General features: G+C 35.3%; 6 protein-coding genes across 13 annotated transcripts in view; 2 read left to right on the top strand and 4 right to left on the bottom strand.

Moving 5' to 3' along the window:
* Positions 1-19313: 19313 nt before the first annotated feature.
* Positions 19314-50075, bottom strand: LOC142612374 (type IV inositol polyphosphate 5-phosphatase 3). 5 transcript variants are annotated; one of them, XM_075784475.1, is made up of 13 exons: positions 49749-50074; positions 48698-48812; positions 37535-37569; positions 37200-37374; positions 36859-36930; positions 35708-35780; positions 35488-35592; positions 34321-35173; positions 30001-30185; positions 26003-26111; positions 24361-24503; positions 22229-22463; positions 19314-19700 (listed from the first exon to the last, which is right to left on the bottom strand). In XM_075784475.1, the coding sequence occupies exons 2-13, from the start codon at positions 48801-48803 to the stop codon at positions 19680-19682; spliced, it is 2112 nt and encodes a 703-aa protein (XP_075640590.1). In that variant the 5' UTR covers positions 48804-48812; positions 49749-50074; the 3' UTR covers positions 19314-19679. The 5 variants fall into 5 exon arrangements, with proteins under 5 accessions (XP_075640590.1, XP_075640596.1, XP_075640593.1 ...); XM_075784481.1 differs by lacking the exon at positions 48698-48812 and having other exon boundaries at positions 49749-50075; XM_075784478.1 differs by lacking the exon at positions 36859-36930.
* On the bottom strand, positions 38667-39914 carry LOC142612399 (uncharacterized). The gene is made up of 2 exons (XM_075784499.1): positions 39505-39914; positions 38667-39435 (listed from the first exon to the last, which is right to left on the bottom strand). Exons 1-2 carry the CDS (start codon positions 39907-39909, stop codon positions 38887-38889), a joined length of 954 nt encoding a protein of 317 aa, XP_075640614.1. The 5' UTR covers positions 39910-39914; the 3' UTR covers positions 38667-38886.
* Positions 50076-77209: 27134 nt separating the features above from the next.
* LOC142622739 (protein PIGMENT DEFECTIVE 338, chloroplastic) lies at positions 77210-84322 on the top strand. Of its 2 annotated transcripts, none has more exons than XR_012841958.1 (8): positions 77210-78278; positions 78573-78647; positions 78736-78807; positions 80204-80284; positions 80423-80520; positions 81896-82090; positions 83616-83664; positions 83769-83857. XR_012841958.1 is itself a non-coding variant. In XM_075796266.1 (8 exons), the coding sequence occupies exons 1-8, from the start codon at positions 77331-77333 to the stop codon at positions 83943-83945; spliced, it is 1626 nt and encodes a 541-aa protein (XP_075652381.1). In that variant the 5' UTR covers positions 77211-77330; the 3' UTR covers positions 83946-84322. The 2 variants fall into 2 exon arrangements, 1 of the variants encoding a protein (XP_075652381.1); XM_075796266.1 differs by having other exon boundaries at positions 77211-78278; positions 81896-82021; positions 83769-84322.
* Positions 84323-88813: 4491 nt separating this feature from the next.
* LOC142614088 (110 kDa U5 small nuclear ribonucleoprotein component CLO) lies at positions 88814-96007 on the bottom strand. Its single transcript, XM_075786635.1, has 11 exons — positions 95874-96007; positions 93469-94246; positions 93001-93069; positions 91695-92894; positions 91473-91571; positions 91218-91376; positions 90872-90957; positions 90586-90784; positions 90182-90292; positions 89806-90012; positions 88814-89232 (listed from the first exon to the last, which is right to left on the bottom strand). The coding sequence occupies exons 2-11, from the start codon at positions 94207-94209 to the stop codon at positions 89134-89136; spliced, it is 2970 nt and encodes a 989-aa protein (XP_075642750.1). The 5' UTR covers positions 94210-94246; positions 95874-96007; the 3' UTR covers positions 88814-89133.
* A 14215-nt stretch (positions 96008-110222) lies between these two features.
* On the top strand, positions 110223-114913 carry LOC142607028 (uncharacterized). Its single transcript, XM_075778439.1, has 2 exons — positions 110223-113712; positions 114306-114913. Exons 1-2 carry the CDS (start codon positions 110841-110843, stop codon positions 114686-114688), a joined length of 3255 nt encoding a protein of 1084 aa, XP_075634554.1. The 5' UTR covers positions 110223-110840; the 3' UTR covers positions 114689-114913.
* Positions 114914-118676: 3763 nt separating this feature from the next.
* Positions 118677-121025, bottom strand: part of LOC142626921 (embryogenesis-like protein) — a 10624-nt gene continuing 8275 nt past the window's right edge. The window contains exon 2 of one of the 3 annotated variants that reach the window (XM_075800820.1): positions 118677-119164. The gene's annotated coding sequence lies outside the window, so the exon portion shown is untranslated. Of the gene's footprint in view, positions 119165-119258; positions 119616-121025 lie in introns of those variants that run through there. The other 2 variants (XM_075800681.1, XM_075800885.1) reach the window with 2 other exon arrangements.

The raw sequence follows: 121025 nt of genomic DNA, 5'->3' as shown, positions 1-121025 counted from the left end.
TTTGAGGTTTTAAGGGAATAAAGAGGAATGAGTGTTCCCTCCTACCCATTTCATTCTCTCACACTTAAACTCCCAAACAAGGAAATGAGTTTTTCATTCCCTCTATTAAAACTCCCAAACAAGAGAAGGGAAGAATATTCTAAAATTATTATTTTCATTCATTTCCATTTCATTCCATTCCTTCCTCCCAAACGAGACCTAAGGCATGGCCTTGTGGCCCACAGTCAGTCCCTTATGATTAAACTATACTATGAATTGTTTTAGTACCACAAATTTAGTTACAAACTTAAATTTTTGTCACAACATTCCGACATGACAAACTATGTCTAGTAGCTTGTAATTTTACATAGACCTACTACTTTTTCTTCACCACGTCACGTGGGAGAATGTGGCTAAGTTTGTGGTACTAGATTTTTTTTGTTATAAAATATAAAATGCAAAGTTTAAGATTTATTTGGTTTGAATTTATGAAAGTTGTAAAAATGATAATATACTTTAAAATAATAATAAAAAATTGGATTTCATTTTGTTCTCTCTTATTTGGCAATTTTATTATTCATGTTTTTTTAGTCATTCAATATGCTGTCCACAGAATTTGCACACGATTAGCAGAAAAACCCGTTCAATAGCACTCATCAAGAACCTTTCGCAGCTTTTACTTTTTTAAATTTTGATTAAGTTCATGATAGTGGTTACTTTTCAAACTTCTGATAATCCATTTGGCCACCAATTTTTAAAGAAAATTCTACAATAAGCCTAAGGGTCTGTTTAGAATTTACTTATTTTGCTGAAAGTACTATAAATAAAAGTAAAAGTTAGTTGAAATAATACAGAAAGATCCATGAATAGTACTAAAAAATGCAGTGAGACTCATGAATAGTAGCAAAAATAAGCTGAATAGTAAAATAAGTTAGCAAAAATAATTTTTGTCAAACAAACACTAAAACACGTACAAATTCACAACTTAATCAGGTGTACGTTGTATCACGTACCTTTTACATAAATCTACCAGTAATATCACTATCAAATGTAGCTATAATATCAAAACAATTAGTGAGTTGTGAAAAGATTATAGTTGTTTGCTTTTGTAAATTTGTTGAAAATGTTGCCTCAATTTGATTTGGAATACAATAATGTAAGATGGATTCATTTCACTATAAGTCCAAAGTTGGCTGACCACTTTTGATAATTTTACATAATTTGTAAAATTAAAGTTTACAAACACTCATTTAAAGTAGTAGTGTCTCAATTTTCGTGTAACATTCACTTTATTTTTTGGTATATGACTTATTAATTTTGCCGCTTGGGTAACGTCGGACTTGTCTTTCGTGCCTCAGTCCATCTCTTCTTTTCCTGGTTGGGTGTTCCAATCCTTGTTTTTGCAATAAACATTTTATTCAAAAAAAAAAAAGGGGGAATAACTCTCTTTAGTGAACTTTTTTATTTTTTTTTTCATTTTGTATTTAGAGAGTCAGGAATATGGGATTATAAGGGAGATAATTTTTCCTTACATATAAGATTCATCATGTTAAAGACATGTTTCAAGTTCTTCAAATTCCCAGTGAAGTTACTTACCATCTCTTTTATTTCACTTTCTCAATGTTCTAATTACTTTTTTTTTTTTTTTGGACTTGAAAATATGATTATACTAAACTTACATATGGTGCCAATAATAAAAAAGTCTCCTGTTTGAGAAATTATTCACTCCTCCCTCATTCCCAATAAAATGATGCCATTTGTTTAAATGGATGAGTCAAATTCTAATAGGAGCATACAACGTTGGTTAACGGCATTTTCTAAATAGAGGAGAGAGAGGGAAATTTTGGATATAAAAATTAACTATCAAAATTCACAACTCTCTCTCTCTCTCTCTCTCTCTCTCTCTCTCCAACATCACAATCTTCACCAATCTAATTGCCAACATAAAAAATTTAGTCATTTTATTATGAATAGATGCACTACAGGTACAAGTTAGGGCATTCCTCACTAGTGACATGCATGCATCTCATGATCACTTTGACAATAATCCATAGTCGATCCCAAAGTTTTAAGTTGTTTCATTGGTGATATATGTTGGGTTATAGATTGGCCCAAGTTACGTTTGTGACTACTACCAGTGAAGAAGAATACGTAATTAATTTTCCAGTTTGATTTGATATAGATAATTTATAGAGTAAATTTAGAATTAGTTGCATAAATTATTTAATAAAATTTTATGTCAATTGTGCAAAACCTAATGAAAGAAAAAGTAGCTGATGAAGAAAATCAAAGCACTGAGGAGGAAATTTTTACAGAAGTGCTAGGGACAAGGTGAGGCTTTGTAAAAGGGATGGGGAGATTTGTGATTCCTACCCCCAACCTCTTCTTCTCATTTGCGATATGAGACAAGCATGAATAGAGAGTTAGAAAACTACAAGCAAGATTTGTCCAATGCGATGCTAAAATTGTCTAATGCTAAGCAAAAAACAGGCTGAGACGAAGCAAAAACAAGCTGAAACACAAGAAACAGTGGCACAATTACAGAGTTAGTCAAAGGAACATAGACATCAAATGATTGTATTGATGGCTAGATTAGGTAGATAGTCTAAGGAGATTATTGTCCAATACAAATTTGAAAATCTTACTTGGATGTTAAAACTATTTAGTAAGCATTTTTGTTATCCAATTTAGTTTACCTTTACATTGGTTTATGCTCTTTATTTCATGTTAAAATGTAGTATGCTTTGGGCTACTGATGATGTTGAGGGGAGATAGATTTCATTGCAACAAATTTCAATTTGGTTGTATATCTTTATGAAGAATTTGTTATTACTTTATTAGTATTTGAGACAATAGATTGGAATTTAAATTATGTATAATATATTGAACTTGAATATTGTTTTTTCTTATTAGTATTTATTGATTGTGCATTTTTGTTATGCTTACATGAGTATTTGTGATTAAAACAACAGGATGTTCAAAAAAATCCTCACCCTCCTACCAGTGTTTCCTAACAACATAGAAATTCAAGTCTATAGTCATGAATTTTCTAGTAATTATTAGTAATTGCTGCAATTTAGTTTTTGTGTGCATTGACCTGGGACTAGATTAATTACTTTGATATCATATGAATCATAGTATTCACAATTAGATGTAACTCTTCTTTTGATATGGATTGAGCACTGCCATGGCCTGTTGTAATGAATCATCTGTTGATTGAGCACTTGATTTCGCTTTTTGCTCTTTTTGTTTCACCTGATTACGAAAGAAATAGAAACTTTTGTCAAGATAGGGTCTCAAATTTCTGAAATGAACTTGGCTACTGTGTTCATAATCAAGTCAAAGAGGAATGCAAATTTAGTAATAAAATTTGTCGACTTCTGAAAGTAAACCTTAGTGGTTGTATGGCCAAAGTTAAGCGAGGCCAGTTGCATATGTTTTGCACCAAGTTATCGCACACTGGAAGATAATGATAAATGTAAGAGGTTAATCACGCCTTCCTTTTTGTTATGTGCATATGCTGATTCATTGATGGAATAAGCTGGTCATGTTTCATCCTTTTCTTTTCCTTTTTTGGGTGGAAAGGCCTATGTATTTAAATTTTTGAACTTTTATTTCCTGGGAGAAGCTAGAGGTTGTAATATTAGAAAATAAGATGTGGAATATCACATAAAGATGCTATCAATCCATTTAAACTGCCAAATCTATTTTAATTAAGAAAAAAAGATGTCTTTTAAGATTTTCTTCTTTTAAAGTTTGACTCATGGAGCTTTTGATTACTATCTTGGCTAACACAGTTTCAATCACCTTGATTGTCTTATTCTTCTTCTATTAATTTGCCTACCATTATGCATTGCTGTTTTAAAGCTGATTGCATTTCTTGTGTAAATTGACAGAAAGAAAAGCCTATATTAAATGACAAGCAGGCCTTAAATTGATTCAATTTTCAAAAAGTTATCAAGTGCTCCGAATCATTTTCAATTAATTCCTATGATTTGGAACATTTCCATAGAGAGCCATCATGTTAATTTCATACATGGTGCTGAGTCTCAAAACATACTGCACCTTCATTTAAGGAATTTTTTTTTTTTGTTTTTTTTTTTTGTGCTGATGTATTTAATATTTTAGTTGGCATTAGTGAAGGTGCGTAAGTTCATTAGATCTATATATGTCACATGAGTAATTCTTAGGTACTCCCGGAGCACGAAGAATGGTGCTCCCTCCTCTCACATTCATGGTGGGGTCCGCTCATTAAATTCATAGTGGGGTCTACCATGAATGTGAGAGGAGGGAGCACCATTTCACTATACTTCAGGAGTACCTAAGAATTTTCCATGTCACATTCACTCAAATACTGGTAACTTATGGATGGCATGATGCTTTTTATTGTTGAAATGGAAACAATGTGTTGTTTACAACAATGATTATAAAATTGATGAGAATTTTCACATTCCATTAAAACACTGTGTACGATCGATTATATGTTTTTTTCCTAATGGTTCAATCCTTTGCCACTGCAAGCATATGTTAAAACAATTATATGATCAGGAATGATTATAGACTCGATTATATGTTTTTTTTCTAATTGCTGAGAAGTATACAGACTAAGCATAGCTCTATTGTGGGTTCCAGTTAGCTCAACTGGTAAAGTCTCTGATGGTTATATAAGAAATCTAGGGTTTAATCCCCGCCTAGACCAAAAACTGATTGGTGTCTTGGTCTGATGATAAAGAGCTATTATCAGGAGCGGACGCCATAGGTTTAAAACTCTCTCTAAAAAAAAAAAAGCATAGCTCTATTCACCCATTTATTGCCACGTAATCAACATTTTTTTTAATGACAAATGGTGATTGATTACATGTTCTCTTCCTAGCCGTCTGATTGATGGAAAATTCTGAATTTGGGAACTGAGACCATATATATATAGTCTCGATTGACTAAGGGTCTGTTTGGATAGAACTTATTGCTGAAAACTGAAAACTGAAAACACTGTAGCAAAATAATTTTAAAATGTGTGAATAGTACCGCGAGACCCATTTTTAATGAAAAAGTGGCTGAAAAGTGAAATTTGTGGGTCCGTGAACAGTGCACGAATGCACTGTTCATGGAAGACTTGGTCAAAAACTGCGGCTAGGAAGAAAAAAAAAAAAAAAAAAGGCTGAAAACGCGAAATGGCAAACGCAAAACGTAGACGCCGAATCCAAACACATTCTAAGTAAAAGATTCTAAATATTTATATATATATATAAACACACAAACACACACACACGCATAAAGTGAATAGAAAAGAAAAGCTAAAAAAAACGCACTAAGGAGACTCATAACCACACTTGGGTTCTCCCTTACTTAAAAAAAAAATGCATCGTTTTTATTTTTTGGGGGGTTGTGGATTTCACTTTTCTCAATTCTCAATTTTCTGTGCTCTCTCACTATATCATCCCAATTCTCAATTCTCTATGGTTTTCATTTTTCTTAATTCTCAATAACTCACAATAGGGCGATTTCAAGACCGATTTTGTCGAACTCAACTGCGAGACCGATTTGCAAAATATCTTTCTTATCGAACTCAACTGCGAGACTGATTTCATCGCCAAGAACTATATTTTTCAGCACTTGGTTTGTGTATTTTTTCACATTTCCTATTTTGCTTTTTTGCATATATTTCTTCATTCAATTTTGATGCTCATGCTCATGCTTTTTATTTTTTAGGCTTTGCCGGTGGAAAGTGGTACTTAGGCTCATCTGGCTTTTGGTGCTAGCGAATCTCCAGGTATGTAATTCTATTGTGATTGTACTTTGGACGATTATATTGCATTATGGGTTGGTATAATTGGGTTTAAATCTTCTTTTTCATCAATTGTGTGTGTTAAAGAATTTAGCCAAATTCCAAGCTTAATTTTAATAACAATAGGCCAAAATACTTCTCTTATCTCAATTCTAATATTCCTTCTAAAAATTCTTTTAGAAAAAGAGAGAGTGAGAGAAGTAAATTAGCCATTTAGTGAAATCGATTCTTGTCTGGTTGCCTCTGAGCTTTGATTGCAAGTTTTCTTGTGTCTATTACCCATTTTTATTTTTGTTTATATTTTTTTATTGGTTTTATTTTTTATCTTTATCAAATTTAAGGCCTCACAATGTTGGAAAAATTTGTTAATTCTTAGGTAATGACTATTCTTAGGTGATGCTCAGATTTGTACTCAACTCAAAGCTATTGCTGGTATTCCTAATAAGTGGGCTAGTTCACAAGAGGTAGCAGCCTTGTGAAGAAAGTTGAGTCATACTTGGTAAGTAGTTCACTTCTATTACATCTATGAATTATCATTTAGCTTTTTAGTAATCTTGTTAGTTGTTTTAATTGTTACTACATGAAAAATTAATGTCTATAAACTTTCTTGTTGATGATACTTGAATGTTGGAAAATCCTCAAGAACAACTTACTAAGTTCAATTGTTAAAGAACTTGTTTAACTCATCGATCCACTTCATCTCAAGTAAGAATGTGTTTATTGAAATTATGATAGGGACATCAAGATGGATAAAAGTTGGATGCATGAAACTGATAGAACTAGTAAACGATATATTGAAGGCGTTAAGCAGTCCGTTAATGTGGCATGTGTTCATGCGGATCGATTTGATAGGATTAAGTGTCCATGTTGTAAATGCACTAATCGATTTTATCACCATATAGACACGGTGGAGACTCATTTGTTTTTTAATAGAATTGATCTAGATTACATTGAATGGATATTTCATGCAAAAGAAGATCTGTTTTTTAAACATGTGCAAGCTGAGCATAATGATGATAATTCACAAGCAGAGGACATTGATGAGGTTGAGGAAATGTTAGATGAAATTTTTAGGAGGACATTTCCAGATGCAAATATAGGCGAATCCTCCACTACTCCGCGTCCATCAAACAATTATCACAAAGCAAGACCCTTTGATCAGTTGTGGGAAGATGCCCAACGTGAGCTTTATCCAGGTTGCAAAAAGTTTTCTAAACTCTATTTTAGTATAAAGCTACTTCATATAAAGACACTTTGCAATTAGAGTGATAAGTCGTTTGATTTGGTGATTGACTTGATAAAGGCGCTCCCAAATGGGGAGTCATTACTAAAATCATATTATGAAGCAGTTTAGGTGAGACTTGGGTTTTAGTTATGTGTTGATACATGTATGCAAAAAAGTATGTACGATTTTCTGGAAGGAACATGCTAATAAAGACGAATGCCCAGAATGTCATATACTTCAAAATGGAAAGAGGACAACGATGTAGGTAAAAAAAAATTCTTTGGATGTTCTTAAGGTTGTAGATGCTCATTTTTTTAAAAAGCTCAGCAGGAGGAGAAAGCCCAAAGATGTGGGCAGAAGAAGGTGGATGGAAATACCATTGAGCCCAAATGGCAGGAAAAATGGATCGTGGGTCCATGAAGCAAACAAATAGACCATGAAGAAGTAAATGGGCCTGAGAAGGTCCGGAAAGAAAGAAATAGCAAACTCATGGACATTATGGATGTAGAAAAGTGAGAATGTGCCACAACTGTCACAGCAGGCCCAAAGCAATGTAAGTAAAGAGAGTAAGGGGCAATGAAAAATCCATAAGCCCTAAAGATCAAGTATGAAGTACTTGGGCCAAGGAAGCCCAAGGAGTTAGTAAAAGCACATGAGAAGTACAGAACTGGAAAGGGCCAAGGATGCCCAAAAGGAAGTAAGCAGGACGCGGGAGCCCACAAGTAATAAAAGGCCCAATGAGTTTATTGGGCCGCTAGAGAAGAGATGAACAGCAAGCCTAAAGAAGCCTAGTAGCCCTGGGTTAAGTAAACATCACAACAAGCATGACAGAATAATGCGGCAAGAAATAATAGCAAGGCTAACAATCGAACACGGAGGAAGGCGCGAAGGAAAGGAAGCCCACAATCAGGCAAAGCCTAGCAAGCCATAAAGAATTAGAGATTAATAAAGCATGCCCACACCGTAAGAAGTCAAAAACAAATGGAAGGAAGGGCAGATTTTCAGACCACGGCAAGCAGCAGGCAGATTTTGGACGAGCATGGAAGTAAGGCACGCGCAAGACCCAAACACCACCAGTCTGTACCCAGCTAATACAGGAAGTGGTGGGTCATGGGTCAGAGGTAAGAGGGCATAGTCTGGCAGTGAGGAGGGGGGAAAACCTATTTTCGTGTTTCCTGCTCAGACTCTTTTGGATACAGTGTCCTGCTGGGATGACATACCACCCAAAAGAGGCAAAGTTGAGTTGGAACTACTAGGTGCATGCCATGAGGGACAAAGAGGAAGAAAGTGCTTACATCATGGCAGGTAAGGATGCCACAGCTAGCAAACAGACAAAAGAGTCTTCTTTGTTTGGTGAGGTGGAATGGCGTAGTCAGCGCAGGTAAGTAGCGCTGGTTGGGTAACTGACCAATCAGTAATGGTCGGCAAGGACACCTGCACTAGACAAAAACGATTAAGGGTTAGAATGGTAAAAGCCAGCCATGACTGACATTATATAAAGAGTCATTGCTGTGCACGACGAGGGCAAAGCAACCTCTAGGGAGAGGATCACTATAACTAAGAAAAATATTGAAAAATAAAACGAATAGAAAAGGAAGGAAAGAATTGGAAAGAATAGAAAGGAAAGTAAAAAACAGAGAGAACAGAATGGCAGGCATGCACCGAATAGGTTGATCTCCCTCTTCCTCTTCGATCCATGTTCTCTGCTAACGGCAAAGGACCTCTCTAACAATAAGTCATTCAGGCCTGCCCCTTCAAAGTAGTTAATTTTTCCCATAGAGAGATTAGTCGCGTTGAAGAGATGGTTCCCCTTCTTGACTTAAACTTAGCAACATAACTTGATATGGCAAACTAACATTTTCTCTTTTAATAAGCTAATTGATATTCATTTAATACTTATCCTTTGTTGCTGTTTCATAAAACGACATTCATTATCCAAGCCCATTATTCACTTTTGTCTGAATCGTAAAAGAATTTCTATTATTGTCTTTATTGTATCTGCCTGTCATAGCTATTATAACAGCTCTGCCTGCCATGGGCATGTGATAAAGACTGGGCAAACAACGGCATTCGTTTGTGCACAAACCGGACCAAGGAGGGTTGCTATTGGACCGGTCCTAACTTCCTGATCTAGAAAGCTTTGGGCCTGGTGCAGCAGGAGGCGCCCCAGCCCAACATTTGCCAAAAAGGCCCTCACAAAGGTATTTCCCAATTAAACCAAAGTTGTAGTGATTGTTTATGTCGAAAGATATAGCTAAAGATATGAGGTGGCACAAAGATGAGCGACTTGAAGATGGAAATTACCTTCGACATCCTGCCGATTCAATAGTGTGGAAAAAGTTTATTAAAAAAGCATGTTTGGTTTGCTGCAGATTCCCATAGTGTGTGACTTGGTTTAGCAAGGGATGACTTCAATCCATTTGATAACATGAATACATCATATAGCATGTGGCAAATAGTAGTTATGCGGAATAATTTACCTCTATGGAGGTGTATGAAAGATCTGTCTATGATTTTCTCCTTACTTATTCCTGGACGTAATGCACCTGGAAACAAAATTGATGTTCTGCATTGGTAGATGATTTAAAAGAATTATGGAATAAATGCATCAAGACGTATGACGCATCAACCCACCGTTCATTTAAGTTACATGTAGCATTATTATGGACTATAAATGATTTTCCTGTATATTCGAACTTATCTAGGTAGTCTACCAAGGGAAAGTTGGTATGTCCCATATGTAACGAGAATACAATGTTGAGTTATTTAAAGTTTAGCCACAGATTGTATTACATTGGTCATCATTGATTCTTACCTCAGGAGCAAAACTGGTGCAAAAAAAAAAAAATGTTTGATGAAACTGAAAAGCATAGAATAGCCCCTAATGAACTATCAAGAATTCAACTGTTACAACAACTAATGAATGTTCTAGAAGTGCAATTTGGAAATGATGAAGCTAGAAGAAAAAGAAAGCACACGGAGATCAAGTTGAATTGGACAAAGAAAAATTTTTTTTTTTTAGTTACCTTACTGGTCAACATTGAAACTAAGACACAACTTAGATGTCATGCATGTTAAGAAGAATATATATGATAGTGTCTTAGGTACACTATTGTATGATAGTGGAAAAACTAAAGACACTCCCAAAGCACAAATTGATTTAGAAAATATAGGCATACGTAATGATTTGCACATATAGAAAACTAGTACATCTACAAAAATTCCATGAACACTAATGAAGGTACGATTTCAGGAATGAATAGCCATGATTGTCATGTACTCTTACAACGCACTTCCTGTTGCAATTCATAGATAATTCAATGATAATAGACGGACAAAATTGATTGAATTGTGTTTATTTTTTAAGAACTTGTGTTCATGAACATTGAAGTTAGATGTCTTAAATCAAATGAAGAATGATATTGCTGTGATTTTATGCAAAATGAAAATAATATTTCCACTTGCTTTTTTCGATATAATGGTACATCTAGCTCTTTATTTACCTCGAGAGGTAGAGCTTGCAAGACCTGTACAATTTCGCTAGATGTATCCAATTGAAAGGGTTCTTGGTAAATTAAAGCGGTTTGTGTGAAATAGAGCACGTCTAGAAGGGTCAATCACAAAGAAATATTTGTCTGTGAATGTTTGATATTTTGCTCCATGCATTTTCATGAGATTGAGAGAATATGGAGTTGTGAAGAGTGGAATAGTGACAAGTGCCAGGGGGAAAGGGATGTAGGCTTGTTTGTTTTTTCACAACTAGTACGTCCTTTAGGAGCAGCAAAATATATAAGATTTAATGATACAAGTCTCACACAGGCTCGATGGTATGTGCTTAACAATTGCTTAGAAATTGATTCATACAAAACGTAAGTGCTTCATTGATTTTTTTTTTTTTTTTTTTTACAATTTATATGTTACTTGACAATAAAATGAAGTGTTTATATGCTTTTATTATGTAGTGAGCATTATATGAAGATCTATTGATTTATTTTTATTTTTTAAATTTGCATGTTACTTGACAATAAAATGAAGTGCTTATATGTAATTCTAATGTAGTGAGCATTATCCTGAAGATCTAGGGAGAATGGAGAATGTTGTTGGGGTTTATGCTCTAAAATTCAATTTATTGGCATGTCATAAACAATTAAATTGTTTAATTATATAAGACTGTTTATAAATGAACTAATGGGACATTATCCTAGTCCATGAGATGCATAGTATGTGATTTATGTGATTCAGATATAGAAGATATAAATCACAAGTTCTTTGTAAACTCAGAATTTTAGTTTGTAGTCGGTGATGAAATTGGGCATTTCATCTGCAAAAACTATAACATATCAATTAAGATGATTTGTCTTGATCATGGAAGTAGAGACTTCTAGTTGATATGTTGATATGTTTTAAAAGTTAAGACATATTGAACTGAACTGCTGCGAGATTTATTATTCTACCAACGACTGTAAATTGAATAATAAATATCACGACTTCTATTTACATGAACTCTCAACCTTGAGAGAATAATGAACATGATTATGAAGTATAAGTTGCTTTGATATATTGGGAGTGGGATCTAAAGTCACGATCAAAACCTCAGTATGTTGTGCAGTCACATTTAGTATTGATGGAACATATATTCTCAAGATGGAATTCATAATCTCTTAACGGAGATATAAAATATTTCCTTAAGATAAGTTTAATGAGTTTGGTTATTCAGAGTATTAGGTCTAACCACTTTAGTAAACTTTTGTAAGAAGTTACTAAAGTATATATTTATGAAATTGAATTTCATAAATATATGACGAATAACTTAAAGGATTAAACCGGGTACTCAAGAATTAAGATGTAGTAATCTTCAAAGTGGCAATCAACATTCATAGCTTTGTATTATTACGAATATTTTAATGAAGGGGTTGCATGTATAATAAAGTTTTGAAATATAATTTTTTAATAAGGCTTAGAGTGCAATTATATTTATATAGTGGTATTAAATATAATTAATGGTAACTTTGGACTTGTCAAGAGTTGATAGAAAAGCCCAAGGCCCATTGGAGCTAAAGTCTTATTTGTTCCCTTTTAGTCCCACTCCAAGCCACATACTAAAGTTTAATTAGAATGGCCCAAAATGCTAGCTCAATTAGATAATCAGTTATATATAAGAAGAGAAACATACAAAATTTTATGATGAATGAATGGTAATTCATGAAATGGTGTGTATGTGAGTGTAAGCCATTCTCTTATTCTCCCTTGAACACATACGTGTAAATTGATTGAGAAACCACACTTCTTGGGCGGAAGTAAAATTGGAGTGAAAATTAAAAGTGTTCCTAAGTACTTCTAATCTTTGTTTTTGAATTTCACCGCACCAAGGTACGCTTTCTTGTTCTTAAATTCTGAAACTTACATAGTACATGTTATCAATTGCGAATGAAATAGATCCGTTAATTTTCCGTAACGTATGTTTTGTATGCGATATAAACTATGTTTTTCCAACGAATGCATCATTGACATTGATCATAAGTACAAAGTTGAATTCGAAAGTTGGTTCCAAAATTGTATATATCGGAGTAATGCGGCAAATGTGTCCCAAGAATTATATAATCTTGCACACAGATCTAATTCTCTAGTTGCAGTTTACAAAGGTTGCATAGTGAATGGGTTAAGTTCCACACAATAAACCGTGAACATACTCATCATACCCAAAATAATGGTGTCTTTGTTTCGGGAGAAGATGGCATAACAAAAACTGACTATGATGGTGAGTTGAGGAATGTTTTGGAGCTAAACTACTCGGGCAACAATCATGTATATTTATTTGACTGTGATTGGTGGGACACTAGAAATGAAATATGAATGCAAAGGGATGAACATTTTACAAGTGTACATACATCTCGTACATGGTATCATTTTGACCCATTTATCTTAGCATGTCAAGCTTCACAAGTTTTTTACTTGAATGATACTAAATTAGGCACTAGTTAATGAGTGGTGTAACATATGACGCATAGAAACATGTATGATATTCCCATGGGCACAAAGGAAGTGCATGAAGAAAATGAAGAAGATCAAGGTGATGAGATATACAAAGTGAATGTATTAGGGTTAATGCAATAGTTCAACAAGAAAATGATGAAGACTCAATTTTGTTACATAGAGATGATGTGACGACAATAGGTTTAGGGGCCTTAATAGCTATTGATAATGTATACGTGCAACTTGATGGAAGTATGTTCATCAATGATGACTTGTCTAATGAGGAATGGGATACAGACTCCAACCTTGAAGAAGAAATATATAGTGATGGTAATATTTCAAGCTCAAATCAAGAAAAAAATTTATCTAGCAATGATGAATCTATTGGAGATATTGGGAATGAAGATTAAGTTGAGTTTTGATGCAGGTTAAGTTTTGTTAAATATAAATGTTAAAGTTTTACTTGGATGTTAAAACCATTTTGTACACATTTTTGTCATCTACTTTAGTTGACCTTTACATTTATTTATTCTTTTTATTTTAGGTTAAAATGTCACATGCCTTAGGCTATTGATGATGTTGAGGGGAGATACATTTCATTGCAAACTTGGTTGTATATCTTCTTGAAGAATTTGTTATTATTTGATTATTATTTGATAGAGTAGATTTGAATTTAAATTATGTATATGATATTGAACTTGGGTATTGTTTTTCCTTGTTAATAGTTATTGATTGAGTAGTTGTTATATTTATATGAGCAATTGTGATTGAAAATTTGTGATGCGTGGAATTGTGGTTTACTATTTCTCATTAGGTACCCAAAATACTACCCAAAACCATAGCCTCTACCCAAAGCTAGGTAAGTCTCTCTAGCTCTCTTTCTATTTTGGTTTTTTATTTACACTTATTCACATGGTAACTATTTATGAAGGACACATTTGTAAACTTAATAAATCTAATATACACATAAATGGAAAAATTAACGTAGGAGTTCTAGACTTCCATATAATGATAAAATATGTTATTTGATGCAAATGTAAGGTGGCTAAATATCAAGAACAAATCCTATTGTATAGACTATCGTTACATTCCCCTTTCTTTTTGCTGTCATGTGATTAGGGGCATGGATTATGCTTGCTACTTGCAACCTTATTTCTAATAATTAGGGAGAAAAAATATTACAGTCAAGTAATCTTTATAATTATATTGTGATACTTCAATATTTATATATTAAAATGCAAAACAATATTAATTGTACCATTCCAACATTTTATTTCCTCTACCTTCATAGTTGCATTACTCTATGCCTTTTCTATATCAAGTAAGATTCATATGCAGTTAATGTGTATACATCACATATTATTTTCAATTCTTAACTAACATATGCAAATCTGATTGTTGAATTATAACTTCATTGTACATAACATATTATTTTCAATTCTTTCAGCTAGCTGTTAGTTTTAACTTACATAGTTGCATTATTACAGGTTCCTATTTATTCCCCAAATGATTTTTTTAAACAGTTTGTTTGGCTATCTGTCCCTTCTTATCTTTGTCAAGTGGTCCACTGGTTCTTAAGCTAACCTATAACATATAATGATATACATGTTCCTAAGCCCTACTGATGATTTGGGCGAAAACTAGCTTTTTGTTGGTTAGAAGACATTGCAGGTTGCCTCTAATTTTATTTTCCTTTTAAATTCATCTTCTTTGAAAACCACATGTGGCTGTTCCTTATAATATTTTGATATTTTCCATTACCAGCTTGCGCTACTATTACTGGCCCTTGTTATATCCAGGATGCTAATTCCAAAGCCTTTTATTTTGAAAAAGCAACACCAAGATGGATACTTTTAGTTTTCTTAAATTCCTATTACCGTTTCTCCTGCCCAATATGATCATAGTATTATTTTTGTCTATATTTCCTATGGTTTTGATTTTTGAGTTGCTTCAAAGGCATTAAGGCCACTCCTACACACCGCTTGAGAGCTTAGAGGACAACTTTCAATTGGGGGCAAATCATGATTCCCATGATCACGAGAAGCTTGAGTTCAGTGAAGTTTTTGTACACCATAGAATTTGTGCTTGGATCAGTCTCAAATACAGCTTCTTATCTTCGTCTATGGGCACAAAGGTATGCTGCTACAAACTTGAATTTATATTCCAATCTTAGCTCTTGTTCAAATGCGTTTGTGGTTGCGCATTACTATATATTATTAGGTTGTGAAAACAACCTTATTGTCCTTATCATGAGCTTCATTCTTTTAAACCAATTTAAGACTTTTTGTGTATTTCTATATAATGTCAGGTAATTATGGCAAAGACTTGATTGTCCTTATCATGAGTTTCTCCTTTTTGGCCCAATTTAAGACTCTTGTTTATAACATACAAATAACACCTTGTCTTCTACACCATGATGATCCATCTGGCAAAATCTAATTCAAAAATGACTAGCATGTGATCCTTGTAGAAGATCCAGCAGCTTATACCACTCAAGTTGTGAAACTTCCTAATTCATCCATTTAAGTCAAGGATGGGCTTCTTCCCTTTTTGCACAATGGGCCTTACTCTATTGAATGGGTGGGGCACAATGTGCCATATCTCCTTATATTTAGAAGAGCACATGACATCTACCAAGAGGTGCCATGGTAGCTTTTTCCAATGCTTACTGCCAATGGGTTTTATCACAAATTGCACTTCCTCTCTCCACATGAATGGGTGGGAGGGGGGTGAAATCATGGATTCAATACTCATTGGGTACATAAAATGAATTAAAACAAAAGTGATAATTGCACAATTGTTTGGTTCTTAAACCCTATGAGCCTATGAAGCAAGTTTTTATTTGGTATCTACTTCTTTTTCATTATATTACATTAGAATTTCATGTATTGTATATATTTAATTAGTTTATGCTCTTTATTTCAGGTCAAAATGTCACATGCCGGGGGTTATAGATGATGTTGAGGGGAGATATATTTAATTGCAACAAGTTTCATCTTGGTTGCATATCTTCATGAGGAATTCATTATCATTTGATTAGTTTTTGAGTGAATAGATTGGAACTTATATTATGTATATGATATTGAACTTGGGTATTATTTTTCCTTGTTAGTAATTATTGATTGAGCAGTTGTTATGCTTATATAAGTATTTGTGATTGAAAATTTGTGATGTGTATAGGATTGTAGTTTATTATTTCCAATCAGGTACCCATGTAAAATTTAGAATGTAAAATGTTATTAGCGACGACAATGTTGTCACTAATATTTTATCATATCATCAATGACGACAAACAATATCATCGCTAATATGCAATTTTTTAGTGATAACATTTTTGTTGTCACTAATATATCATTATTTGTAACGACAGCAAGCGTCGTCGCTAGTAAAGACATATTAGTGACAACGAAGATGTTGTCGTTAATAATAATCTACTACCGACGACAAAAAAATTCATTGCTAATAATGAGCTAGTAGTGACAACATTTCACATTGGGTTCTTGAGTTTTTTATGACGACAATTGTCACTATTAGCGATGACTTTGTCATCATTAATAGTATTGTATTTGCGACGACATTAATATCGTCACTAAATTTTTTTTTTTTAATGATTTTTGTTCTACAAAAGTTAGTGACGACATTTTTCGTCGCCAATATAATCAACGCCGATATTTAAAGCATTAGCGATGACTATATGCCATCACTAAAAACCAAATTTCTTGTAGTATAAGATCCAAAAATGATTGTGAACAAATTATAACCAAAAGAAAAAAGCAATTCGTGAGATGTAAATGCAGGATTTTTTTTTTTTCAAATGTTTGATATGCCCTTGCATTATTTCGGAAATTCCTACAAAGATTTTCAACCTTAAATATCATAGAACTAAGATTACACACATATAAATATATAGCAGTTTGTTTCTAATAATTCACGTAGAGGAAGATTATATGCGGGTGTTTCTTGGACACAACTATAGCTAGCCATGGCCACGAATCTCTCTCTTCTTTTATCAATTGTACTTCTCCTTCTTGTAATACAGCCAATTGGAGGTCACTCTTTTAAGTCCATCCAACATCTTGAGGGATCTCACAAGTCACAAGGGCCAAACAGTGGAAGGGCTACATGAGATCAAACGTTACCTCATAGAATTCGGCTACTTAGTTAAACCACAACATTGGTTTAAGCAAATATGATCATGCAATTGTAAAAGACAAGGATGAGTTCGATGAACATTTGGAACGTGCAATAAAATCTTTCTAGAAGAATTTTCATCTCATTTTTACAGGGAGGCTCAACTCTAGCACCCTCAATAAAATGATGACTCCAACTGTGGAGTAGCCGATGGCAGCATAAGTCCAAATTATGCATTCTTCAATGGAAAGGAAAAGAAAATTGCACTTTGATACTGATGAGACTTGGAACGATAACCCAAACGGTGATCAAGTTGACATCGTATCAGTGGCCACACGGAATTGGACACATTCTTGGGCTTCAACATAGCACAAACGTAGATGCTGTTATGTACCCTATGATAAGGTTTGGAATGACAAAGAGAAATGAGCGATGATGATATTGATGGGATAGTATGCTAATTGGTTAATTTTTATACTCTACCAATTACTGTTTGCTATTTGGTTAATTTTTTACTGTTTTAAACTTTGGTTACCTTATAAAGAAAGTCAAATAAATACATGATAAGTTGTGATTAGTAAAGTATAAAGTGATAAAAAATATAGATGCTGTAGATGATGGTGATATGCAAGACTATGGCCCTTGCCAATCACCATAGGCTTTTTTTTCTTTCTTAAAACAGAATAATAAGAATTCATTTAAAAGATTATGGGGCAATATAATTGTTAAATAGCTGACGTGGTGTAAGACACATAGGTTGCCACATCCATTTGTAATAAAATTGGTAATATCTATTTTTTATACTCTTCAAACAAACATTACCTTATAGAACAAATTGCACACTCGCACACACATTCTCTCTCTCTCTCTCTCTCTCTCTCTCTCAACTGCATTCCTCCCCGAAAGCATTGAAAATGAATAAAAGCCCAGCATTTGTGTACAACTTCTTTACTAGTCACTTGGCACAAACAGAAATAGAGGAAGCAATCCATTTACCATCAAATTCTTCGAAGGATGAAAAATTTTGAGAACATCCCTCATATTCAATAATGGATATCGAATTGCTTGCCACTAGCAATAGGTGGACATGCAACGTAGGACAATTTCAGTCATGGAACATGATAGTGACGTTTTTAAGAAGGCTGACGGGAATACACAACCCGTCAGCCAGTCTCATTAGGATGCCGCCTTTTTGGCATTCAAGGCCATACCCCTTACGTAGCGACGATAAGCTGACGGATCACGTTGACGAGTCAAGGTTGACGACCTTGGCTGTAAGGTCCTTGGCTGACGTTCTTTGTGGAGGCATACATAAGCTGACGACAGTGTAGGAGGTACACGTGGGCTGACGACCTTGGCAGGTGAAAGCTGAAGGAGTAATCCAACCTTCGTTTTTAGCCTATCTTGACTTCTGCTTATGTGAATATAAGGAAAGTTCTTGCGCTACACGTTCGACTTTAGTCAAGAAGATTCCTATAAGGAAATGGCTCAATACAATAGGCAAAGATCCACGAATTACTCTTTTAAAAAGGAAAGTACTTCTTCACCAAGGCGCTTATTTCGGCCACATACCACTATATATACCCCAAGACCCTCATGACCCAAAGGTACGCACAATTATCCCAACTCTGGCACTCTAGGGTTGTTTGAAAGACTCTAACTTGATCGTCGGAGGGTTTTTGGCCGGCACCACACCGGTGCTCTCTGTTCGGTCATCTATTTTCTCTTCGCAGGTGTTGCTTCGATTTGAGGAGTATTCGCAACTTACTGGTGATTTCTTCAGCATCATCAGAACATATCGTATTCACCTAGATAATCACGCTATAGGCTCTAACGCATCAAGGGTTTCTACCTACTGTGTCCAACTTAGCAATCTTATAGTGTTAAGGTTTTGAAATTCAAATCAAATCCTAATAGTTAAAAGAGAAGTACATCATGCTAAGAGCCTTGTAACTCAAATAGCACGTCCTAGTGTTCCCGACGGAGACATCCAGAGCTCAAATCTCATCTCTTTCATTGTATATATTGAATTATCATAAAAGAAAAGAAATAGTACATCATCATCCGTGTAACCAGTTTTAAGGCAATGGACCCAAAGATGCTATTGGAAAATATAAAGATGACATCTTACATTTGTATCTTCAGCAGAGCTGTTGCCAAACAGTGTCTGGGTACATTGGAAGTATCTATTACGACAATTATATTAAAGATAAAAAAAATAAAAAAATCTGAATTTTGAATGGAAAGAGGACTCAAGGCTGAACATAGCAGCACTATCTCATTCAACAGTTATATTTTACAATATATACTTTCTAAAAACTAGAGAACTCTTCACTAATCACGATGATATTCAATACACAATACATACCACTAAAACACATGTAGAAACCCAACTTTAGAACTAGCATTCTCTACAAGACTTATTGGTAAAAACCCCTTACATAAGACAACTATACACTAACTGCAATGACAAATTAATGAAACCAAAAGAATGAATGTGAAGTGTAGTAGTAATATTGATATTTTTAAAAGTTGCAAGAGCTCTAACCCATAGCCACTTGGAATGTTGTCAGATATTAGTCTTCCTTAACACTCTTCAGGTATGTCCTGAAAAGGAAAAAAAATTAAAAATTAAAAAAAAAAAAAATACATGACCAGAGAGAATTGTATTGAGTATGGATACAGAAAAAATACAATAGATCCAACATGATTGAAGCCTCCCCCCCCCCCCCCCCCCTCCCCAACAAATGAAAATAATGAACCAGGGGCGGAGCTAGGATTTTTTGTTTGGGGAGAGCCAAATTTTGGTATCATCACATACATGCGCACATACACATATATAAACAATTATATTTTGATACTAGAGTTGGTCATAGTTTATAAAATACAGCAATGTTATGAATACCGTTTCGGAACCCGTTTCGGTTTGTCTATTGGAACGGAATATTTCGGTACCGGCCTATTTCGGCGTACCATTGCATGCTGTTTCGGGTTATAGCTATTTTTATAAATAAATATATATATAAGTATTATTGATAAAAAAAAAAAAAAAACATATGAATTACTAAGGGGTTTAAAGGTTTTTTTCTTTGTTGGTAAAAAGGATTTTAAAGTGATAACTTATAAGTACATATTTAAACTAATATGTAATCTTTAAATCCACATATCAGTTCAGTTATTTACAGAATATAATAAGAGTAATAATATGAAAAAAAAAAAAAAACCTTTTTTTAGAGATTAAAAAAAAAAAAAGATGTTAATGTTAGTCACATGAAGGTGACTATAAATTAGTAGATGGTTTAAATTACCGTTTCAGAATTACTAATATATATATATATAAATTAGTATTATTATCTAGTCATTAATAAAATAAATATTTACTAATTACTATTATAGAGCCAAGTGATATAAAATAAATGAATGCATTTAACATAGTGGTTTAAAAAGAAATTCATAATAAAGGGAATTAGATTGGTTATTTTAAAAAATATTCAAATTTGGGGTTCTTTTTGTGAATAAGTGAATGTGTTGGGATGCTTTGAAATTAGAATCATGAAGCTTCTAGGAAGCTCCACTCCCACCAAGTACCAACTACCCACGTGCATTGGACTCTAAAATATCACATTCCAAAGCTTTTTTACTCAAAGCCTCATAAACGTCTAACAGACTCACACTCCCTCTTTTTCTCTCTGGAAGTGGCAGTGACACAAGCTTGAAGAAGTGAGTTTTTTTTTTTTTTTTTTTTTTAGTGAAGAAGTGAGTTTTAATGGCAGCACTTAAGCTTTGTCCATGACTTGAATTTTTTTTTTTTCTTCTTCTTCGATCTGATGTGAATCTTTTTTTTCTTTTTCTTTTTTTTCAATCCCTGTGAACTGTGAAGGGTAAACAAACCCAAAACACATATCGGCCGAATCTCTAGTTTCGGCCGGTATTTGCCGAAACACACCGGAATGACTGAAATGCCCCGGAACTGGCCGGATTTTGACCCGAGGTGGAACAAAGGGTATTCCAGTTCCGGATTATATACCGGTAGGAGAAATTCCGTTCGTTCCGGCCAGAACGGAACAGAATTCATAACAATGAAATACAGCGTATATAAAAGTAACAACTTTTGCATATGTATCTTCGCAAGATAATTTTTAAAGAAACTTATCATCTTTTAAGCTCTAATGAGAATATAAAAGCTGTCTAGTTTGATATTAAAAATGTAAAAAAACGAATTTGTGAAAACAAAAACTACCTTATTTCTATAATTATGAGATCGATTGACAAATTCTATTGGTTTTTATGAGCATCATTGGATTAACTCAAACATTTGGGAGGGCCAAATTCTATTCTTGTAGCTAAATATTTAAAGTTTTTAGTACATACACATAATATAATAGTATTTTTAAAAATTTTGGGGGGGCCAAGCATTGCTATAGCTCCGCCCCTAGAAGGAACAGCATTTTATGTTGTTGTTTCTAGTTTGGGAGTGCACTTTATCAACATTGACTCAGGATAATAAGCTATACGAATTCCCCCAGCCACTAATTTGCAGTTTATCTGTGATTAAGCTGCATGAAATATGTGGGGAAGCATGTGATCCAATGGCGACCTTTAGCTCTTGCATTGGGTTTCTTGGGTGGTGTAAAAGTTGAACAATAAATGTACTTTTGTAACTATATCCTATATCCAAGCTTATAATAGAGACAACTAGTTGTGTTTTAGAGACACCATGGTATATACACACACACACACACTAGGCACATGGGCATTTTGAAGCAGGAAAAAAAAAGGAAATCCAACTCACAACTTGAGGAAAGTTCAGGGCGTCAGACTAGCTGCTAAATATAAGCAACAAAAAAATTTCCCAATCAAACAAAAGATTAAACATTCAAGCCAGAGAGAGGATAAACATAAAGTTGGGTGGGTTAAAGACTGGCACCCTCGAAGGTGCTAGCCAGCATGTTAGTAAAAACTTCTTGGTATCCTACCAGAGAGATTCAAATCCTGGCTTCATCAGGGTTGGTGACTTTTATAGGCTGAGGGAAGACTTTCCCCCTGGTGAATCCCAGCTCTGGGACCAGATGAAAATAAAATATGTTGAAAATGATTGGCACCTTTAGAAATATACGGGTATGGAAATTACTCACCTCTTCCAATCTTAAGCAGCCTATTCCGACTTCTATACCCATATCCACAATGGATTCATCATTTTCAATCTCTGCATCTGTAAATGTGAGTGCTCGCTGTAGCTTCTTAGGAGAAAACACCTCAACCTCAGCCATGTATGTGGCAGTCACAGGTCGGTGGTCTGAAAGTTTAAGCTCGGCCCTCCTGTAACTCAGTAGCTTCATTCCCTTGCCATATGAAAGGATACGATCACACCTGGAAAAGGAGTGAATGGTAAGGTAACTTTACACAAGAAATTGATCATCAAACGATGAGGGAATAAATGCTATTGGTACCTAATTATCACAGAAAATTAAGTGAGGATTGGACATTCATATAAAAAGGATTCAGATTTGACAAACATATATCAGAATATATCTAGTTTTGATCAGTCTCTTTAGATCTCAATTAAGGACCTATGGGGACTTTCAAAGTACATGTTCCCTAAGTCATGAAATGTGTTTTTACTATATGGGAATCAAAACTAAGCCTATCACCCATGTAAGGGAAAATTTTCAAAGCAGAAGTAAACAATTACAAAATACAATAGTTGATGGAGAAATCACAGAACAGCAATAATTTATTACATTATAAATGGGAAGATGATGAAATGGTGCTAGTTCTCTTTGGCATAGCCAAAGCACAAAAAGTCCCCCTTTTTCATGGTCTAGGAGACATGATTGGTAGGCAACCTTACCCCCATTTTTTTTGGAGAGGTTGATTGATTCTTGGACTTAAACCCACGACCTAACGTTTTTTATGGAAGGCACTAGCCATCACACCAAGGCCCAACCTATGATGATGATTCGGTTGGTGGAAGTGGTAAAATTAAGAGAGGAAAGATGCCATTACTCACTATGGCAATGTAAACGTAGCTCGTAGGTATGTATAAGGTACCCAATGTCAAACTAGACATTTTGTACAGGTTAATACTACTTAGGACAGTAGACTTCCATTTCATGGCTGTCTCACAAAAGCTAAATACTTTGCACACAATTTTTTCTATAATATTCACTCCCTATACAAAAATTCTCAGTTTACATATGTGACATTGCAGCTCTCAGAATCAATTATAGAATCTTTCACCAAAAGGCAGATCAAGGAAAAGCTACTGAGCTAGTAAGGACTGCAGTTAGACCTTCTCAATACTGGGAATTCATTTATATGAGTTCTCCTGAAGCTAATAACGACAAGATAGATACTTGTTTTACTTTTAAAAAGAAAAGTAAATTCACAGTAGATGAAAAAAATATAAGCATGTTTGGAAGTTTTTAAGGGAGGGGAGAGTAGAGGGTAATTGGGGGGGAGGGGGGGCTTGGAAGGAGAGGATAGGAGAGGGGAATGGTTATCCCTTCTCCTTGTTTGGATGTTTTAAAATTAAGTAGTGGAAAGAGGAATGGATGAATGGTCATAATTTGACAATTATGACCTTTTGTTCATTTTAAAGAAATAAATATAAATTGACATCATAAGGGCAAAATTGACAATTAATTTTTTATTAATATAAGTGAAACCCATCCCCTCCCCTCCCCCTCCAAATTCCCCCAATTTGAGTGATTAAAAAGGAACGTTTGGAGGGTTAAGATAGCCCTTCAAATCCCCTCAAACCCTTCCCCTTCCCCCTTTAAAAGCATCTCAACAAGATTTATTAAACCCTCCCTATCCTTCCCTTTATTTCCCTCTCCTCCCCCTCCATCCAAACACACTTAGAAAAAGTAGCAGGAACTGTTAAAGCTTCATAAATTTATTGAACATGTGAGATGCACCCTACACAGTGAAGGCAACAATACTATGATGAACATACGGAGAAAAACATCAAAAAAATTACCAATAGCCACAAAGACATGCAAGCCGAAAGGGATGAGATGCATTTATCTGGAAAGGTAAACAAAAGAGCCCTAAAAAAACCACTGTAGATACACATGAATGCCAGAGAAAAGTAAACTTAACTAAGAATTTGAAGGATAAGGTTTACTTAAACGGGACAGTCTAAATCATAATTCACTCTAACATGATCAATTAATCATTTGCTAAGGATGAGTGAACAACCAAATTAGCACAATAGTAGCAGGAGTGGAGATCAAGCCCTTGGACTAGGCAAATTAAATCATACCATGCTGGTGTACGCCTCCCAGACTTTGGATCGTCTCCATAGTACTTCTCTGAATTGATTTCATATTTATATGTAGGTGGAAATTTTAAGGTACCCTCCAACCATCCATCAAATGCACGACCTTTTTTAAGCTCCCGCAGAAGCTGTCAGAATAAGATCTCAATGTAATTAAAAGCCAAATAGGCATTCTATAAGGCTTACTTTTCTACATAATTATATCTTATAAAAGGATAAAGTTGCCTTCTGTTTGCAATGGCAGATAAATGATACTTAAAAGATTTATATTCTGAAACCTCAAAACATCAAAAGACACACACATATGTGAACAGGCATGTTTGCTTGAAATTTCATTAGGAAAATAATTAGGCATAGGAGACAAACGTTCTCTTAATGATATTTACTATCCTCACTCACAACCTTCCCTCTCCTGTGGTCAAAGTTTCAAGAAAGGGGTTCACAACTTTTCTCAATTTTTTTAAGAAATTAAAAATATAAATAATAATGCTACAATAAAGAGTAAAATTATTCAACAAAAAAAAATTGTTGAGTAACTACAGGTTCAATGCAACACAAAGTTGATAACTTTAAGCTCCAAATGCCTTTCATTTATGATTCCCTAGCTCCACTAGACTTTCACTCAAATTCTCTCAATTATTGATTTCCCAAGCAGTATTGAGTCTATTGACTTTATGTCAATAATGCACATCTTAGAATAAACATATAATAGAATTGTGTCATGATTTGTTACAGCATCTAGAACCCAAAAATAAATATACGATAAAACAGAGATCTAATGATATAAGGGGTGGACAATCAGTCATATGGTGGTATCATTGGTGATCCACACTCAACTTGATGGCTTCAGGTTCAAGTTAGCATTGGTTTCTATGAATATTAAAACTAAGTTCTGCAATTCAATTGTCTTTTATTTCTTTTATTTTTTTTTTTAATTTTTAGTAAATTCTTTCATGTTTCTCTATAAGGAAAAAAAATTAACAAGTGCAATGCAAATACTCAATATTCAGAAAACATTGATCTGCCCATTCTTTTTAGCATATATCTCTATTTTGGGATAATATATCACCTAGAAAGGCCTAACTGCAAGAGCATTATCTAGAAACTTCAATTCTCATATACTATATCCAGAAAATTAAAACCATTATAAAAATATAGCCACAGACTCCAAGACCATTAGAGCATATTACATTCTACTGTGTTGCAATGTTTTTTTCTTTAGTTAATTTTGCATGTGAAGAAGATGAATAAAGATAATGGAGAAGTAACCACGGACAGAAGGAATAAATAATTGCATGCTAACATTATCCGTCACCAGAATGAATAAATTTAATTACATGTTAAATTAATTGCTAACAAATCTTTTCACATATCTGTCACCAGATATGCGATATTCCAGAAAATTTGCAACGTTTAAGAAATACAATTTCAATTGCTTCACATTTTACAAGTTACTACATTTTCTTGATGAATACAATATACATTCTTGGCCTACTATCGAAGATAATTTGAAGTGAGCCTATCACTTTTACAGTAAATAACAGGAAATGACCAGGGCATTTAGAGTGCTACACGGATATAAATTACTTCAGTAATACATATTATCATAAAAAGTTTGATAATTTACCTGGTCACTCTCAACCAACTTGGACCAATCCTTTTTGGAAATAAGTTCTCGTGTTTTCTCATACGACAGGTTTATTCTGTAGTTCAGATCACCCAACCAAATTATCCTTCTGCGGAAAAAATAAGATAATGTCATTAACCCTATTATTTTTAAAATAAGGAAGACATAACTCCTGAAGTATATCAGAAAAACGAAATTGAAAATTAGCTGAAAATTAATTTAATATCAAACATATTTTTTTATATAGGACATTTCAGACAGATTATTGTAATATATGACGGGATGAGGATATGGTATCTCTATGAGGAGCTACAGATATTCAATTATTCCCACTCCTAGCTTAATTGCAGAAGTGCTATCAAAATTTGACACAAACATCAGCAATCTCTCATTCTGCTAGTACAATTTGAGCAGTAGAAATTTTTTACCACATCCATGTGTGTAACTAATACATAAATATTTTCTTCTCACCAATTTAAATATAAATGTAATATTCAAGAAAATACACCACATTCAAAATGAAAGAATAACTTTACATTATAAAGAGATTAATGTAGCTCAACCATCATTAGCATCAATTTAAGATCTATGAAGACATCCTTTTTAAGTATACTGAGCTGAAAAAATGAAGAAACACAAAGACAATTTTATTTATTTATGTTATTTTTTTATTTTTAAATTTCAGAAGTCAAATATATTTTATCATTAGTCATTTGGATTTTAATTTAGGTCTTATTAGATAATTAGGTTATTAGTATTCTATCTAATATCCTAAATTAAAGGGTATTCTCATAATTTAATAATTAGGCTTTGATTCAAGTCAATTTGGATTAGAGTTTAGTTTAGACTTCTAGTAGTCTATATAAGCATTCTATTGTACTCTTATGGGGAAAAATGTTTATGAAGAATAAAATTTCAGTTTAAATTTTTTCAATTGGTTGGTGCTGAATCCAACCAACTGTAAGTGTTGATTCTTAAGATTTTTTATCTCACTTGGTCTTGATTCCTAGGTTTATCTTATTTTTTCTTTTGGTTTTGCCCTGCGTCAAATTTTAGTGAAAGAATGAATCCCAATCCAGTCTTCAAGCAAAGCCAAGAAAGCCACCATAACTGTCACCCTCCTTTGTCAACCAATACCATCCTCACCACTAAGGCAAAAATCCCTGCAAACACCTAATTTCCAAACACAAAAAACCCAAAACCCAAGCCACCACCACCAAGACCCCATAACCCAACCACTGCCAGCAACTAAACCCAAGCTCGCACCAATATCCACAAAACAATATAGTTGGACTTGGAATTCTAAAGTATTAGGCTGTCCCAATCAACGTGGTCTAACTCACGAGCTAACATATTGGGCTATCCTTTAATGTTCATACAGTGCATGGCATGTGTGTTGCTTCTCTTTATTTAGTTATTGTGCCAATAGCTTCTTTAGTGGGCTCTATTTACTATTTCCAGATTGGAAAAACTCCTAGCCTTGTGCGCAATGGTGATATTGGATGCACCTACTTTTGTTGGTCATTAAGACCAATGGATACTCACCAAGTGGTTAGATGAGATGGACCAAGTGCTGTACAATAATCACATATATCACATGTGTAATTTATAGATTTACACGATGAATTTAATGGTTGCACATGGGAGATTAGTGAACCAATAAGATAGAGCCATGTGGCCATTGAGAGTAGGGTTGTGGTAGTATAAATACATGCTTGTACTCTCATTTCTATGCATTGAATAAAATTGCTCATCATCCGTGTGCTTAGACTTGAATAGTCTTGTTTGACTGAAGAGACTCCATTGAAGTAGTCTCACTTGGAGAAGGTGACTCTCCCAAAGAAGTCACACACTTCCATTCATTCATCCATCTTTCCATACAAGAGCTTTCCCCATTCCATTTCCATAATCTTTACCCTAACCCTAATTGCACCATCTCAACCCTAGTATATTTTCCCTTCCACAATCATATTCAAAATCATCATATACATTCTTCCATAGCCTCACCCAACCCTACCATGTCCTAAATCCCTCATCCTAGTCCTCACATCCACAAGAATCCACATCCGTTCTCACACATCCTTACATACTTGAACCCTAAATCCACAAACCCTAGTTTTCACTTATGATTCTATTAAGAACATACTTGAATTCCCATAACAACATAAAACTCCTTTTAGTTCCTTGCACAGAACCCTATAAAATATAATGAAGTCATCCAAAACCTTTGAGCAAAGGTTGAGAATTGGAACACTAGGTTCAATGCCTTGGATGGTCAACTAGTATCCATGAACTCTTCCATCCAAAGACTGCCCAATACCTTTGACAAAAAGGCCACCAAAACTTAGCGATAGAAGAGAAATACGAGTGCCAACAGATTTTGCTACAACGCTAGAGTAGCAAGAGAAATATCTGAACTATGTGTAGTAGACTTAGAAATTTTTCCTCAAAAATATGATGGAAACTGATGCATTTAGATTATGACAACTTTAAATAACCCCTTGGACTTGAACAAGGAAATTATTAGGATAACATGCACTTAGAACATAAAATTATGAGGAAAAAGTCACTCTAAAACTAAAGAGCTCTAGACAATTATTTTCTTTTTCCACTTTGATTGATAATATTTGAACCTAAGACTTATGAAAGTCCCATCCCATCCCTTTACCAGCTGACCCAACTCAAGGGCAGCTTTAAACAATGCTATTTGACAGAATATAACAGAAGAGATGTTTCACATTGAAGAACGAACAAAGAATTGCAGCTGAATAAATAGAACCTAACTACCACATTAGCAAATGAAATCCCTTCTTTACAGAATTAAGAGCACGTTTGGTACATTGTAATAGACTCTGTAATGTAAAAGTTATTCCTTAGGAGTTAGGAATAACCATTCAATTGTTGGGTTGTGTTTTTATTACCAGTTATAGTTATTCCTTAGGAATAGCAATTCTTTAAAATGAAGTATATTTATTTCTTATTAAAAGGAGTGTAATTTCTATCTCTTAGCCTGTGTAATTGCTATAAAAAAATAAAAAGCCCCAAAACCCCCATGCCCTGCCGCTAAGCTCTTCCCTACCAGGTATTCTCTCCCTTTGGTGTTTAGAAGATTTTTTTTTTTGGTGGCTTCAATCATGTACGCAGCAATTCATTAATTTTTGTGAGTACAAACTGAACCATTTTTTATTTGAAGTCAAGATAAATTTTTTTAACTAATTCAAACTGAAATGTAATACATCAAGTTCAAGCTGTTCTGCAACAACATCAGGTACATCCTCAACCCAAGCGATATAATCGTCTATACAAACTGAATCATTATGATAGCAGTTTTTGTATATTTAGGGGTTATGTCTAAGGATAACTAAATCATTATGATTATACCACATCATTATTTTGCTGTGATTACAGATTGAATTATTATGATAACAGTACAAGCACAAAAAAATATTAATTATTATTTTGCTGTTATTTTGAGACTTTAAAGTTCATTGGATATATTATCATTTTTTTATTTGTGGAGATATTAATTTTCAGCCTATAACAATAATATTAATTATATACTCTTTTTTTTTCAATTTATACATAACAATAACTTACAAAAAGTGTAAAAATATAATTTTTTTCTTAAATGGTATATTACGAAATTTGGCTAAAATATGATGTCATTCCTCCCCTTTATCATATTGTACCAAACTAAAGGATACAAATTAAGAATTCTATTCTTGTGTTATCACCAAACAGATGAATATAAATAATTATTCCGTTACAGCTTCTTGTGTTCCTTGTAATACTTTTTTGATAGGTTACTTGTAATACTTATTCTTATTACATTGTAATCACCATTACAGTGTACCAAACGTGTCCTAACTATTTCCACCATCATATGAGAGAAAGGATACCACCAAATAAACCAAAAAAGAAAAAAAAAATCCTTGTCAAGAAATGAGAGAGAGAGAGAGAAAAGTTCAAAGTTTTGCAATGGTATGGCATATACTTACTCATGATCAAGGATGCTTTTGGGAAGCCCACTATCAGAATACGAATGAAAATGAGTCCTTCGATGTATTTCATGCACGTCAGCATTTCTTTTTAGCTCATCTCCATCTTTTTCCCCTGCTGTCAGGTGGGTACATATAAAACAAAAAAGGGTCTGATATATGGACATGCTGACAGAGACTGAACCCTGGAAAATTGAACAACTGTCATGAAATCTATAAGACTGCCATAGCTAACATGGATTTCAAAAATGAAAACAGAAAAAAATTAATATTACCCATCAAAATTAATTACATTAACAGTTACTATCTACATTCTGAATATCAAATCATGAGGCTGGGGAAGCAAGGACCTAGGATTTCATTATTTAGTTGCAAGGTATGCTTTCTTCTTCAAATATTAATAAATATTCACATCAAAAGATTGCAAGCCACATAGAAGTTCTGATGTGATCATCCAAAAAGTTTCAAATGCATGCATAATGTAGACAATATCTAATCTTTAAAGTTGATAATTATGGCATAATTTCTTACATAGGAGACATATTGTTTTTGATAAATTACCAATTGTCACAAAATATAAGCTGTTATAAAATGATAACTTTAATTATTTAACCATAATTCTAACACTCCCTCTCACGTGTGTGCCCAAACTCCCCCTTAGTAAATGGGACCCAACATGTGGGAGTTTTTAATATATTAAATGAGAGGTAGAGTGGAGACAAAGATCAAATTTAAGACCTCTTTCTCTAATACCATGATAAATTACCGATTGTCTCAAAAATTTAAACAGTTAAGCGATGGTGAATTTAATCATTTGACCATAATTATAACAGTTTTAAATTATAAACATGCTTGACAGGCACAAAATTCAAGTTTTAGATACTTGCCAAAGCCCCATGGATCCTAACATGCAGCTTCTGACCTTCATTTTTTTTTTATAAGTACTAAGAATTATATTAATCATGAAGAAACAATGAAAACCGCAAATACAAGGTGTTCATGATGGTGAACACAAAAAGCAGCATACAAAAACAACAGAAATAAGAAAAGCAACTTAGGGAGCACTTCTAAGGGAAGTAAGAAACTCTAGAGTAGAAGAAAAATTTTAAGAACCCCTGCACCTAGCCCATTCAAAAAGAGTACTTTGGCTGAGAGCTTGTAACTGATAAAGCGATTTCTCTATAGCCTCAAAGGAGCGCTGGTTTCTTTCCATCCAAACAACCCACATCAAACAGCTAGGAACCATATTCCATACGTCCGAAGAAAATTTCCCCAACCAATTACTCCAACAAAACACCAAACTCTCCACTGAACCTAGCATGACCCATTGAATCCCAAAAACTTGTAACATTTGCACCCACAAAGAATAAGCTATAGGACAATGAATGAGAAGATGGTCCACAGATTCTACAGAACAACAGCACATACAGCACCTATTAGCCAAAGGGAGGCCCCGAAGCATCAAATTATTCAAGCTAAGAATCCGACCATGGGCTGCAGTCCACAAGAAGAAAGCCACCCTTTTAGGAACCTTGACTTTCCAAATCCCCTTCCAAGGGAAGCTAGAGAGAGATGTACCCTTGATCTTATTATAAAAAGACCGAATATCGAACTTACCATTCCCATTAAGACACCAATGGGGACTATCACACCCAATGCCTCTTGGAATCCGAGACTGAATGAAATCTAGGAAAGCGATAGCAGCTTCTAATTCCCTCTCATGAAAATTCCTATAAAATCTCAAGTTCCAAAATCTATTACTCTCATCCTCCTGATGACCCAACAAATTAGAAATGCAGGCTTCCTTGTCATTTGAACACGCATATAATTGAGGATAGAGCATTTTAAGTGAGGTATCCCCAACCCACCTATCATGCCAAAAAAGAGTGTGGGAGCCATCACCGAGAACCTCTCCCAACCGTCATTACCACGCAAAAGACCACACCCGTGGGCCCTTCTGCATTCTTTAGTATTCCACCCCCCTTGACCCTCTCCATATTTGGTGGCAATAACCCTCCGCCAAAGATAAGTTCCTTCTTGGCCAAACCTCCATAACCATTTCCCTAAAAGAGCTTGGTTGAAGTGAATTAACTTCCTAACCCCCAAACCACCCATCTCTAGAGGTGAACACACCTTCTCCCAACCCACCAAAGAATGTTTATAACACTCCTCCGAAGACCCCCACAAAAAATTCCTCTGAATACGTTCCAATCTGTCAGCCACAACTGCAGAGATGGTAAATAAGGATAGGTAGTATATAGGAAGACTAGAGAGGATACTCTTCAAGAGTGTAAGTCTACCACCCTTAGACAAATATAGATGCTTCCAACCAGACAGCTTCTTCTCCATCTTCTCCAAAATAGGATTCCAAATGGATGCAGTCTTGTACGAGGTGCCCAAAGGCATTCCCAAATATTTCATAGGCAGACTACCCACCCTACAACCAAGAATGTTAGCCAAAGCACCTATATTACCAACCTCCCCCACCGGGACAAATTCACTCTTCCCCACATTTACCTTCAAACCAATAAAAGCTTGGAAGCAAGACAACGCCAGCCTAATGGACAACAACTAATCTCTAGAAGCATCACAAAACAAAATAGTATTGTCTGCAAACAACAAATGTGATATGCGAACCCCGATAGAGTTAACTGGTCCCACATGAAAACCACGAAGCGGACCACTATCCTCAGTTTTCTTCAAAATCCGAGATAAAACTTCCATAATCAAAAGGAAAAGAAGAGGAGACAAAGGATCACCTTGTCTCAACCCACGAGAACTTCCAAAAAAGCTTGTCGGGGATTCATTAATTACACGGCACCAATCTAAACAGAAACTTCACAATTTGACATTAGGCCTTAAGCAATCGATGATGTAATAGCTACTGTTAGCTTATGAAATCATTAATAAGAAAGGGAGGAGAAAGTTTTCGACCTAAATGGATAAAAGTGGGGACAATTCACATAGTCTGTACAAAATACAATGTTTCATTAGTTGGTTCCACTTTAGATCCTTCAAAAGCATCCCAATGGGGAAGCCTAAAATTCTAAGGCATAGAGATTAGAAGGAATTCAGTGCCTAACAATTGTATGTAAAGAAGCACGTAAAGATGTAATACAAGATTTGCTCTTCTATTGAAGATGCAATCTGGATAATCCCTGCCATCTTTTCAGTGAATATAAAAAATCGATGCCATGTCATTCAAAATACAGGTTTGGGTAGCGTAAACTGGCTGTGTTTTTTTTTTTTTTTTGGGGGGGGGGGGGGGGGTGTTGGGGGGGCTGTAAATCAAAGCCATGTCATTAAAAATAGGTCACCTCATTGCTCCATCAGCCATCTACACATGAAATTTACCAGAACAAGACGGAAGGACCAATAGAGCATTTGAAACTTTCAGGACTGAAAGCGCTCAACTTGTAAACTTTGGGGACCAAAAATCAATTTTGTCCTATTGTTATTAATTACCACAATCCCTTTCTTTGATATACTCCAACTTAGGCCATGAAGATGTGATAATGATACTGGCATTAAAAATATGGCAATTTGGAAGAATACAAATCACACAACAGCTGTATGAAGCCCACAATAAAAAATTTTTAAAAATTAACATTACATGCAATGCAAGTAAAACCCTGTGACATGTTGGGGTAGATCTTTACAACAGATAGTTTGAACAAGTGTGGAATACTCTTTGCTTTTGGTGCTGTATGTGCAGATCGAGTGGGGGGTTAATAAATCATTTATTTCTTCATACTGTGAAATTGGCGTGATAAACTATTGGCATCTTGTGTTTTGTTTATTCAGGGTTAGGAGGGTTATGCCAAGAGCAGTGGTAAAACTATTGGCATGTTAGAAAGAAAATTTTCTTAAGAGGATGCAATGATGACATTTGAAAGTCAATTCCTTTTGTGTAAAATCTAGCAATTTTGGAGAGAAGGGATGTGTGTATCTTCGAGGTATGTGAGTATTCAGTAAGGAGGCTAAAAATTTGTTCTTGATGTCTCTCTACTGTTGGACAGCAACTACTTGTTTATTCTCTTTTCGCACATGTCGGATTTCCTTGATCTTCTGAACTTTAGATTTAATTTTATTTTTGGGTGTTTCTAACTATCAAATAATAAATAAATAAAACAGTTTTTGTTGGGAGTTTCTCTTGTATGCATCCTGTGTACTAGGATTATATCCCTTTTGTATTTTCTTAGTGAAACTTATTAGTAATGCCAAAATAAAATCCATTACTCTAACAATGAAAAAAAAACAATCAGAACAGTCAAAAAGAATTCACAAAAATGTAAAGAGATGTAAGGAAAAGAAGCAAACCTTGTTACCAATGTAGCCCATAACACCAACACCAACAGTAGACACTTTTACGTTCTGAATATGTCTACGCAAGCTCCTACGAACCCATATAGTGAGGAAAATCCCAACCATCTGCTTGCTTACTATCCTTACAAATGATGATCTTCGTTTCCTCTTAAAAAGAGACTCAAGGTCAATTTCTGCAAGCAAAGCTATCTGTGATGGCACTTCATTTGTGGTTGACTTGAAAGAACTATATGTTCTGAAAGACTTGGTTCCACTAAAGGATCTAATCGGTCTTAAGGAATTTGGTCTCTCTAACACATGCTGAGATAGCAAGTTTAGAGGACGCTCTGGCCAGCTCAAACCAATCCTTTCAGTTCCACTAAGCATTCTGTTTAATTTGCCATTGTTTTCACCTTCTGATGTTTCCACATCTACTGAATCTTCCGTCCGCAAACAATTTAACCTATCCAACCTCTTTGGAGAAGAAAATTGCCTCTCCAACTCTTGTTCACCTGGCAATCCGGCACTTCCAGTACTGTCTGGAACTCCAGAATTCAAACATGTGCTTTTCTCGGTGATTGGTTTATCCTTGACTCCATCAAAACCATTGGAATCTTCATCAAATGGATGAACTTCCTCACCTACATCACTATCACTTTCAAACAATACCTCCTCTTCTATTCCTGGGATATCATCAGATGGCTTGAACCTTGATGGAGAAGGTGGATCACTGAAGCTTTTTATTTTGGTTGTTATAGGTCGAATTTGATTTAGTGTTTCACGAATAAAGTTTTCCCACTTTGGAACTGGACGGTTGCTTTCAGCACCAAAGATATTCCCAGCATTTAATGGCACAATCTCCTGAAGACTGTAAACATAAAGCATAAGTCATGCTTCTATGAAAGACTCCTGAATATAAGCAACAGATAAAGAGAATAGAGACTGCTACAATATATTAAAATTTTAAAACAGAAGAAGAACACTTTATTTTTTTTTGAGATAAATGCAATATCAACAACTATGATAGTTAACAAAGCAGGCGAGCACAATCTAAAGCAAATACGGAAGCACCAATTATCTTTGCACAAACTATACGTGTACTAAAATCAAATAACATGGCAACTTATTGTATTTCAATGTAATATCAGTAACCAAGGGAAATTCAAGAAAACATACACTCACCCAATCACATAGATATCAGCTGGCTCATCGATTTCTAGCCAATCATCAATATCTAGGTTGTCAGGTGGAAGTTTCCCTCCAACATTCCAAGTCCCAACACATATTCTAGGACAAAAAAAGGACCAGATATTAGAATAATTGGCTAACTCAGACTGATAGACCATCACTTTTACACTTACCCGAATTAATCTAACTAACTGTTAAATTAAGTGTACCATACCTGAGTTCCTCTGAGTTAATATACTGTGCCCTAAAAGTCTCTGATTTTCTTCTTCTTAACCTTGGAAGAGCATCTGAGGTCCAAAAAATATATATATTAACACAATAGTATGTTAAAAATAATAGAGTAGTATAATACGTACTTATCAAAAATAAAAATTTGTTTGTTAAAATTTGTATTAACACAAACAAGAATATAAAAAATTAAATAAGGTAGAGAAGACAATATTAAAACTGAAAATATACATGATATATAAGACTACTTTTTTTTTTACAGTAAGCCACTAACCTAAACTAAAAAAAAATATATATATATATATATATACTGGAAGATAGCAGAAATTAAACAACTAGGTTGTTGCATAAAATGTACTCATTACCCCAAAAGAAGATGAAAGTAATTTTTAACTGGCTCATATCTAATATGACAGGATGATTCCATTATCATGTGGGGGCCAAATTCTCTACCCTCTCCCCAAATATAACAACTCAATCTAATATCTCCAGATATTTGCATTTACTAGAATGAGCAGGAAGAGGACCATGACGGTCAATCTCAAGATTCATCCAGAAAAGGCCTGCCATAGTTTGAAGTATTCTCCAACTTGTTGATTAGAAAAAAATGCTAATACACCTAATGTCAGTAACATAATTTAATACAGCTACCATCTTATTCATATTTAAGAACTAAACTAAACCAATACAATAAGCACAGTTGACTAATTACATCAAGCAATCTTCTCTTTAAATTTCAAATCACTAGATTCCATTTGGCCAGCATTGGAGACCCAATTTCCAATGCCACTATTTTGACTGTTTCAACCCAATTCCACTTGAAAAATCAAATTTCTAAAATTCCAAAAGATAAGAAATTCTAATCAAACCCAACTGTGCACAATTTAAAATGGGATGAATGATCTTAATTCAAGAATTAAAAGTTGTCAAGAGCAGAGTCAAATGGTATCTCTTCCTCCATCACCGAAATAAGTTTTGCCTATGCGTTTTTGGGATTTGCGTGCTCCCTGGTTAGAATCCCTAAGGGGTTCCAATGGGTACAATTTTAAGAAGCCACTGAAAATTCTAATAAAGAAGGAAATCTTGATCATGCTGTGCCAATTTAGAAAAACTGAAACTGTGAACTTGAAAGGTTACCATTAAGACCAACAAAACCACCATACCCTCTGTTGCCCCTAGGCCTCAATCGTCTTCCCAACTGACCAAACGCTACAAACACCCACTTGATAGTCAGGCCAAAACATAAAATGCATTACACAAAACTATAAAATGCAGCCCAGAACAAAGACTCACTTACGGTTGACACTCAAAATTCATCTACAAACAAAATTTCCAATAAATTCAGGTAAAAAAAGAATTATAAGAACCAGTTCCAGTAGTCCCCATAGCATATTCAGAACCAATTAACCAAAACTCTTAATGGGTTCCTAAAATTCAAAATAAAGCTCTAGAAAAAGAGAGTAGTGAGAGAGAGTGACCTTGAGGATTGGAATTGTTAGTGTCATGTTGTTGTTGTTGTTGGCCTTGATCATCATTTTCTACTTCTTTTTCTTCTTCTTCTTCATTTTCATCTTCATCTTCGTCAGCACTGAAATCAGAGTCCTGGGTGGTGATGTTAAGCCATTTACGCATAACAACTCTAGGCCAGAACAGCTGCACGCACCAATCGAAACAATACAGTTCAGCCCTACTCCTCTGCAATGTTTTTACCTCTTTTTTCTTTGTCATCCAAAACCCAAATACCAAAAACAGCTACATATATGTGAACGTGTCTTATACAACGTCAACAAGAATAAGAAAGAGGAGTAGTTACCTCTTGTTGATGTTGCTTTGAACGTTGCTTCATATCTGTTCAAGATATAGCGGAAACAAAATGCCACAACAAAGTGAAAGCTTTGCAGTTTTCAATAGAAATAAATAAGAACAAGTAAGCAGCAACGTTGCCAGAAAATAACGGTAGTGGGAGGGCATGGACTAGTTGTTTATTATCCCTGCTTTGACCTTTGGACTAATTTACTTTAACATTAATATTAGACTCGTTGTACCCCATTTTCGAGAAATAACACTTATCTTATCATCAAGGAGATTTTTAAAAGATGAAGAGATACTAATTTACGTGATTACATCCATAAAAAATTGAAAGGTTATAATAAAAAGTTTGACCTTAACGATTATCTACTAAGCACTCATTTATTACTACTATTAATGACTACTACCAAGTAACAACCTGCGAGAAAGCAATACCCAATAGGAGAAAAGCTACTTTACTTAATAGTAAATTAAATTATATATTATTATTATATACTTGAGTTAGGGGTAGTGTGGACATTTTACGGTAGTGGCAGGTCGGCTGGAACTGGTAGGGACCCATAGTCTATCTCTCTCTCTCTCTCTCTCTCTCATTTTTTATTTCGTTTTTGTCTTACATTCATATTTAAGGCTACTGTAGTGTCCAATTCAATCACCTTCTAACCAGGTCGCACTAGACCTAAAAACCAAGCCCACCTTCATGATCTATGATGTTGGTTTAGTCACTAAAGGATGGAAAATTATTCAAGTTCATAAAGTGGACAGATCATCCTATGAAGGATGAGAATTATACAAGTCCACAAAGTGGATGGATCCTCCCATAAAGGATGGAAAATTATTCAAGTCCGCAAAGTGGACGGATCATCCCATAAAGGATGAGAATTATCCAAGTCCACAAAGTAGACGGATCCTCCCATGAAGGATGAGAATTAAACAAGTCTATAAAATGGACGGATCCTTTCATAAAGGATGGAAAATTACTCAAGTCCGCAAAGTGGACGGATCATCCCATGAAGGATGAAAATTATTCAAGTCCACGGAGTGGACGGATTGTCATATTTAGGTTGAAAATTCTTCATATTCACAACATGGACGGGTTTACCTATTAAGGATAAAAGTTGTATAGTGTGAACGGATTGTCTTGCAACGGATAAAATTTTATTCCACGAAATAGGCAAGTTAACTCAAGAATATCCATCCAATTGAACGGTTACAAAATAACCAAAACTACGACCATGAAATGGACGGATTTGTCAAAATAGTTTAACCAAAGTACATAAGAAATGCGACTAGTACAAAAAGTTCAAATAGCACAAAAAACTACGAACTGTTCCTAATACAAAAACGGATATTTTGCTACTCCAAGATGACGGTGTTACCCTCGTCCACCTCTCTGTGGATTGACGGTTGTTGAGCATTGTTGTCTGCCGTAGTCTCATCTGGAACCCCGCCGTCATTAGGATCTCTGCCAAAAAGGTCTTCCGTCGCTTCAGAGTTGACGGGGCAAGTTGGGGTCTGGCCTTCACCGTCAATAGAGATATGAGAAAGGTCAAAGTCCGGAAACAAAGCCTTAACTTGGCGGATACAGTCATCAAAACCGTCGGCAAAAGAAGTCGCCAGTTCACTAACAAGAGCTTCAGAGTCTCGGTACTCTTGGATGGCTTCGATCTTGGCTTGACGAAGGCTTTCTTCTTTGGCCTTTAGTGTTTCCTTCAGCAGCTCTACCTCTTTCTCCAAATCAGAACGAGCCTGCTCGGATAACTTAAGCTTTTCTTCATGACGGTGTTTCCAGAGCTTCAACTCATCTAACTCTTCACCCGTCGCTTTAGACTTCGCGCGGACGCAATCCAAAGTCTTTTCTTGTGTAAGGCAACGGTCCATTAATCCTTTCGCCATAAGGACCCCCTACACCAGTATGAAAGAGTTAGAATCTACACTATCATATGACGGAGATAATAAATTGACAGCACCAACCTGTGCAAGACTATATAAGGCCGTCTCTCCCATGGCTTCCGTCGCATGATTTCCTAGATCCTCATAGTCTTCATCAGTGAGGATGGAAGTAACTTTGTGGAGGGCATATTGCGAATCTTCACGGAGCAAGACAGGAGGCCTTTCCTTGACGGGGTCCGGATTGGTCATTAGACCCTTACCCCTGCCTATGCCCAACTTGGGGGGCATCTTTAACTCGCCGGACCCCTGAACGGCAACCAACCCCGTCACCAACTTCTGCTTCTTCGAGTGACAATCAACTTTCTCTGAAGGTTGCCTTTTCGCGGACTGAATGGATAAACCTGTCTTAGGGGGAAGGTTACCTTCTTGTTTCTTCTTAACAGCAGCTTGCTGCTTAATAAGTGCTCTCCTCCTAGCAGCATCCATCTCTGCAAAAAGTGGACGGGCAAAGCATCAACTTATATGAAAACAAAAAAAAAAAGCGGACGGGTAAAAGTGACAACCTACAAAAACTTACGTGAACGGACTTGGTTGTCGTAACGACGGGCGGCAAGTGTAAGCTCAGGACTGTCACAGTACCAATGTATGGTGTCCAAAGTAACTAATTTGATCCACGTCCTCTCTGATAGACGAGTAGTTTGAAATTTTTTTTCAAGAAATCCAAACTGCTCGACGGAGATTGGCGAACGATCACGAGCTGCAACAGTCAACTGTTAGGATAAAACTTCTACAAGGTTTACAGAAATTAAAGAAGACGGCACATACCAGACAGAGGCATAATGCCCCAAGTTGTATCTACAAGCATGTATTCTCGGCCGTCAGGGTGACACATCCAATTGTCACCTTGAAGGAAAAAATATCGACCCTTCCAGTTCCCATTGGAATCTGGTGTTTCACATATTAGCCTAAGTACCAGACTTCTCGGAGCAAAACTATACATGCCCTTAGATTGAGCAATCTCCGCAGGACGGTAACAATGAAAGAATTCTTCCACTGTCAACCGCCGAGCACTGTCGAACATTACCCCGTATAAAACTTCAACACCTAGAAAAACCCTCCAAGCGTTCAGTGAAATTTGGGTGACAGACAGACCCAAATATTGGAGAAGACGACGGTGCAAGGAACTTAAAGGAAAACGAAGACTCGCCTTGAGCATTTGCTCATACACCCCGACGTCTTTAAGGCCCTCATAGTAGCATTGCTCGGATTTAGAGGGTAGACGGATAGGGATGCTGTCGGGTATCTGGTACTTTTGTCTAAGAGTATTGAAGTGGGATTGTTTGATGGAAGAAACAAAATCGTTCACCGTCCACAAGGGGAGAAGGACGAACTCCCTGAGCCCATCTGGACCTATGACGGATTGAACCGGAGGATCTACGATGTCTAGTTCATCGTTTGAATCATACGCTGACCCGTCTACACCCTGCTCTTCATCCTCCACATCGGACGGAGAGCCGGCTAACGGGTCCCTCTCCTCGCTAGAGGTGCCCGGATCTTCTTAACCTAACGGGTACACCTCCTTATAGCCCACCCCCTCGCGGACAAACGATTGACCACTTGACGCCTCACTAGACATTTGACACCTACAAGTGACGGATAAAAAAAATCCTAAGACTCTCTAGGTCTCTACTAACGGAGGACGGATTAAAGAGAAATGATAATGAGAAATATATAAAATATGTATATATGAAGACATGGATAGAAATAAACGGATACTTACAACCCAACGATATGTTGATATTGACGGGAAGGAGAGAGACGATATTATAAAATTGATAATGCGACGGATCGAAGTATAGTGGACGACTACTCTCTAATCAAACAAATTTTCCAAAATGTAAAAATGAGAGAAGCAGGGAGTGTATAAATAGAGGGAACGACACGGTAAACGAAGGGGCGCATCGATTCCAACAAACCACCAGTGCTGGAACACCACGTGTCCCTAGCTCATTTATGACTGTTCCAACGTGTCCCTCAAAACAATCCTATCAAGGGTCAAAACTAACCGTCATTCCATCAGACCACAGAGGAAAGTTGACGGCCTCATGGAATGAGGGGGCAACTGAAGGAGAATAAAAATGAACATGACGGATCTACATGGTTGATGTGACGACATAAAGATGACGGGTTCATATTTAACATGCCCAAGGAGGACGGATCCACAGTGGACGGACGAGTATGATGCAGTGGTTATCCTTCTAGGATTGTTTCCAAGAAACCTTAAATAGGATTCACGCTAGATAATTAGGGCTGATGTGGCCTTGCTTGATCTCCACGTGAACGTGTATAAGAAGAATTCTTGCTTCACACGTTTAGCCTTGATCAAAGAACTCCTATGAGGAAAAGAACTCTAGAAGGTATCCAAAAGGAAAGAGTTCCAATTCTAGAAGAAAAGGACTTCATGGTCAAGGCATGGATGCTAACCCTACACCACTATAAATACTCCAAAACCATCATAAATCAAGGTACACATTATTGACTCAGATCTGGGACTCTAAGGTTGTGAAAAGTTCTAACTTGAAATTCGGAGGGTTTTTAGCCGGCACCACACCGGTGCTCTCTATTAGGTCTTCTCTTTTCATTTTGTAGGTGTTGTTTCGATTTGAGAGTACTTGCGACTTATTGGTGATTTTTCGGCATCATCAGTCACTATACTAACTTACAACACTGGACATTGGACACTTGAAGCTGAAGCTAGACCGAGAATATTATTGTCACAACCACTTTATTTTGACAATAACACCATGTGGAAAATAAAAATCATGGTTCATGAAACAGTAGAGGTCGTTAGTTTTGTTTTTTCTGTTGTCTTTCTTATATAGTACAAACCTCTTTAACTTTTTTCTGTCCCCAAAAAATAATAATAATAAAAAATATCTCATTTTCTACTTAAAAGAAAAAATCTATAAATTCATCAATTTCTTTTGAGATCACTGTCAGTTTTAGATGGCGTATATGTTTTGGCTACTATTCCTTGCTGCTATAGTAATTAGTATGGTCGATTTTGAAGAAAATGATTGTTGGGTTTGGGTGGGAACTTTCAATGTGTTAGAATTCTTCACGAAAAGCAAAGTAGGATGGAATTTTCAATCGAAGATGCTCTCAACTTCACCATTTGTAATTTGACAAATAAATAAAAGAATCATACAGCTAAAAGTAAGGGTACACATTAATGGGTATTGCTTACCAATGATTATTGCATATTCCTGACAACTTGAAAATTCAAAGAGAGTTTGAATTTTCAGTAACTGATGATGACTTCTGCTGGATTATTCGAGTCTCCAACATGGATTATTTTCACCCCCTTAAAACAGGAGATTTGAACCTAAATAAGTTGCATTGGTAAATATTTTCTATAATTGTCCAGTATCATGTGATGGGTTTGTTTTGAACTTTTTGTGACAGGAGAGGAGACCAATTAAGAAACACATCTCTCTATCTCTCGGAAAGTTGATCCTGGAACTAAATCCAAGATTGTTTTTGCATTAAAAACAGTTCAAAGATCTTTTTTTTTTTTTCTCAAGATAATAATCAATCAGATGTTAGGATGCTACCTATCATCAATAGTATTTCCCATCTTATGAGATAGTAGTTCTCATCTTGTTTTCTTATGAATGAGGATACAAATTTTAATAATAAAAAAGAAACTTGAAAGTTTTATGAGAACTTGAACTATAAAATTACTTAATCAAGGCATATGCATATAAGTATATAACACAAAGATAAAGAAAAACGATGCATTCCAACCATACTGATTTCTTGACAATAAGAATCGATTTTTTTTTTTTTGGGTAAATTGCAAATTATTAAAATTGGACTTTAATTTCTTTCTTTCTTTCTTTCTTTCTTTCCTGTCCTTTCCTTTTTCTTTTTCTTTTTTGTCAGAGGAAAACAAGTGGCCGATAGGGGAAAAAAAAAAAGGCTACAATTGACGAAATAAGTAAATATGAAGAGACCCTCCTAAGTAAAGGAAAAGCAGAGGTTAGTAGGTTACATATATAAAACCTATTGCATTGCACCTACACTAATGTTTTCCCCCTTTGCTAGTTGCATTGCACCAGCTGCACTAAATACTAGTTAACAAGCCAAGAATTTTAATATTATGATGATGATGATGTTATAAAATCCAAGAAAATTGTGGAAAAGTATTAAATCCACATCAGGAATGTTGTGGGAAATTATTACATCCACATGAGATGAGAGTCAAATATTATGTGCAGGACCCATGAGCCATGACCCATACATACATGATATCAATTCATGTCTACCCTCAGCTTAGGTGAGAGGGGACAGACTCTTTTGGAAGATCTCTAATTATTTCTTCAAAAATGGAAAATCACCGACCAAATTGACAAGAATCGAATTGCAATCACCTAAGCATGCATCGACAATTTGGTTTCTTTGCATCAATTTATCCTTTTTCTTTTGTTTATTAAATATTGGAAACATAATTAATCATTTCCATTCAATTCCATTTCTATATTTTGGTTATAATCTAATTCTAGTCCACTGAAATATATATATATATATATATATATAATCATCATCATCATCATCATCATCATCTTCTTTTACCTGAAAGGAAAAATAAATATTTTTCCCAAAAAAATTATAAGATTTGTCACCATAAATAAATCATACACAACCACCTTGACCCCAATTTCCACCACGTGAATCATTACTTATTATTTGTCACCATTGCAAAAACTACAAAGACATCGATCCCGCTCTATCTATCAGGTCAATTTATTAGATTTGCCAATCTATCATGTGGTGAGGGTGCTTCCAGACCCTAGGATAAATTAACAGCTTCACATTTCATCATTCATTGAGGGGCTTTTTTTTATTATTTAAATAAATGGTTTAGACATTAGTGTACAGGATTCCAATAATGCAGACAGACCACAAGACCAACACATGGCCAATTTGGAATATGTGTTATGTTTCCGTCTATTTCTTCACTACAATGGACAGAAGCCAAATCCTTCTTAAAATACTTAAATTAATCTTTGAGTTAATATAATTCTCTATCCCACACACAAGTCTCATGGATCTTATGAGAACTAATTAAAACCGGCCACTAGCTAGAACACTATCATTTGAGACTTAACAATTAGGCCAAAGTGCCACCCTTATGTTATTTGCCTTCAGAAATGTATTATATTCTTATATCTAAATTTTAAATTAAGCACTTTTCTTTATTAAGCTTTTGTTCGATCTTATTTGTTGGATATGTATTATATATTATTATAATACGAGCATTGATAAATTATTAGACAATACACATATAACCCAATACACTTATAATTAATTACCCAAATACACTACACGACAAAAGGAAGAAAAAAGTTGTGCCATACTCGGCGTATAGAAATAGGGAAGTGTTACACGACAAAAGTGCATGTTCATTGTTCAACGTAAAAGCTTCTCAACTCTCAACTCAAAAGCCAAAAACAAAATGGACTACAGCAGCTGGCGTACGATACAATTGCGATTTGCAAAAAATAATAATAACAATAAACAAAATACCATAATTTAATGCCATATTTGAAAGCATCTTTATTTTGTTCCCAATGTTTTTCTGTTTGTCTCAAATCATTCTATTTGATCTTTTGATTTAAACATTAGCTTATTAATATTTACTTCCTCCAAAAAAAAAAACAATTAAAAAGAATTTACTTCTACTTTTTTTTTCTTTGTTCTTTTTTCTTTGGAAAAAGGTAGTTTTATTATTTATTTATATAATCCGATTACCTTATATATAGAGTAGTCCTAGCTAAGACACTCACGTGAAGTGCCTACATTCATACATATTGTCCCATATAAAACGATTATTACACTAACATTCAGGAGGTGGCTTATTTCAAGTAGGTAAGATATTGGGCAATAAGTCTAAGGTCTTGGATTTGAGCCTCAAACAATTAACTTAGTGTTAGTATTCCTTATATCCTATTTCCATCTCAAACGGTCAACCTAAAAAATAAGTGAGTCCCTTAAACCGATTGGAAATATAAGGTCTTGCCTGAGAGTGGGTAAGGTCATGCTCAAGTAAGGAAGTCACACTAATCACCTCCTCTACCCATTTTTCTTTTACCAAAAAAAAAAAATTATTACACGAAAACAAAAGACAAACAGAAGTATATATCCTATTCTATAAAAGTGAGGATTGGCTCAAATTAATATATATACAACATGATTTACTACTTAAAAATGATTTTTTAGTATTAAAATTATAAATTAATTATGTGGTTTTTCTCTTTTTTTTTAGATGGTTAAAAATAATACTTATTAAAAAAAAGTAATAATAAATTGTCTTCCTGTAACTCTAAACTCAAGACTCCTCTCTCTCTCCCTCCCTCTAGAGGAGAAAATACACCCTATTACAGGTGTATGTTTTTCTCCTCTCACAACTGGTGAGACCCATCAGCTGTTGGTTCCACCATCTTGTGAGAAGGAGGAAGCATACACTCGTAACAGGATATACTACCTCCCTCTAGAGAGATATCAATAAATCAACCTAAAGGTGCCGTGGTAATTACTAATTAGCTACGTGGTGAGTACTCGAATGGATGAAATTAAACGGTAAAAATCTCCACTCTGCTTTGCACATCCTTTTATATCATGCAACTTGGGTGATTATTAGGAAAACATGCAAGGTGTAGTAGTAGCAGCAGTAGTACTCATCAATAATAATCACAATCCATGTGACTAGCCTCCTTTCCGATGGTACTTTTTTGTCACAGCAAGGCTGTGACCATTCTGTCTTTTATCATAAAATGATTCCACAAAACGAAAATTCTATTGTCTTGTCAAATAAAAATAATTCTTGTATATGTAGAATTTTATAATACATGCAATTTATTTACTCGAGTAGACCTATGATCTCTGTTAATCTAAATTTTATATTTTTATTAGTTTTTGTTATTTTTCTATGCCCCTTTTGAATTCTTCTGCTAACAAAACCTTAATAAGTATCCATTTGGGTAAATAAAAAAAATTTGATTTTTTACTTTTTGTCTTATCTATTTTAATCTTTTTTAATATTAATTTTTAGCTCGTCACACACAACATAAAAATTACTAAAAATTATATTTTTTTAATAAGTTACTAAAAAGGCAAAAACTGTAAAATACCAAACTGACACTAAAAAACACCTGTGTGGTTCACCCTAATGAGAGAAAATAAGGGAAAAAAAGTTGTGTCATGGCCTAGTCGGGGTCATTGACAATTTGACATGGGACCTTCTAGGGATTGCGACCGCTGAGCCGAGAGGCCAAAATTACTGTTTTTTTTTGTTTTTTGTTACTGTTAAGCAACGTGTAATTGATTGTCACTTGGGACCCAAGCATTGTTCACTATGACAAAGACAGGTACAGGGTTGGGTTACCTTGTGACACATCGTATAAATTCAATACCACCTCAAATCTGTTATAATTTTATGATGTCGTAAATTTTTTTTCCTTTTTTTAAAGGAAATAAAAAAAATTCCTTTGAATTAAAAAGAAAATAATATATTTTTTAATAAAAGTAGAGATATATTATTACAAAAAATTACATGGTACATCAAAAAGCACACCATGCAAAACCTGAGCTAGCAAATCCTCCAACCAAATAAAAAAAATTCAATAACACATCATACACAAATTAGCAACACAATTAAACTCAGTTGTACATTTATGTAATATTCAAGAAACAGTTTAAAAATTATTTCTCAAAACAACTAAACTTCTAGTTTTTATAAAAGTTGTGAATTCAAATTGACCCATCTGTAAACTTTCTTCATATATATATATATATATAAACAACAAAAGAGAATATATTTCATATAATTTGGTGATTTTTATTCAAAATTTTGTCGTTTAAATTTAAACTAATGTGCGCACCACACAACAGAAATGGACGAATTACATAAGAATTTGAATTTCCATGATGCAGCACAAGGAATAAATTTAAGGGGTCCTGTCTTTCACCCTAGGTTGATACTTGATACTGATACTGATACTGATACTGATACATCCCCTCAGTCTTAGTTTGAAGTGTCTATACTCTATCCTCATGAAGATGCGCCGGCCATTTGGACTCAAACTTTGTAAGATATAATTCTTTTTTAGGAAAAAAGTAATTAACTAAAAACTTTGTAGGATTTGATTTCCATGTGAAATGCGTGCTTCATTTTTTTAATTTTAATTAAAGGTGAAAATATTAGTAGAAAATTAAACCAGAAAGTAGATAGAAAAGGAGGAGCAAGGCTAGCCTACCTAACTAGCTCAGCTTCCTCGATGACAAAAGTAAAGAAGGGGGCCTGCCCAAAATCAAAGTTACTTGAAAAGGAATTTTCTAAAGAACATGGCATGGGGCCGAAGAGAAAGTTGCCTTATTTGCTTCTCTATTGACCCAAACAACTTCTAAGGGTTTAAATGTATATTAAAATTAAATTTTATATATATATATATTACAATAATGACGTATCAAAATACCAGACTTCAAAAGCTTATTTTCCAAAATATGAGAGTTTAACTAAAAGTTAAACATTATATAAGATGTTTATAAAGGCATGTGTAAGATAGTAACTAGTAAGGATAAATCCAAAAATGGAGTGAGAAAGGATGAGTCACCACTCTCATCAGGTTTTTTTTTTTTATGCTGTGGATTTGGCCCCCATTGCTTCTTCTTTAACAAAATAAAATAAAATAATCCTCAACATTGCTTTTTTATGAGGATTAGGGGAAAAAGAAAAAGAAAAAGGAGAAAGAGAGGGAGAGAGTTAAATATAGATCAATAAAGTTGAATTCATTCTAAATTTCTATTCTAAGAACTAACCTATATTCTAAAGTTTAACATTGCCTTTTTTCTTTTTTCTTTTTTTTCCTCACACTTTGAAAGCATTATCATAATACTTTTGCTTAAAAGCTTTCCTAGCTTTCCTGAAAAAGTAGATAAATACTTAAAATGTTTTTTAACTAGCGCATATTATACCAAAATGTTTGATGTGTCACGCACTAACTATCTCGTTTAGTTATTACTTATAAGATTGACTTTCTTTTTTTTTTTTTTTTTTTTTTTTTTTTTTTGGTAAACAAAAATGGGGGGATTTATGGTTGTATTACACCCCCGGGCAGGGCGCCAGGCAACCAGCGGAAATTACGCCTGTGCAGGGTTTTAACCCCACTAAGGATGCCCACCAATAGAAACTCGCTGGTAGCGGGAATCGAACCTGAGCGTGTTAGGCAGAGCGAACGAACCATACCCAGCTGAGCCAAGTCCCCGTTGGCTATAAGATTGACTTTCATGTAGTCATAGCATGCTCTTCTATTATGCATGATTAAATCCTGTTGAAAAAGTTAATTATAAATAACACAAATATAATAAACAATAATGGCCACATCCCATCTTCTTTTTTTTTTTTACCCACTACGGTACCTATATTAATTAATTATTGTATGGTCCAGCTTGTTTGGACACGTGGCACGTCCATCTCACTTCCAGTACCCAAAAAAAAAAACACCATGATCATATAAGCCAATATTGGCTTGGTTTCAATGATGCGATATCAAAGGGGATTCGTTAGGGGACTATTATTTTGATCTAATCCTTTCCTCAAGGTGGAAAGCTACATGATGATTCTACAGATTTATGAGTTCTAACCTCTTAACATTTTTTAATTTTTAATTTTTAATTTTTAATTTTTAATTTTTAATGAGCAACTTCTAACTTTTTAAGTCATTGTAACAAAGTACTAGCTAGCTAGGGTTCTGCAAAGAAAAAGCACCAAGTGGAAAATGGAAATGATTAAAAAAAAAATAAGGAGGAGAGTCTTGTAAAATACACTTCTGGGCATTCTTTGCTACAAATCAAATTAAGAATTTGTTGATTAATTGAGATCTTCATCTTTTTTGAGTTTTCCTAAGGATTAAAAAATAAAATAAAAAATTTAGTGATATATAGTTTTCTATAACATATGGAAAGATAATCAATTAGGAGATCTTCATTTTCAAAAAAAATTGACAACTAAATTCATCTTCTCCGGGGAAAAAAAAACAACACTAAACAAACACCAATCAATAAAAACAATTCATAACTTTCATATCTCATATACTTTCATTTTTCATTAGCAGAAATGACTATATAAGTAAGAATAAAGAAAACCGCAAAAAAAAAAAAAAAAAGCATAAGATAGATAAAGCAGAAGAAACTGAGAAGAGAAAAATGGCAACGTTGATAAATATAAAAAGATTAAGTGGATGAGTGAGCCTGAGGAGTCATACCTTTGAGCTTCGGCTTAATTTAGTAGTTGTGAACTGCTCAGCTTAACCAAGAAGATATCCTTGGATTCTATCTTCTCTGCCTCAATCAATGCAACTATTTGCTTTTCAGTTCAGGTAAGATCTATCTATTTTGGATTTTGGTACAGAACCCAGAAAGAGAGGGGCCGTGTCCTTTCCTTTGACAAAGATTAGCTCTTTTTTTCTTTCTGGGAAAACGTGGTTATTGGGTCAGTGTGTGTCACAAAAGAAAGGTACCGCTTCGGCTGTGTTATAAAGTGCCAAGAAAAATCACTGTTCCTTTCTTCCTTTTTTTTCTACATCTCATTTGAATCTTTGATCCAACAACAATGGTAGTAGTAGCACTCCTTCGTCCTTACACGTGGTCACGGAATCAATTTATGTCGCTTTCAAATATATGTCGAGAAATATGGACTTAACTATATAAAACTTTATCTTAAACAAAAAAAATAAAAACTATATAAAACTCTTAACATATAGTTGTGAACGACCGATAACACTTTTAAGGTCTATTTAGTACATGTATTTAGAAATTAAAAATTATTGATTAAAAATATTTGTAGAAATATGTGTGGGTGAAAAAGTGTCTGAAAACACGTAAAATGTTATTTAAAAACCGAAAATAGTTGTTTGAAAACACCAACCAAACACCCTTTAATATTTTACTTCTTTTTTTGGCCAATGGGCTTTTTAGCATGATTCTACCTGATATTTTATATTAGAGATAATATAAATGCAAGATATATATGACTATTATACTATTTCAATATATATATATATATATATATATATTAATATATATATATATATGAAAATTTGTAAATGGAAAAGTTAAGGTTATGCGGGAGTAAGAAAATTGAAAAGGTATATCATTGTTTAGAATGATAACATTTTTGGTATCAGATCAAGTTAAATGACTTTTCTTTTTTTTTTGGATGAAAATGAGAATTCATAAATAGTAACTACTAAAAATATTAGCTCAACTGGTAAAGTTTTTGGTAAAGTCTCTAATGGTTGTATAAGAGATTTGAGGTTCAATTCTCGCCTACAATAAAACTGATTGGTGTCTTGGTCTGATGATAAATAGCTATCATCAGGAGCAGACGCCATAACTTAAAACTCTCTCAAAAAAAAAACTAACTAAAGATATCGGTTCGAATGAACGATTTTCACTAATATAATATGTGTCCATTTAAAATATCATTATAGGGATTTTGTGTACATAATAACCTAGTCTTGCTGGAAAAAAAAAAATTTGGGACTTTGTTGGTGAGGTTTATATTGATATAAAATGATTGTATAGGGGTTAAACTTAAACAAAGGAGTGTCTCGTGGGACTTAATCAAAGAGGTTCTTTGTAGTGTTGGAAAAATGATTTTTTTTTTTAAGTGTTTGGGTGGCTATTTTTAAACCACGTGGAATTTGCATGTCAAATTTGAGTTGTAACATATTTTCCTCCATGAGGAGATTAATATCAAATGGCCACTTGCCCAAAACCATTAAAGAGTAAATGAGAAATTGACTCCGTTAATATCCTTAAGTTCCACATAAGATAGGAAAGCATAGGACATTTGGCATCTATATATGTGGGTTGGGCCTTTTCTGTCCAATATTTAATCATTTTTATTTCAATGATTGTTTGTGCACATTATAGTTAATTCCAAAACAATGTATTTCTTTGCTATTGCACATATTCTAAATTGGTGCTAGTGTGCCTATTTAGGCATCACTCATTTCATTCCAATAAATTTTTCTTTAATTCATTAGTCTCTTGAGAAAGAGAGACATACCTTTGTTCGTTGTGCACAAAGATTATAGTAGTTCTTCTGCATTCTGTTTATCATTGTACTAGGACCCATATGTTCAAAAGTTTCAAAGCATCATTGAAAAAATAATGTGAGGGGCAAAATATGTTTTAAGGAGATAATGTTCAACACTAGCCTTGATCATATTTGCATTAATCATTTTGCATTCATCTGGCCTATGAGTATATTTAATTATTCATAATTATTTATGCATTGAATAGATATTGTATTTGTTTATTGTTCTTCTTCACGGAATCACGAGAGTAAATTATTTGTGTAATACTTCCAACATGTAGGACTTAATCGAAGGGGTGCCCCGTGGAGTCGTGGTACTTAGATGAATGTCTTGTGAGACTTAGTCAAATGGATGTTTTGTGAGACTTAATCTAATGGATGCCTTGTGAGACTTTATTTTTTTAAGGGCTGACTCATGGGACTTAATCAGATGCATCACTCATTTTTTTTTCTTTTTAATTTGTGTGAATAAACCATTCAGTGCAGGGCAGACATGCATTTACCAAATCATGTATCTTCATGGGATTTTGAGAGAAAAAAAAAATTCCGTTTCAAATGAATGAAAAAAAATTCATGATTGATTTGTTGTTTTTTGTTTTTGTTTTTGTTTTGTCTTTGACAATCTATGATGTTATAGAGCAAGATCATTCTCTTTCACTAGAAATAAATTAGGTTATTAGACCCTTACAATTAGATTTGCTTCTTGTTTTGAACATGGGAGGTTGAAACTTCTGCAAGTAATCAAAGTATCGACAATTGTTGTCATTGAGAGAAGAGTCAAATTCAATTACGGTTTGAGAGTTCCAAATGGAAAATGTCACAAATGATTTTGGATGATGGAAAGTTTTGGACTTAGAAGGTTTTTTTTTTTTTTTTTTTTTTTTTGTGAAGGCAGAACTCGAAATTAGTAAATCTTAGCCTGGGTTCACACAGACACCAAATCTTATTTAGCCCTTGGATGAGCCTCTAATTAAACAAAGTAGTGGTTCTCAATTCATTGAACAAGCTTGAGAACTCAGCATTTGTTGACACGTATTCTTCTCTACATCTTCAGTCTTCACCAACGGATGTTAAGAGTGCAACGTGTTATGACTTAATGACCAATGGCCATATATGTGTGTGTGTGTGAGACAATGTGACCTCGTTGTCCTCTACAAAAATAGTTTATAACGTTATATAAGGGTTTTTTTTTTTTTTTTGGTAAAAATGAGATAACGTAAAATAAGGTAGGTTTCTAATCATTTTGCAAATGATTGGTACCTCCTGAGGCAAAGGATTCTCAATTGCAGGTTGTTGTTGTCTCAGACGTATGACCAACCAATGCTACACCATAAGCTTATATAGAATCTAAATATGGGGTACCATAATGTATCTGTACCATTTGCACACTTACAAACGATAAAATGGTGGGCTCCACTTAATTGAACTCAAAAAATTTTTTGTTGTTTCAATTAAAATTCAGAATTGGTGTTTTGACCTGATAAAGAATAATCAATGCCATAAGTTAACATTTTAGCATATCTTTTTTTGAAAAAAAACAATATGATGTAATGTAAGACCAAGCATTACAAAACTACAAAATTTGTGGGCTTTAATTATTAGCTCAGCTTTATAAATTGTTTTTTCTCAAAAAAAAAAAATTAGAGATTTAAGGTTTGAACTCTTTCTACACTAACAACTGATTGGTGTCTTAGCCTGAAAATAAAGTAAGCATCGTTGAGCAAATGCTATAGGTTGGAATTCTATCTTATCTATCAAAAAAGAAAAAGAAAAAAACACTATGAAGTCAATACTCTTCGGACAGTTCCACACCTTTGAATTCTCTATATTTTATAAGTACCCTAAAATTGAGGAAGAATCTAGACATAAATAAGGATTAATAAGTTAATATCATACATCTAGCTAGTTATTGCCACATAACCTTGTAAAAAATTGTAAACAATTATTATTATCAGTAGCAGATGACGTTCTGTGAAAGGTATATAATTTGTCTGGCTCATATGTCTGGAATTAATTATGCTTTTTTTTTATATATATAGTTTTTGTGACAAAGTCACATGCACCGGCCTGAGCTTCCTAGTGGGCAAAATAGCAACATGACCATCCAATATTGCATGTATATATATTAAAATTCTATATAATAATATTTTGCTTTGTTTAATGATCAATCAATTATGTTGGATTTAAAACTATATATATATATATGTGTGTGTGTGTGTTGTTCATGCATGATTGAGAGGAGTTTAATGATCAATGGGATTTGGGTGCATGGTATGTCCAACTTTATATATATATATATATATATATGTGTGTGTGTGTGTGTGTGTGTGTGTGTGTGTGTGTGTTGTTCATGCATGATTGAGAGGAGTTTAATGATCAATGGGATTTGGGTGCATGGTATGTCCAACTTTATGCCAATTAAGTAGCATCAACTGAGTGATATATCAAATAATGTTTTTGTTTTTTGTTTTTTTTGTTTTTTGTGTTATTTCTAAACAATATAGTATTTTGTTAAGTATGTAAGGCATGTGCAAGAGTCAACTGATCTCTGGTGCGGTTTTATGTATATTTATTCCTTAATTTCTTGCATCATGTGTCCTGGAATGCTTCTGCTTTATGCTGTTAGAATCCAACCATATATAAATAACAATCATATATAATAATATTTTGAAACCTGGCATATGTATACCGGTATACGTTTGTCTACTTATCAAAAGAAATATAATAAAAAAAAGATTAAACAAAAAGTATATGTTTGTTTGCTTGTTCTAACTTTTTTTTTCTCCAAATATAACCAAATACAAATGAAAATTTTATGAATGATGAAGGGGGCTTATATAACTTTGTATAACCTTTTATATACTACCGCCCCCTCTTTTGTTCTATTCAATAATTGAATTTTTTTAATCCCAAAAATTTGTGAAGGATTTTTTCAATAGCTTAAAGACAAAATTTGAGATGAAAAAAGAACATTTTTCTAACAGTATAGAGATTTAAAGTTTAAAGGTATAAAGTAAAACATTTTCAATAGTTTAGGAATGAAAAACGAACTTTTTAAAGTTTAAGAACGAAAAAGTAAACTTTTGGTAAAATTTAATGACCAAAATGATATTTTATCCTTAATTATAAAAATGTAAGAACAATATATTGGGTAAAGAAAGATCATTATGCCTAATCAAGGTGTGCTTAGCTATGATATCTACTCCAAAAATGACACAATCAATAAGAAAACTATAATTTACAAAAGAGAATAACCAAAAATTGCATTAAATATATCTCTAAATAAAAAAAATAAAAAAAATATCTTGGCTCTTATCAAAAAGTTGATAGAAAACCATTTGAGAATTGAAGAAAATCGTTACCTCACCCAAAAACAATCTTTTGAGCAAAAATTGATATCAATGTAATAATCAATGACATAAATTGTAATTTTTAAAAATTGAGATATCAATTTAGAAATGATCTTAAACTTAGAGGGCATAAACTTTTAGCCAAATTGTTTGCACTTTCATAATGTACTTGAAAATGTAAACTATTTTTTGGACCAGGGTTTTGCCCCTACACCTTCTTTCCCCTCCTCTTTAACTCTTTTGCACCACTGCACCACCACTTTCTTTATCATTCTCTATGTTGTCATCACCACCTGTGATCCCTCCCTCAACATTGCCACCATCACCATTACCTCTACCATTATAACCTCCCTCACCCCCTCTCATACCTTCATAATGCTGCTATTACCACCTACTATTAGGCTCTCACCTTCATTCATTTCTACACTAACACAACTACCACCTTTCTTCCCCCTCCACATCATAACTACTATCACCACCATTTCTCTCTCTCCTTCCATTAACATTGTTATTTCTACCATCAAGGTTGGACCAACAAATTTGGAGGCCTTAAGCGATATATTCAAGTGGAGCCCTTTTGTTATTACTTAGACAATATTTAACTAATTCTTGATATCATAATTAAAAAAAAAATTATTTTTTTGTTATACTTTTTTTTGGTGGGAAATGCTAAAGTTACAATAAATTTTACTACAAAAAACTTATAAACGATGTGGTAACGAATGTGATTAGTGACACTTCAAAAAGTTAATAAACAAGTTTTTTTTAAAAAACAAATACACACACACGAATGTGATTAGTGACACTTCCTCTTCTCTCTAGGTCTTGTTGGAAACCTAGAGGTGAAAAAAGGCTACCTGGTGCAAACTCTTTCTCTGTTAAGGTAGAATCTTCTAAAAGGACATGGATGAGATTACGGATAGGTGCGCAGGGTTATGACTGTCGACAAAGGAAAAAGCTGAAGTTGAGATACAAAACCCGGAGGTGGAGGTTGGACCGATCCTAGTTGGAAAATTCTACATGAAACGACAAGTAAACTTGGAGTTGGTGGTGAGGGTTCCAAAGATAGCATGGAAAACCAAAGAAAACTTTGAGGTGAGGAATCTGGGGGAGAATAGAGTTTTATTCCTCTTTAAGATGATGGATGATCTAGATAAAGTGCTGCTACTAGGCCCCTGGTCGTATGATAAATATCTCCTCACTCTTCACAAGTTGCAAGCCGGGGAATCTGCTCGGAAGATGTGTCTCGAAAGGGCATCATTCTGGATTCAAATCCATGGACTGGCCACGATGAGCCAGACAAAGGAAATAGGGAAGAAGATTGGGGAAATGCTAGGTTTAGTGGAGAAAATGGATGTAGAAGACAAGGGTTTCTGTATGGGAGGTTGTCTACGTGTTGCGTCTTGGTAAAGACCACTGAACCATTATGCCGGGGCCAGAAAATACGCCTGGGAATAGTAGACCCAGTGTGGGTAGACTTCAAATATGAACGGCTCCCCATATTTTGCTACTGGTGTGGGATGGTGGACCACGACAAGAAAGAATGCATACAATGGATACAAAGTAGGGAGTCCCTAAGATCGGAGGAAAAACAATTTGGAGCGTGGTTGTGAACCGCACCTGAACGACCCCAGAAGCCTCAACTGATCAAGGCGACGAGATACAGAGGACGAAGGGAAGATAGGGACGTTGACAAGATAAATGATAGGATGGCAAGCATCCCAAAGGAGCCTACGCAGTTGGGGCAGGTGGCTAGTGGACTGCGGGTAGGTACATCAGAGCTCGCCAATCTCGAAAGGGACGACGTGGAGGGTACGAGGAAGCTAGAAAACCGTGATGAGCCTGTAAAGCCAGGTTTGGCGCTAGCGAAAGACTTCAAAAAGCAACTTGCTAAGATTAACGCAGTAATCCATGGCAAAGCTTCCCAATTGCTGACAAAGAGAGGGTTGTGACTGAAGTGAAGGAAAGCAATGCAGGTCAGGACTCTAAATACATGCCCGTTCTCTTAAGTGGGTTAAATAGTGATGGGAGTAACAGCCCATACCAACAAGCCCCCGTGGGCCTCATTGTTGCAAACGGGCCTAATATACCGTTGGGCATAAACATGATTAATAAGCAGGCCCAACTCGAAAATGGCCTCATATTTGATTCATATAGCCTAGCAACAACAAAAGACATTAACCCAACGAAGACATTTGGAAGGGGCCTGAAAAAAAACAAGAATAAAACCGTTGACAAAAGGAAAGGAGAATAAGGCAGGGGTGCTCCCAAACTCTAGCATGGAAGCCAGTATTACTCAAGACATGGATGTGGAGGTTGATAGAGTGGAGGTAGGTACAAAGAGAAGGTGTTATACCCCTTTGATAGAGATACAGGGAGAGAATGGGAATGGCAAGAGAGTGAAAGTGGAAGGGGAGGTGAAGGAACTTGGAAGAATTCTGAAACAACATCTGGGATCAGTGGTGGCTGCGGAGCAGCCCCACCAGGAACAATGAGTGTCTTAAGCTGGAACTATAGGGGGCTTGGGAACCCCCTAACAATTAAAACACTCCAAAAAATTGTCAAGGAGGAAGATCCCACTTAAGTCTTTCTAATGAAGACTAAATGTAAGACAACGAAGATGGAAGGAGTTAAAAGAAAGATTGAGAGACAACATGGCCTGGTGGTGCTAAGCCAAAATTGTGGAAGTGGATTAGCCTTACTTTGGAAGAATACGTTACAGATGGAGCCTCTGACTTATTCACAGAGGCATATTGACGTGATTGTTAATGAGGAATGTGGTAAGAAGAGGTGGAGGTTTACTGGCTTTTACTGCAACCTGGAGACATGCTAACGGGAGGAGTCATGGGAACTGATTCGAAATCTCAGTAGCAGATGTGATCTCCCTTGGGTGATCATTGGTGACTTTAATGAGCTTCTTCATGCAAATGAAAAGGAGGGGGGTAATGCTAGACTCGAGGGTCAAATGAAGTTGTTTCTGGACACCATTAATAGCTATGAATTACATGACATGGGCTACAACGGGTTGGACTTCACGTGGAGTCGAAAACTTGGCGCAAGGGGGTGGGTCCGTGAACGCCTGGATAGAGCCTTTGTTTCGACAAATTAGACAACAGTGTTTCCTACAAATAAGCTCTACCATGTGGCCAATTCAGTGTCCAACCACAGCATACTTGTTCTTAAGAGTGCAAAGCCAATTGGACGGCGGAAAAGGTAGACAAGGCTATTTAGATTCGAGTTAATGTGGCTGAGGGACGAACGGTGTTTAGGGGTGGTCACTGATGCTTGGGAAAGAGGAAGAATAATGGGAACAAACTGGCCTCTTCTTCATTGCCTAAAGGAGTGTCATGCATCACTGACTGAGTGGAACAAAAACTCTTTTGGCCACGAAGGCAAACGGATATCTAAATTGCAAAAAAAGCTTTGGTTACTGGAGAATTTGAGGGGTGGTGAGTCCGCCTTAGAGGACATTTATGCCGTGAAAAAGGAGCTAAAAAAGTGGCTGAATGTGGAGGAGGACATGTGGCACCAACGGTCCCAAAACAACTAGTTGAGAGTAGGTGATAAAAATACCACTTTCTTCCACACAAAAGCTTCTAACTGGTTGCAAAGGAACTCCATAAATAGGGTGCTGGATTTAGATAACATTCTGCAGGAGGATAAGGAACAAATTGGCAGGACCTTTCTTGATTATTATAAACATCTATTTACATCCTCGAGGCCAGTGGTGGAAGAAGAGCTACTTAAGGCCATTCACAAAAGTCACTAATAGAATGAATCCCTCTCTGCTTAGAAACTTTAATGCCCAAGAGGTGGAGAAGGCACTACAATAGATGCACCCCTTAAAAGCGTCTGAACCAGATGGTGTGCCCTTTCTCTTTTACCAACATTTCTGGCCTACGGTTAAGTCCATTGTCATTACTACTGCCTTAGATTTTCTAAACCATGGCACTGTTCCCCCACACTTTAATGACACCCATATTGTACTTATTCCCAAAACCAAGAATTCAGAGAGGGTCACAGACTACAGGCCAATTAGTTTGTGCAATGTGGCCTATAAGCTAGCCTTTAAGGTGGTGGCGAACAGAATGAAAATTGTCTTGCAGGAAATTGTTCGTGAAAACCAGAGCGCCTTTATGGCAGAAAGGCTAATCACAGATAATGTACTTGTGGCCCATGAGATGATGACCCATATAAGTAGAAAAAAGAAGGGTAAATGCGGTGAAATGGCTCTAAAGCTTGACATAAGCAAGGCTTATGACCGAGTTGAATGGGTCTGCCTGCAGCAAATAATGAAGAGGTCAGGATTTCATGATGACTGGATTTCTCTAGTGATGAGATATGTGTCCTATGTAACCTACACAATGAGAATTAATGGACAACCTTGCGGTAAGATGCAACCAACCCGGGGACTGAGGCAAGGTGACCCATTGTCACCTTATCTCTTCCTCATTTGTGTGAAGGGACTCCCTGCACGCTTACACCAAGCTGTCCAACAAAAGAAGCTTAAAGGGGTGGCTGCTTTCACAAGGGGCCTAAAGTTTCGCACCTTTTCTTCGTCGATGACAGTCTTATTTTTGGACAAGCAACAAGGGAGGATGCAGCTGAGATTTAGAGATTGCTGCAGGTCTACGAAGCTTCATCGGGCCAGCAGCTAAACAGGAACAAGACTTCCCTTTTCTTCATCCCCTACGTGAATGATGGAATAAGAGATGGAGTGAAAACCTTGTTCGGGGCCCAAGTGATCAAACCATACAAATTATACCTCTGTTTACCCTCTCTGGTTGGGAGGTTAAAGTCCAATACCTTTGCTCACTTGAAACAGAGAGTGGCTTGCAAGATGTCGGGATGGAAGAAAAAAGTTTTGACTAGTGCTGGCAAAGAAATCTTGGTTAAGGCAATCGCGCAAGCAATGTCGTCATACACCATGAGCTGCTTCCTCTTGCCAAACAAATTGTGCGATGACCTTGCCGGAATGACTAGACAGTTCTGGTGGGGCCAAGTAAACCATGAGAGAAAATTAGCTTGGTTAAGCTGGGAGAAACTATGCATGCCAAAAGATAGTGGGGGTTTGGGTTTTCGCGACTTGAAGCTTTTCAATCTAGCTCTCTTAGCGAAATAGGGATGGAGGCTGCAAACAAACTCCTCCTCCTTGTTTTACCGAGTCTTTAGAGCTAAATATTTTCCTCAAAGTAGCTTTGTGGAGGCTGATATAGGAAGAAACCCATCCTTTGCGTGGAGGAGCCTTATGGCGGCACAAAGGGTGGTGCGTAAAGGTATGAGATGGCAGGTGGGGGATGGAGAAAATAATAAAGTTTGGTACGATAAATGGGTGCCAAAACCGAGTACCTACATGGTGGTTTCCCCAGAAAATCAGCGCACACGGGTTGCTCTAGTTAAGGACCTCATAAACAAAGATGCCTTTGAGTGGGATGTGGGGTTGGTCAACCAATGTTTCAATGCCGAGGATGCTTCTGCTATCTTGGGTATACCATTAAGCTTAACAAGTAGACGTGACAGGCTAATTTGGGTTGCCACAAATTCCGAAAATTTTTTGGTCAAATTGGGATATGCGTTAGCTTATGAGGAGAAGCTAGAATAGAATAAGGGTGATTTCTCTAATGACTCAAATTGCAAACGGGTTTGGAGAGGTATTTGGCAACTGAATCTCCCACACAAGCTAAGACACTTCGCATGGAAAGCTGGCTGGAATATCTTAGCCACCAAGGATAATCTCAAACGTAGGAAAATTACCATGGATGATGATTGTGTCGTATGTGGACAACCTAAGGAAACAACATGCCACCTGTTGTGGTTTTACAAACACGCTTGTGAGGTATGGGGGCAAAAATGGGAAATTAACCATAACTTTCCAACTATATAGTTAGTAGGCCTGGTTTTCAAATTATATTATTTAGCAACATCTCAAGTCTCAAAGACTTGACTTTGGCCTTATAAATTGAGTCTTTGAGGCTCGATTTTTCCAGTTTGATGTGACATTTTTTCCACGTGGCATTCACCTGGAAATCGAGTCTCTAAGACTCAATTTGTGTGACGTGGCCATCTGGGTGTGACGTGGTTGGTCCATGTGGAAAAACACGAAATCGAGTCTCTAAGACTCGATTTAAAGTTGGGGTTTTTTCAAAATTAACGCCTCTCACACAAATCAGACACTCTCCACTCTCACTCACCCTCTTTCTAACACAGAGCAGACACTCGCATGCTCTCACTCTCCCTCTCACTCACCCTCTCACTCTCACACTGAACCTCAGCCTCTCTCACTCACTCACCCTTTCCACTCTCACTCACCCTTTCCACTTTCACTCACTCACCCTCTTCTCTCACTCAGTCTCCACTCTCAGTCTCCACTATTTCACATTCATCGCCTTCGCCAAAAGATTTCATAAAGCCACAGCAAGGTGTACAGAGCTTTGAGTTCCTTCAGTCTACGCGGTCTTTCAAGAGTCACTTTGTACAAAGTTCATTTTTTGGTTGCCGAGAAACAGTGGGAAAAATCAAAGAAACTTTGGTTTCCCCAAGTTTTTTTCTATTTTGGTTTCCGTATTGAATTTCTAATAGAACTGTTAAAAAAGATCGAAGCTTTATTGTTTTTTGAGATTTAATTGGTTTGTGGGTTTGATTTTTTTTTTTTTGGTTTTGTTTTGCACTTTGTTTTGTTTGTGGATTGATATCAAGCAAACTTCAAATTTTTATCTTAAACTATGCATTGTTTTGCAGTGATGATGTTAGGGTTTGTTAACTGGGTATTTGTTAAATTAAATTGTTGATGTTAGGGTTTGTCAAAGTTGATGATTTAGTGTTTAATTGGATCCATGTTATTGAAAGTTTGATGACTTTCTTCTTGCTAAATTTGATAATGTCAGAAATGATATTGTGTTTATTAATGTAATATTGTTGTAGTGCTATTTTATTTGATTTTAGTTGCTAAATTCTTGCCATGCCTGCATTTACTATGTTGGGATATTTTATTTGATATTGAATTATTGTTTCGTTTACTTCTGTCATCTATATCATACCAGTCCTCCCTTAATTAATTGGTTGAATAGTTTACCCTTTCCATTACTTTTGGCTGTTTTTACTGATTGTCTGCTCTACTTAAGTTTTTGTTTATATAAAGTTCTCCAAACTCTAGTAAAAAGCAATTGTGAACTCTAGGGCTGCAATTTAGACTTGCAGTAGAGTGTATGTCAGTTATTTGACAGAGAATGTCAAATTATGGCTCTTGCTATGTGATGATCAGGCATAATATTAGATTAGATCATCAAGTTATGAAATTGGTTGGGTAAGAGAGTTTGAGGTCAATGATAAAGACTGGCTGTACTTTCTTGGCTCGGAGAGCATATGCCCTCATGTTGCTCATAGAAGGGGTATTGTACTGAAAATTGATATTAGAGTGGAAGCATTTACTATGCAGACCAGGCTGATGCTCCATCTAGCATATTTGCATCCATGTGTCATACTCTGGTTGAATGGAACTTATTCATATAGTGAAGTAAAGATAGTCTACCTTAGCAAGGTCAAGTGCAAGGATTGAGATTCTCTCCATTTGGATTGAAATAGACTAAGCCCAGTTAAAAAGATTGGAGTAGCATTTAAATTTCCATTTGATGTAGTGAAGTAAAGATAGAGAGACTTTGAATTTCCATTTATGAGGATCAGTATGGTGTGTGGCTTGAAAATTCAATAAAAACATTGATTATATTATAGTCTTGTGGAGCAACATTGTTGCCGTTACCTTTTGGGACTGACCGTTAGGCATCATTTCTGATACAACAATTTTTTTAGTTCTTTTTTCTTTGTTTGTTTGTTTTTATTTTTATTTTGTAATTTTGTAATTTTTATTTTTATAAGCACAACATTTTGTTTGATTCTTTCAAAAAAAGGAAAAAGAGGAACAATCAATAAAAGCAATTTTGTATTAGATATCATTTTTTACTTGATACCAGTCCACTCCCTTTGGTGTCGTCCCAAACTTTCTAGAATTAAAAATATTGTCTTTAGCGGAATGCACTAGCCCTTAACAATTTGTGGGTCCGGTGCATCTCCTTGTCTTTGTAGTTACTGTCTTTGTCCACATCCGTAAATGATACATTCCTCTTCTTTGGCATGGCCTTTTAGTCTTTGTCAGCATTGATCAACAATTTGCATTTTCTATGGTCTCTCTCTGTGAATTTTATATCTTGGATAAAACAACGGTTTTTTTTGGATAATATCCAACCTTATGATTGATGTGGCTAATTTAAGTCTTATCTATTTACAAAAATATGTCATGGCAAATAGAGAGGATGACGTAGGAAAAAAGAGTAATATAGCCAAATCAGGTCTGGAAATTCTGGATTGCTTGGAATTTTAGCTTTGGTTTTGGTGGGAAAAAGGCTAGAAAATAGTAAGGAAGATAGGGCTTCTAATGGTAAAAAGAAATAGAAGGACTTGGGGATGAAATGAAGGAAAAATTTTGAGAGTTGGGTTGCTATTCCAGGGTTGTAAGCAATAGGCCATTAACTGTGTTTGGTTCTTTATGGGGTATTTGGGTTGTTTGATGGTGAGTGATTTAGGGTTTTGAAGTTTTGAGATTTAAGGTTTGAAAGGTGACAAACCAATGTGTGTTTGTAAGGTTTTAAGTAGTTGGGAATTTAAGAAACAAAAAAGGAAAACAGTAAAATTCTAGGCATCGCACTTAGGATTTCCTTGGCATCACACGTCAAACAAAGTTTCATAACTTATAAAAATTTAGAAAAATTGTGCTTCTTCGCTATAGAATAGAAAGCATTACATCCATATAAAGAGATGACTAATACCCATAGAAAGCATTATATCCATAGAAAGCATTACATCCATATAAAAATTTAGAAAATGTGCACTTTACAGTTTATTAATTCTAATCTGGCTCTGCTGCAGTTGATTGCTACTACTACTCTTTTTCTTGCTTCAAAACTTTACCTTAAAAATAAAATCCTAAGTCTAAAAAGCTCAGTGTTCATATTGGCCTCTTTTGGTTCAATCTTTCATCTTTTACCGAATTCTCATTGTACAAACTGGCTTTAGTCGCTCTAACTCATATCTAGTTCCATAAGCATATTGTGTGTTCATTCTTGTGCAGTATGGCTGCTGCAAATGCTGGACAGATTGACTATACACAGTCTGGACCCATTGACAGGTTGATGTTGTCACAACAGCTCAAGCATCAGTCCGAAACTATTTGGAATGGGCAGGTAAAACACAACACTGAAGATTTAACCAATGTACATGCATTTAATTCATACAATGTACATGCATTTGCTGTCATATATTAATCCATGGTTCTGTTCTGTGCAGGATCTAGGGTCCGTTACCTATCGTAGCCGTAGTTCAGAGTTCTCCAATCGAGAGCCAATGGTGGACGACCGAGTCAGGAACATCATCAAGGCAGTTGGTTTGGAGGGAATCCTTTGGGTCTCAGGTAGAGAGATTGACCATGGCCTGATAACGGCCTTAGTGGAGCGATGGCGGCCCGAGACTGACATCTGCCATATGCCACATGGTGAGGTCACCATCACATTGCAGGATGTGGAGGTTCTTCTCGGCCTTCTTGTTGATGGTGGCGCTATAACAGGGAGCACGTAGAAAACTTGGGTGGATGTGTGCCGGGACTTCCTTGGCTTTTAACCTATAAATCAAGAGAACCATAAGCAACTTACTAGCCAGAGGATTCTCATCAACCGGCTTTTGGAGCAAGTTGATAATCCATTGCCACCTAATGCTAAAGAGGATCAGCTGCATAAGTACGCACGATGCTACATCCTAGCGCTACTGGGGGACACAATATTCATGGACAAAATCTGACGATAGGGTGCATCTAATGTGAGTGCAGCAATTGGAAGACCTTCGTAACCCACGAAGGTACAGTTGGGGAAGTGTTTACCTTGCATGGTTGTACCAAGAGCTATGCAGGGCAAGCGAGGACACCAGTCAGATTGGTGGGTGCTTACTGTTGGTCTAGTATTGGGCATGGGCCAGGTTCCCCTATTTGTGCCTGGTAGTTGAGCCTGGCCCGCCAGTGGGTGCTTATGGTCCTCTAATGTGTGGTCTACTGTCCCTGAAGTACGTCTCTACCTCATACACGTCATATACAGTATGTGATCATTACCTAAGCCCACAATCATGTAACTTGATTTTATTTATTTATTTTAAAGGCTTCTAGCAATTTTTTATGTCAACATAAAAAAAAAATTAAATAAAGGTTCAATATATATGATTACGTTAATATACTCTAATTTTGTGACTGTCGTGTGGCTTGTATGTGCTTTGTTTTTTATAAGGACTGTTTCTTATTCTAGTGATATTATTAATTAAGTAAATATCTATAAGATTATCTCAGTAGTTATATGTGATTACATTATAGTTTTAACATTGGAATTATCTCAGTAGGAAAGTTCTAGATATTGATCCCTTGTTCTTGATTGTAGGTGGTTGTGGGTTCCAAACAAGAAAAATAGGCCCGCCCACATCTTCAGGGACAGATATCGCGAGCAAATAGCTTCTATGTTGCCATGCCAGGTATGAAAATGCATTGTTCTACATGTTTAGGAACAAGATATAGGTTTGGTGAACTTTGAAATATAAACATTGTTGCCTAATGTGTTGTGTACTTGTTTTTTGGTTGTTGTAGGTGGTGTGGCAGCCATATGAAGCTGAGTTAGAGGACCTTCCACCGTGGTGCATTGTAGGGAGGGCTGTGTGGACGGCAACGGTGCCGCTTGTATGTTTCCACCTAGTAGAAAAACATACACCGAATCGTGTCGTTCGTTAATTTGGGATGATCCAAGAAATTCCTCGCAATGTTGACATTGACACAGTGCTTCATGGCATTGATTTGAGGGTGAAGGTTGATGTTAATTGGATGCAAAAACATACTATGCATATCGATGAGTGGGGTAATCGTCTTCAACGGCATTGTGAAGCAGTGCTTGGAGATATGCCTCCACAGCACGAGTACCACAACTGGTTCAAAAGGGTAACTCGGAGGTTCATCGATAGGCCTTGGGCTATAGTGACTCTGCTGGTAACTTCTCAATGTCTTCTACATCTTATTGTACTTCTTAGCATGAAATCACTATTTAGAGAACATGATATATGTTACTACATTTTCTGCTTAGCACTTGGTCTCCCTATAATTTGCAATTATTACTAGCAGAACCAATTTAGAACCAAGTGCCTGACATAGTGTCCCAAGTGAAAACCTTGCAAGAAAGTGATGCTGTTTTGAGGCATCCAGATGATGAAGGAGTTGGTAGAAGAAATACGGGCCATAAACCTTCGCTATACATGCATCTTCGCATTGGGCCTTATGTTTGTGCAGAGTGGAATTTTGGGTAAATGAAAAATTTCCTTCTTTCTTGATGATGGGTTTGTGCTCTAAAATTCTTGTTCTTGACTCACTTTTTTATTTTTGGTCTTAGGGGGTTTCCTGTTTGGTTGAAGTATGTTCCAAGCATTAGTTTTAGAACAGATAATGAGCGTAAGGTTCAAGGTTTCTCACTCTCTCGGTCTAATGCATTATTTTCAGCATCTTTCATTGGAAGGCAAGTGTTTGCAAATTGGCTGGTTGGTGAGAATTTGGAAAAGAACATTGTATCTCCTTCCACTGCAGCTATCTTCTTGGCAATGATAAGCATTATTTGTTTTACTAGAGGATTGAGAGGAACTATACAAACAACTGCATTTACGAAGTATAGAATGTCTTTCAATGCATATATTTTTGGTGGTAAGAGTCCCATATTTTTAATAAATCTATCTTGCCTTTTCTTTTACTTAAGCAAACTATTTCTGGGAAATTTTAAAATGACAGTCAAATCAATTATTAACTAAGAGCAATTGGGACTGGAATGATACAGGTATCATGACACTTCGAAATCATTCAAGTTAGAAAAATAACTGAACTAATTGTTCAAATTCTTTTATAAATTTTTTTTAAATGTTTCATGCGGCTATCGTATTGTTGACAGATTCTTTGCTGCCTTCAAATGATACTTGTCATGGTCTATTTTTATTTTCTTTGGACTTGATCCAGTTTTTTACTTGTCATCATTGTCTTCCTCCTTTTGCTCTCCTTTTTTACTTGACAAACTCTTTATTATTGGTAGATAAAAGAATTTGGCTTTTGGCATGGGCACAAGCTTGCCTTCACTTCTATGTTGCAGTGTTTTGGATTCTATGGGCCCCAACATTAGTGGTATGGTATAAAAATTTTCGATGCAAAATCATCACATTTGAAACACTATTTTGCAGGATGGGTCTTTTATTTTATTACTCTTTTTAACCTTCTTTAGGTTATTTTCAATTCAATGATTCTATACTTTCTAATCTCTCAACATTGACTAGATCATGAATACTGACTAGCGAATTATCTACTAAATTGTGAAAATCTTTGAAACTTGTGTAAATTTAGTGGCTTTTGGACGAGAACTGCAGCTAGGGTTGATATATCCTTGTTTGCTTGGTGTGAGAATGCTAGGAAGCACAGTATTCCCATGGCTTATTAGTGGACCATCAATACTTCGCACTGAGGATTTCCTAGTATATTCCTTTATTATAATGGGACTTGTGTTGTCTATAGTAGCTTATGATTATCAGGTACACATCTTATATTTATGGAATTATGATAAATATATTTTTCTATTGTGGCTCTAGTGTTAGATGTTGGGACATTTACACTGTTCATTTCTAATATGCAGGAAATTGGAGTTTTAGTCACACTATTTTGCTTGTTCCACGCTTGCGTTGGCCTGATTTTACCTTCACTTGCCAAATTGAGGACAATGTATGCTAAAGTAAGTGTTCTATCTTATAACTTTAGAAGAGTCAGCTGTAAATTTTGTTATGCATTCTTTGTGGTGCCTCGTAGCTGTAAATTTTGTCACACGATTGTATTTCTTTTGTTGTCTTTAACATTCATTTACATTTTCTATAGGGGGTGCAAGTACGAGGAAAAAAATATAAAGAAATGGAAGACCTGAGGAAACAAGAAGAATGTTGTCAACAAAGAATTATTAAAGCTAACGAAAATCTCACTATTGTTGAAGCATAACTTGAAAACCGGCCGCCATATGAACCTCCAAAAGATGACGAAATCAGTAACTTTTCTAGCCAATGATTGATTTTATCTGGCAGTGTGGGTTATGATGTGAGTTTATCGACATATGGTCGTTGGAGGTTTGAACCACTTTCAATATATGGAGCTGATTTTGTGGTTAACTATCTTGACGCATCTTGAAAAAGTGATGGTCTCTCTTTCTTTGCTATAATCAAATGTATTGGTGTACCTATCAAAAAAAAAAAAAAAACCAATTGTATTGGTGCACGAGTCTCCAATGAAAGATTATATGTATAGGTTTTCTATTTGCAACTGTAAAGTCTAGAATTATATTAATGGTCATTTGCCAAATTATGGCTAAAGGAACAAGCAGCAAAAGTGTGACAAAGAAATGATGTTTATTGAATTATTGAGATATTTATTTTTTATGTTGTAACTTCTTGAGTTACATCAACCTTCAATCCAACTCAAGTACTTAACTTAGGCCACCTAATACTAATATATGCATGAATTTATTTATACAAAAATCCAATTTTATGATAATAAGCCCTGTATAAGGCCAGTAAGAGGGCAGACCTATGATTTAAGGTGGTAACGAGATGGAATAAATCTTAAAATTTTTAAAATTTTAAACTGAACTATTTAATTCTAGTAGTTTCAAATTAAACATTGAAGTTTAAGATAGGTTAATTTCATAGTTTTGTTATTTATAGAGTTCTGAAATTAGTTCTCAAATTGGGAAAAATATATATATTCCAGTGGAACTCGAGTATTATATACTCGAGTTTTAGTATAAATCAAGCCTTTAAAACTCGATTTCCATTCAATACTTGAGTTCACCAACAGTTAGTATACCAGGCCGAGACTTCAAAATTATTGAAAAATTCCTAGTGGAAATCGAGTCTCTGAAACTCGATTTCCTTTTCAGTGGCTATTTTTGTAAATTGGTCTGGCAATTTATTTACGAATATGCCACCCAAATGGAAATCGAGTTTTAAAGACTCAATTTCCATTGGGATTTTTTTTTTTTTTGCAACTACTCTTGCAGCAGTAAACCAGAATTAGTTTTCCCTTCCCCTGCAGCAGTAAACTAGATCTAGAACACATCACATGGGCATTATAGTTGCCCTCTTAGCATACAAAAACATTCAATACTAGCTATCATCGCTTCAAACAAGGCTCCTGTGGTTGAACTTGCCAAAGTAGTAGCTACTAATGCCAAAGTAATATCATTGCTGGCATTATAGGCAAAAGCTGCACAACACAACTAATGTAATGAGTACAATGGATAGCAAATAGTTCAATTACAACAACATTCAGCAATAAACAAAATAACAACTAAGTCAATACAACATAGTTTACATAGTCACCTAGCACTTGTCCATACAGAAGATAACCACAAATCCCACATACATTGCCATTCCAAAATCAAGTCTCCGCTCGCCTGACAAACATTAAAATACGGTCGTTAGTTTCCAAATGCGAAGAACAAAAACCAAATGAAATTCTAAGCATATTATATAAAAACAGTGAGGACACTTGCCTAGTTTGTAGCGCTACCACTTGTCGAAGCCCTATGGGAATTGGGACAGCTTCTGCGGTTATGTCCCTCTTGATGACACACTCCGCATCGCTGCCTCGGTTAAATCTCCCTCAAGTCTGGATCTTCCCTTCAACTTCCCCGTTCTCGTCGTACCTTATCCATTTCATTCCTTATTCTTGACTTCACAGGACAACCTTTGGCCCACAACAGCTATGGGTTAGGCACCCACCGTGGTTCGTGAACGTCCCTCCACAATGAGTCTGACTTTGGCACCACAAAATGATGTGAATATATGTGAGTGGCATTGTTCAAACTGTAACATGGGTCAACATAGCTGGTCGCATCGAGGTGCAGACCTTGAAGAACTTTAATTGCATGTGAACAAGGGATCTTCAAGTTTTGCCACTTTCCGCAACCACATGTTCTAGCAAATACGTGCATTTCATGACTGTGGTTTCCCCCTCCACCTCTATGGTCGTTGTACAAGGTAACCACTTGATATACACCAGTTTCATGATTAAAATTCCTCAGAGTGTGTCCTGTGGTTTTCTACGCATTTTTGTTATAGATCTCCGTTGCATAATCACTCCACACCTTACCTTGAGAGAGATCAGAAGTAATTTGTTTATGTCGATCGTGGAAATATGCAACAAGTTTGCACCAAGTGAACTCAACCATTGCTGCAATGGGCAAATCGCGGGCACCTTTAAGTACCCCATTAAAGCACTCAAAGATATTAGTTGTCATTGCCCCGTAACGTCTTCCACCATCATGTGACTGGGTCCATTTGTCCAGATCCTCACTTATTAGATATGTGTATGGCATATAGCGTGCAACATGGCGATCAGTAGGGTCTACACCCCTCAGTAAATTAATCTCTGCCTCCTTCATGGTTTGCATTATGGACTCAAATTTAGCTTCATGACTCGTATATCTAGCTTTCAAGGCCAATGCCTTTAGAGTCGGGTCATCAAAGTGTGTGTTGAAGTTGCTAGAAACATGTCGAAGGCAATATCAGTGAAATACCCATTTTTTTCCGTCCTAACCTCTAGGCCACTCTCGAATGGCGCATTTGATACCTTTTATGTTGGTCAGAAATAATGCAAATGCCTTCGTCAGGTATGACATGCCCTATCGAAGTCCTGAGACGCTCTAAAAACCACCCCCAACTAGGCCCTGACTCCTTGTCCACAATAGCAAAGGGGAGAGGAAAAACATTTTGGTTAGTATCGGTTGCCATTACAATTATCAATACCCCTTTGTATTTACCATATAAATGAGTCACATCAATACTGATCATTGGCCTACAATATTGGAATGCAGCAATGCATGGAGCGAATGCCCAATATACATAGCGCAGTAACGCAGTACCTTCGTATGGCCTAGGTATGGTGTGATAGTTATACTGGGTACCCGAATCCTGATCCAAGTATGCCAACAACAACTTTCGCAACCTTTGGTAAGACTCCTCCTAATCCCTAAATATCTTAGCAATTGTCTTTTGTTTTGCGTCCCATACTTTATAGTAAGAAAGCTCATGATTACACTTAGTATGTAAGATGTCCCAGAGCTCATCAATACGAGTAGTGTGATTTTATCGCAATTTTCCTACAATTTCTGATGCAACAAAATTAGAATCCACCATTTTACCATCTCTTCACAGGCCAAATGGTATACAAGTGTGTGGACCCACATAAGACATGACCATCCACAGACCATTAAGTTTAGCCTTTATGAATGCCCCTAACGTACCACTTGCAGTTGTTGTCAACGCATATGGCGCACAATTTAGTTTTGGTCAACCTCTGAATTATAAAATTTCTATTATCATTTGCTGCGTATATTATCAATGCACACTTCACCGCCTCTTTATTTGCAAAAGTCAACCTTTTACAAAAATGCATCCTATCTTCCCAAGTAGAAACAAATGGTATCTGAAGACGTGAAGGATCAACCATATTTTCCCAAGTATTTGCGTAGAATGAGTTTGCAGGAGGTCTGTAGCCAGTGGTTGTATTTGTATCATGCTGGACACCAATATCATTGTCTGCATCATCTTCATCATGGTACTTTATATTTTCCTCTTCAAAATTGGGAACGACTTCATGGTCATCCACATCGTTCTCAAAATCGTCTCGTTTAATCCTCTCTTCATACTCATCCACATCATCAATATTTTCACTATCATTCACAGCATGATCTTCGTCTTCGTCTTCCTCCTCTAAATGTGTCTCTTGAGGATGGAGGATTTCACCGGTATTGGAAACATGATCTTAAGATGGGAGCGTATAACCTCCCATTGTAATGCATCCATCATCTAGGGCTGTAAATTGTAAAGACGTAGTTGTTTGTTGCACCACCTCAATATCAACTTCTGCAAGCAGCTCCGAACTTACGTACAACTTAGCAACATTTACTTGGGGCATTTTCTGGATCCTATTAGACATCATCTTTACATGTTTGTCTTCTTTGATCGCCATATACCCGTAATTTATCCGTTCATGAAGGACTTCTTGTAGGTAACGATAAATAATCTTGATGTCATACCAAGCAGGGTTCAAATTCAATTTGTCCATTATTTTCCTCTTCAAATCATTTAATGTCTTCAACTTACGACGTATCATCATGTAGTAGCATTCGATACTCGGCCCTCTAAATGGGAATCCGTCAATCTCTCCAAGATTGTCAAGGGGTCCACCGTAGTATACATTTATATCAATATTCTTTAGAGATTGTGAACCTATTAGAGAGTCAAGTATAATATGTTAGTAACATATTTTATCTCTTTCATTTAAGATCAATTGCAAAACCTTTTCTATCTACTCAAAGTACAAAAATTACAACTTCTCGCCCCACAATTGCATATACTCACCCCACATCACATACAAACACACTCAATCATTATCATTTCTTACTCAAACAAATAAAAAAACTGAAGGCAAAACTCACCCCCATTACAAAATTTCAACTCAACTCTAACAAAAATATAAATAAAAATATCAAACCAAACAACAAAAGTCATGAGAATGTGCAAATGAATGAGTGCAATTATGTAACATCATCATTCCAGTGCAAGAAAATTCATAGCATACCATATTACACTACTATTAATGAAATAACATAGAGCAAAGTTCATCAGACAAAAAAAAAACACTAATGAGAATATGATCATGAGCAATCAAAATTAGACATATCATCTCATTTCAAATTCAAGGCATTAATATACAATTAAATATACCAGATGTGATATACAAACTCAAATTTACTCCAAATTATGGAGAAAAGGAAGCAGATAACTTCACCGAAAGCTAGCAAAAAGACTTCTTGGATCATGAATAAATAAATAAATAAATATATTTATATATATAAAGTGGTTAATACAAACAAATATTTTATCAGGAAATGTCATGACAAATTCAATGCAAGCAACACTTTCTAAAGCAGTTATATACACTAAACAACCAACTAGAGAGTGATGAGACCCTTACCTGACATGAGGATGTGCAAATGTACTGCTGGGATTGTATGAGAGTGAGAGGGGGAGTGAGAAAGGGAGACTACAATGAATATTGGGCTTGTATGAGAGTTAAGAGATGAGCAATGTTTGTTGCTGAATGTGTATAAGAGTTGAGAGTTGAGCAATATCTGCTACTGAATGTGTATGAGAGTTGAGAGCCTACAATGAGTGAGAGAGGATGTGCTTTTCTGTTGAATCCCGAGAGACCTAGACCTAGACAAAACCAGATGGGACCCAGACATGACCAGCCCACGTGGAGCAATAATTGACCACATTTAAAAATCGAGTTTCTGAGACTCGGTTTCACTTTTAGCAAACTGAGTCTCTAAGGCTCGATATCCAAGTGTCGTCTACGTGAAATCTTAGAGCACAACAATCGAGTCTTAGAGACTCGAGTTCCAGGTGTACTCCACGTGGAATTAGGCCACATCAAACTGGAAAAATCGAGCCTCAAAGACTCGATTTATAGGCCCAAAATTGAGTCTTTGAGACTCGAGATGTTAGTAAATTATATTATTTGAGAACTGGGCCTACTAACTATATAGTTGGAAAGTTATGGTTAATTTCTCATTTACACCGGTATGGGAGGCCAGTAAGCTTGTTCTTCCCTTCATCATTGATCAGTCTTGGACTTTCCTGGATGTTATACAGAACCTACAAAATTGGGAAGTAACTCAACCTAGTTTGATGGAGAAGGTCATCTCTATTTGCTGGGGAATTTGGAAAGACTGAAATGAAAGAAGGATGGGGGCCAATGGCAAACTGGGGAAAGCAATCCTGAAGACCACTCTGTGCTTTGTGGAAGAGTACCACACCGCGAATGTTGCTAGTTAGGCAGACTGCCAGGAAGTGGGTCCATTGACAATATGGAAGCCACCTGCCCAAGAATGATACAAAGTGAACGTAGATGGTGTAGTGTTCAAGCATAGGAAAAAAGTGAGAATAGGTGTGTTGATTCAGGATGAAATAGGGGAGGTAATAGCAGCCTTAAGCAAGTTAGTGAATGCACCATTGGGGGTTGCAGAGATAGAAGCAAAAGCAATGGAGGCAGGGTTTTTATTTGCAAGGGACGTGGGTATTAGGGAGGCAGTTTTTGAAGGCGACTCACTTACCATTTGCAAGGCTCTCTAGGATGAAGGGGTGGCTCCCTCATCTATTCAAAATGTGATGGGAGGAACAATGGATCTAACTGCAGGATTTAGGAATTTTTCTTTCTCTCATGTGAAAAGACAGGGAAATGTCCCTGCTCACTTGTTAGCTCAATATGCAAAAGAGCTTGAGGATTATGTAGTTTGGCTAGTGGAATGTCCGAGCTTTTTAGAGCACGCGTGTGCTCATGACGTGTCTATAATCTCTCACTCTTGATTTAATGTTATTACTAAGTATTTTCCTATATAAAAAAAAACAATCATATATAATAATATTTTGAAACCTGGCATATGTATACGTTTGTCTACTTATCAAAAGAACTATAATAAAAAAAATAAACAAAAAGTATATGTTTGTTTGCTTGTTCTAAATTTTTTTTTTCTCCAAATATAACCAAATACAATTGAAAATTTTATGAATGATGAAGGGGCTTATATAACTTTGTACAACCTTTTATATACTACCGCTCCCTCTTTTGTTCTATTCAATAATTGAATTTTTTTTAATCCCAAAAATTTGTGTAGGATTTTTTTAATAGCTTAAAGACAAAATTTGAGATGAAAAAAGAACATGTTTCTAACAGTTTAGAGATTTAAAGTTTAAAGATATAAAGTAAAACATTTTCAATAGTTTCAGGATGAAAAACGAAATTTTTAAAGTTTAAGAACGAAAAAATAAATTTTTGGTAAAATTTAATGACCAAAATAATATTTTATCCTTAATTATAAAAATGTAAGAACAATATATTGGGTAAAGAAAGATCATTACACCAAATCAAGGTGTGCTTAGCAATGATATCTACTCCAAAAATGACACAATCAATAAGAAAATTATAATTTACAAAAGAGAATAACCAAAAATTGCATTAAATATATCTCTAAATAATATATATATATATATATATATATATATATATATATATATATATATATATATATCTTGGCTCTTATAAAAAAGTTGATATAAAACCATTAGAAATGATCTTAAACTTAGAGGGCATAAAGTGTCTTTTAGCCAAATTGTTTGCACTTTCATAATGTACTTGAAAATGTAAACTATTTTTTGGACTAGGGTTTTGCCCCTACACCTTCTTTCCCCTCCTCCTCTTTAACTCTTTAGCACCACTACACCACCACTTTCTTTATCATTCTCTGTGTTGTCATCACCACCTATGATCCCTCCCTCCACATTGCCTCCATAACCATTACCTTTACCATTATAACCTCCCTCACCCCTTCTATTCCTTCATAACGCTGCTATTCCCACCTACTATTAGGCTCTCACCTTCATTCCTTTCTACACTAACACAACTACCGCCTTTCTTCCCCCTCCACATCATAATTACTATCACCACCATTTCTCTCTCTCCTTCCATTAACATTGTTATTTCTACCTTCAAGGTCGGACCAACAAATTTGGAGGCCTTAAGTGATTTATTCAAGTGGGGCCCTTTTGTTATCACTTAGACAATATTTAACTAATTCTTAATATCATAATTAAAAAAATATATTTTTTTTGTTATACTTTTTTTTTGGTGGAAAATGCTAAAGTTACAATAAATTTTACTACAAAAAACTTATAAACGAAGTGGCAACGAATGTGATAGTGACACTTCAAAAAGTTAATAAACAAGTTTTTTTTTTTAGAAACAAATACACACACAGAACACACACACACAAGAGAGATGGAAAGGAGTTCTAACACAAAGGCACACCACAATTCCACTCAAAAGTCGTGAATGAATGAATAATTTTAGAGATATTATAAATTTTACAACGAGAGAGATGTATCACCAATTAAAAAGTAATTTAAAAATGCATTTAATAAGTTGTTGAAGTCCACAAATCATATTAATTGTCATATAAATTTGTAAAGTTTATAAAGTAAAATTTATAGTATTTCTACAATTTTCCTATCTAAATTAGTTCTTGTGATTAATGACATATATTTATAAGACATATGTATTTAAAGTTTTCATATCTTTAATATTACTAAATTCTTTGGGACTTTTTAAAAGTAAAGGAAAATGTAAAACTAATTTTTTATTTTTTCTATATCTCCAAATTTTTTTTAAAAAAAAAAAAACTAAATTTTAGTCCAGAATTTGGAGTCTATCTCTAGTAGGGGGCCCCTAGGCAATGGCCTAAGTGGCCTAGGCCTACGGCCAACCCTGTCTACGATTACCATCACAAAAAATCAGTTGGTGTCCTGCCATAATGATAAAAGAAAAATTATCATAAGGCGACTGCTATAAGTTCAACTCTTCAAATCTATCATATTTTTATAAAAAAATAAAAATGATGGTATTCAATAGTGAAATTATTCAGTGTACTTAGTGCACTACACCTACTTTCACATGAAGGTGGATCTTGCATGTGGGATCCACATTTATTTATTTATTTTTTTTTTAGATGAGATTCACATTTATGTAAAATGAGAGTGCAGTTCATGAGATAGTATATGGTGTAATAGATATATGTAACCACCCTCATATAGGGATGAGTCTCGCACTTATAGGTTAAGAAGGTATCTCACGAGACAGTCTCATAAGACCTCTCTCTCACGTACTTAAGATCCATACATGTTATAAAAGAGATGTCTCATAAGTTGGTTTTTCTTATATAAGCGGATGATTATGTATACCTGATTCACAATATCCTCTCTCGTAGTAGTCTGCTGGATGTGCTGCATAATTTCTCGAATTCTATTCACAATGGTGATGGGGAAAGTCTCATTTGTTGTTAGTGGCTTAGTGGGCGAGTAAGAACAGTCAAGCAAACCTTTTTTTTCCCCCCCTTTGATATATCCATAGTTTTTTGATAGTTCTATACACAGCCTAGTCCATCTAAGCAAGCCCAGTTTAAAAGAGAGTGGTCCATTCCGAAGAGCCCAACAATACAGAGCCTGATATGGATATTCACACATGTCTTGATTCCTGAACGGCTGTACAGTGAGCCAGAAAACGTTGGACAAAACAAATAGAAACATACTAAAGAAAACACATTGAGTCTGCAATCTGCAGGAGCAAGTAGAAAGTAGCCAAGGCCTTTACCTTTCGAAGTTAGAAACATAGCTGATGATAAGATAAGAAGATGCCACTTCTTTTTCTTCTTCAACCCTGTAAGTCTCTTTCTTCTCCCAACTATTCTTTACCGGTTAACAATGTCACTTTCACTATCCACAACAACAAAGTGTTTCCATTTTCATTTCCATTTCCATTTCCAAGCAACCCCACTAAATGCCCAGCTCCAAAACCCTCCAAGTTTCAAACGTTTTCCACTGTTGGGTCTCTGATATTTTCTAAGAATAATTTCCCAATTTGTGGAGGTATCCATGTTGCCTTTTGCTCTAGGAATGAGGTTTTTGATGGTTTTTCGAGTATCCAGTTGCCCCAAAAGCCTCCAAGTAATTCTACTAATGATGATGAAGAGCTTGAATTGCTAAATAAGCCTTCCCCATTTCCTATAGATAATTATTTAGACTCGGAATCAGATAAGGTGTCTGAAAAACCTGATAAAGATGAGGCTTTAGCGCCTTTTTTGAAGTTCTTCAAGGGGGGAGATTCTGAGGAAGAAATGAAAGAAGCAGATGAGGGAGGTGTATTAGTATTAGAGGAAAAAAGTGATGTGGATGGTAGGAATGAGGAAGGTAAGAAGGTTGATGTTGAGTACTATGAGCCCAAACCTGGTGATTTTGTGGTGGGGGTGGTGGTTTCAGGTAATGAGAATAAGCTTGATGTGAATGTGGGGGCAGACTTGTTGGGTACAATGTTGACAAAGGAGGTGCTTCCCTTGTATGACAAGGAAATGGAAAACTTGTTATGTGATACGGATAAGGATGCCAATGAGGTTATGGTTAAGGGGAAGATGGGAATTGTGAAGAATGATGAGGCATTGAGTGGGAGACAGGGGCTTGGAAGGCCTGTTGTTGAGATTGGAACTGTTTTGTTTGCAGAGGTTCTTGGGAGAACACTTAGTGGTAGGCCATTGCTTTCTACTAGACGGCTGTTCCGGCGGCTTGCCTGGCATCGAGTGAGGCAGGTTCATTTCTTGCTCTTTTCTTTTCCGTTTAGCAGATTTGGAAACTTTTGTGCAGAAAATAGAAAATGTTGTGTAGCGGTGTTTAGAAAATGTTCTTTTTAAGAAAAAGAAATGTATATAGGAGTACATTTTTTATGATCTTTAAAATGAATCAAGAAAGATTATACAATTACACTATGATTTTCATTTTCCTAACTTTATTACGGCCAATATTAAGCTACTACTTAGCTTTTTATTTTTAATGGTTGATTCTATTTGATGATGTGAACACATCTTTTGCTTTCTGTTGAGCAGATAAAACAACTCAATGAACCCATTGAGGTTAGAATAACAGAGTGGAATACTGGAGGCCTTCTGACAAGAATTGAGGTTTGTTTGTCTCTTGTATGTCTAATTTGTGTGTATGTTCTTATGCATTTTTCCAGTTGTTTATCATTTTTTAAAAGCTACTTTGCAGGGATTGCGAGCTTTTCTTCCCAAAGCTGAGTTGTTGAATAGAGTGAACAACTTCACTGAGTTGAAAGAAAATGTGAGTAGTTTTCCCCCCCTTTGTGCATGTTTGGGACAAATTAAAAGGCTATCATGCATAATTAGAACAATTGGGGATTTTAGATGTGTCAAATACATGATTTCAGCGAATATGCAGATCATGGATAGAAAAGTTAATTAATTTTGGGGAAATCTTCATATATTCATATATTTTCACTGACCATTAATGGCCCAATTGGGGACTGACTTGATTTCATCCTTTAAGTGTTTGGGGAGATCCTTAAAAGCAATCTTGGTGGACGTTGTTTGAATCAAAAGTACTTGTTCAGATCATGATCCTACATGTATTTGTATTTGCTTGATATGCATAGTTGGCCCCCTTCTTGACTGCTTTAACCTTTCATGACTGATGGTTTAAAACAATTAATCAATATATGTAATTTGACATCATTGAATATGGAAAATGGAAGTTTTACAATTTTGGAAAGCTTCCATTGGATCTTAAATCATTGGTCTACCTTGGTTATAAAATCCTAAGGGGCCTTTGATTCTACTTTTTATTTTAATTTCAAGGTCAGAATAAATTTAGTTCAACATCCCTTTCAATTCTAGACATGCAAACATACACACAGAGTTGTAGAAACATTCTTCCAGGTACATAAAGTTTCTTAATATATAAATATATCATGTTTAATCCAAAATTTTATTTCATTGAATCATAAAACATCAATCTGGTTCTGCAACTCAACCTTCATATAATTCATGTGTTATTCTTGTTTAGGTTCTCCATTTGAAAAACTTACCCAAAAAAAAAAAAAAAAAGGGAAGAAAGACCCTGGCTTCTAGTAAAAAGAGTATATACTTGAATTGCTTTAATACCCATAGTTATTTTTCTTGTTCACAGTCATTATGCAATCTTTACTTATTGGGTTTAAGGCTGTCTACCAGCTACCTTTTCAAGATCCCACTTCTAGCATTTGGTATGACCTTTTTTATTATTACTACTGTTACTAATATATGAGTAAATCAAATGGAGTTGTGAAAATGGGCCATATGGTCAACTACTGCCCTACTATATTTATTCTAGGCCCTAATGTAGAGCTAGTGGTGCAGTTGGGCGAGCTACCTACTACTTGATATAGAAACTTACACGGAACATACTTGCATGTAAAGTAAGATATATAAACTTATATGGCAAAGTAAAATGAGCCATCTGGGCAACTGCCTGGGTACCATATTTATTCTATGCTTTAATGCAAGGGTTGGGGTCCAGTTGGGAAGAGCAAAAGCATTACATACTTAATACTTTTACTTTACTGATAATGCAGTCTGGGACTTTCTAACCTTTCTATTCTCTGTTTGTTTATATACATTCACCTAGGTTCAATGCAAACCTTTTATGCTTCTTAGACATAATATGTTTATTGCTGGTGTAGGTTGGACGCCGGGTATATGTGCAGATTACTAGAATTGATGAGGCTAAAAATGACTTAATATTGAGTGAGAGGGAAGCTTGGGTTAGTTTTTCTTATGTCATATGGTGTTTCTTTTGCTCAATTTGTTTTTTGCAATAATATTTTCTGTAGTTCTCATTTGGTTTTCTCTCTTTTACTTTTCTTTAAAAAGACCTGCTATCTTTTCACATAATTTTGCAGGAAATGTTAAACCTTAGAGAGGGAACACTTCTAGAAGGGATGGTTAGAAAAATCTTCCCGTATGGAGCTCAAATAAGGATAGGCGAAAGTAACAGAAGGTGAGGAACAATTAGTATTTGCTTTGAATACTTGTCCTGGAAGTAAGTTGGATATGTGTATTTTCTTGATTTTTCTATTTTTGAAAAAAGAAAATTCTAAATATGTGAGTGAGTTGGGATCGGAGTAGCTATAGACAAGGAGATAAACAAAAAGATATTATGTTATTGGTGAAGGTTGCTGATTCTGGTACATTAAAGAACAGGGAAAAAGGACAAAAGGGTAAAAAAAAAACATTTTATGAGATTTCTGGTGAGCTGTCTTGAATGGTCAAACTTTCATGCATATGTGTTGCTATTCTTTCTGACATAAAGCTTCAACAGTGAGTCTTATGAATGACAGCTACCATAATGGAGATTAGGGGTAGTCAAAATGGATGACCTAGTGCTTCAGTTTATAGATTTTATGGAGGGGAGCATAAAATGAATGCTTATGTTATGGCTGAAATAAGAAGAAATTGTTGTAGGAATTTCTGGAAGTGACAGAAATTACAGGTTTTTGGTTCCAAATTAGTATTAATAATGGTCATTGTTTGGATGGTCTTGTATTTGGGGTTTTACGCAATGTATTTTTGTATTTGATTTCCTGCAATCTATTTCTGTTTCTTTGTGATTTTTTTTTTGTGTATCTGTTTCAAGTCGGTCTGTTCATCATCGTGAACATGATGCACTTTTTTATTAATGAAATATCTATTACCTATAAAAAAAAAATTAGTATTAATAATGGTAGGTTCAGTTGAAACTAAACCCTATTACTTTAACAAGTATAAAGTAGATAAAATTCATTACCAAACTCCTCCAAACAACTCATCTTTTGTCTATTTCCTGATTAACAGATGAATGCAATTATAGGGAACAGTCTGTAGCTATACTTTTATTTTTATCCCCCAATATTAACTTTTCAGTTTCCTTCTAATTTAAGGATGTTTGAAACATATATGATTAATTATACCCTATGGAAAATACTCTTTTATTATATAGGACCTTTGGTGGGTTCCATTAGTGAACCCACATTGGCTTTGCAAATTGCAATGAGCACCATATGCATTGAAGGGCCTTTAACATCATTTTGCCTTCCATGTTTCATGGATGTAATTCATATATTAAATTTGCATCTTTTATGTTATTTAGAGTGTGTTTGGGAGGTGATGAAACTCACAGCTTATTAGAGTTTTTAGCTTATGTCTGGTACTATTCATGGGTCCTATTGCATTTTTTGGTACTATTCATGGGTACTATCGTACTATTCAGCTAGCTTTTAGCTATTTTTACAATTTTTTTAGCAAAAAAATTTCAATTTCAGCTAAATAAGTTGTTCCCAAATGGACCCCTAGTTTATAAATGGTCGATGATTGTCCTCATTTTTTTTGTCTCACAGTGGGATGCTGCATATCTCAAACATCACCCGTGCCCGAATTACTTCTGTCAGTGACTTACTTGCAGTTGATGAGAAGGTTAAAGTTCTGGTTGTGAAGTCAATGTTTCCTGACAAAATCTCTCTCAGGTGACTACGGACTGGGTTTCTGAGTGCAATCCATGCATGTCTAGTGCACCAAAAGCTCTTGCTTTACGAGTAAATGCATAATCATTTACTTTTTTACTAGCAATCTCAAACTTTTCATTATTAAATTTTTTGGTGCTATAATTCATGTCTGAATTAGACATTCATGAATACCATAGTTAATTTGGAAGAAGAATGATATAGTTATATGCCCAAGCAGATGGGCTGAAATTGTTGTTTGTGGTTCGTTTGGTATGCAAATAGAATGAAGAGTTTGACATTCCTTATTTCAATGGATTGATGTCACTAGTAGAGAATCTTTCCTTGTCTACCTAACTATCAATTATGGTCCCCACCCCCCCTCCTCTTTTTCTGCCCTTATAATCTCATTTTTGATTTTCACAAACTTAGTTACTTCTAATATGTTCCAATTCCTGTGTTTGTGCTCCATAAGTTAGAAATAACAGTACCTTTATTTATGAAAGTCTGAGCACGTTAAACAGGGCCTGAGCACGTTAAACAGGGCCTGAGCATGTGGCTTTCGTTGTAAGTAAACTTAAGTGATTATATTTCTTTTCAAGGATCATATTTGTTTGAATCTTTTCTGGCCTCCAAAACAGTAGGCCATAATGGAGAAGCTGTTGATTTGAAGGTTTAATTCCTTAAAGATTTGCAATAGTTCCATCTTCATGTTTGTAATAGCAATATGTATTTAACAGTCAACAAAAGCTGTCTTAACTTTTATTACTCATATAAGTTTGCATTGGTAAAGTGACGAGTAGCTCTGTCATTGCATTGAGTCCATCTCTACAACTCGTGAAATATATATACTTAGCGATTGTGTTTTATTTAGTAAAATCTGTAAATTCCGTAACTATTAGAAGATGATCTTACTAGAGAGTTGTTATTGAGAAGTATGTGAGTATGTTAAAGTGGGGACTTTTTTGGGGTGGGTTGGAGGTGTAAAAGAGGAAGAGAATTATCATCCCCAAAACACAATGGCTAACAGGATTCCTGGGCCAAATTCTCGTTGCGATCAATTGCAAAAAAATGGGGGCCTGTCATTTATTCACTAAATGTTATTATAAGATTTGGCGGGCATTTCATAAGATCTGGAGGACCAATCTATAATCATCATTCTATGTTTTCTAATCTTTCTATAGGATGAATTTGTTCCTCTTATGCAATTTTGAAACACAATCGAATTATATTTTATCATGAGGCATTCCAGTGCACATTCAATCTTTCCATAAGGACCTTAACTCATCTAATAATGCAATATGATGGTGTACTTATTTGGGGTGTTATATTAATGCAAATAATTGTGATATAAAGATATTGAGTAGTGGTTATAGTACTACTTATTTGGGATGTTATATTAATTCAATGATGCGTTTGATGTGGGTTCATTACCTGATGAAGGTTTAATCCTTGAAGTTTTAGCCTCCACAATCATCACATTCTGATGAGCAAGATACTGCCTTTATTAGTTTTATTTTTTCCATGTTAGAACCTTTTTTGGTTAGGAAATTTGTGCCAATGCCAAACAGTGGCCCTAAGTAGGTGCTAGTGATAATTTTGCTTCTGTGTCTTGCAGTATTGCTGACCTTGAAAGTGAGCCTGGCCTATTTATATCAAACAAAGAGGTGCTTATATTGTTAATCTTTTTCTCAAAATTGAGATTTATTATATGGCCTATGTGTTGCTTCCATCCAGTTTCCTTAACAGAAAAATTCATTCCTTTTGGCAGAAAGTATTTGCTGAGGCTGATGCAATGGCAAGGAAGTACAGGGAAAAGCTACCTTCTGGTTTTGCCCCTCATAAATCGGAACTCCCTCCAACCAATGCTTTACCCTTTGAGAATGAGGTAAAAATGTATGCAAATTGGAAGTGGTTCAAATTTGAAAGAGAATATGAACCAGCGTGACCCTTAGGGTTGCCCTGTGACAGCATCAAATTAGAAAAAAGGGAGGGCTCAGACCTTGCTATCCTCCCCTAACCCACACACACCCCATAATGAAAAAAAGTAAATATCTCTCAAGTCTCAACAAGGCCATTATACTCTTGATTTCACAAAAATCAAGTTATTCGGCATGTGTTGCACTTAGATCACAAGCCATTGAAAATCTATGGAGACATGAGCATATGTTCTTGCTGTTGACATAGTTTTCCACTTTATTATTCCATACAAATCTGTAATATGATGAGTCAAAATATTCCCAGTTGTAGTTGCAAACCTTGTCCTTAGTGTTATTGCTGTTGTTTTTTTTTTCCATATGGAAATGATTAGATTCAGTTTCTTCTGATTCAGTTTGTAGCTGTACATAGAAAGTTTCTCTCTCCATTGTGTTCCCAAACAATGTATGATTTATTTCAAGGCCGTTGTTTGACTGGAATTAGGCTGCTACTTACTGTTTGGCATACCAAAAAAAAAAAAAACATTTTGATCCTAACTAATTGGGTTGAGTCTATGTTTAATTGAATTTATTATTTGCTGTTCAAGATAAATTTTAGTCTAGTCCATTGCCGTATATTTTTAGCATATCGAAACAGCGGTTTCTTTGTCGTTCAACACAATGGAGATGGCAGACAGTAGTTTAGTGTCATCTTTTGCATTATCTTCTAAGCAATAAGCCCATAGTTGGCAAAGTGTAGCCTCCCTTTTGTAGAAATAGGCTCCACCTTCAACTCAGAGCAGTACTAGGGGGTATGAATATGATTTCTGACATCAGTCTTATTCTCAATTAAAGCCGAAAGTGTTTTATTTTGTTTTATTTGGTTAGAAATCTGGTTACACTGTTAAGTTACAAAGGAATTGTTGCCGTTGAGTTATACCTCAATTGACACTTATCTCAAATTAATGGGATGGAGGGTGTGAGGTCTTGGTTGCCTAGTAAGTGCTCTTACAAATAGAGAAAGCCTATGGACAACTTTTGGCAGTGTAGAAAAAACAGTGAGTCCATGTGAAAGTGATGAGCAACCATTCACAATTTGTCATATCAAAATTGTGACATAAGTTGTGCTCCTAGAAGAACTCCTTACTGATACTCACGAAAAAAAAAAAGGTTATAGAGTAACTGTTTTATAGTCAGAAATATTACATCTATCCATTCTCTAAAAACAGTCAGTTAGTCCTATACAGTTTGCTTCATAAAAATTAAAAGACGTAGCTTGGCTGGGATTGGTCTTTCCCTTCAGAGGCAATAATTATATCATGTGTCGGTTATATGTATCATTTCTCTCATAGTGTGTGGGTTCACAAGCATGTGGGACAAATGTACTATGAGAGTGATGATGATGTATCAAATGCATGGGGTACATTTTCCTCTGTAGAGACAGCTGCCATCAAGTTTTACTTCTCTCTCTCCATGAATACAGCAAGTCTCACTTCTAAGCATAGTTTTTGTCTCCTCTAGTGTACCGAGGAAAAAAATTAAAATAGATGCATGACTTTGGTTACCATCCGGGGGTATAGAAACAGGGTCGTGAAAATGGATGACCTAAACTTGTGTATTGTTTACTACGGATTGTTAAGCCGTGGAACAATGAGAGAAAGTTGTCATTCAACAAAAAACTTAACACTATTAGCAGGATTCCAGTAAGATGTCTGCTAGATTGGAATCTGTATCTCCTTAAAGAAATTTCATTGAGTACTTTACCAACCCTATAATCCTACACACCCATCCTAATATGCTATCAGGCATTTAATGATAAGAAATGCTATGTCCACAATATTTTTACAACAAATCTTAAGTGTTAGGTTGTTACTGGTTGTTATTGTTGGGGTAAAATAGTAATTTTAGTGGTAAGTTCAAATTTGAACCAATAACAACTAACCACCTATGATTTGTTGTGAAAATATTGTGGACATAACTCTTTTCTTTAATGATATCATTAAGCACCTCACCTCCATAGGGAAAATGCCAAATGGCATCGCTCTTGTCATCTTTGTCATGTTTTCTTATTTAATGATTCATGCGATTTAATACATGTGGATCATTTTATGCACCGTCCTAATAATGGGTTGGACAGTTTTCTTTTTATCTAACAAAAAAAGAAAAGAAAACTGTCCGATTATTAAATTAGTCATATGACACATTAAATAGATCATGTGAAGTGTTACATAATGGATTAAATGAATTTTCTTCCAAACTAATTTGAGGAAAACTATTTTTAGTTTTTTTTTTCTTTCTTTTTGGGGCTACCTTTTAGTCTTTTATGTCTAAGATGTATGAGTTATTGATGATTTTTTGTTTTTTTGTTTTTAAGTTTTAACAATGTTCTTTGAGATTTTACTTGGGAGATAAATGAAAATGAGGGTTTATAACTTAGAGTTTTCATAAATTCACTTATAATTGAGAGTGAGAATTGATGGTAACATTAACCAATATATTGCAAATAATAATATATTTCCTAAGTGAATTATGAAGCCAAATATAGAGCATGCTACTAAAGCCAATACAATACACTTACATGATTGAATTTAATTGAAGAACTATTTTAGCAATTAGTAAAACACTAACACGCGAGATCCACATATGCATGCATGTATGATTAGTGTCAACAACAGGACATGCTACCAATATATATATAACATCCCCCCTCCCCCGTCCCTTGGATTATGTAACTATTGCATACAATCTCTCTCACATGAGATAAACATAAAGGGGTGTTTAGTTCGTTGTGAGGTGAATTACATTATGGTCACGTTATTTTATTGTGAACATTACAATGTTTGGTTGATTTTGTTGTGCACATGATTGCGATCATCTAAAATTACAAAATATTTTACATAATCTCATTAACTTATTAAATGGGGTAATATTAGATTACTTAGGTAGGAACATAATAAATTAGAACAAAGTTTCTCTCCAAACTAGTTTGGAGAGAAATTCTACAAACTCCTCGTATATCTCTATATTGAGTGTGAATTTTGAAAATCTAACCGTTAGATTGCATGTTCTTATTATATTCTTCATGCATGCAAAATTTCAAGAAAATCAAAGATCAATTGCTATCTCATCAAACAAATGTTAAGATAACAAATTATTATGATCTAAAATTGTGTATAAAAAATAAGTGTATTGATCAAATAGTAAATAATATCCAATTTGAACGAAATTTGATATGCATGTTAAGAACATAAGGAACATAATATTTAATGATTAGATTTTCAAAATTCACAAAAAAAAGGAGATATACGAGGAGTTTGTAGAGTTTGGAGAGAAACTTTGTTCAATAATTTATTCAATTGACAAATCCATGGTAAAAAACTTTATCTACAAAATTGTCCTAATATATTTTCAAACCCAAGCCCTTATCTCTCATCAAATTCAAAGTTCATACCCTAACCTCTTGCTCGCTCTCCCTTGGAATCCATGGCCTCTATCATTGCCACCGTTCCTTGGCGGCAAGCCCCTTTATGTACTTTTCTGTCTCGTCGCTATATGAGTTCAAGTTGTTCTTCTACGTCATCGGCAATCAATAGAACCACTATTAGAGACTAATCCTCCGAATCTCAAACCAAAACTGGTCGAGTTAAAGTGGAACGAGCTTGCCGTTGGAGAGGAGATCGTTGGCAAGGAGCATTGCCACTAGATCTTCAAGTTTGAACTCGAAATCTAAGGGTAGTGGTGAACTCGTTGAATATATGGGAAGTCATAGAACACAAAAATCGTTCAGATTTGGAAATTGTTTTGGTGGATAAGTTGTTTGGTAGGTGAGAAAGTGTGGGAAAGTAAAATATAATTTTGTTTAATTGTTTTGTGGTTATAGATTGTAATTGTTTGGTTGGTGAGGTGTGAAAAATAAATAATTTTTTTTAAAAAAATTAGTTTTGAGTTGTTTGATTGGTGAGAAAGTGAACACCCTTTCCAAATAACGTTACTGTGCTAAGGATCATTAGGAACCGAAAGAAAATTGTGCTCAATTATTTTGTGGCTTTTTTTAATATAAAAAGTAAAATTTTATTTAGTTATTTTTCAAATGGATATTTTTAGAAATTCATTGAAAAAATTACTTATTATTTTAGGAATATTAGGAACCGAAAATCAAACGAAGACGGAAATTAATGTAAGTAACTAATAAACCAAGCATGGTAATGGTAATGTTATATTGTTGTAATGTAATGTGATTTCATGAATCTAAAATTACAAGAATCTAACATGACACACTGTAATAAAATATAATTACGTGAACCAAAAGTGTAGTGACAAACTCTCCCAATGTAAGAGTAAGAGTAAGAGAGGATTGTTAGATCATAGTCATAGATGCAACAGTCACAATATACCACCTGCGGCCTGCCACTCGGCCGAGTTTGTTTGCAACCAAAATAAAAATTTCCAAGCCATTGCTATTTACTAGAGCGTTTGTAACTTATTGCCTTAATAAAATCTAATCATGACTGACGCCCACGCCATCTAAAAGCGCAATTATAGAAACACAAACTACGTTCAAACTTAAAATGCAGGAGACTGTCACATTTCAAATTGATGCACGAATTTCTTTCCCTATCATTGGTTTATCCGATGGCACATAAATAGAACAGGAAGTCTGATCCTAATAAGTTACTGATAACATACGAGAGTGACACATTCTCATATCCATTGAATTCAACATTTTGGGCAAAACCAAGTCCTATCAGTATCAGCTGTCTTCACCATTTTTTGTAATATCAAGTCCACTTGATAGCAGTGGTTTATTTGCATTGTCAATAAACTTTCCTTCACAAAGTGCACCTTCTTTTCTTTTTTTCTTTCTTTTTCTCTCAGATAAAAAATGTAAACATTTTCCCACTTTTCTATTTAAATAGGTATCTGCATATTTACTCACCATACTATACTAGTACACTTTGACATATTCCACGGGAACACCTACAGTGAATGTCCATGTGCTTACAGTACTAAATGGATACAACTAGCTAACTGCTGCTAGTGGTCCAAAACTCTAGCAACAAGCAACTAACTAGCATTCATTCAAAACAAGGAACTACCTAATAACATAATTTGAACAATCAATGGTAACTTGATATCTCTGTAAGAATAGCAATATTAAAGATGCTAGAACTGCCTCCCAGCTATGGGCACACAAGCACTAAAGTCTGTAGCTGACTCTTATCACATCATTTGCTGATGAAGATCAGCTGATTGCTGAGCCAGCTCAACCATCATGCCCTCATCAAAGAACTTGTTAATGCTCACATCCTCACTCATTCCCTGCCAAATTCAAGACAAACTCAAACATTATTACAGCTTAAATGCAATTTTCTAGTTCTACATTACTGTTGAAATTGCAGGATTGATAAAATATCCATAGATAAATTTGCACGACTTTGCAGCATCCACCTTGAGATCTTTCTCAGATTGTGTTGTAAATGGAGAAAATCATGGGCAGAAAGATAAATGATAAATGACAGCACACACTGCATATCAATCATGCTGCTGCACTACTTACAAACAATATCACAGCCAAGCCTTTTGTGAGTGTGTCCATATATATGGCTTGTTAAGTTACAGTCACTGGGTCTTGAAGCCACAACTTCAAAGCACACCCATGAATCTATAATGTAAAATTATAGAAGGAAAAGATGTTTTAGAGCAGTTTTTAAATATTCACTCTAGAACATATTAAAGCAAGCACAATGCACTTCAAAGCACTACAGAGTTTTTAAAGAGTTTAAAGGAGTCAGTGACTGAAAGAGTGAGAGGGAGACTTCAGCTCTGCTCTTTGTTGTATGTGTCTGAATGAGAGAGCGAGAGAGAGAGAGGGTGGGAGGGAGAACAGCTTACCTTTCTACGCCTTGTCTTCACCATAAATTCACGAGCAAGATGCTGAATTGGAGCCGGTTCAAGTGGCCGCAGAACAATACTCTTGTCAAGAGGGTCCCCAGGAACAATAGCCCAATGATCAAACACTGAGAGGCAAAATGCTTGTCCTTGAGTATGGTATCTCAAGTCTGTCTCAAAACCGAATGATTCTATGACAGGTAAAAATGCCTGAAAATCCAATAGGGCTAAAATTAGGAACATAAAAGTTCAAGCATACATGTGTATTCAAATTGAAATCAACAATGCACCACACAAACCAACGGTCCCAAAAAATTTCCATTGGTCATACAAGTATTTCCTAGAGGATCTTTATGTGGACAAAGTTTAGTCACAAAACCTTAACAATATAAGCTGGGGTCCCTGGTTGAGGAACATCAGCTGTTACATGTCCACGCCTGCGAGATAAGACCGTATAGATTGCAGAGACACAATCGATTGGTGTTTGTATCTGAAACAACAGCATCAAAAATTTAGTTGTAGCTCAAAGTTCATGTCTTGACATAAGTCATAACTCCAATAATAGTTGTTTCTCAAAATCTCCATCATAATACAACCTCATGAACGAAAAGCATTTAATTAAACTTATAGATATAACTTGAAAAGTTTACACATGTTTAAGTTTAGTATCATTGAAAATTTTTCATTAAGCTCTATAGATGGGAACTGAAAGAAACAACCAATTGGATATCTTCCTAAAAAATGCAATCTCATCTTGATGTAATATTAGTAGCAAGCATTTACCTCCACATAATACATTGGTTCCATAAGCCTTGGGGTTGCCATAAGGAAAGCTGAGTAGGCCACACGCCGAGCAGTAGGAATGATTTGACCAGATCCCCGATGCAGTGGCTCAGGTGCAATCCTGGCATCAACTATTTTGAACTTAACATTCCTGATGGGTTCATCACAGAGGGGTCCTTCTCGAGCACCCCATTGAAATCTGACCAAAATAAATAAAATCATTAATGTTGAGGTAAAGGAGACCATGAAAAAAAAAAGAAAAAAAAAAAGACATCATTTAATTTACCCCTGAACAATGGAATCCTTGACAGCATTCAGCAAGTTCTTGTCAACTTCACCTGAGAGCGTGTCATCTAGTAGAATGTTAGGCCCCTGCATATGTGGCATTTTGTCAAACAAGAGCATAGAAACTCAAGTATGGCATGAAATACAAGTCTTGAATATCTTATAAAAATAATCATAAACTTAAAAAATAAATAAATAAATAAATTGTGAACATTGCTGAGTATAAGATATAAAAAAAAGCATCAAAATGGAAGCCAAGACTAATAAGAGAGCAATAAAATTGTTTATACTTTCTTCTTAATTACATAAAGAGCAGGCAAATGCACACATCCTCATGCACACTATACCTGCTTATCAGGTCCAAATGCCCATATGGACCGTGATGCAAGCACATCCCACCCATAACTCTTCTCAAAGAATTCACCAATTGTCTTCCGATTCCAATCAATGCTTACAGCACCATTCTCAATGTCCTCTGGTAGTCCTCTCTCCAAAGGCTCTGCGATCTATAAAATGAGAAGAGGTATCAGTGATCATATTGCATGAATGGAATCACATATGATTCTCAATAGCAACAAAATCAACCAAAATGGATTTCTTACCATGGTTATTTTGTTCTTTTTGTTTGGTGTTTCAGCAAAACATTTCATTGATGAAGACTCCACCACAGTTTCACAGAATGAAACAACAGGATCTGCTACCTAGATTTCAAGTTAAGCACAAGAAGCAAAGATGTGCCTATCAGCAGAAACTACACTCAAAACATCAGAACAGAAGAAGTGATGGTATAGAAGCTAGAGAAAGAAGTGTGAGAAAATAACTACCTTGACTTCTACTTCAGAATAGAGCTCTCTAAGGTCCTTCATGATTGAATCCAAGTACAACTCTCCTGTACCTAAAATAGTGTGCTCTCCAGACTCCTCAACTTTGGTAATGGCTAGAGGATAGCTCTTGCTGATCTTCCTAAGACCCTCAACCATTTTAGGCAACTCACTTGGATTCAAAGGCTCAGTAGCTGTTTTCACCACTGGAAGAGTGTTGAATTGGAGAGGCCGGAATATGTAGATGTCCTCATAGCGTGCAACATCCTCATCACAAAGCGTAGCAGTTTTCATGATGGAAGCATCTACACCTTCAATGAGAACCCAAGAACCAGCAGGAGCCTCAGCTATGGGTGTCCTATCTCGAGCTTGATAAACCCATAATTTTGTTACTTCTTTTACGGTCATGTCCTCCTCGTCATCTGGAGAATATCCTTCTCCCAATACTCGTACAGTCTGCCCTGTCCTAATCCTTCCACTATAAACCCTACCAAATGCATCAAATACACTACAGTCTGACTTGGGATACAGCTTGGTCACATTAACCATTAAGGGGCCTTCAGGATCACAATTCTTCATGGCCTTATAGATCATGGAGTCTTTTGGGCCAGTATATATATGATCAACCTTCCTTGTTGCAGAAGCTTTGGGGGAAGGTATATGCTGAACCAGCATATCAGTAAAGCCTGAGGAATTACCAAAAACTGAGCTACAAGCCAGCCTCAGCAAAGGCCTGACATTCAGTTTGTAAGCCGCATTAGGAAGAGTCACACCAAGTTCTATAAGAGTAGCTTCCACACTCTTTTTATGTTCACCAATCACTTGGCTGTATATTTTGTAAAGGGGTTCTAGCACAAACTGGACAAATGATCTTTCCCCTCCACTGGCAGGGGGTTTCTTTCTGAAAACCCTGGCATCTGGATGATAATACATATCTCCCCAAAGTCGAGACGCAAACTTATCAGCATCAAATGGGATCCCATGGAGTTTGACATACAGTTTTGCAAATGATTGCAAAGTGAAGGACCATCCTGCTGTACCACTTGCAAAACAAACATTTCCAGCAGCTGGATCTATAACTGGGACATTGCCAGTGTTATTAGTGGCAGCAACTATGTTGCTATTAATGACTTCCAGAGTATGCCTTAGCTTATGGTAAGCATCCTTTGGGGGCAGCTTAAGTTCTGTTATCAGCCTGTCAACCTAAAACAAAATTTTTTATATAAGAATTCAAGGGAGTAATAGAAGTTCACTGCTCAATTATAAAATAATTAATAGACCAAAGTTAAGCACTCAGAGTGAGTGTTACCTTATTAATTACAACTACAATAGGTAGGCGATCTTGGATTGCATGGCGTATAGCCCTCTCTGTATTTACCTGTATATCATATAATATTATAAAGGGACTATTTTCAGAAACAAATCACTACCAAAAGCCTACTGATATAAATGGATCAAAAGATGGTTGAACTAAACACAGCATTTTGGGTTGTCCCTCCAATGAGCCACAGCTTACAAAACCAACTTTCCTAATCTCCTGTCAAGGCAGATGCCCACGAAGGTGACCTAACATCTAAGGTTTCAAACTTCATGCTTATACTTATCTTCAGTATTTGATGGATATCAAGTTGATTCTTAGAATTTTGTTTCAGAGCCAATTTTTTTTTTTTTTCATAAATTGATCCATAAAGGTACAGACTATACCAAAGCCTAGAACGGTTAGAAGAAGAAAACTAAAAATGATGGACCTTTCAGATAAAAGAAGAAAATTACTTACCATTACTCCTTCAGCAGCATCCACAATTAATACAGCACCATCGGCAAGTCTGAGAGCAGCAGTCATTTCATCGGAAAAATTAACATGCCCAGGGGTGTCCATGATGTTACACAGATACGATTTTGAATTGCTATCTTCAAGAACAAGGGACATTGGAATTGCCTTAATTGATATCCTTCTCTCTTGTTCATCAATCCTTGTATCTGTGTACCTCAAATGCTTCTCACTATTTGCATCAAATGTGGACATATGGTGGGTTTGCTCAATCAACATATCCATGAAGACAGTTTTGCCATGCTGAAGGTGCCCAACAAGGGCAACATTTCGAACCAGAGTGGGATTCGACATGAGACCAACAAGAAATTGTGTTGGGACATACATTGAAGAATCCTTCACACCAACCTCAAACTTGATATTCCTAACAGGTTTGACTATTGGTTGCTCCAATGGTTGCTCATCTTCGTCCATCACCAACGTTTCAACATCTTCACCATAAACCTCTTCGGCAGTTGGGTAGTACTTTTTGTCCTCAGCAAGGACAATCTGGTTATCCATATCAATATCATTCGAGGCTGTTATCCAACCATTTGAAGCAGCAGCTGCATCCTCACCATCCGATGCCTCCTCTTCAATAGGCCTGTCTGTAAGATCTTCGTCTTCATCCTCTCTGTCACTCTCTCTGTCAGACTCGATTTCAGGTCCAATATAGTTCCCAAACTCGTCATATAAGCTATCATCCATGTTTTTCTTCTTCTTCTTCCCTTTTTTTTTTTCAAATCTGAATATAGCATTAGCAATAAGAGCTCCTTTCAAACAACAAAGTTCAGTATACCAAAATTCAATTCTCACTGACCTTCGCTATTAGTTTACTCAAATCGGCAGAAACATAAAGCAGGTTTTTATCTACAAAACCTTGCACTCAGATATTTATTCATTTATTTTCATTTTAATCCACACAAAATCTTGGATCAGGGAATGTAATCACCAATTCAACTAAATGGTTAATCGGTGGAATAGATGTAAGGTAGTGTTTGGAACAACTTCTGGGAGAATTCGTTCTAGTAGAATGCATTTCAGCAGAATGTAGTTTGGTAGAATGCATTTCTCTAGAAAATTGTGTTTGGTATGATGTTTGAAACTTCTACAGAAATGTAACTATGCTGAATGGAATTTCTCTTAATTTGAATAAGTGTAGAATGCATTTTTTAACATTACTTGTTTTGATGTAAGTGCAAGGCACGTAAAAGAACACAATAAAAAAAATATTCTTTGCAAACAAACACTGTGATTCTATCACCTTTTTGCTTTGATTAAATTTTAACTTTGACTTTATTAGTTAGAATGAGGAAAAAAAAAAATTATTAGTAACAGAATTACATTAAAGAAGTATTTTATCAAACTAAAGCTACAAGCAAAATATAGGGTCTATAATTTGCGTTCTCAAATTAGAGTCTATCGATATATCTCTACTAGCACAAATTGATAAGCCACAGTATTTCAAAAAAACATAAAACAATTAAAAGTTATTTTTCAATAAAAATATCAAAAAACTAAACAAGTAAGCAAACTAATGCAGCAGCACTGGAAATATAATATGTAAAAGACGCCCAATAATTGATAATGACTAAAATATTTTCCTCCATGTCATGAAAGTAATCTAAGGACCATTTTCCCTATATTTATTCAGAATTGTAGTCTAACCACCTAGAGAGAGAGGAAAAAAAAAACTCTAAAACAAAAATAAATTATTAGGTGTCATAGAACAACATTAACTTATATGACAATAACATAAAACATTAAGGGAGTAAAATAGATAAACCATGAAACAATTATCATATTACTTGGCCAAAATTAAGGGTAGATTCAGATAAAAGGAACCTAGAGTTTAGATCGTAAATGGGAATACATAGAAAACTTGAAAATCAAAGGTTTTGATTAAATTCTAACTTAACATTGTGACACTATTTGTAGAGTTTTAATTTATGATGCAACTTAAGATACCCATGTAATGTAAGGCTATGATTAATGAAAAATAACACAAATATATATATATATATATAGGTTGTAAATTAGGGTGTTCATCATCATCATCATCATCATCATTATCTAGTAATAATGGAACAATTGAGCACTGAAAACCAACAACAACAAAATTCCAATACCTGGGTCACTAACTAAGTAAGTGCATAAAAACAGTGCAGCTATGGTTCAAACAAATTCTTCAATAAAAAATCCCAAGACCCATAAATTCAAAAAATACTAAAATCCACAAAATGTCAAAAGTGAGAAGCTAGACAATATAAGTCATAAATAGTAGTAGTGTCAAATTAGAACTATCTTCAGAACTAAAGAAAACAACCCAACTAATATGAGAGAGAGAGAGAGAGAGAGAGAGAGAGAGAGACCTGAGTTTGGACGGAAACAAAAGCCACCGTCGAAGCGTGGGCACCGGCGAGGCTTTAGGGTTTCGGGGAGTGAGGAGTGAGTAGTAAGAGAAATGAGAGAGGAGGCTTTAGGGTAAGGGTAAAAGTGTAAAACTATTACTTCAAATCTCTATATTCACTATTTAGGCAAAAAATGCAAATTATTCATTCAAATATTCAATTTGTTTCGGTTAGCATTGTTTTGTTAAACACACCAAAACAGTGTTGTTCTAGTTTTTGCTTAATATATATGGGTTATGCTAACGAATGCTCTAAGGGTATTAGTTAACAATTTATTTTAAAAAAGTTTTGATATCACTTTTATGGGAAATGAAAAAAGCTATCAAAACATTAATTGTTTTTCTTTCTTTCCCTATAAAAATTTTCTTTAAATAGATTATTAAACAATGCCCTAAGGGCATTCGTTAGCATTTCCCAATATATATTGAGAATGAGCCTAATTCTACTATTTAAATATTGTATCCAATCGACCTGGGAAGCCCTGTTTGTAGTAGTGAGGATGAAACACCCTAGAGTGGAAGCTATGTGTGATTTGGTTAGTATCATCCATGATGAGACACGAGATCTTGATAAATTTGCAATGGTAGCTTGGGCGATATGGCAACGTAGAAATAAGTTTTGAAGCAAGGAGGCTAGTACCCCAATCCACAAAATTTACCAATCAGCCTTGACACTCTTGGCTGAGTTTCAGCAGAAGAAGCTGAGTATAGTTGGTCAAAGCCAACCTAGTCCGAACCATTGGCAGCCTCCTCCATCTAACTTAGTAAAGGTAAACTTTGATCGTCCAGTCTTTGGAGATTCTTATGAGGCCGGGGTGGGAGTTGTGATTAGGAACAAATGAGGGGAGGTGATGGCTTCTTTGTCAGAGAAAATAATGACGCCATCATCGATGGAAGTGCTCGAGATGCTGGCTACTAGGAGAGCTGCCATCTTCACTCATGAACTGGGTTTCAAGAATGCGTGTTTTGAAGGTGATGTCAAGGGGGTGCTGAGAAGTGTAAGGGATGAGGACAGCTCAAATGCATTTGTTGGGCACTTAGTGAAAGATTTTATGTCTATAGTTGGTTTGTTTCAAACTTATTTTATCTCTCATGTAAGGCAGCAGGGCAATAGTGTAGCACATGCTTTAGCTAGGGAGACTAGAATGTATTTTCCTTTGCGTATTTGGATGGAGGATGTTCCACCAAATGTTTTGAATTTTATAACCAAAGATTTTCCTATTGAATAAAATTACCCCAGCTGGGTGGAATTCTAAAAAAAAAGTTGCTAAGATTATTATTATTATTTAGAATCTGTGAAACATTAGCCTAATGCTAAAATTATAACTAAAGACCCTAAAAAATCATATGCATCAGTCTCACACAACACCAAAATTTTAACAATGAACAATACTACACTGCTTGTGGTGTGGTATTATTGATTGCCAATATGAATATATATATATATATATATATATATATATATATATATATATATATATATATTATTCATTCACATCTCTCTCTCTCTCTCTCTGGCATGGTGGTCTGGTGTTGGTGTGAGGTACTTTGATCTAGAGCGTGGAGGTGGTAAACCTCTAATTAATGATTTGGTTTATAGAGGTGGTGGAGCTTTAATCTGGTTCATGTGAAATGGTGAAGCTAACGGTGGTTCTTTTATCTAGGTGATTTGTTAAGTTGGTTTGTGGTGATTTTCGTTAGATTGGCGACTTGGTTGGTTTGTGATGATTTGTGGGCTGGGTGATTCTAGAGAGAGAGAGAGAGATGTTGAGTTGAGAGAGAGAAAGTAAGAGAGAGAGAGAGAGACTTCTGTGAGAGGGAGAAAAAATAAGTGAGGGAGAGAGAAAACAATTGATAATGGAAAACTAATATTTTAAAAATATAATATTGAGTCTGCTATAAGAGTATATACAAATGAGTTAGTTAAATAGCATTTTTGCAAGAAATTCGACAAAAACAAAATTCTACTAGGCTGGAAGGAGCCATTTTCATTGTTACTGTACCCGCAGTTAAAATTAGGTCTGCCTGTCTAGGACTCGATCTTGGTTCTAGTCCATAACGGTCAAATTCGAATCGTGAGCCTATTAATAAAGCAAATTCAATGAAACAACAACTGTACCATATAGAAGTGGCCACAAAGATGCAAGTGTGTAGGAGGTGAAAAATTAGTTAAGCCAATTATAATATGCCATGTCAAAATTTAGTAATAAATTCCAAATTTATGTGTTATTAAATTAATTAAATCAAATGATGACATGAGTCATCCAAGATGATATCACATTAGCAAATTAAAATTTGCCACGTGTCATTCAGCTTCACAAAATGAAGATAAATTTTCTAATCATAATTGATGGATAATTATCTTTATTAAAATAAATAAATAAAATAGAGATAATTATCTACAACTACATGTAACAAATTATAGTAGGACTCTTTGTTGATTATTATCAATATCAAAATAGATAAATAGAGATAATTAACTATAAGCACAATTTAGGCCAATAAGAGTCTATTACTGAACTTCAAGGAGATCAATTCGAAGTGGGACTTATCCTCTAAAACCACTATAAATAGCGGACACCTCATTCTCATTCTCCACCAACTTTTTAAGACATCAAAGCTCTAGAGAAATTATGCCTCTAGAACGCACGAAGAACATTCGAATAAATTCTTTTGAATCTTTCTTCCAAGACTTGAAGTTTTATTGGAATCAAGCTCAAAAGTTTTTGTACATAACACCAGCCAAGGCATGTGTGAATGCTGACGTGACTAGATCTAGACCCTACACGTAGGCTAGCTGTGAAGAAAGGAAATTGAACGTTGGCTAAAAAGAGGATCTTTGGCCCGTGCCAACGGCGTGATCATCTTGGGCAATAGTGAGATTTGCACTTGGCCTAGACACCCAGCGCTAGTGTAAAAGAGAGATAGCGACCCCCTATGGTTAGATGCTATAAAACACCCCTTATTGGTTGAGCTTGTGTTGGACCACTGCTGAGGACACATGCATCACTCTTGGCCACCTTGATGTCCCTTTCCTTGTCTATGGCTTGCTCCCCACATCATAGTAGAGCTGCCTTTCATCCCACTACTTTGACATCAGTGTGTTTTCTCTCTCCTCCAGCCTTAACATAGTACAATAGCTGTATTAGGATTCAAATGGAGGAATCACAGTTTGACACCTGTCCTTAAGTACCTAACAACATTCCTCGTACTATAAGAGGAACATGTTGCTGAATTATTAGGGTAAGAACCTAGGAAGATAGAGAGAAAGAGGCAGAAGCTTGGGTAGGAAAGTGAGGTAGAAACAAAGGCTTTCCTTGGGAAGAACATCACCATTGTATGAAAACTTTGACTATCACATAATAGAGAGCGCTAAGAGTGAGGGACATCCTCCCCTTCACTCACACATGGTTTTTTATCCCTCTCAAAGGGTTTTCCATGAATTTTCTCATGCCTTCCTTACTTTCTTTGTTTCGTATTTGCATTTCTTTAGACGTTAAAGTGTTAAAGTTTCCATTTTTATTGTTCTCAAGCTTTTTCACTTATATGTACAGTTAGATTCATCACTCATTCTCTTACATTGTCTTGATAATCTAATTTGCACGTACAGTCTCCATAAACTTCAAAAAGCCCTAAATCATTGAAGTTTAATGGATTAAGCCTCTAAAGCCCCAAAGAACTTCAACCCAAAATCCTTCAAATTCAAAGAATCTTTGAAGAACAACAAATCTCTAACAAGCTCATAGCCAAAAATTCACTGTAAAGATCATTCAATTCATTTTTTGACCAAAATGAAGAAAATTTCATGTTCGAGTTAAGATTACAAAGAAGATAGAATCAGAGGATTACTCTTTTGTAAAAGGGTCAAAAACAGAGAATTGTATTCACTATTCAATCAATGCAAATTTACATTTATGAAGCACTTTCAATTGTTTGATTTTCAAACTTGAGAAATTTTGTGTTAACAGAGTGTTCAAACACACACTCTCTTTAACGATCTCTATCTCTCTACGAACGACCATGGCTAAAGCTTTGAACTCTACCTTAGATCACCATCGACAATGGCTCTGCCTTCACTCCACCCTTCTTTTCTTGTCTCACCCTTTCTAGCTCGCTATCTCTCTTACCAATATTTTCTCTAGCCAAACCCTAAAATGGAATGCCATCGCCGATTTTCTTAGGTTCAACCACCACTGGCAATGGCTTTGAAACTCAAGCCTTTCCTTTTCTCTGAATCACACCCTTCTCTCTATCTAGACCCAAACCCCAAATTATCACTCTCCCCCTCTTCAATTCGGACCTAGAAAGAATCAATGAATGAAGACCATGGTAGTCATAAAACAGTAGCATGCAAAGGTCATCATGGAGGTTGTGAAGCTATTGGATCAAGGTGGAATGTTGTGGGCATAGTGGTGCAGAGAGGTCTTTTTAATAGTGTATGGGTTTGGGTTTGTCAAGGTGGTTTTGATTTCAAGTATTGTGAAATTGGGTTTGAATTCAAATTGTGCATATGTGTGAGTTGTAATTGTGAAACAACGTCGTTTTAGTGTGTTTGAGAAAAGTGTTAGAGAGAGTGTGTTTGAGTTGAGTGTGTTTAACTAGTCATGAATAATGTTTGCAGAGCCATCGTCGATGATGGCTTGAGGCAAAGCTTAAAAGTTTGACCATGGTCTTTAGAGAGAGAGATCATTAGAGAGTGTGTGTAGAGATAGTGTGTTATGTTTCACAGTTTTAGTCTTCCATTTTTTTTAATTTTCAAATTATAATAAAATAATAATTTAGTATTTAAATATTCAACAAACACTAGAAACAGTGTCATTTTGGTGTGTTTAATGGAATAGTGCTAACATAAATAGAATGCCTTGATTAAATTATTTTGAAATTTAGAGGACTCAATTGAACAAAAGTAAGGTTAGAGGCATAGAATGATTTTTGGTGAAATTTAGTGGGTGCAATTTGTGATAGGCCAAGCCCCTTTGGTAACTTAATCAATTAATTTAGCCAAGTGAAATTAATTAGATTCAATTACATGTAATGAGCGTGGTAGCACAAACAAATCACCAAATAATTAAATGCAGCGGAAAATAAATTTGATACGGGTGATTTGTTTACTAATGGGAAAAACCACCAAGGCAAAACCCCACCGGGAGAATTTAAGGTCAACACTCCCGAACATCTACTATTATCAAAACAAGCGGTTACAAGTAAAGGAATCCCAGTACCTTATACCAACCTACAGTTGAACCCTTACCCCAATACACAATTGGACTTGTAATGTAGTGACAATCTCTCATTTCAATGCACGGCTCCAAGTACGTGACTAACCAATCGATGTGCGGATCCTAGTACGTGGCTTACTCCTTTCCACGAATCCCAGTACGAGATTAACACACCAACTCGAGGAAGATGTTGGCTGCAAAGTTCTTCAGTTCATCATAACGATAAAGATCAATAAGCTCCTTGGTTACAAAACCCTCGGCGCAAAAAACGCAGTAGCTTCTTCAATGAAAAGATGAATTAGGGCAAATTGTCTTCGGTCACAATATGCATGAATAATCACTTTGCATCAAGTTGCATTATATTGCATCTTACTGTGACGGCCCTTAAAATAATCCTTATATATGTCTAAGATTATGAAAAAAGAAATCTTACACAAATAACTTGGATATGCGTGAAAAATATATCTGAAAATCTGATTTTCGTAAATCTCGATAGATAGGTTATTAGTCGAGCTACTGTCAAGCATCAGGCTAAAACTGTCATTTAAACTTCAATAGATATAATCTATCGAGTTAGATGTCGATCTTTAAAATATAACACTTCCTCACTTATTTCTTGGACAGATTTGCATGGCTTTAACTCTTGACTTGAACAACATGTTTCTTGATGACTTAAACCATCCTAGATCTACCCAATTACAAGTAAAGTGCGTTTTGTTAAAAAGATTAGCCAATATACAATAACATATGTTCTAACAAGTTTCACATATGTCCTAACAAATTCCACATATGTCCTAACAATTTGCATTTTTGGCATGTATACATGGTATATGGTAATGTTGGGTCAGGTTGGTGAACATGCTAACCTAAACCCAATCCAGTCCAACCCAAATATAAAAATAACGTAAAATAAATAAAATTAGCAATTTGACCCAACTCACCAGCCCACAAAAACCCAACCTAGTCCATCAGGTTGGATTGGTTTTGGTGAGATAGCAGGTTGGCTACACACCATGCCTTTGGTGCAACGCCTCCTTATGGATCATGTGAATTTGTTTAATAAGGGTGGGTGTTTTGCTAGTATTTTGTTTGTGCATTGGTATCAATGGAGTTTAAACAATTTGGATAAATAGAAGGTATTTCATGTGTCAAGTTATGCTAGAATATGTTGACCAATTTAAGATATCTTAAGAGTGCTTTACATTAAGGCATTGCTTTCACACCTAGTCCCATTACTCTTTCAGCCTATATAGATGTTGATTGGGCTGCGAATCCCTTTGATAAAAAATAAATCATTGGCTTTCTGATTTACTTTGGAAATTGCCCCATTACCTAGTCTGCTAAGAAGCAAGCTACAGTGTCTTGTTCCTCTACTAAGGCTGAACATTGAGCCTTTACCATTACTACAGTAGAGGTGTGTTGGATAAGAATGCTTCTCAAAGATTCAAGTGTCTTCCAGCCCACTACTCCTACTTTCTAGTGTGACAATATATCAATTCTAGCTATTGTTTACAACCATGTGTTCCATTCCAGAACCAAACATATTGAAGTTGATTATCATTTCATTCGTGAGAGGGTTCTTCAAAAGGATCCATTGGTTAAATTCATTTTATCTAAAGATCAACTAGCTAATTTTCTCACAAAAGGCTACCATCTCCTCAATTTCAAATTTTGATTTCCAAACACATGGCTAAAACCCCCCATTTGATTGAGGGGAGATGCAAAGATAGAGCCTGTAGATAGGAGTGCACAGCAAATATGCCAACTTGTCAAAACCGACTCGATCCAACCCAACCCACCAAGTTGGGTTAGTTTTTAGGAGTTGGTAGGTTGGATAGGGTTGGGTTATAAAAATTGTTTTTACAGTAGGTTAGGTTAGGTTCGGGTCATAAGATTCATAAACTCTCCTAATCCAACCAGACCCCCCTATATATTTAAATTTAAAAATATATATTATGCAATTTTGTTATTTACTTTTTTACCCCCCCTTCCTAAATAAAACTCAAACCCTAAGATCTCCTCATATAGTTTGTGTTGGTTTGGTGTTATGCTTAGGATTATTTGGTTATAAATTTTCTCTTATTGTGGTGGTGTTGTTCTGATTCTCAATTTAATATTAATAATAGTAATTAAAAAAAATACGTTCAACCCATGGGTCCAACCCAATCAACGTGAGTTGAGTTGGGTATTGGTAAACCCCTATGATGTGTTGGGTTGAAAAAACCCCTAACCCGACCCAACTCAACCCATGCATGCCCAACATGTAGAGTAGTCCATCAAACGGTCAAGAAGAATGGAGAAACGATGTTGTCTCCAAAGATATTCACCTCAAGCACAAAATGGCGTTGTTGCCACTTAATCAAATGATTCTAATAGATAATTCTGGAGATGATTAATACAAAACACACCATTTCTCATAGCAAAATTTGTTAGCACTGTGCAACAACACTGTACACATGTCACAGGATTGACTAATAGAATAGTAGTTTGTTTGTTAGAGTTTGGCACCTAATTGCAGTTAGAAAACTCCAGTGGTGTTGTATATGTAAAACATAGACTAAATTCTTTTTTAGTTAATCAAGATATGTAAATCTCATTTACACTCATTACTAGAAATTCAGTTTCTCCAAAAGTTAGTTTTCCTTTATCAGTCTTTCCCTCGGAGTTCGGACACAATAATTTTATCATGCATCATATATGTGTGTATATGTATCAATGTGTGGGACTCGTGAGCGCGTAGGATACATCCTATGAGAGTGATGGTGTATGTTTTTAAGTTAGTCCAATGATTATATTTTGTTTTCTTAAATTCAACTTTTTGACATATTTAATATCAAACTAGATAACTTGTATATACTCATTGAATTTAAAAGATGATAAGTTCTCCAAAAAAATTATCTAGCAAATATAATTTTGTCATATATATAGTTCATAATTTTGTATACAATACATTTATAAATTATGACATACTTTAATATCAAAATATTAAGGTTTATACGTGTTTATGTATGTTCACGCATGTGTAATAGTTTGTCTTGACTTTTAACTAATATATTAACACTACAATTTTACCTTTCCAAACAAAAAAAAATTCTAGTTCCAGCCCTGCCTTTTCCTTTGAGAGGCTGCTACCATCAAGTTTTATCTCTCTTTCTCTCTATGAATATAAGAAGAATACAAGCAATATAAATGGATACGACCAAGTTCATAGAAAGATCTCTTTCTCAAGAAAAAAGTTCATAGGAAGTTCTATATAGAATTCTCTACCTTAGCACTGCAGGCATGGTTTTTATGAACAGGATAAAAGTCTCATTTCTAGGCATCTTTTATTTTTGTCTTCTCTAGTGTGCTGAGGGGGAAAAAGGAAAAAGAACTGGATACAACCTGTTATAAATGATTAGTTAAATAATGTATGAAAAAAACAAGATGCCTTTGGGCTTTGGTTACCGTTCAGGGTATAAAAACAGGGAAATGTTTGGGTCTAGTGTTTGGTAACATTGGATTCGTTAAAATTGTAACACATGTCCATTTTTGGACATATGTCACCATCCGACCAGGTCCAGTGCACTGAAAGGATTAGACCTAATCTGGATCTATAAAAACAAGTTTGTGAAAATGAATAACTAAACTTGTATATTGTTTAAGATCATGGATATAATAAAATGTGAAAAAAAAAAGAGAGAAAAAATTGTGTCATGCATCAAAAAATGTCCTACTAACTCTTGCAAAAAAGTCTTCTCTCCTCTTGACTGAAGAGCAGGATTCCAGTAAGATGTCTGTTAGGTTGGAATCTGTATCTCTCCTGAAAGAAATTTCACTGAGTTCTTTACCAACCCTATAATCCTACGTACACACTCATCTGCTATCAGACATTTAATAATGTCATTAAGCACCTCATCTCCAAAGGGCAAATGCTAAATGGCACCCCTCTTTTGTCATCTTCATGTTGCCTTATATTATTGCTTCAAAGTGTCTTTTTTTTTTTTTGTTGACAAAAGAGTGTCTTTTTCTTTTGTTTAGAAAGATTGCTGTGAATGATAGAGAATCCAAGTCAAGTTGGCACGTTGTAACAAAATAGGGTTTGGGGCTCCATGAACATAATCTAAAGGCCATACTAAATTCCAAGAAAGGTACCCTCAAGTCAGTCCATGCGGTGGAAAAACCCATTTTACCGACCACAAAGGAATGATAATACATAGCTAGGTTCTACTTGGTAGCATAGCTGCATCAGAGGTAAATTTTGTTCAATAATTTAATGTTTTTAATTACTTATTATTCATTTAACTGGCATAGGATCCACGAAAAATTTTAGGAAAAAATTAATTTCTAAGGTATGTATCCACTCCGTGTTATTAACTTATGGTATCCACTTAATTATAATTATTCTTTATCATCAAGTTAAGACATTAATTGGTTTTTAGTGTAGGTGTATTTTGAACATACAACAATAAGAAAATTTATTAACCCACAAAAGAAAGACTGTTATCGTCTTGATTAGAGAGATTCTTGCATTTTTTAAATGCCTAACGCAGAAAGTGTAATCTTATTACAAATAACAAAAGAACAGTCACCATCATTGTGAACTATAAACAAGGTAAGAGCCGCTCTATGTTCCATATTGTGGGCTTTGATTGTTCACACAAGCTTGCGCCTAATAATAATATTAATTCATGCTCCCTATTGCACTGCAAAGTGCAGACCCATGTCAATGTTGGTAGGCTTAAGTTTAAGCTCTCTCTTATCTTATGGCCTGACTATAATGAGGACATGCCAAGCATCTGAATATTTTATTGACCATACTTATTATACAACATACAAATTTGGACCCCTAAGACTAGGTGAGCTCCTCAAACCCACTGAAACTGAGATTCAGATAATTATTTATACATGCTGTTAGCAGACATGTAGATTTAGTGGCGCATTAACGTCAACTTTGGACCCCTTTTATACGAGTCTTGCTCCTTTGACAGTGGACTAGCCAGCCTCTCTACTCTCAACCACTATCACATACTGAATTCAAATTCCTTTAAAATAATTATTAATTAGTTTTTCACATAGACAGACAAAATTTGAACATAAGATTACTTATACAATAGAAAATTTTGCCAATTAAACTAATTGAAACTCATTTTAAAGTTCTTATTTTAAATAGGTTGTGTCATGCCATATAATTAACCCAAATTGATCAAATTCGTAACGCTGCTAAAACAATTTGTGTATGGTATCCTTGAAGATATTATGCGAGCAGGTTACGTTACCAAGCACATTGCTGGTTAACATATAAAAATATATTTATCTTTCACCCATCTAAGAAAGATTTATTTTTGGATATCAATGTATGAGTTAATGATATACGTCAACCTTAAGGAATTAATCTTCTTTAAATACATTTCTTATATGATCCTGTATGTAGCAGCTAATTGAAAATACTTAAAGAGGTACATCTGATTTTTATTTGCAATAACTTCATTGTTGGATGACAAGTTGAAATTGAAAGTTTTATGACGTTTGGGCTACATTTATGATTTACTATTTTATAGTAAAGGTGATGATAAAAAATCACCTATCTTGCGTATAACTTAACATAAAAGATGCCCCCTCCAAGGCCGCAGCTTTGGAGGCTTAAGCAACATGAACGAGCACCGTGCACTCCGTGTCCATTGGAGTGTTCGGAAAAACAAGATGGATCCTCTGATATCAATAATTTTTTTTTTTGTTGAGAAACCTGATATCAATAATGAGAGTACTACACACTTTGTCACAACTCTCATGCATGACAGATTGTAATTAGTTGTATATCACTATTACATTGACTATTATTTTTTCTCTACCACTCCTAGTCTGTCATGTAGGCTAGTTGCGACAAAGTGTGTGTAAAGTGTGAACTAAACCAATTGGTAATCTCTTCTCTTCTTCTCTCTTTTTTAGATATATTTTTCATATGATTACAAAAGAATCTAATTATCGCTTCCAACTAGTTCAATTGATAAAATTCATTGTTATCATGATAGATGTGGATTCAAATGTGGCGTACACCAAAAAGAAACTTGTACTAGAAATTATGGATGAATTACTTCAAAAGGTTTCATAAAAGTTGGTATTTGATTCATAATAGTCTTGGTTAGAAAAAGAAAAAGAAAATGCCAAAGTACTATGAATTTTATTATAAAAAAAACTTACAAACTGATATAGTATTGAATATAATTAATGCCCTTCAATAAATGGTTTACAAATTTTATTACGAGGGTTTGAATGATTTCTACAATGAAAATACTCACGAATGCCCTTAGAGTATTGGTTAACAATTCATTTAAAGAAAAATTTTATGAGAAAAGGAAAAAAAAAACAATTAATATTTTGACAGCTTTTTTCATTTCTCATAAAAGTGGTGTCAAAACTTTCCTAAAATGGATTGTTAACTATTGTTCTAAGGACACTTGTTAGCATGACCCTTTCCATAATTAGTTACATGTCAATTTATAATAAGACCCAGAGTCATATCCCAGGAAAAAAAATCTTACGTGGTAAGTTGTTATTGGTGGGTAAAAAAAAAAATAATGTTAGTAGTGAACACATATTATAGCGAATAACAGCTTGCTACCGAAAATTTATTGTGAAATTATTGTGCACATAGGATTACTTTATACATTAAATTGGAAAATGATAAAGTTACAAATTATTATTATTTTTTTAACAAATTGTTGATGTGGTGAATAGTTATTGGTAAGTGAAAAAGTGATATTAGTGAAAATCTCAAATGAGAACCATTAAAAATTAGCCATAATAATCATTTGTAAAAATATTATAAAATAGTTTATAGTGATAATATTTTTTATTAAATTTTTTTTTGAGAAAAATTGTAAAATTATTAAATGAGTGATGAATGAAGCCCACGTCAATCACTTGGGCCTTTAACGTATATACGAGTCCAATTATTAACTATTTTGACTTGAAGGAGCCAAGCAAAGCAAAGCAAAAGTACGATAATAACCAGGAAGACCAACCAAAAGGGGAAAAGAACAATAACTAGGATATTAGTTTGAGCACTCATGATCAGTGGGACACCTCTTTGGGTTAATAGCATGGGTTTCCTAAGATACCCATGAAACTCAAATTTTATAGGAACAAAAACAGTCCTTTCATGGCCAAAAAAAACCCAGTTTGATCAAAATCATGAGTGTTCAAAACAAAGCTACAATGTAAAATTTTGTGACATTAATGAGAGGTGTCTCGTGCGGCTGAATTGTTAGATACAGTCAAAACCTAATAAAACCCTAATCGTTACCCGTGCCCAAAACTATTCAAAAATCTCACCCTCTCTCAGTGTCATGTGACCCTCTACATTTTCTTTTGCCCCACTCCCAAAACAAACCCACCATCTCTTCCTCGGTAACCAAGTTACCCTCTTTTACTAAATTTAACCTCCCCACAATAATCACAAAGTAAAAATGCATTAATTTTTTTATTATTACTGTTTCAGAATAGAGTTTAGCTCTAAATCAATTCAAAGGAAAATTTGTCAAATTAATGACAATACATAAAATCATTCACATTTACTAACATATCTTTTTTTTTTTTTTAAACTAGGTTTCATTTAACAAATACTCAGAGTGCATTAGTTAAAGTTCAAATATTTTTTTGGCAATCAATGAGCCTTTTTGTAGAGCCACCCAACAATAATTAAAAGGGTATTTGTTTATTTGTTTTTGTTATTTTCTAATATAGCGACACTCACGTTATTCTTTCTTAATGAGTGCATTCACAAACTAGTTAACATGGATAAAATCTAGGATTGCAACTTTTTTTACCATAACTTTGCTTTAATTGTTATGTGATAGATTGTAAGTAGTGAAGAAAATATAACAATTTACATGAAAGTAATAAACAATCACTAACAATTTATTAAGTCAGAAATGAAAGTAATAAACAATCACTTACAATCTATTAAGTGAGAATTGTGACAAAATTGTGAAAAAAAAAAAAAGTTGCATGTCTTGAATTACTCTGTTAACATATTCCTTTAACGAATCATGTGAAAGAAAACTTGTACTTTCAAATATAAAAACTTTGCCCTTACAATTACAAGGAGATGCTCCAATTAAAAACTTCCTCAGCATTCACGCCACCCTTCAACCCTAATCCTTTATAATAAACACTTAAGGCCAAGTTTGAGGGATCATATTTTATGCAAGAAAAAAGACATTGAAATTGATTTGCTTACTCCAAGTCCAACTCTACTTCACCTTTCACAATCTCCCAAGCTGCCTCACTCCTATATTATCATCAAAGTTTTCCTCTTCCCTAGGCACTTAGGCAGCCACTCTCTCACTGTGCCAGCTCCACTTCCAATCCATGGGCATGGAGCACTGAATCCTTTGGTACTGTCCGACCCATTTTCCTGAAAATCTGACCCACATTGTTTGCAATTACCATTTTGACATTTCATGCTGGAACATGTTATCCAATTTAGAGTAACCCTAGCCGTTGGATTACATCATGATAGGATAAATTTACCCAATATTTCATATAACCATTGATTTGGTCTATTATGATCAGAATATTTTTATTTGAGTCTATCACCAATGAAATTTTGAATAAATTATATTTTAAACCTATATTTTAGGGGTTTAATAAATTGAACTGAATTACTTTTTGAAACTTTAAGGTTTAATTTATTACGTCCCTAAATTATAAAGTTTAAAATATAAAATTTTCTAATATTTTTAGTAGGCATCAATCACAACATCTCATTTATGAACAAATTAAGAAAAATGTAATGGGAATACATCAGAAAGGGAATTGGGTTCCCATATCTCATTTAATGTGCCCTTATGGAATGTGAAATTGGATGAACCATTCATATATTTAGCAACTGGGCCCCTAGTAGATAGTTATCCCACCTTACTTGAAATATCAGAGAATTTGGTCATGAGTGACAATTGTATAAGCAGAGGATTAGACTATAGGAGCACCTCCACTGCAGAAGTGATAACTATCAACACTGTCCCCACAAAAAAGCATATTGATACATTGATTATTCAATGGATATTAAGGGCAGTTTAGGCAGCAGGCAATGAAAAAACAGTGGTGCCCAAATCATTACACTAAAAGAAAAACAAATGTTTGTATTTAAATGTAATGTAATGGGACTCGAAAGTTTGAGTATCTTACTGATATAGATATAGAAACAAGCAAAGACTGCCAATACACTTCGCTGATAGCTGTATAACTCAACTCAACTCAAAGCTCAGCCACCCCAAGCAGCGCCTCCAACAACAACAACACAACCCTCTAAGCATATCATGGCCACCACCATTGGTGGAGTACCATAAACTGCAAGCTGAGGCTTAAACTTCTCACCACCACTACCAGTGCCACCTGCTAGGAAAGAAGAAAGGTGGGCATTTTCCGGTAAGAAAGATAAGCACTGGTCTTCTTCACTCTTCACCCATAATATATATATTTTTTACTGTGTTTTCAAAATTATCTTCCACCATAAAAAAGAAACATGAAAGACTCTTTTGTTCACATGCATGGGTTCAAGTTCAACACTTTGGTGTAAAATTTAAGCATCCTCACCATCACAATAGCTTCCTTCACATGCATGTTGTCTCCAAGAGTGGACTTTTTCCATCTCTAACTTAGCTACCACCACAAAGAACCACTAGTACTCCATTCTCAACCTTAACCTTCATCACTTATCCCTTTCCATGGCCCAAATGAAAAATGCCAACCATTTTGTTGCAAGATTTTCTCTATTCTTCTTCTATATTATTACCATGAACAAAACCTTACTGGTTACCTCTCTCTCACCTGATGGACAAGCCCTTCTCTCCCTTCTCTCTTCTGCAGACCCTTCTGCCAAAGAATCATCCTCTATTCTCTCCTCATGGAACCCATCAAGCTTAACCCCATGTTCATGGCAAGGCATCACTTGCTCTCCACAAACCAGAGTTATTTCTCTCTCAATCCCCAACACATTCCTCAACCTTTCCTCTCTACCCCCACAGCTCTCTTCCCTCTCTTATTTGCAACTTCTCAACCTATCCTCCACCAATGTCTCTGGCACCATACCCTCTTCCTTTGGCAAACTCACTTATCTTCGTCTCCTTGACCTTTCCTCCAATTCCCTTTCAGGTCCTATTCCTCCAGAACTCGGCACTCTCTCTTCCCTCCAATTCCTTTTCTTGAACTCCAACAGATTGTCTGGTAGGATACCTCCACAGCTTGCCAAACTAAGCTCATTACAAGTTCTTTGTCTTCAAGACAATCTTCTCAATGGGTCAATCCCATCACAACTAGGCTCTTTGGTTTCCCTTCAACAGTTTAGAGTTGGTGGGAACCCATATCTAACAGGAGAAATTCCTGCACAATTAGGACTACTCACCAATCTCACTACATTTGGTGCTGCTGCCACTGGTCTTTCTGGTGTGATCCCTCCCACATTTGGAAACTTGGTCAATCTCCAAACTTTGTCACTGTATGAGACTGAGGTTTTTGGTTCTATACCTCCTGAACTTGGTCAGTGTTCTGAGCTGAGGAACTTGTATTTGTACATGAACAAGCTCACTGGTTCAATTTCTCCTCAATTGGGTAAGTTGCAAAAGCTTACTAGTTTGCTTGTTTGGGCAAATGCATTATCTGGACCAATCCCAGCTGAGCTTTCCAATTGTTCATCGCTTGTGGTTCTTGATGCCTCTGCCAATGAACTTGCTGGAGAAATCCCAGGTGACTTGGGGAAGCTGGCAGTGCTCGAACAGCTTCATTTATCGGATAATGCACTAACGGGGACAATACCGTGGCAATTGAGCAATTGCACAAGCCTCACTGCTCTTCAGCTTGAAAAGAATCAGTTATCAGGTACCATTCCATGGCAACTTGGTAACTTGAAACTATTGCAAAATTTTTTCTTGTGGGGTAATTTGGTGTCCGGAACCATACCATCTTCATTTGGGAACTGCACTGAACTATATGTTCTTGACCTTTCAAGGAATAGGCTTACTGGGTCTATACCGGAAGAGATTTTCGGTTTGAAGAAGCTGAGCAAGCTTCTGCTTCTAGGGAACTTATTATCAGGAAGGTTGCCCCCAAGTGTTGCCAATTGTCAGTCTTTAGTGAGATTGAGGCTTGGGGAGAATCAGCTTTCTGGTCCTATTCCTAAAGAGATAGGCCAATTGCAGAATCTTGTGTTTCTTGACTTGTACATGAACCATTTCTCTGGTCGCCTTCCATTTGAGATTGCAAACATCACTGTTCTGGAGCTATTGGATGTGCACAATAACTACATTACTGGGGAAATCCCATCTCAGCTTGGTGAGCTTGTGAATTTGGAGCAGCTTGATCTCAGCAGGAACAGCTTCACTGATGAAATTCCCTGGAGCTTTGGAAATATGAGTTACTTGAACAAGCTCATTCTCAACAATAATCTGCTGACAGGTTCAATCCCGAAATCCGTGAGGAACTTGCGGAAACTAACTCTGCTTGACTTGAGCTACAACAACCTCTCTGGTGCAATTCCACCTGAAATTGGTTATGTGACAAGCTTGACAATCAGTTTGGACTTGAGCTACAATGGGTTTACAGGAGAATTACCTGAGAAAATGGCCAGTTTGACACAGCTACAATCGCTTGATCTTTCCCATAATATGCTTTATGGTAAAATAGAAGTTCTAGGTTCCTTAACCAGTCTTGCCTCCCTTGACATTTCCTACAACAATTTCTCAGGTCCTATTCCAGTGACACCATTCTTCAAAACTTTATCCTCAAATTCATACTTTCAGAACCCGAATCTTTGTGAGTCCCTTGATGGGTCTACATGCTCTTTCGGTCCCATTAGGAGTAGTGGATTAAAATCTGCCAAAATTGTAGGCTTGGTTTGTGTAATTCTGGCTTCAGTTACTGTGGCAGTTCTTGCATCATGGATTATACTAACGCGTAATCACAAGTATGTAGTGGATAAATCTTCAGGAACATCGCCATCTTCTTCAGGGGCTGAAGACTTCTCTTATCCATGGACTTTCATCCCATTTCAAAAGCTCAACTTCACCATTGACAACATCCTGGATTGCTTGAAAGATGAAAATGTTATAGGGAAAGGTTGTTCTGGGGTTGTCTACCAGGCAGAAATGCCCAATGGGGACTTGATTGCAGTGAAAAAGCTCTGGAAAACTAAACGAGATGAAGAACCAGTGGACTCTTTTGCGTCGGAGATTCAAATTCTTGGACACATTCGACATAGGAACATTGTGAAGTTGCTAGGATACTGTTCCAATAGGAGTGTCAAGCTGCTTCTCTACAACTACATTTCTAATGGTAACCTACAACAGCTGTTGCAGGGGAATAGGAACTTGGATTGGGAAACTAGGTACAAGATTGCTGTTGGGTCGGCTCAGGGTCTTGCTTACCTTCATCATGATTGTGTGCCAGCAATTCTTCACAGAGATGTCAAGTGCAATAATATACTTCTAGATTCCAAATTTGAAGCTTATCTGGCAGATTTTGGTCTTGCAAAGTTGATGAACTCTCCAAACTATAACCATGCAATGTCAAGAGTAGCTGGCTCTTATGGTTATATTGCCCCAGGCAAGTATTCTTGATCTTCCCTCCCTCTCTTACTTACATTACATTAGTGCTTGCTTTGTATATTCTGAAAGCATTGTCCTTTGATAAGATTTTTTGTTTATACACTTAACCTGCTGAGATTACTGTTCCATTATGCACATTCTTGAAGATATTATAGGAAATATATTTATCAATTTTGTTCAACTTTGATTCATCCCATTTCAGGTTCTTAGATCAACAATACTATGGACATAACAATTTTCACAACATTTGAGGTGGAAAATTGTGATTATTGCAACATCACTTTCATTTCAGACAACCACTAACATCACTTTTATTATACACCAATCACAATCTGTCACCTCAACAATTGTGAAAATGTTGTGTACCTAGACTTAATTGTTCTTAGATACTCTGTTGTTTCTTTAGATCCTAGAGTTCATATGTTCCCAATGCCATGGCAAATTATTAAGCTCTTTGTCTATTGTTTACAAAAGGCTAAGATGAAAGACATCCAGTAGAGCCTTCACAGAATCACAGCATTGTTAGAGATTCATTTGTTTTAACCTGCATTGTCAATTGCATTTCTAATAAGATTTCAATGTTCAATACAGAATATGGATACACCATGAACATAACAGAGAAGAGTGATGTCTACAGCTATGGAGTAGTGCTGCTGGAAATATTATGTGGGCGTAGTGCAGTTCAGCCCCAAGTAGGTGATGGGCTCCATATTGTTGAGTGGGTGAAAAAGAAGATGGGAAGCTTTGAACCAGCTGTATCAATACTAGATACAAAGCTCCAAGGCTTACCTGATCAAATGGTGCAAGAGATGCTTCAAACACTCGGAATTGCTATGTTTTGTGTGAACTCTTCGCCAGCAGAAAGGCCAACCATGAAGGAAGTGGTGGCACTATTAATGGAGGTGAAGAGCCCACCTGAAGAATGGGGGAAGACTTCTCAGCCTCTAATAAAGCAGTCCTCAAATCAAAGTTGATTTTTTTGGTTTTCGTATTTGTTTTGTTTTCTTTAGGCATCAATGATTGATTTTCTTTTCAGTCCCAAGATAAGAAGGAACCAGTGGTGTTAGTGTTGGGAAATGATAAGTAAGCTTATGGTAGTGGCACCATTGAGTTTCATTGGTGGCCTCGGGCTTGTACAGTTTTAGAAACATGAATGTGGTTGGTTTTGCTTCATGTCACACAGCTCTCCCTTCTTCTTTTTTTTGGGTTAACGAGTCCAAAGCATTTTAAACAATTGACTATACGAGTATGAGGCCAAGGCCAATTAAGAGTCTTGTAGCCTAATGAAAATGTCAAGGTTTAAATCTCCTTCCTCCAATTATCAGATAAAAAAAAGTGGAATCTTCCTTGTCCAAAACACATCTAAAATTATTAGAATAAATTCTAGGATGACTTCAAAAATTTATATTAGACTAACCCTGAGATTATACAATAATGAAGTGAAATTGTAAGAGAATTGTTTGAGTAGAAACCAATTTTATATTAACTTTGGTCGCTTAATAATATTTCAGTTCACTCAAAGTGATTCACACTGGCTCGAAGTAGATATCAGACTTTGAGGGTTAGGTTTTGGGGTCTAGAAAGAAACGCATAATTTATTAGGACTTTTTGTGCAATGAGCAAGATAACAATGAAAATGAAAAAAATACCTAGATTACAAAGCCTAATTTTTCTAACTATGAATGAGTTTTTCTAACTATGAAATTGAAAACCTTCACAATGCTAAACAAATACTCCATACTTCTAATAGCTACAATTTTTTCCCTTGCAATTAGAAAAAGCAAGCTACAATTTGGGAGATTTTAAGTGCCCGTGTAGTTTCACTTTTTCGAGCCCAAAACACAAAACCATTTTGTAAATCCATCCGTTTGGCATTTGGTAGGTCTTACAAATTAATTAACGCGTTGCACTTTTTGAACTGCAATTGCAAAATGCAACTATAAATTAATAAAAGTAATGTTTTCAAAACCTAGAAAAACAAAAAGCTAAGTCAAACTGACTTTTAAATATCTCATGTATCGAATATATGTATCATTCTTATCACAGTATGTAAATTTCACAAATCACAGTCATGTAAAATTCACACATTATGATAATAATGATACATATATCCAATACATGTGATAATTATTGTTTGGAAGAAATTAAGGAAGTGAACTAAACACACACACATACATATATTATGTAGGGCCTGTGCCGCAGGATAAGAGGAGACAAATCGACAAGTGGCCATGCTTCTCTTCTCCTCAGTCCTCTCCCCACATGCGTTGCCCACGCAAGACAGGAGATTTGTCTCCCATGTCACAAAATTCTCTTAAAAAGGACCATACCCATACCCCCCAACTTTCTCAATTACTCAAAAGTATTGGTCAAAAAGAAGATATAGTAGTAGGATGGAATTAGTGTTTCATCTGTTTAAATATACATATAATATTGTTAAAAAGTTAATCATTGGATAAGATGGTAGCAGTAGTCAGTAGACATTGCAATTTTCAAGATGTATGATTAGTTCAATATGCTTCTCTTTTTGTTTCTTTAATACCAAATTCAAGGCACAAAAAGATAAAGGTGGAGCCAGAAAACATTCGTCTTTGTTTGTTTTGGAACCTCAACACCACAAGGAGGGTCCCCAGTATATACTAGTTTCAAAGACAGCCCATTTTCACTAGGAAAACAACTTTGTTCTGTTCTGACCCAGGTCATTTTCTATACCACCGGTTTCTTTTTCCGCAATCTTTGAACTATTTCTGGTTCAAACTTGTTGGGTTTTAGCATTTAGGAAAGAGAGAATATTTTTGCTGATTTTTCTTTATTAAAACTGGTTTCTGAAACCACAAATCTTATATCTCAATTGATATCTCCTAATGTTAGCCTCACGCGCCATTATGTTCATATGCAAAATTTTGTTATCACAGCATAAATCTCAAACAAAGAGATACATCATACAACATATAAGTTTTTGCAGGAGAAACTTACTAAAAATGATACTTAAATTAGGGAGAGAGAACAAATTGATTTGAATGCTAAATTAAACCCACGTTCTTCATCATTAGTCAAAATACCAAGAAGATATATACAAAAGAAATGCCGAGCCGCCTTTTCTTTTGGATCACCTAAGGCTGTCCACAAAGCCAATACCATCTCACTTACCAATGTTCTCTCTGCAGGCTTTCTTTACCCAAGAAAACAAGCTTTTTACCCGTGCGTAGTTCATTTAATTTATTAATTACTGATTCTGAAAATAAATTTAATTACTGTAGTAAAATTTACTTTTTTTTAATGGAAATTTTAGCTTTAAAGTTTTAGACTTTGTCAACAGTTAGGTAAACGAATATAAATAATTCAAATTACAAGATCAGTAAAATCTTCACTTCCTACCAATGGATCTCCAAAATTTAGAGATCTTCACATTCTACCAATGGACCTCCAAGATTTAAAGATCCTTCACTAAAATCTAGAGATTTTTTCCATTTTCATAATTCAAGTCCTTTTTCAGGGCATAGATATTTTTGCATTTTCTTATGTTTGGCGCCAACTAAAAATATTAGTTGATATAAAAAATCTTATAACTCAATTGACACTTTTTGATATTTCCAATGAAAATTCGTGGTTCAAATTTCCACATCTCAATTATTAATAACGCTTTGGCTTTATCCCCACTAACCATTTCAACTCGAGTAGTACTAGGGTCACAAATTATTCCACAACTTTTTTGCTACAACTCTAACGTGGTGGATTGTGAGTGATTAACTATCACTTACACATAGACCCACCATTTTTTTCTTTACCAATCACATTTTGCTACATCACAATTGTGGCAAAAAATTGTGAAAAATTATGTGACCCTAGACTTTTTCTTTCAAGTCACTTTCCTTGCCACTACCACTTCCCTCCCTCCTCTCCCAAAATCAATATCCCCCTCGTCTTCATAGGCTTTGCCATTGCTTCCCATCACTCACAATCACTGGATCACCAACCCTTGATTGCACATGACTAACGGTTGCCTGACCACTAATCCTTGTCCACCGCTTGGCTTACTTGCTGATACCAACCCATTGGTACAGGCAACCACTCATCCACATCCGTCCTTGTCAATTAACAACAATCCCCATTGCCACCACTCCCATCACTTTCCTTCCCCAATTGATATTGTTGTTGGGGATTAATTAACATTTAATAAACATTTAGGGTCTGTTTGGTTGGAAGGGCTGAAAATTGAGAGAATAGAAAATAGAGAAAAAAAGTGAGAGAATAGAAGAAATTTAGTTTTCTCTCATATGTATTTAATTCGGATAATGAAAAAGTAGAAAGATGAAAAATTGTTGAGAAAAAAATTTACAATTATGTCACTATTAAATAAAACAAAAGGCAACATATTTTTTTATAAAAAAATTGTGCAAGTACACTTCAATTTTGATTTTTTTTTTTTTTTAGAGAACACAAACCAAAGGATTCAAAACAGATGAAAAACACACACACACATATGAGAAGTACATAAAAAGAAAAAGACTAAAGAAGAAAACCAAAGAAAAATAAAAAAATAAAGAAAAAACCAAAATAGATGGGTTTAGAAAACAACAAAAATTAAAGAGAAAAAACCAAAGAATTTATGACAAACCCATGCACACATTGCACATGGCTTGTTTATCTTTTTCTTCATCGGAGTTTCCCTCTAATTTTTCCCCATTTTGAGGAAAAACACCTGCCAATTTTTTTTCCTCTCCTCCCTCCAACCAAACACCTACTAAAAATATTCTCTCTCCACTTTTTTTTCATTGCTTTTCTATTCTCCCTATTTCACCTCCAACCAAACAGACACTTAAGAGTGCATCCCAAAACAGCACATTAAAACATAATTGAGCCAAGTAATCTCTGAATTAGCCTACAAAGCATTTAAGAATCATTGTTCATTGAAAACCAAGATTCTAGAGGCCAATCACAAAGGATAGCTTAGACCACCCAGAATGAATAAAGATTTTACTTATAATTTTGTAGAATATGAACATTACAGAATCTGAAGAAAGTACATTTATCTCGTGGTTGAATGTCAATTATTTAAATGAATGCTATCCTTATTTGATAGAAAGAAGCTACTAGTATGTGAAACTCAGTCAATCTTTAAAGAATTTGTATGTAAAACACATGCTTATTCAATGAGCGTCCTTCTTTAATAGCTAGAGGTCAATTTCTCATATTAGAGAACCACAGAATCCAAAAAAGGATGGGAAAAGCAGGTGTACATCTTGTTTTAGTATCTCTCATGGGGAAGTCAGTGGAGAGTATTTCCAAGGAGGAATTCAGACACCCCGTGCCCATGCCTATTACATGAGAAACCATGTCCTGTTCTGATAAACAAACCTCATCGAATCATTAACTGCCAACAGATTTCTTTTCCCACCTTGGTGCTCTAGCCCTACTCTAAACACGTGGGGGACCCAGCTTCTGAAAGCCTAAGATACAGACAACCAGAGAAACTATAGGCTTTCTTAGGGTTCGTTTGGATAGAGCTTATTGTTGAAAACTGAAAACACTGTAGCAAAATAATTTTTAAATGTGTGGATAGTACCGTGGGACCCATTTTTAATAAAAAAATTCTGTAAAGTGAAGTTTGTGGGTCCTATGAACAGTACACGGGACCCACAAATGTACTGAAAGTCAGCAAAATGCGCTACTGTTCATGCACAGTAGCCTTGTCCGAAGAAAAAAAAAAAACAAAACAAAACAAAACAAAAAACGCAGACGCAGACGCGGAAGAAGCTGTATCCAAACTCAGCCTTAGTTTCTTCTTTTTTTTTTTTTTTTTTTTTAAGACTACTGCTTGGCTGCTTGTTCATTGTAGTTTAGCTGGTATTTCAGTACTCAAAACTCGGTCTTTGGACCTGTAGAAAGGTTCAGACCCTCCTATTATTACATGCATGAATTGAAAGGTTTAGATAGCTTGAAAACAGCATAAATAATAACAAGAGAAACTCAATAAGAATGCATAAATATATAACGATAGTTGAGAACAAATAATAATAATAATAATAGTCTCATCACTCACAAACAAACAAAAAGAAGTGAAGCAACGAAAAACTGAACTCAGGCCCTGTCCTCATCAGTTTAACCAATTAGCTCGATCTCTAAATTCAGCTGGTCCTAAAGAGACATAGCCATTCCATTTTTTATTGTTCCCCACATGGCATTCCATTTTACAGCACCTTTAGCTTTGTCTGATGTTCTTATGACTTATCACATGCCTTATGTCCTTTCTTTTTCTTCTTTATTTCTTCTCTATGTAGATATAATAACAATCTCTCTGTACATAGTAAAATCATCTAAAATCTACTCAGCGTATTTTGATAAACCTGCATCTCCTAACAAACTAACATGTAACTGAGAAGTTTTACTGATTCATTTTGGGTAGTGAGACAACAGAAGTGCGCCTAAAGGATGCCCCATTTGAGGGAATCCATCAAAAAATTCCTACCCAAGCACTCTTAACCGGAATCATTCACTACCTTGAAAAAATTTCTGCACTCTCTGTGAGATTAATCAAAATACCAATGAAAGGCTATAATGAATAGACAAAACCAAGGATCAAATATCCGCATATACTATTGTCACCACTACTTACATTTTATTCTGGTTTAAATCTTTTGTTTCATTGTGTCTCTAATATGTAATTCACAGTAGGTGCTTCCAAACTGGGATTAAGTGGAAGAGTGAAGACTGTACAGAAGAGAATCATAACACTGAGAATTTAGTCTAAGAATACTGAGATATTTATGAAAACAATATTAAATTGCAAAAGCTTCAGAAAAATACATTTAATGAATCTAAAGATTTCACTTCACAGTTTTTGAGTGGATAAATTTCAGTCATGAGTCTCCTTGCTAATTGTTAGCATAGTTAAATCTTAAATTTCTCTAATAGTTTAAACTTTTGCTATAAATGGGAATTTATCATAATATCGTGTTCAAACCCTGCTCATTGCAATTCCCAACTTTAAAAGTACTCAGTTCCCACTAACATGAATTGAAATTTCAATAGTCGTGATATGATTTAGGGTCTTGGACAAGTGTGACAAGAACCAGAAGAGATGCGAAACAACCACAAGAAACCCTATCACGGAATAAGCTGGTGAACATATGTGACTAAAGAATGCATCAGGAAACCCTTTCAATATCATGTATTTGGTTTGAAGACTCACACCTGAAGAATTGATTGTCTGGTTGCACTCAAACAACCAAGTGATTAGCAAGATAGATTATGTCCTTTTAAGCAGGTAAGGGGAACATATGTTTTTTCCAAATGATGTTGTATTCTTAA

This window comes from Castanea sativa, chromosome 1 (assembly GCF_040712315.1).
Source record: "Castanea sativa cultivar Marrone di Chiusa Pesio chromosome 1, ASM4071231v1".
Classification (NCBI taxonomy): Eukaryota; Viridiplantae; Streptophyta; class Magnoliopsida; order Fagales; family Fagaceae; genus Castanea; species Castanea sativa.
Note: the sequence above shows the minus strand (reverse complement) of the source record. Positions and strands in the feature narration are given on the sequence as shown.

Excerpts from the sequence above, each read along its gene's own strand:
- LOC142607028 (XM_075778439.1), top strand. The coding sequence starts at position 110,841 with ATGGCCCAAATGAAAAATGCCAACCATTTTGTTGCAAGATTTTCTCTA. Across the intron at positions 113,713-114,305 it reads TTATGGTTATATTGCCCCAG|AATATGGATACACCATGAAC; the intron begins GCAAGTATTCTT and ends TGTTCAATACAG.
- LOC142612399 (XM_075784499.1), bottom strand. The coding sequence starts at position 39,909 with ATGGATGCTGCTAGGAGGAGAGCACTTATTAAGCAGCAAGCTGCTGTT. Across the intron at positions 39,436-39,504 it reads CCTTATATAGTCTTGCACAG|GGGGTCCTTATGGCGAAAGG; the intron begins GTTGGTGCTGTC and ends ATACTGGTGTAG.
- LOC142612374 (XM_075784475.1), bottom strand. The coding sequence starts at position 48,803 with ATGCATAATAGAAGAGCATGCTATGACTACATGAAAGTCAATCTTATA. Across the intron at positions 30,186-34,320 it reads TGGGCTACATTGGTAACAAG|GGTTCAGTCTCTGTCAGCAT; the intron begins GTTTGCTTCTTT and ends TCAATTTTCCAG. Across the intron at positions 22,464-24,360 it reads GGGAGGCGTACACCAGCATG|GTGTGATCGTATCCTTTCAT; the intron begins GTATGATTTAAT and ends CTCCTTTTCCAG.
- LOC142614088 (XM_075786635.1), bottom strand. The coding sequence starts at position 94,209 with ATGGATGATAGCTTATATGACGAGTTTGGGAACTATATTGGACCTGAA. Across the intron at positions 92,895-93,000 it reads TTGTAGTTGTAATTAATAAG|GTTGACAGGCTGATAACAGA; the intron begins GTAACACTCACT and ends ATTTTGTTTTAG. Across the intron at positions 90,958-91,217 it reads CATTTGGACCTGATAAGCAG|GGGCCTAACATTCTACTAGA; the intron begins GTATAGTGTGCA and ends CCACATATGCAG.
- LOC142622739 (XM_075796266.1), top strand. The coding sequence starts at position 77,331 with ATGCCACTTCTTTTTCTTCTTCAACCCTGTAAGTCTCTTTCTTCTCCC. Across the intron at positions 78,648-78,735 it reads GCCTTCTGACAAGAATTGAG|GGATTGCGAGCTTTTCTTCC; the intron begins GTTTGTTTGTCT and ends GCTACTTTGCAG. Across the intron at positions 83,665-83,768 it reads TATTTATATCAAACAAAGAG|AAAGTATTTGCTGAGGCTGA; the intron begins GTGCTTATATTG and ends TCCTTTTGGCAG.